Genomic DNA, 135,436 nt, shown 5'->3' on the forward strand with positions numbered 1-135,436 from the left:
AGACTATTACCATCACGGGAACTTAAATGTTAAATCAAACCTGGGACCTATTGTATTACACCTACCAAAACCACAGCGATGGGGGAAAAACACTCCCCGCCATTGCTATGCCTGACCAGCAGGTCTTACGAGTAAAAGATGGCTTGAACATAAACCTAGAGGATTATGTCACTACATTTGGTATGACATCACTGAACTACCTATAGCCTTAACAACATTAATAAGTCAAATGACCACCTCCCAGTGCTATTAATGTAAGCTACAGCAAGGAAATAAAGCTATAGTTAAGGAAATTCCAGGGGTTGGGAATTCAACACATTAGTGGGAAACAGGGTGAAACATGGAAATTCCACTCCCCCCGCCGGATTAGGATCATTTCACATGTGTTGGTGATAACTCAGTTATTGGCGCTAATATGCTGACTGCTCCACACTTGCTACTTGAAGCACCTGGTGTGCCAGACAAGATCACAATTAAACATGATCACAGAACAGAATGTCTTGGAAATGAGTAAATATGTAAGTTCAAAGTACACAAGAATTTAATTTGAGGGGTGGGCATTAGTGCCTTGCCCTCGAGGTGGGGATATTGTAAGATAATTCACTGCTTGGTGTATTGCTTCAAACCCATTAAGATCACCTTGAAAGGGAATGATATCATGTTCCCTGTACCTACCCATAACATCACTGAAATCAGAGTCAACTTTGGAATGCAGGAGGAAGCACTGAAGGCAATAATTCAGTGGAGACACCCCATACCCCCTCTATCATTAGATTTAAAATCCATAATTAAAATACTGCAACATCCCAAAAGCACTTGTTTATGATGTAAGAAGATAATGAACAAAGTGTCATAGAGAGAAAGGAATTGAAAATTGGGAAATAGACATAGGTGGGAAAAAGTTGTGAATACAAGTCAACATCCCTGGCTCAGAATTATTTCTACTCTGTTCATATTGATACAAACAGTGATCACAATTGTAATAATAGCCGTCCTCTGTTACTTGAGAAATCTTACCTCAAGACTGCCGAAGTGCACTGAATTGAGCTGGAACCCAGCTCTTATGTCTAAAAGAAAATAATAGTCAATGAAAAGTAGTGAGGGGTCAATATGTTGTCATATATGTCACCCTCAATCCGGGGAGTTGCAAGTAGGTTTGGGTAGCTAGATTCTAGCTTACTTTGACCATTTTCACACTGTATCCTCTGTAATAACTAACCAGGTCAAGTAAGCATCTTAATACGAACACGTGACCAAAGAAGTCATTTTTGTATCTTGTATCAGCAACTGTATTAATCAAATTAATGTATTAAGCAGTAACCCATCAGGAAAACAAGGATTACAAAGCAATGGAGCTCGATTGAGTTGTAATTAATGAATTAAGAATCATGCTAGAGAGAATGTGTTTTAATTTTAAAGTATTAAGTATAAAAACAAAGTCTTAAGCTTGTAAGAAATTCAGTATCAGTCGGACAATGTAAGTCACTGTGACACAAAGTCAGCAGAAAAAGTATTGTGAGCCTGATAACATTCATTAACTTTGCTAAAAAAAATAATCAATTTCTGTACAGATTCATCCTGTCCAAGGAGATAACGACCATAATGAATAGAACTCTTCATGGGTTTTTATCTCAATTATTGGCAAAATGTTTTATCAATTAAGCCCCAGTTAGAGTAGGGTAGCAACTGACATCATAGGACCTGGACAAACTACAAAGGTGGTCGGATGGCCAAAAAGGATATAAAGGAACAGCGATTGAACATCAGAAGCAACACAAAAAATCCAGAGGAAGAAAGAGGAGAATCTTCAGTCAACAGAACACAGCAAGAGAAAGAGAGATCGCGCCACAGTTACTCGGAGAGCTACGGCCGAGGTTCTGAGGAACTGACTGTGACTATTGTCTTTGTTAAGTATTACTTCTTTGCACTGAATATAAACTACTTAATAAATCTACTACACTTATAACCAACATATACCTGTACCCATAGTGGTTTTTTAAAAATTCATTCATGGTATATGGGCGTCGCTGACCAGGCCAGCATTTACTGCCCATCCCCTAATTGCCCTTGAGAAGGTCGTGGTGAGCTGCCTTCTTGAACCGCTGCAGTCCATGTGGGGTAGGTACAGTGCCAGCGGTTAGATACAACTGAGTGGCTTGCTAGGCCATTTCAGAGGGCATGTAAGAGTCAACCACATTGCTGTGGGTCTGGAGTCACTTGTAGGCCAGACAAGGTAAGGACAGCAGATTTCCTTCCCTAAAGGACATTAGTGAACCAGATGGGTTTTTACAACAATTGACAATGGTTCCATGGCCATCATTAGACTAGCTTTTTAATTCCAGATTTATTAATTGAATTCAAATTCCACCTTCTGCTGTGGTGGGATTTGAACCCATGTTACCAGACCAATACCCTAGGTCTCTGGGTTACTAGTCCAGTGACAATACCACTACGCCATCGCCTCCCCCCGTGTTGTGGTCACGGACAAGTCACCCTTATTGGATTAAATTGAATCCTGAAAGTAGCAGGAAAGCTGCACTTCCTTGACAAATCACCAAGATATCAGACTACAAGTCATGCCTGAAACATCATTTATTGGTTACAAATCACAACTTAGTTAAATCTGGGCACACAGACACTTTATAGACATGTATAAACACATAGAAATGTAATCAGAGTTATCCAGCAGCTGTGCACTAATAGGGAGAGTATTTCACAAAAACAAGTAACAAGTGCAGGGATTAGGTGGCCAAAGACCAAAAGGTCTGAAGATTAGTGGCCGAAAACTAAAAAAGTCTGAATTTTTTTGACAATGAATCAGGTAATTATAGCACTGTTATTGAAGCAAACTAGTTGAGTAATGGCAATTATATACATAATAACATAAGAAATAGGAGCAGGAGTAGGCCATTCAGCCCCTCAAGCCTGTCCTGCCATTCAATAAGATCATGGCTGACCTGTTCCAGGCCTCAACTCCTCTTTCGGGCCTGCTCCGCACAACCCTCAATTCCCCGAGATTTCAAAAATCTATCTACCTCCTCCTTAAATACATTTAGTGACATAGCCTCCACAACTCTCTGAAGTAGAGAATTCCAGAGATTCACCACCTTCTGAGAGAAGAAATTCCTTCGCATCTCAGTTTTAAATGTGTGACCCCTTATTCTGTAACTATGTCCCCTAGTTCGAGGTTCCCCCACCAGTGGAAACATCTTCTCAACATCTACCCTGTTGAGCCCCCTTAGAATCTTATATATTTCAATAAGATCACCTCTCATTCTTCTAAACTTCAATGAACAAAGGCCTAACCTGTTTAGCTGTTCTTGATAAGACAACCCCCTCATCCCAGGAATCAGCCTAGTGAACCTTTTCCGAATTGGCTCCAATGCAAGTATATCCTTCCTTAAATACAGGGACCAAAACTGTACGCAGTACTCCAGGTGTGGCCTCACCAACACCGTGTACAGTTGTAACAAGACTTCCCTATTTTTAAACTCCAACCCCCTAAACAATAAAGGCCAAAATTCCATTTGCCTTCCTAATTACTTGCTGCACCTGCATACTAACCTTTTGTGTTTCATGTACAAGAACACCCAGATCCCTCTGTACTGCAGTATTTTGTAGTCTTTCTCCATCTAAATAATAATCTGCCTTTTTATTCTTCCTACCAAAGTGGATGACCTCACACTTTGCCACATTGAACACCATCTGCCAAGTTTTTGCCCACTCACTTAACCTATCTCTATCCCTTTGCAGATTCTTTGTGTCCTCATCACAACTGCCTTCCCACCTATTTTTGTATCATCCGCAAATTTGGATAAACTACACTCTGTCCCTTCCTCCAAGTCATTAATATAGAGTAAATAGTTGAGGCCCTAGGTCTTATCCTTGTGGCATCTCACTAGTTGTGGCTTTCCAACCTGAAAAAGACCCACTGATCCCGACTCTCTGCCTTCTGTGTGTTAGCCAATCCTCAATCCACACCAACACATTACCCCCAATACCCTGAGCTCTTATTTTGCACAATGACCTTTTATGTGGCACTTTATCGAACGCCTTCTGAAAATACACTACTTCTACTGGTCTCCCTTTATCCACTCTGCTTGTTATATCGTCAAAGCACTCGAACAAATTTGTCAAACATGATTTCCCTTTCATAAAACCATGTTGACTCTGTTTGATTACATTATGTTTTTCTAAATGTCCTGCTATTTCTTCCTTAATAATGGACTCTAGCATTTTCCCAATGACTGATGTTAAGCTAACTGGTCTATAGATTCCTGCTTTCTGTCTCCCTCCTTTCTTGAATAGGGGCGTCACATTCGCGGTTTTCCAATCCGCTGGTACCCTACCGGATCCACTGAGTTTTGGTATATTATGACCAATGCCTCCACAACCTCAATTTTGCATCTGTAATGAATAAAATTGCTCTGTACTCAGAATACAATTTCATGAGACTTACCTGACAGCTGATAATTGGTTTTACGGAGCTTCATGTTCTCAATGTCCTGCTTCTGTCTATTTATAGCTTGTTCATGTAAAAGGTGTTCTGTGAAGATGTGTCAACTTTAATGGAAAGCAATATATATATATATATATAAACATACCAGATGGCACGTTCTGGTACCTTGGTAAGTGATGTGCACAAATCAGTAAATACATAAATGAATAAAAAGTAAACATTTCAGAGACATTGACAATCCAGAAACTTGAACATAAGTGGGGTCATTTCTTATTTTGTGCTGTGACATAATCACCTGAACGAAGCAGAAAGCAAAACCAGGTAGGGAGGATTGTATACCAGTTATACAGCCTGTCCAATTTGCTGTCCATTAACTTAAATGGACAAGAATATCACATACATTCTGTTAGGACCATTTGATACCCCCAACCCAATTTTCTTTTTGACAATAATTTACCTCCAAGCACTACTTTTGCAAATGTCATAGAAAACAGGCCCTTCGGCCCATTGTGTCCATGCCAGCCATCAAACACCTAACTATTCTAATCCCATTTTCCAGCACTTGGCCTGTAGCCTTGTATGCTCTGGCATTTCAAGTGCTCATCTAAATACTTCTTAAATGTTGTGAGGGCTCCTGCCTCTACCACCTCTTCAGGCAGTGTGTTACAGATTCCAACCACCCTCTGGGTGAAAGTTTTTTTCCTCAAATCCCCTCTAAACCTCCAGCCCCTTACCTTAAATCTATGCCCCCTGGTTATTGCACCCTCCGCTAAGGGAAAAAGTTTCTTCCTATCTAACCTATCAATGCCCCTCATAATTTTGTATACTTCAATCATATCTCCCCTCAGCCTTCTCTGCTCTAAGGAAAACAACCCTAGCCTATCCAGTCTCTCTTCATAGCTGAAATACTCCAGCCAAGGCAACATCCTGGTGAATCTCCTCTGCACCCTCTCGAGTGCAATCACATCCTTCCTAATAGTGTGGTGCCCAGAACTGCACTCAGTACTCCAGCTGTGGCCTAACTAACCTCGACAGACAGAATGCTTGTTTTTAAATATCATGACTCATGGTAGATTTTATAATTTTGGAATGATAGAGGCATTAAAATTTACCTTACTATTAATCAAAACAACAACAAAGGTGCATTATTGTGAAGAAGCTTTAAATGAGAAGAATAATTTATTGACTTATGTTCTGGTCACTGTATGGGACACTAATTTAGTGAGATACCTGGCATTTTTTAGCTTGCACAAGTAGTCAATGTTTGCTCACACACTTATGTAGCGATGCAGTGTATTCTGGATAGATATTATTCTGTCAGGAGTGATCTTGATCACACTCTCATCCTCTCTCTGTCCCCCTCTCTCTGTTTCCCCCTCTCTGTCCCCCTTTCCTTCTCTCTGTCCCCCACTCTCTCTCTCTCAGCCCCTTCTCTTTCCACCCTCTGTCTCTCTTCACCCCCTTCTCTTCCCCACCTCTCTGTCTCTCTTCCCCCTCTCTGTCGCCCTCTTTCTCTCTCTCCCTTATCCCTTTCCTCTCTCCCTCGGTCCTCCCTTCTCTCTCTCTGTCTTCCCCCCTCTCCCTGTCTCTCTGTCCCCACTCTCTCTGTCACCTCCCCCTCTCTGTTCCCCTCCCCTTTCTCTCTCTGACCACCCTTCTCTTTCTCTCTGTCTCCCCCTCTCTCTCTGTCTCCCCCCCCCCCTCTCTCTGTCCCTCAGTCCCTCTCTCTCACTCTCCTTCCCCCTGACCCCTCTCTTGCTCTCCTTCCCCCTGACCCCTCCCTCTGTCCAGATTTTCCTGCAGGCTTTTAAAAATACATGAATCTGTCCAAAGTTCAGAAACTGTTGTTCCCAATGTCAGGATCTGTCAGCTGTGAAAATCAGCACGATTTTTTAAAAAGCCAGTCTGCAAGAAGACGACAAAGGGAAATTTCTCATGTCCAGTCATGGACCCCTGATGAGGATGAGGAACGGCCCCGGGTACAGTTTACACCCGAGGGCCATAGCTTTGGCAGGCTGGATCCTGGCCCCTGGGCTCTATGTTGGACAACCCTGGTTTACAGTGTGACTGGGGCAGTAGACAGTGAAAGTGGAGATGAACAATGAATGGAATTCAGCCATACACCTGAGCAAACCGATACCTGGAAATTCCAGATCACTTCAGTTGCTGCAAAGTACAGGATATATTCAGTTTCTACAGTTCATGCTCACTGCAGGATATTCACATTCAGTAACCAGTTTGTGCAGGGTTTTCAGAAATTACTTCAGACACACACTGCTGTGTAAATGGAAGCAAGTTTCAAATTCCTATTGACAGACCAATGTTTTTGCTGCAGAGCAGCGACTTGCCAGCTACTGATCCTGCACCATCAATTTTAAACCATGTCAAATGAGCTGTGTCAGTTCTCAGGTGGTCTCTGCTAAGATATCCCATGAAGGCAAAAACAAACATTGGAAATTGGTCTGTGTTTACAAACACCTCATTTTTGGCCATTTACAGAAGACTGACACACTGAGGTTGTGAAGGAGTATGCAGTTCCACCCACTTGCTTTCCTGGTTGAAGTTCATTTATACCGAGGTACCAGATTATAAAAACAAAGACAACTTAAATACCAGTAAAAAGACAGCTTTGTGGTTGGACGGCTTTAAAAAAAAAATTTTTAAGCCGTTCTTTTGGTTAAGGTCGGAAAGGGAGAAGCCAATGTTGGATTTCTGAAACCACAAAGTTGGAAATCCACTATTTGGCAGAAATTTCTCCTCCTTGAGTTACTTGTGAACTCGCTGGTGTGTCAGCAGGTTGGATGACTGAGTAAATCCCTTCCCACACACAGAGCAGGTGAATGGCCTTTCCCCAGTGTGAACTCGCTGGTGTTTCAGCAGGTTGGATGACTGAGTGAATCCCTTCCCACACACAGAGCAGTTGAACGGCCTCTCCCCAGTGTGAACTCGCTGGTGCGTCAGCAGGGTGGATAACTGAGTGAATCCCTTCCCACACACAGAGCAGGTGAATGGCCTCTCCCCACTGTGAACCCGCTGGTGTGCCAGCAGGGTGGATGACTGAGTGAATCCCTTCCCACACTCAGAGCAGGTGAATGGCCTCTCTCTGATATGAACTCGCTGGTGTGTCAGCCGGTGGGATGGAGTAGTGAATCCTTTCCCACACTCTGAGCAGGTGAACGGCCTCTCCCCAGTGTGAACTCGCTGGTGTGTCAGCAGGGCGGATGACTGAGTGAATCCCTTTCCGCACTCTGAGCAGGTGAACGGCCTCTCCCCAGTGTGAACACGCTGGTGTGTGAGCTGCTGGAATGAAGTAGTGAATCCCTTCCCACACTCTGAGCAGGTGAACGGCCTCTCCCCAGTGTGAACTCGCTGGTGTATCAGAAGATTGGATGAAGTAGTAAATCCTTTTCCACATTCTGAGCAGGTGAACGGCCTCTCCCCAGTGTGAACTTGCTGGTGTCTCAGTAGGGTGGATGACTCAGTGAATTCCTTCCCACACTCTGAGCAAGTGAATGACTTTTTCCCAGTGTGAACTCGTTGATGTGTCAGCAGATCAGAGGACTGAGCGAATCTCTTCCCACACTCGGAGCAGGTGAACGGCCTCTCCAGGGTGTGACTCCGTGGATGAGTTTCCAGCTCAGCTGGATAATTCAATCCCTTTCCACAGTCACCATATTTACATGGTTTCTTCCCAATGTGACTGCGTTTGTGGTTCGACAGGCCAGATGATCGGCTGAAACCTCGCCCACACACAGAACACGTGTACAGTTTCTCTCCACTGTGATCGCTGCTTTTTCCTTCCATGTTCAAAATCCAATGATTTTCGGGTTCCGATAAAATGGGCGACCCCTTCAGATCCTGATCTGACGTTTGCTTTGCATTCCACGGCTGCAATTCCTCCCCTTCTAAAACCCTGTGAAATTGATTTAAAACAGAAAAAAGTGTGAGAATCCACAAAAACACAAAGGCAGGTTGTGAAATGGAGCTGAATGAATCTGGTAATTTATGGGGCCGGCACGAGGAAAAAGTGACCATGAAAGCTGCTGGATTGACGTACAACCCCAACTGGCTCATTAATGTCCTTCAGGGAAGGGAACCTGCCACCCAGTCTGGTCCTACACAAGACTCTGCCCTTTATGGGAAGAAAGAGAGAGAGGGAGGGGCAGGGAGAAAAGAATTTTATATATGTACAACTTGACGAGAACTTTGACAGAACCGCCCAAACCCTCAACTTCAATCATCTAGAAGGACCAGGGTAGCAGATGTATAGGAACACCATCAACAAACTTGACATCATCCAAAACTCTGCTGCCTGTGTCCTTACTCGGACCCAGTCCTGTTCACCCATCACCACTGTGCTCACTGGCCTACACAGGCTCCCAGTTAAGCAGCACCTCAATTTTAAAATCCTCATCCTTGTTTTCAAATCCCTCCATTCCCTCCCCCCTCACTATCTCTATAATCTCCTCCAGTCCTACAACCCTCCGAGAGATCAGGGATCATCTAATTCTGACATCTTGAACATCCCTGATTTTCATTGCTCCACCACTGGTGGCCGTGCCTTCAGCTGCCAAGGCCATAACCTTTGGAAATCCCTCCCTAATCCTCTCCGCCTCTCTACCTCACCTTCCCTGATTCAGACACTGATTAAAACCCACCTCTCTGATCAAGCTTCTGATCATCTGGGTTTTATTAACCCGCCTCCCTCTCGCCCGCTGGATCCGCGCTCCCTGCCCCAGCCCTGCCGGACGCGCATGCTCAGCTCATACGCTCCGCCCTCCCGGTTGAGTGACGGCATCTGCGAACCAATAGGAAGAGCGAGAACGGGGCTGGAGGACCGGTCGGGCGGCGGGTCCTCCAAGCAATCGGAGCGCGGGTGGGCGGGGCCTCCGCTTCCCTAGCCCCGCCCCCACTTGCTATTGGTCCGCAGCTGCCGTCAGTTCACGGGGCCGGCCGGAACGTCCGGAGATGACGGAGCATGCGCAGTGCGGGTGTTGGCTGTTGAGTGACATTTGTGACTCGCGTCCGTAAGGGGCGGGGAGGCTTCAGAAGCACCTGGTGCAGGTGGACATCGTGTGCTGCCTCCCCAGGGACACCTGGGCACAGATGCAGCTACAGAAGACAGACAGACAGTCTGGCAGGCCAACACCCCTCGCATGCTTGCTGACTGGCAGTCTGGCCACTTTGGCCAGGTCCAGGAGCAGTCCCACGTGGAGGTCCCTTGACTTACTGCCATCTTTCCAGGTGACGATGTGCAGCAGGGCGCATGCGCAGCCATCATGGGCTAGGAAGCAGGAGGAGAGAATGTTGTGAACTTCTATCCTAGACTAACCGTGATGCCTTTTGTAAACTCCCTTTACAAGGGGTTAGAAGGGGAGATTTTGCAGACAGGAAGCTCAAACCATCACAGCAAGATCTGACAGTCATTGTATTCATCATGACCTGAATATTAATGGCCTTTGAACTTGGAAGGAAAAAGGTCTGTCTGGGGAAAAGATTTCAGGTATCAGTGTGACTGGAAAAGCACTGATACACAAAGGGCCCTGGTTAGACCACACCTGGAGCACTGTGTTCAGTTCTGGGCACCACATCTTAGGAAGGATATATTGGCCTTGGAGGGAGTGCAGCGCAGATTTACCTGAATGAAACCTGGACTCTGAGGGTTAAATTACAAGGAGAGATTGCACTGTTGAGTCTGAAGAGTCATTGTGGCACAGAAGGAGGTACTCTCACTGTATGACTGGAAAAGCACCAAGATACACAAAGCCCCTAATTGTGGCTGAAAGTGATGTATAGCAAATCAGCATAACTTCCCTGCTTTTGTACTCAGTGCTTCTATTTATGAAGCCCAAGATCCCATATGCTTTGCTCAGTACTCTCTCAATATGTTTTGCCACTTTCAAAGATCTGTGCACATGAACCTCCTGGTCCCTCTGTCCCTGCACACTCTTGAGAACTGTACCTTTAAGGATATATGGCTTCTCTCTATCCCTTCTGCCAGAATACATCACCTTACTATAAGGGTTGTATTCTGTGGAATTTTGAAGATTTAGAGGTACTTTGATCAAAATGTTTAGGAAATTAAAAGTGAGCCATCTTACAGTGCTGACCTTGTTTGCACTGGAGTGCTGACTTGGGTTGCATTAGAGTGCTGAAGTGGAAGTTTTGTGACTGAGGAGGTTCAGTGAGGAGGGAGCGAGGAGCTCCTTTCATTTCCTCCCTGTCCTCAGAGTGAGGGGAGCTGAGAGTTTCCAAAGAGCACAGCTGACTGGTGAGTAAGTCCTGGTGGGTATTTTTCAAACTGGGTTGAATTGTAAGTCATTGTTTTAGCAAGACTTAGTTGTTTTTAAAAAAATTATAATAGTCTTCTAAAGTTTTAAATTTAAAGGGTTTAGTCATGGAAGGAGAGCTTAAAGCTGTGGTTTGCTCCTCTTGCTGCATGTGGGAATCCGGGAACATTTCCAGTCACCAGGACCAGCATGTGTGCAGGAAGTGTGCCCAGCTGCAGCTCCTGGAAGCTTGGGTTTCAGAGCTGGGATGGCGGCTGGAAACACTGTGGAGCATCCGCGCGTCTGAGAGCATTGTGGATAACACGTAAAGAGAGGTGGTCACACCGCAGCTGAAGGGACTTGAGGAAGGAGGGGAATGGGTGACCACCAGGCAGTCCAAGAGAATCAGACAGGTAGTTCAGGAGTCCCCTGGGGTCCCGCTTGCAAATCGGTATTCCATTTTGGAGGCTGATGAGGCTGGTTCCTCCAGGGAGTGCGGACAGAGCCAAGCTTCTGGCACCGCAAGCAGCCTGTCTGCACAGAAAGGGGGAAAGAGAGGAAGAGCAATAGTAATCGGGGATTCTATAGTCAGGGGAACAGATAGGCGCTACTGTGGCCGTCAACGTGACTCCAGGATGGTGTGTTGCCTCCCTGATGCCAGGGTCCAGGATGTCACTGAACGGCTGCAGCGCATCCTGAAGGGGGAGGGTGATAAGGCAGAGGTCATGTTACATGTTGGTACAAATGACATAGGTAGAAAGAGGGATGAGGTCTTGCATCAAGAATTCAGGGAGTTAGGCAATAGACTAAAAAGCAGGACCTCTCGGGTTGTAATCTCTGGATTACTCCCAGTGCCACGTGCTAGCGAGTATAGAAATAGGAGAATAACACAGATGAATGCATGGCTTAAGAGTTGGTGCAGGAGGGAGGGTTTTAGATTCCTGGACCACTGGGACCGTTTCTGGGGAAGGTGGGACCTGTACAAGCGGGTCAGTCTACATCTGAACCAGAGGGGACTAACATCCTTGCTGGTGGGTTTGCTAGTGCTGTTGGGAGAAGTTTAAACTAATTTGGCAGGGGGAGGGGATGCAGACTCCTAGCAGAATAGGGACACAGCTAAACACAGGAAAGCGAACAAATCAGTGGGAATACAACACAAGTAAATTTCAAGGGAGTAAGACCAGGATGGAAGGCCTCTACTTTAATGCCAGGAATATTGCAGGTAATACGGATGAGTTAAGGGCAATGATTGACACGTGGAATTGTGATATAGTAGCCATCACGGAGACATGGTTGAGGGAGGGGCAGGATTGGCAGCTCCATATCCCGGGATATAGAATCTTCAGGTGAGACAGAGGAGGGGGTAAAAGAGGAGGGGGCGTTGCAATATTAGTTAATGTCAAATGTCAAAACAAATGCCAGACTTCAGCCAATTCGATTTAATCCGCGTGATATTAAGAAACGACTGAAGGCACGGGATACTGCAAAGGCTATGGGCCCTGACAATAGTCCGGCCATAGTACTGAAGATCTGTGCTCCAGAACTTGCCACGCCCCCAGCCAAGCTGTTCCAGTACAGCTACAACACTGGCATCTACCCTGCAATGTGGAAATTGGCCAGGTATGTCCTGTACCCAAAAAGCAGGACAAGTCCAACCAGGCCAATTACCGCCCCATCAGCCTATTCTCAATCATCAGTAAAGTGATGGAAGGTGTCATCGACAGTGCCATCAAGCGGCACTTGCTTAGCAATAACCTGCACAGTGACACTCAATTTGGGTTCCACCAGGGCCACTCAGCTCCTGACCTCATTACAGCCTTGGTTCAAACATGGACAAAAGAGCTGAAATCAAGAGGTGAGGTGAGAGTGACTGCCCTTGGCATCAAGGTGGAATTTGACCAAGTATGGCATCAAGGAGCCCTAGCAAAACTGAAGTCAATGGGAATCACGGGGAAAACTCTCCGCTGGTTGGAGTCATACCTAGTGCAAAGGAAGATTGTTGTGTTTGTTGGAGGTCAATCATCTGAGCTCCAGGACACCACTGCAGGAGTTCCTCAGGGTAGTGTCCGAGGCCCAACCATCTTCAGCTGCTTCATCAATGACCTTCCTTCAATCATAAGATCAAAAGTGGGGATGTTCGCTGATGATTGCACAATGTTCAGTACCATTCACGACTCCTCAGATACTGAAGCAGTCCATGTAGAAATGCAGCAAGACCTGGAAAATATGTAGGCTTGGGCTGATAAGTTGCAAGTAACATTGCCTGGCACTTGTGTGACATGAATGATTATCTCCAACCAGAGAGAATCTAACCATCTCCCCTTGACATTCAATGGCATTACCATCACTGAATTCCCCACTATCAACATCCTAAGGGCAATCATTGACCAGAAACTGAACTGGAGTAGCCATATAAATACCGTGGCTAAAAGAGCAGGTCAGAGGCTAGGAATCCTGTGGCAAGTAACTCACCTCCTGACTTCCCAAAGTCTGTCCAACATCTACAAGGCGTAAGTCAGGAGTGTGATGGAATACTCTCCACTTGCCTGGATGGGTGCAGCTCCAACAACACTCAAGAAGCTAGACACCATCTAGGACAAAGCCGCCCGCTTGATTGGCACCCCATCCGCAAACATTCACTCAATCCACCTCCAACGCACAGTGGCAGCAATGTGTACCATCTACAAGATGCACTGCAGCAATGCACCAAGGCTCCTTAGACAGCACCTTCCAAACCCACGACCACTACCAACTAGAAGGACAAGGGCAGCACATACATGGGAACAGCACCACCTGCAAGTTCCCCTCCAAGTCACACACCATCCTGACTTGGAACTATATCACCGTCCCTTCACTGTTGCTGGGTCAAAATTCTGGAACTCCCTCCCTACAGCACTGCGGGTGTACCTACCTCACATAGACTACAGCTGTTTAAGAAGGCAGCTCACCACCACCTTCTCAAGGTCAATTACGGATGGGCAATAAATTCTGGCCTAGTCAGCGATGCCCACATCCCATGAATGAATAAAAAATAAATAAAAATACCCCGGGGACAGGGGAATGGGGCAACCGCACCCCACCATGCTGCAAATCGTTTGAAAGCAAGCTGATTTATTAGAGAGTTTGGATCTTTATTCTCGGGGAGTTGGACATCGGGACTGAATCCTGTCAATATAGAGCTGTATTGAATCACTGAATTATTACAGCATAGAAAGAGGCCATTGAACCCATCATGTCTGCATCCCCTCTCCAAATGAGCAATTCACCTAGTACCATTCCCCCGCCTTCTCCCCTAACCCTGCACATTCTTCCTTTTCCGGTAAACAGTCTAATTCCCTTTTGAATGCTTCAATTGAACCTGCCTCCACCCCACTCTCAGGCAGTGCATTCTGGATCTTAACCGCTTGCTGTGAGAAAAAGCTTTTCCTCATGTCGCTTTTGCTTCTTTTGCCAATTACTTTAAATCTGTGCTCTCTCGTTCTCGATCCTTGCACAAGTGGGAACAGTTTCTCCCTATCTACTTTCTATCGATCTGTCCTGACCCCTCATGATTTTGAATATCTCTATCAAATCACCTCTCAGCCTTCTCTTCAAAGAAAACAGTCCCCTCATCCCTGGAACCTTTCTCGTGAATCTTTTCTGCACTCTCTCCAATGCTTTCATTGTCAGGCAGGGATCAGCTTTGAATGAGCTGCCAATTAGTGTTACTCCCCTGGCCTTGCCCTAGAGCCCTGCAAACTCTTCCTTTTTAAATATATATCCAATTCCCTTTGAAAAATTATTATTGAATTTGCTTCCACCTTCCTTTCAGGCAGAGAATTCCAGATCAGAGCACATCGCTGAGTAGTTTGTCAATTATTTGATGTGTTTAGCTGTTCGTCTTTGGTTAAATACATTTGCTGAATGGGTTTAAATTGAGATTTAAACCAGGTTTTCAGGATCTATTCACACATCGAAGGTGAGAGGGATGCGGTGGGACACACACTTAGTCCAGTCACTGAAAGTGATTAACAGACTGGGTTTTGTGTTTAGTGATTCCAGGTGTGTTACTGATACCTCTCCTGGATACCAGACTAGGAGAGTCACCACAGAAGGTACAAGTTGGCCCCTTTAAGATGGTGTGTGCGTGGATATTGATTTAAAAGGTACCATGTATTGAAATTAACAGGCCTCACAGGACAAAGAAAATTTACAGAGATCGTTGGTTACAGGGGTTATTAACAGCAACAGAAACAAATCTCAAATACAAGAATGAACATGGTTCCGTTCTGGATATGATTAACAACAGCAATAACAGCAGAATCCAACACCTACAGTCACTTGTGAACTCGCTGTTGTGTCAGCAGGTTGGATGACTGAGTGAATCCCTTCCCACACACAGAGCAGGTGAACGGCCTCTCCCCAGTGTGACTACGTGTGACTGCGCCCATGAGTTTCCAGCTCAGACAAGTAATTGTATTCCTTCCTACAGTCCCCATATTTCCACCATTACTCCTCAGTGTGACTGCACTTGTGTTTCAACAGACCAGATGATCGGCTGAAGCCTCATCCACACACAGAACACGTGTAAAGTTTCTCCCCACTGTGAACAAGGCTTTTGCTTCCATGATCAAAGGCTATTCGGGTCCTGATAAATCGAGTGACTGTCAGATCTTGATCTGGTCTTTGGTTTGATTTTATCTGTTATAATTCAGTGGGTTGCGAACAGTAACCCTGGCACCAACCAACACTTTCAGGAGAGATGGTGAGAAAGCCCCTGTGTGCGGAGTGAGAATAAAATCAATGTCTATAAATCATCTAATCCCCTGTAAAAGGAGTTTACAATAATCATCACAGTCAGTACAGGGTAGAAATTCAGAACAGACAATTCTGGATCCTATGGAACATTTTTTCCTCTCTTGTTCATCCAAAGCTGCAAATCCCCGTCCCAGACACTCTCCCTCCTCCCTGTGCTGAAATCCAAACCCATGGCACCATCTGCACCATCTCTTTCCTCCACTGCCAGTTTTCTCCCTCCCTCTACTCTGACTGGGTTCAGTTCTCCAGCCCCCTGTGTGCAGAGTGAGAATCAAATCAATGAGTCAATGATTTTCTCTCCTGGTCATTGGGACTGTGAAGCCCCGCCCACTCTCTGTTCTGGTCCCACAAGTTATCAGATTCATTCAGCTCAATTTCACAACCTGCCTTTGTGTTTTGTGAGGTCTCTTTCACTCCCTTTTTCCTGCTTTAAATGAATTCATTTTACAGGGTATTAGAAGGGGAGGATTTGCAGAAGTGAAGCTCAAACCAAACATAACGTCAAGATCTGACAGAGACACTCGATTCATCGGAATCGGAATATCATCGGCCTTTGACCATGAAAGTAAAAAGCACCGTTCACAGTGGGGAGAAACTGTACACGTGTTCAGTGTGTGGACGAGGTTTCAGACGATCATCGGGCCTGTCAAATCACAAGTGCAGTCACTGGGGAGAAGCCGTGGAAATGTGGGGACTGTGAGAAGGAATTCAATTATCCATCCTGGCTAGAAACTCATTAACGCACTCACACTGGGGAGAGCTCCATGTGTGGGAAGGGATTCCCATTATATCCCACCTTCTGACACACCAATGAGGTCACACTGGGGAGAGACCTTTTAAATGTCCAGACTGCGGGATTTACAAGAAAAGTTCTGAGGAACTGATGTCCCATCAACGTGTTCACAATGACGAGAGACCATTCAGGTGTTCTCACTGTGGGACTGGGTTCAAGCGATTAGACACCCTCACTGTACACCAGTGCATTCACACTGGGGAGAGGCTGTTTTAACTGTTCCCTGTGTGGGAAGGGATTCACTTAGTCATCCAACCTGTTTATACACCAGCGAGTTCACACTGGGGCGTGGCCGTTTAACTGCCCCAGTATGGGAAGGGATTTCCTAATTCATTGAATCTGCTGAGACACCAGCAATTTCACAAGTGATTGCAGGGGTTGGATTCTGTTGTTATTGCTGCTGTGGATCACATCCATCACTGAACGATGTTCATTCTGACAGTGGGGTTTACATCTGCTGTTGTTAAACTCCACCCCGGCTATGAAGACTATTAATATTCTGGCAATTGTTTTGCTTTACATTGCAACCTTTACTCATCAATTACTCTTCAGTTGAAGTCTCTTCCTCTGGGCAATTCAGGGTTTTGTGGGATGAAATCAAACTGTGATTTACTTGTACTTCTTGCAATTTAGTAAATTATAGTATATTCTATTCATGATGTGATCTGTTCTATATTGGAAAGACCAAATGCAGATTGGATAATCACTTTGAGGAAAGCCTCCGTTCAGTCTGCAAGCTTGGCCATGAAGTTGCTGACTCTGGCTGGGTTCAGTTCTACACTCACTGGTTCCCTCTCTCTCCTCCCCTGAAGGTGCTGACTCTGACTGGGTTCAGTTCTACACTCACTTGTTCCCTCTCTCTCCTCCCCTGAAGGTGCTGACTCTGGCTAGGTTCAGTTCTACACTCACTTGTTCCCTCTCTCTCCTCCCCTGAAGGTGCTGACTCTGGCTGGGTTCAGTTCTACACTCACTTGTTCCCTCTCTCTCCTCCCCTGAAGGTGCTGACTCTGGCTGGGTTCAGTTCTACACTCACTTGTTCCCTCTCTCTCCTCCCCTGAAGGTGCTGACTCTGGCTGGGTTCAGTTCTACACTCACTTGTTCCCTCTCTCTCCTCCCCTGAAGATGCTGACTCTGGCTGGGTTCAGTTCTACACTCACTTGTTCCCTCTCTCTCCTCCCCTGAGGGTGCTGACTCTGGCTGGGTTCAGTTCTACACTCACTTGTTCCCTCTCTCTCCTCCCCTGAAGGTGCTGACTCTGGCTGGGTTCAGTTCTACACTCACTGGTTCCTCTCTCTCTCCTCCCCTGAGGGTGCTGACTCTGACTGGGTTCAGTTCTACACTCACTTGTTCCCTCTCTCTCCTCCCCTGAAGGTGCTGACTCTGGCTGGGTTCAGTTCTACACTCACTGGTTCCCCTCTCTCTCCTCCCCTGAAGGTGCTGACTCTGACTGGGTTCAGTTCTACACTCACTGGTTCCTCTCTCTCCTCCCCTGAAGGTGCTGACTCTGTTTGTGTGTACGTGCTCTCTCCCCCTCCTCTGACACTCTGACCCTCCCTGTCCATTGTAACATCTCCCAGTTCTGGTGATGGACTCTCACTGACCACTCTCCATTTCTCCTTCTTATGCAGATGCTCCCTGATCATCACCATTTAATATAATCATACACTCAGAACGAGGCCATTCGGTTCATCATGTCTGTGCTGGCTCTCTGAAAGAACGAACCAATTAATCCCACTCCCCTACACTTTCCCCATAGCCTTGGGAAATTTCCCCTCTGAAGTTTTTATCCAATTCCCTTTTGAAAGTTATTATTGAATCTGCTTCCTCCACCCTTTCAGACAGTGCATTCCCGATCAGAACAACTCACTGTCTAAAAACATTTCTCCTCACCTCCTTCCACTGGCTTTATTGGTCAATTATTTTAAATCTCTGTCCTCTGGTTACTGACCCTCCTGCCAGTGGAAACAGTGTCTCCCTCTCTACTCAATGAAAATCCCTCATCATTTTGAACACGTCTATTAAATCGCCCCTTAACCTTCTCTGCTCTCAGGAGAACAATCCCAGCTTCTCCAGAGAACTGAAACCCCTCATCCCTGATATCATTCTAGTGAATCTCCTCCGCACCCTCTCCAAGGCCTTGATTCTTTTCTAAAGTCTGGTGACCGGAACTGGATACAATACTCCAGCTGAGATCTAACTAGTGATTTATAAAGGTTTAGCAGAACTTCCTTGCTTCTGTACGCGAGGCTTCTATTTATAAAGCCAAGGATCTGGTCTGTTTTTTTAAACAGCTTTATTAATTTGTCCTGCCACCTTTAAACATTTGTATTTGAAACCCCAGGTCTCTCTGATCCGACACTGTTTAAAATTGTACCATTTAGTTCATATTGCCTCTCCTCATTGTTCCTTTCAAAATGCATTACTTTATACTTTTCTGCATGAAATTTCATCTGCCCTGTATCTGCCCAATGCACCAGTCTGTTAATATCCTCCAGAGATCTGATACCATCCTTCTCGTTCTTTACCGTTCTGTCATTTACAGACATTCCCTGACCAGTCCCCATTTCTGCTCCATTTACTGATGCTCCCTGAGAGTTCCCAGCTTTTGCTGTTCCTCCTGGAGTTTGACGCCTACTCTGCACTTTCTGGCTGGGGTGAACCCGGGAGCTGCTCCCCGCTCCCCACCCCCCACCACCCCCCCCCCGTGGCTGGAGTACTGGTGTAGGAGGGAGGGCAACAGATTTCTGAGAGATTGGGACCGGTTCTGGGGCAGGTGGGACCTGTACAAGGTGGACGGGTTGCATCTTAGGACTGGGAGGAATATCCCCGCAGGGAGATTTGCTATTGCTGTCGGGGAGGGTTTAAACTAAATTGTCAGGGGGGTGGGAAACTGAGAGGGAGCTCAGATTGGAGGGAACAAAACGGGTAACAAGTCTGGGGTGTGGGAACCAGGAGGAAATATCAGAGAGGAATACCAAGGTGCACAGAATACTGAGAGAGATAGATAGCACTAGAGTAGGGAATAGTAAGTTATTACATGGGATCAGAGTAAGGGAGAAAGCAATAAAGTCTGAATCAGGGTTAATGTGCATGTATGTGAATGCATGGAGTGTGGTTAATAAGACTGGTGAGGTACAGGTGCAGATTGCCATGTGGAAATATGTTGTGGCTAGAACAGAGACCTGGCTCAAAGAAGGGCAGGACTGGGTGTTAAATATTCCTGGATACAAGGTGTTCAGGAAAGATAGGAAAGTGAAGAAAGGGGGAGGGGTGGCAGTATTGATTAAGGAGAGCATTGCAGTATTGGAGAGAAAGGATGTCCCAGTGGGGTCGAGGATAGAATCAATTTGGCTAGAGCTAAGGAACAAAAAAGGTGCAGTTACATTGCTCAGTGTTGTCTATAGGCCACCAGCTAATGGGAGGGACATGGGGGAACAAATTTGCAATAAAATTATAGGTGCAAAAAGTATAGGGTAGTTATAATGGGGGACTTTCATTATCCAAACATAGACTAGGCTAATAGTAGTGTAAAGGGCAGTGAGAGGCAAGAGTTCCTAGAGTGTGTTCAGGAAAATTTTCTACAACAGTTTGTTGCTGGTCCAACAAAAAAGGAGGCACTGCTAGACCTGGTTCTTGGAAATGAGATGGGCCAAGTCTCAGTAGGACAGCATGTAGGGGATAGTGATCATTGTATCATAAGTTTTAGGCTGACTATGGAAAAGGACAAAGAACAATACAGGGTAAGAATTATTAACTGGGGGAAAGCCAACTTCAGTGGGGTAAAATGAAGCAGGAGTGAATAAATTGGCATCAAAAGTTGACAGGAAAACTGGTGGCTGAACAGAGAAGAGATAACCCTGGCACAATCATTGTATGTTCCCTCGAAGGGGAAAGGTAGGGCAAACAAATTCAGAACTCCCTGGATGACAGAAGAGGTAGAGATTAAGATAAAGAAGAAGTTTGCTTATGACAGATGCGAGGTAGAAAATACAATTGAGAACCACGATGAATATAGAAGTTCCACAGGGGAAGTGAGAAGCAAAGAGAGGGCATGAAAAGAGACTGGCAGCTAGCATTAAAGGAAATCCCAAAGTTTTCTATTGACATATGAATAGTAAAAGAATAGTAAAAGGATAGTAAAAGGATAGGCAGCATAGTGGCGCAGTGGTTAGCACTGCAGCCTCATAGCTCCAGCGACCCAGGTTCAATTCTGGATACTGCCTGTGTGAAGTTTGCCCTGTGTGAGTTTTTGCCGGGTGCTCTGGTTTCCTCCCACAGCCAAAGACTTGCAGGTTGATAGGTAAATTGGCCATTATAAATTGCCCCTAGTATAGGTAGGTGGTAGGGGAATTGAGGGTAGGTGGGGATGTGGTAGGAATATGGGATTAGTGTATAAATGGGTGGTTGATGGTCGGCACAGACTCGGTGGGCTGAAGGGCCTGTTTCAGTGCTGTATCTCTTTAAAAAAAAAGGAGGATTGAGGCTGGTTAGTGACCATAAAGGGGATTTACACACGGAGGCAGAGGGCATAGCTGAGGTATTAAATGAATATTTTGCATCTGCCTTTACCAAGGAAGTAGATGCAACCCAGGCAATGTTGAAAGAGGAGGTAAGTCAGACACTAGAGGGGTTTAAAATTGATAAAGAGGAAATATTAGATAAGCTGTCTGTACTTAAAGTGGATAAAGCACCAGGACTGGGTGAGATGCATCCAAGGATACTGAGGGAAGTGAGGGTGAAAATTGCAGAGGCACTGGCCATAATTTTTCAGTCTTCCTTAGACTCGGGAGTGATGCCAGAGGACTGGAGAATTGCAAGCATTACACCCTTGTTCAAAAAAGGGTGTAAAGATAAGCCCAGCAACTACAGGCCAGTCAGTTTAACTTCAGTGGTGGGGAAACTTCTCGAAAAAATAATTCAGGCCAAAATTAATAGTCACATGGACAAATGTGGGTTAATTAAGGAAAGCCAGCATGGATTTCTTAAGGGAAAATCATGTTTAACTAACTTGCTGGAGTTTTTTGAAGCGGTAACAGAGAGGGTTGATGAGGGCAATGCTGTTGATGTGGTGTACATGGACTTTCAAAAGGTGTTTGATACAGTGACACATAACGGACTTGTGAGCAAACTTACAGCTCATGTAATAAAAGGGACGGTAGCAACATGGATACAGAATTGGCTGAGTGACAGGAAACAAAGAGTAGTGGCTAATTGATGTTTTTCAGGCTGGAGGAAGGTTTGTAGTGGAGTTAACCAGGGATCAATGTTGGGACCCTTGCTTTTCCTGATATATATTAATGGTCTAGACCTTGGTGTACAGGGCACAATTTCAAAGTTTGCAGATGATATGAAACTTGGAAGCATTGTGAACTGTGAGGAGGATAGTGTAGAACTCCAAAAGGACATAGATAAGTTAGTAAGTTAGTGGAATGGGTGGATAGCTGGCAGATGAAGTTGAATGCAGAGAAATGGGAAGTGATTCATTTTGGTAGGAAGAACATGGAGATACAATATAGACTAAAAGGTACAATTCTAAACTGGGTGCAGGAGCAGTGGGACCAAGGTGTATATGTGCATAAATCGTTGAAGGTGGCAGGACTGTTTGAGAAAGTGATGAATAAAGCAAGCCGTATTCTGGGCTTTGTTAATAGAGGTCGAGAGTATAAGAGCAAGGAAGTTATGTTGAACTTGTTTAAGACACTAGTTCAGCCTCAGCCCTGAGGGTATTGGAGAGAGTACAGAAAAGATTCACGAGAATGGTTCCAGGGATGACGAACTTCAGTTATGAAGGTAGATTGGAGAAGTTAGGACTTTTTCCTTGAAGAGAAGGCTGAGAGGTGATTTGATAGAGGTATTCAAAATCATGAGGGATCTGGACAGAGTAGATAGAGAGAAACTGTTCCCACTTGTGAAAGGATCGAGAACGAGAGGGCACAGATTTAAAGTATTTGGTAGGAGAAGCAACAGTGACACGAGGGAAATCTTTTTCATGCAGACAGTGGTTGAGGTCTGGAATGCTCTGCTTGAGAGTGTGGTGGAGGCAGGTTCAAGAAGCATTCAAAAGGGAATTAGACTGCTGTATAACTAGGAGGAATGTGCAGGGTTATGGGGAGAAGGCGGGGGAATGGAACTGAGTGAATTGCTCTTTCAGAGAGTCAGTGCAGACATGATGGGCCGAATGACCACCTTCTGTACTGCAATAATTCTGTGATTCTGTGAACCTGAGCCACCTCTCAGAAATGCCCTCCGTGCCATTCTGTATTGTGTGGAGGGGTTTCTTGCACAGGCTGCTCCTGCACACTCTCCACTTCCTTGCCTTGGACATGCCGTGGAGGTCTGTGATGCCATCTGACGGCGAGGGGAATCCCCGGTGAAGGTCTCTTTATGTGGGAGTCCTCCCCCTTTACATCAGGGACCTGGGTGGACAGTACTGCACAAGGCAGTCCCGTGCTATAGGGTTTTATGTAGGTTCAGACTCTCAGGCTGCCTGTAATTTCTGCGGCCTGGACAAGTCCGTGTTCCATGTATATATGGAGTGTGCGAGGTTGCAGCCCCTCTTTGAGTATTTGAAGGGGCTGCTCCTCAAGTTCTGGCTGCATTTCAGTTCCACACTCCTGATCTTTGGGCATCCGGTGCAGAGGGACGTGGGCTGGGAGGAGGATCTTTTCGTCGGTCTGCTCCTGGGCCTGGCCAAGGTGGCAATTCACAGGTCCAGGCTGTGGGCCGTCGGAGGGTCCGTCCTCCCCGATTGCCTGCCCCTCTTCCGTGGTTACGTTCGCGCCCAGGTGTCCCTGGAGAAGGAGCATGCGGTGTCTGCCGGTGTGCTTGAGGCCTTCCGCGACCGGTGGGCACCACAGGGACTGGAGTGCATCATCGACGCTGAGAATGGCATTTTAATTTGAGTTTTTGTTTATTTCTGTTTTTAGTAAAGTTATTTTTAAAATATAAATATGTATATAAAGGGGGCCTGAGGAATAAAGGCCACCTTACAAAAAAAAAAGAAAAAAAAACAGGGGTTAGATACAGAGTAAAGCTCCCTCTACACTGTCCATCAAATACTCCTAGGGCAGGTACAGTTAAAAAAAAAACAGGGTTTGATATGGAGTAAAGCTCCCTCTACACTGTCCTATTAAACACTCCCAGGACAGGTACAGCACAGGGCTAGATACTGCCGAGAATGACATTTTAATTTGAGTTTTTGGTTTATTTATCTGTTTTTAATAATGTTATTTTAAAATGTATATAAAGGGGGCCTGGGGAATAAAGGCCCCCTCAACAAAAATACATAAAAGAGTCCTGGGGTATAAAGGCCACCTTTCAAAAAAAAAGGGTTAGATATAGTGTCATGGTCTAATAGTATTTTTTCCGGGAATATGCGGTTTGCCTTTGAGGCTTGCAAAGGATCAGTATTGCTTTAAAAACCAGCAAGCCTCAGGAGTTATAGGAAGGTGCATTTTTGTTGCCTTAGAAACAGCCATTTGGAGATTGCGATTCAAAGGGTGCATTCTTGTTACCGTAGATACGGCCACTGGGAGTGAGTATTATGTGATACATTTGTTACAACTCAATTCTGAACTGGCATTTTAGTTGAAGACAGTTTGTTCTAACAGAACACAGACACAAAGGACACACAGACAGACAGCTGTGGTAACAGCAACTGGAAAAAGAGCTCTCAACTATTTAAACTGAAGGAAGAGGATTTTAGTCTGTTTATTATTATCAAAATTCTAAAAAAGTCAAGCCAAAACAGAGATCTCTGGTAATTTGAACTGAAGGAAGGGAAGTTAGAATGTGACAATCTTTCATCCCTCAAAAACTCTGAAGTCAGATTGATCCTACTGAAAGTGTTTGCAAGTTGTTAATTGTTGAAATTCGCTGGAGAAGGAAAGATCACCTACTGCTGGAGTTAGACTACAGACTGTCCTCCTGTGGAAAAACTTTTTTTTTTCCACATCGGATGGCTGTGAGGACTTCAAGCAACATTCTGTGAGGACTTCAAGCAACACTGGATTATAAATTTGCAAAGACTCTAAATTGTTCTATTTTAAATGTTGTTTATATCTTCATAGTGTTTAAGAATTTAGTTCTTCTAATTAAAGATTTAATTTGTTCATTTAAAGATACCTGGTTTGGTTAGCCTCATTCGGGGGTTAATAGATGGTACAATTTGGCTGGGTCTTTCTTTAATTTGGAAAGTTTTAAATGATATGTTAGGCGATCTGTGGAGCGACAGGATTGAATTAACAGTGCGTTTTTCCCACCACAATCAGAATCGTATATTTTGATTGGGGGCTTTGACTGGAGCGGTCGGTCGTATCAATAGAGTAAAGCTCCCTCTACACTGTCCCATCAAACTCTCCCAGGACAGGTACAGTATGGGTTCGATAGAGAGGAATGCACCTTCTACGCTGCTCTATGGCAGCAATGTGCCTCATTCTCCATTCATAAGTACTCCATCTTAGCACCAATACCTTTCCCATTTCCTACACCAGTTCTCCTGTTGCTTCCCCAAACGTACTTTTACATTGCAAAAAAAAAAGACAAAAAAAAAACAGGGTTAGAATTAGAATTAGAATTAGAACATTACAGCGCAGTACAGGCCCTTCAGCCCTCGATGTTGCGCCGACCTGTGAAACCATCTGACCTACACTATTCCATTTTCATCCATATGTCTATCCAATGACCACTTAAATGCCCTTAAAGTTGGCGAGTCTACTACTGTTGCAGGCAGGGAGTTCCACGCCCCTACTACTCTCTGAGTAAAGAAACTACCTCTAACATCTGTCCTATATCTATCACCCCTCAACTTAAATCTATGTCCCTGCGTGTTTGCCATCACCATCCGAGGAAAAAGACTCTCACTATCCACCCTATCCAACCCTCTGATTATCTTATATGTCTCTATTAAGTCACCTCTCCTCCTCCTTCTCTCCAACGAAAACAACCTCAAGTCCCTCAGCCTTTCCTCGTAAGACCTTCCCTCCATACCAGGCAACATCCTAGTAAATCTCCTCTGCACCCTTTTGAAAGCTTCCACATCCTTCCTATAATGCAGTGACCAGAACTGCACGCAATACTCCAGGTGCGGTCTCACCAGAGTTTTGTACAGCTGCAGCATGACCTCGTGGCTCCGAAACTCGATCCCCCTACTAATAAAAGCTAACACACCATATGCCTTCTTAACAGCCCTATTAAGCTGGGTAGCAACTTTCAGGGATTTATGTACCTGGACACCAAGATCTCTCTGTTCATCTACACTACCAAGAATCTTCCCATTAGCCCAGTACTCTGCATTCCTGTTACTCCTTCCAAAGTGAATCACCTCACACTTTTCCACATTAAACTCCATTTGCCATCTCTCAGCCCAGCTCTGCAGCCTATCTATGTCCCTCTGTACCCTCCAACATCCTTCGGCACTATCCACAACTCCACCGACCTTAGTGTCATCCGCAAATTTACTAACCCACCCTTCTACACCCTCTTCCAGGTCATTTATAAAAATGACAAACAGCAGTGGCCCCAAAACAGATCCTTGCGGTACACCACTAGTAACTAAACTCCAGGATGAACATTTGCCATCAACCACCACCCTCTGTCTTCTTTCAGCTAGCCAATTTCTGATCCAAAGCTCTAAATCACCTTCAACTCCATACTTCCATATTTTCTGCAATAGCCTACTGTGGGGAACCTTATCAAACGCCTTACTGAAATCCATATACACCACATCCACTGCTTTGGTTAGATACAGAGTAAAGATTCAATCCACCACCTTGGTGTCATTAGTACAATGGTTCAACCAACTGAACTAACCAAATTCTATGTTTCAATGATATAATAAAAGCAAAATACTGTGGATGCTGGAAATCTGAAATAAAAACAAAAGGTTATCGATGTGTCAATGGTCTTGTCAAAGTCGCTGTATCCAGGATGACCAACTCAACAATGCAACTGCTTGCCTGCAGTTTGAATGAATTGTGCTTGGACATCCTTTTCACTTTCATCTTTCAATGCAAAGACCTCGATTCACAGATAATGCTGAAGAAAAGCACCTTTTAATCAACAAACAACATTTTCTCAGGCAATTTGCAATGTGGTTACAGTGTGGCCAAGCAGTCTAATGTACTGGATTGTAATTTCAGCTTTTGCAGAGGTATAGCTTCAAATCCCCCTGCAGCTATAATTTGAGCTGGCTACCCTTTTGGGCATGTCACCAAATCCCTTCCTTTGTCAGCGGTGCGCTTGAAGCTCAGCTCCTGATGTCTGGCACCGAATCCAGGAACCAGTCCCTGTGGAAACTCTGTGACCCCAACCCCCACCCCCAACGTGACTCTGACATGTAGTTTGTCTCTGGAGTGAGACGGGCTGCTGCTGCACCATGAGGTCCACACTGAGAAGATAAAACCCAACCCTGGGAGTGAGATCAGTACAGATCACCGCCGGGGCTCCCGGTGTGTGAGAGGGGGAAGCAGCAGCATCAGCCAAACCACCACGACAACAGCTCAGGATCCCTGTTCCCTAATCCAGCTGCTCCCAATGGAGAGCTTCCGGTCCCGGCCTGAGCTGTGCTGGGGAGCCGCCTGCCAGTCTCTCTTTATTGAAGAGGAAAAGGAGTTGCTCGATTCTTAGTCATCAGAGTGAAATATTTCAAAATCAGATAGGGTAAAGAACACTCAGGATATATTGGATAGGGAATGTTCAGATGCACTTCATTGGCTGTAAAGCACATTAGGATGCCTTGATGTCATGAAAGGTGCTATATAAATGCAAATCTCTCTATATATCATGCCCCTGCCATCTCCTCTCTTGCATCATTGAGCACATAGATTTTATCCTCTCCAGGTTATTGGATAGTCAACCACCTCTCCCTTTTTATCCTAATCGCCTTCATTTCTTTGTTGATCTCATCTTCTAACATGATGTCCAGCCTGTTAGTGTCCCTGGTAAATATATAGGTAAATTAATTATTCAATGGTACACACTGCTGCCACTGTGCACGGTGATGGAGGGAGTGAATGTTTGTGGATGGGGTGCCAATCAAGCTGCTTTGTCCAGGATGGTGTCGAGCTTCTTGAGTCTTGTTGGAGCTGCACCCATCCAGGTAAGTGGAGAGTATTCCATCACACTCCTGACTTGTGCCTTGTAGATGGTGGACAGGCTTTGGGGAGTCAGGAGGTGAGTTACTCGCCTCAGGACTCCTAGCCTCTGACCTGCTCTTGTAGCCACGGTATTTATATGGCTACTCCAGTTCAGCTTCTGGTCAATGGTAGCCCCTAGGATGTTGACAGTGGGGGATTCAGCGATGGTAATGCCATTGAATGTCAAGGGGAGATGGTTAGATTCTCTCTTGTTGGAGATGGTCATTGCCTGGCACTTGTGTGGCGCGACTGTTACTTGCCACTTGTCAACCCAAGCCTGGATATTGTCCAAGTCTTGCTGCATTTCTACACGGACTGCTTCAGTATCTGAGGAGTCACGAATGGTGCTGAACATTGGGCAATCATCAGCAAACATCCCCACTTCTGACCTTATGATGAGTTAAGCAGTTGGGCTGCGAGAGTGTCTTTTACATTCTCTGATATATCTTGAGTGTAACATACTCAGTCTGACATGTTCTGAGCGTCCCACACTCCCTCTGATTCATCTTGAGTGTTCCTTATCCTATCTGATACATCCTGATTTTTTCATATCCTCTCTGTTACATCCTGAACATTCCTTATCCTCTCTGATCTTTCCTCAATGTCCATTACCATCTCCAATAACCCCTGTCTGTTATTTACCCATTTCAATACATCCTGATTTTTCCTTATCCTATTTGTTACATCCTCAGCAAACCTTAGCATATTGGATACATCCTGAGCATTCGTTACCCTATCTGATCCATCCTGAACATTAATTTTCCTCCCTGATACATCCTGAACATTCTCTGTCTGATACATCCTGAGTGTTTCCTATCCTATCTGATACAAACTGAACATTCTCCATCCAATACATCCTGAGTGTTCTTTATTCTACCTGATACATCCTGAGCATTTCCTATCCTATCCAATATAACCTGAACATTCCCCATCCAATATATCCTGAGTGTTCTTTACCCTATCTGATCCATCCCGAGCATTCCTTAGACACTTTGATTCTCCTTAAGTGCATGATCTTCTCTAATGCGCTCTGTCTCTATCTCTTTGATATACTTTGAGTCCCTTACACTCAATGGTAACCTTCTGACAGCCTTCAGATCCCCTGGATAGCATATTAACCCCTAATATTAACGGAGAAAGTTGATGAGGGTAGCGGTAATGTGATTGATGTTGTGGAGATGGATTTTCAAAAGGTATATGGTGAAATACTTGTTAGAAAAATTAAAGCGGATGGAATTAAAGGACCAGGGCCAGCGTGGATACATAATTTGCTGAGGGACATAAAACAGAGAATAGTGACCAGAGAAGAGGATGAGTTTCCAGGGTGATGGGAAAAAGCTGGATTGAGGGATTAAACTGACAGATCTTTCAAAGAACCGGCACAGGCTCGGCGGGTGGACAGGCTTCCTTCTGTGCTGTAAAATTCACTGATTCCATCATGTTCATTTTCACATCAACTGGAAGGTGCAACAGAACTCAAGACTCAAAGGCAATGATTCTCCAGGACATGTACAGGGCAATTCTCTAATGCTTTGTATGGACAATTTAATTACAGAGCCACTCACCTGCCAAGCTGTGATGGCCGAGTGGTTAAGGTGTTGGACTCGAAATCCAATGGGGGTTTCCCTGCGCAGATTCAAACCCTGCTCACAGCGAGTTTGTTTCAGTTTTCTTCAGTTAACTGTCTGGGGAGGTAACAGACTTCTTCAACAATCAAACTGACATTTGCTGTAATCGATTGATGTCAAGGTCATTCTGCTGATTGGAAATGTTCATGTTTGTCAGTATCAATTAGATATTGTGAATTTGTTGGAAACTAAACGAAAAGTAACAGTGGTGAGAAATAAACACAAAAAACAATCAGAAAAAATGTGCTTTTATAAAGATCCTTGCAATGTTTTGAAGGAAATTGAACCTTCAGTGAATGAATGGGAATGTGGTTTGCTTTCAGGAGCTGGGGGTCTCCAGTGTGTTGTCACTGCCCAGTTCCCATTTGTTTCTCTGTGTCATTCATTCTTACCCACAGGAAAAAGTCTTTTGTTTTAGGGGGTTTGAGATATTTTTACAACAAGGCGGAGGGGGAGGGCCTCTCCATGTCTTTCGTTATATCTCAGTATATTTCTTTATATACCATTCTGTATCTCACTATCTTTCGACACCTTTTATATCTATGCCTGTCTATGTTTCTGCAAGTCCTTTTTCTAACCTCTTCTCTATCTATCTATCTATCTATCTATCTATCTATCTATCTATCTATCTATCTATCTATCTATCTATCCATCCATGTCTTTCAGAGCTATCTCTGTCACTCTCTCAGTAGCTGAGCCTTATGCTTTCGGTTCCCATCAATACTTCCGGTGATTTTCTCTCCCTCTCTGTTTATTTCCATATCTCAGTTCTGTCCTTCTCTCTGGATCTTTGGTTTTTGTGTTCCAGGGCTTCACTGGGGGAGATTTGGACTCGGTGTACACTGTTGTACAGGTGATAATGACCCGGGATCCCGCTTTCCATCTCTCCCTTTTACTCATGTTGATGTAAAAAGTGGGGAGAGATGTGAAACAGGAAGCTGGTTAATAACCACCCAGAATATGGAAAGTCCAGAGGGGAAGTGAAAAAGCAAGAGAAGCAAAGAGAGAGCATGAAAAGAGACTGGCAGCTAACACTGTAGGGAATCCAAAAGTTTTCTGTAGACACGTATATAGTAAAAGGTGGCGTAGGGCCTATGAGGGACCATAAAGTGGATTTACGCATGGAGGTTGAGGGCATAGCTGATGTATGAAATGAATACTTTGCATCTGCCTTTACCAAGGCAGAAGATACAACCCAGGCAATGGTAATTCAGACACTAGACAGGTTTAAAATTGATAAAGAGGACATAAGAGATAGGCTGTCTGTACTTAAAGTGGATAATGCACAAGGAGGGATGAGATGCATCCAACGATGCTGAGGGAAATGAAATCGCAGAGGCACTGGCCACAATTTTTCAGTCTTCCTTAAACTCAGGGGTGGTGCCAGAAGACTGGAGAATTGCAAACATTACACCCTTATTCAAAAAAGGATGTAAAGCCCAGCAACTACAGGCAGGTAAGTTTAAATTCGGCGGTGGGGAACCTTCTGGAAACAATAATTTGAGACAAACTAATAGTCACATGGACAAATGTGGGTGAATTAAAGAAATGCAGCATGGATTTCTTAAGGGAAAATCATGTTCAACTAACTTGATGGAATTTTTTGAGGAGGTAACAGAAAGGGTTGATGGGGACAATGCTGTTAATCTGGTGTACATGGACTTTCATAGGCGTTTGATACAGTACCACACAACAGACTTGTGAGCAAAGTTATAGCTCATAGAATAAAAGGGGCAGTCGCAACATGGATATGGAATTGACTGAGTGAGAGGAAACAAAGAGTGGTGGTTAAGTGATTCTTTTCAGGCTGGAGGAAGTTTTGTAGTGGAATTCCCCAGAGGTCAGTGTTGGCACACGGAGAGCGGACTTGCGTTAGAAGGGCAGCGGCAGTGGGAGATAAAAAAACACAGCAGCAGAGAAGGAAGCCCAGAACACGGAGAGCGGACCTGCGTGAGAAGGACAGTAGTGACGGGAGATCAAAACCAGCGGCAGAGAGGGAGGCCCAGCACATGGAGAGCGGACCTGTGTGAGAAGGAGAGCAACGGCGGGAGATCAAAACCCGCGGCAGAGAGGGAGGCCCAGCACATGGAGAGCGGACCTGTGTGAGAAGGACAGCAGCGGCGGGAGATCAAAACCAGCACCAGAGAGCCCCTTCTACCTGTCAGAGCCGAGGAGTGACGTCACAGGAAAGCAGGTAGGTGATTGGTGGGTATCTCTTCCGTGTCTCTTTTGATTGGTCAAGTGGTTTAAATCAAGAGACATATTACAGCTGAAGAGTATAGTTAAGAAATTCACTTTTAAAATATTTAACATCCAAATTAATTAATTAATTAGTATAGAGATGGCTGGTGATGTGTAGCAGCTGTAGTATATGGTTGCTGGTGGACGCCGGTGCGATACACGGTGACCACATCTGCAGCAAGTGTTGGCTGCTCGAGGATCTTCGGCACACAGTTGATGAGCTGGAGTCCGAGCTGTGGACACTGCGATACATCAGGGAGGGGGAGGGATACCTGGACACTGTGTTTCAGGAAACAGTCACACCCCTTAGATTAATTACATCAAATTTGAACTGTGGTCGGGTCAGGAGAGTGTGACTGTGACTGAGGCAGCTACGGGAATCCAGAATTTAGCTTTGGAGGAGCCTCAGCCAGCGCCCTTATCCAATAGGTACAAGGTTCTTGCTCCTGTTGTAGGCGAGGGCACAGGCTGCAGGGAGGATGAGCGAACTGACCACAGCACTGTGGTTCAGAGCGCCATTCAAGTGCGGGGAGAAGAAAAAATGTGGTAGTAATTGGGGATAGCACAGTCAGGGGAATAGATACTGTCCCCTGCGGCAAAGACAGGGAGTCCCGAAGGCTGTGTTACCTACCTGGTGCCAAGGTTAAGGACATCTCTTCTGGGCTGGAGAGGAACTTGGAGTGGGAGGGGAAGGATCCAGTTGTCGTGGTTCATGTAGGTACCAACGACATAGGTAGGACTAGCAAAGAGGTTCTGCTGAGGGACTATGAGCAGCTCGGGACCAAATTAAAAAGCAGAACCTCAAAGGTAGTTTTTAAAAATTCATTCATGGGATGTGGGCGCCGCTGGCCAGGCCAGCATTTATTGCCCATCCCTAATTGCCCTTGAGAAGCTGGTGGTGAGCTGCCTTCTTGAACTGCTGCAGTCCATGTGAGGCAGGTACACCCACAGTGCTGGTAGGAAGGGAGTTCAAGGATTTTGACCCAGTGACAGTGAAGGAATGGCGATATAGTTCCAAGTCAGGATGGTGTGTGACTTGGAGGGGAACTTGCAGGTGGTGGTGTTCCCATGCATTTGCTGCCCTTGTCCTTCTAGGTGGTAGAGGTTGTGGGTTTGGAATGTGCTGTCTTAGGAGCCTTAGTCCATTGCTGCAGTGCATCTTGTAGATGGTACACACTGCTGCCACTGTGCACGGTAGTGGAGGGAGTGAATGTTTGTGGATGGGGTGCCAATCAAGCTGCTTTATCCTGAATGGTGTCGAGCTTCTTGAGTGTTGTTGAAGCTGCACCCATCCAGGCAATTGGAGAGTATTCCATCACCCTCTTGACTTGTGCCTTATAGATGGTGGACAGGCTTTGGGGAGTCAGGAGGTGAGTTACTCGCCTCAGGATTCCTAGCCTCTGACCTGCTCTTGTAGCCATGGTATTTATATGGCTTCTCCAGTTCAGTTTCTGGTCAATGATAGACCTTAGGATGTTGATAGCGGGGGATTCAGCGATGGTAATGCCGTTGAATGTCAAGGGGCGATTCTCTCTTGTTGGAGATGGTCATTGCCTGGCACTTGTGTGGTGCGAACGTTTCTTGCCACTTGTCAGCCCAAGCCTGGATATTGTCCATGTCTTGCTGCATTTCTACACGGACTGCTTCAGTATCTGAGGAGTGCGAATGGTGCTGAACATTGTGCAATCATCAGCAAACATCCCCACTTCTGACCTTATGATGAACTAAGTAGTTGAGGCGTGTGAGTGTCCTTTACATTCTCTGATATATCCTGAGTGTAACATACTCTGTCTGACATGTTCTGAGCGTCCCTCACATCCTCTGATTCATCCTGAGTATTCCTTATCCTATCTGATACATCCTGATTTTTCCTTATCCTCTCTGATACATCCTCAGAATTCCTTATCATCTCTGATCCTTCCTCAATGTCCATTACCATCTCCAATAACCCCTGTTTGTTATTTACCCATTTCAATACATCCTGATTTTTCCTTATCCTATTTGATACATCCTCAGCAAACCTTAGCATATTGGATACATCCTGAGCAATCGTTACCCTATCTGATCCATCCTGAACATTAATTTTCCTCCCTGATACATCCTGAACATTCTCGATCTGATACATCCTGAGTGTTCCTTACCCTATCCGATCCATCCCGAACATTCGTTAGACACTTTGATTCTCCGTAAGTGCATGATCTTCTCTAATGCGCTCTGTCTTTATCTCTTTGAAAGACTCTGAGAGTCCCTTACACTCAATGGTACCTGTTTATAGCCTTCAGATCCCCTGGATAGCATATTAACCCCTAATAGTCCCTCACAGCCTCTAGAATCCCCGTGCCCTTGTGAATTCACTAAGAAATGCTTAGCCTCCCTCAAACCACGCGAAAAGGTTTTCGAAAGCCATGGTGCAGGCTAATGTGTGCGGAAACGGCTGACTTTACAGCGTGTGCATGAAAATAAAGAGCAAACTTGTGTGTGAGAAGAGCACAGAAAAGCTGTGCCTGGTGCTGTGCTTTTCAGGCAAGTAAAAAAAAAGACTGTTATTGTGAAAGCATAAAATTAAAAACTGACAATTCTGGAAACATTCAGCAGGTCTGGGAGCATCTGTGAAGAGATATTCCTTTCACCAGGCCACAATTATCCACTTTGATACTTCACATCGTTCAGATCTTACACTCTCCACACCTCCCTATCTGGGCAGAAATTATAGCTTTGCGGATTTGAGCAAACAGAGTAAGGCAGCAATGTATAACTCCTGCACTGCGGCTTGGGGAAGGATGGGACTCAGATGTAGGACTCTTGGATGTGTTGAAAAAAAGGAAAAACACTCCAAGTTTTAAACACAATAACAAAGAAGATGGAATTCAAAACCATATCTGCAGGGCATAATGGATTTGCAGTCCACTGATTTAACCTTTCAGACACATTGTCTGGAGAAAGTGCCTTGCAAAGCTCTCTGATTTCCTTCATTCTCATTACAAAGTCCTGGACTCGGAGGGCACACAGCAAGAAAGCTCAGTTTCAATTACCAGTCATCAGAATAGCAAGTGAAGCTGTGTTAGTGTAGCTTAAAGAGCTGGGTTTATGTATTAGTCCTTTGAGGGGTGGGGGTTCCAATCCCGATGCTGCCATACTTTATGCTGTATTGTCATAAAAGCTGTTGTCATAAAATGGAAAGACGACAGTAAAAGTAGAAGATGTTGGGAATTTTCAGCAGCTCAGGCAGCTTTTGTGGAGAGATACTCTTCACTAAAAAGATCTTTCTGCAGTGATCTGTGTAAGACTGTCACAGCTGATTTAGTGGAGCTGTGACTGTATAATGGGAATGCTCTGATCACAGCAACACCGGTTCAAACTGAATCAAGGCAGTGCTTGCTTTATGTCTTAAACCGCCTGCTGTACCTGTATTATAAGGGCTTGAAAGGGTTAGTGTTGAGACAGTGAGAGTAAACCCCTCCCACTTTAGTATTAATGATGTTACTGTCACTTGGCTGTTGGGCTTGGAAGAAGGTAGAAGCAACACGAGGTGTACTAGCTGGATAGGCTTGTGGAGAGTGTAAATAATTATCTGTATATAATAAACGAGTTATTCTTTAGCCCTACAAAGACTCCTGAGACTCTGTAAACAATGCTCGACCTACAATACAATCAATACACAACAGCACCTGCTAATAGAATGCAGAAAATAACCAATCTTTACTCTATGAAAATGTATTTCTTCTTGATGGAGAAAAACTATTGACTCCTTTTCCATCATCACACTTACACATACCTGTGCTTCAATCTCCGACATTCAAACCCGCCTCTTCTCTCAGATTATTCCTTCCACCTTTAATATTGACTTGCTTCTATTTCATTTTACTATGGCTTATCCGACTGTAACATTCTCTTTCATGTTCTTAAAGCCTTTAACATTGCTCGGTTCCCACCGATGTTTCTGTGTTGCACATGTTCCATTCGCACCAATTTGGGCCTTGAACTCAATCCATACATTTAGGTCTGAGTGACCGCTCGGCAGAGACACACTGCAGAAACAGGGCTCGGTCTTTGGAAGGACAACGGCGGGTTGTTGACAATATTTCTTTGAGGAATCTTCTGAGACAAGGGATGTGAACTGAGGAACTGGGTTTTGTTTTCATGGCAGTTCGTGCTTTTCTCATGAAATGTGTTCTTTGATGAAGTAACGGAGAAAGTTGATGAGAATAGCGGTAATGTGATTGATGCTTTGCACATGGACTTTCAAAAGGCATCTGGTGAAATACCACATAATCGAGCTATTAGAAAATTTAAAGCTTTGGAATTAAAGGACCAGGGCCAGCGGGGATACATAATTTGCTGAGGGATATAAAACAGAGAATAGCGACAAGAGAAGAGGATGAGTTTCCAGGGTGATGGGAAAAAGCTGGATTGTGGGATTAAACTGACAGATCTTTCAAAGAACCGGCACAGGCTCGGCGGGTGGACAGGCTTCCTTCTGTGCTGTAAAATTCACTGATTACATCATGTTCATTTTCACATCAACTGGGAGGTGCAACAGAACTCAAGACTCAAAGGCAATGATTCTCCAGGACATGCACAGGGCAATTCTCTATTGCTTTGTATGGACAATTTAATTACAGAGCCACTCACCTGCCAAGCTGTGATGGCCGAGTGGTTAAGGCGTTGGACTCGAAATCCAATGGGGGTTTCCCCGCGCAGGTTCAAACCCTGCTCACAGCGAGTTTGTTTCAGTTTTCTTCAGTTAACTGTCTGGGGAGGTAACAGACTTCTTCAACAATCAAACTGACATTTGCTGTAATCGATTGATGGCAAGGTCATTCTGCTGATTGGAAATGTTCATGTTTGTCAGTATCAATTAGATATTGTGAATTTGTTGGAAACTAAACGAAAAGTAACAGTGGTGAGAAATAAACACAAAAAACAATCAGAAAAAACGTGCTTTTATAAAGATCCTTGCAATGTTTTGAAGGAAATTGAACCTTCAGTGAATGAATGGGAATGTGGTTTGCTTTCAGGAGCTGGGGGTCTCCAGTGTGTTGTCACTGCCCAGTTCCCATTTGTTTCTCTGTGTCATTCATTCTTACCCACAGGAAAAAGTCTTTTGTTTTAGGGGGTTTGAGATATTTTTACAACAAGGCGGAGGGGGAGGGCCTCTCCATGTCTTTCGTTATATCTCAGTATATTTCTTTATATACCATTCTGTATCTCACTATCTTTCGACACCTTTTATATCTATGCCTGTCTATGTTTCTGCAAGTCCTTTTTCTAACCTCTTCTCTATCTATCTATCTATCTATCTATCTATCTATCTATCTATCTATCTATCTATCTATCCATCCATGTCTTTCAGAGCTATCTCTGTCACTCTCTCAGTAGCTGAGCCTTATGCTTTCGGTTCCCATCAATACTTCCGGTGATTTTCTCTCCCTCTCTGTTTATTTCCATATCTCAGTTCTGTCCTTCTCTCTGGATCTTTGGTTTTTGTGTTCCAGGGCTTCACTGGGGGAGATTTGGACTCGGTGTGCACTGTTGTACAGGTGATAATGACCCGGGATCCCGCTTTCCATCTCTCCCTTTTACTCATGTTGATGTAAAAAGAGGGGAGAGATGTGAAACAGGAAGCTGGTTCATAACCACCCAGAATATGGAAAGTCCAGAGGGGAAGTGAAAAAGCAAGAGAAGCAAAGAGAGAGCATGAAAAGAGACTGGCAGCTAACACTGTAGGGAATCCAAAAGTTTTCTGTAGACACGTATATAGTAAAAGGTGGCGTAGGGCCTATGAGGGACCATAAAGTGGATTTACGCATGGAGGTTGAGGGCATAGCTGATGTATGAAATGAATACTTTGCATCTGCCTTTACCAAGGCAGAAGATACAACCCAGGCAATGGTAATTCAGACACTAGACAGGTTTAAAATTGATAAAGAGGACATAAGAGATAGGCTGTCTGTACTTAAAGTGGATAATGCACAAGGAGGGATGAGATGCATCCAACGATGCTGAGGGAAATGAAATCGCAGAGGCACTGGCCACAATTTTTCAGTCTTCCTTAAACTCAGGGGTGGTGCCAGAAGACTGGAGAATTGCAAACATTACACCCTTATTCAAAAAAGGATGTAAAGCCCAGCAACGACAGGCAGGTAAGTTTAAATTCGGCGGTGGGGAACCTTCTGGAAACAATAATTTGAGACAAACTAATAGTCACATGGACAAATGTGGGTGAATTAAAGAAATGCAGCATGGATTTCTTAAGGGAAAATCATGTTCAACTAACTTGATGGAATTTTTTGAGGAGGTAACAGAAAGGGTTGATGGGGACAATGCTGTTAATCTGGTGTACATGGACTTTCATAGGCGTTTGATACAGTACCACACAACAGACTTGTCAGCAAAGTTATAGCTCATAGAATAAAAGGGGCAGTCGCAACATGGATATGGAATTGACTGAGTGAGAGGAAACAAAGAGTGGTGGTTAAGTGATTCTTTTCAGGCTGGAGGAAGTTTTGTAGTGGAATTCCCCAGAGGTCAGTGTTGGCACACGGAGAGCGGACCTGCGTGAGAAGGGCAGCGGCAGTGAGAGATTAAAAAAAAACCAGCGGCAGAGAGGGAGGCCCAGAACATGGAGAGCGGACCTGCGTGAGAAGGACAGCAGCGGCGGGAGATCAAAACCAGCGGCAGAGAGGGAGGCCCAGCACATGGAGAGCGGACCTGTGTGAGAAGGACAGCAGCGGCGGGAGATCAAAACCAGCAGCAGAGAGGGAGGCCCAGCACATGGAGAGCGGACCTGTGTGAGAAGGACAGCAGCGGCGGGAGATCAAAACCAGCAGCAGAGAGGGAGGCCCAGCACATGGAGAGCGGACCTGTGTGAGAAGGACAGCAGCGGCGGGAGATCAAAACCAGCACCAGAGAGCCCCTTCTACCTGTCAGAGCCGAGGAGTGACGTCACAGGAAAGCAGGTAGGTGATTGGTGGGTATCTCTTCCGTGTCTCTTTTGATTGGTCAAGTGGTTTAAATCAAGAGACATATTACAGCTGAAGAGTATAGTTAAGAAATTCACTTTTAAAATATTTAACATCCAAATTAATTAATTAATTAGTATAGAGATGGCTGGTGATGTGTAGCAGCTGTAGTATATGGTTGCTGGTGGACGCTGGTGCGATACACGGTGACCACATCTGCAGCAAGTGTTGGCTGCTCGAGGACCTTCGGCACACAGTTGATGAGCTGGAGTCCGAGCTGTGGACACTGCGATACATCAGGGAGGGGGAGGGATACCTGGACACTGTGTTTCAGGAAACAGTCACACCCCTTAGATTAATTACATCAAATTTGAACTGTGGTCGGGTCAGGAGAGTGTGACTGTGACTGAGGCAGCTACGGGAATCCAGAATTTAGCTTTGGAGGAGCCTCAGCCAGTGCCCTTATCCAATAGGTACAAGGTTCTTGCTCCTGTTGTAGGCGAGGGCACAGACTGCGGGGAGGATGAGCGAACTGACCGCAGCACTGTGGTTCAGAGCGCCATTCAAGTGCGGGGAGAAGAAAAAATGTGGTAGTAATTGGGGATAGCACAGTCAGGGGAATAGATAATGTCCCCTGCGGCAAAGACAGGGAGTCCCGAAGGCTGTGTTACCTACCTGGTGCCAAGGTTAAGGACATCTCTTCTGGGCTGGAGAGGAACTTGGAGTGGGAGGGGAAGGATCCAGTTGTCGTGGTTCATGTAGGTACCAACGACATAGGTAGGACTAGGAAAGAGGTTCTGCTGAGGGACTATGAGCAGCTCGGGACCAAATTAAAAAGCAGAACCTCAAAGGTAGTTTTTAAAAATTCATTCATGGGATGTGGGCGCCGCTGGCCAGGCCAGCATTTATTGCCCATCCCTAATTGCCCTTGAGAAGGTGGTGGTGAGCTGCCTTCTTGAACCGCTGCAGTCCATGTGAGGCAGGTACACCCACAGTGCTGTTAGGAAGGGAGTTCAAGGATTTTGACCCAGTGACAGTGAAGGAATGGCGACATAGTTCCAAGTCAGGATGGTGTGTGACTTGGAGGGGAACTTGCAGGTGGTGGTGTTCCCATGCATTTGCTGCCCTTGTCCTTCTAGTTGGTAGAGGTTGTGGGTTTGGAATGTGCTGTCTAAGGAACCTTAGTGCATTGCTGCAGTGCATCTTGTAGATGGTACACACTGCTGCCACTGTGCACGGTAGTGGAGGGAGTGAATGTTTGTGGATGGGGTGCCAATCAAGCTGCTTTATCCTGAATGGTGTCTAGCTTCTTGAGTGTTGTTGAAGCTGCACCCTTCCAGGCAATTGGAGAGTATTCCATCACCCTCTTGACTTGTGCCTTCTAGATGGTGGACAGGCTTTGGGGAGTCAGGAGGTGAGTTACTCACCTCAGGATTCCTAGCCTCTGACCTGCTCTTGTAGCCATGGTATTTATATGGCTTCTCCAGTTCAGTTTCTGGTCAATGATAGACCTTAGGATGTTGATAGCGGGGGATTCAGCGATGGTAATGCCGTTGAATGTCAAGGGGCGATTCTCTCTTGTTGGAGATGGTCATTGCCTGGCACTTGTGTGGTGCGAACGTTTCTTGCCACTTGTCAGCCCAAGCCTGGATATTGTCCATGTCTTGCTGCATTTCTACACGGACTGCTTCAGTATCTGAGGAGTGCGAATGGTACTGAACATTGTGCAATCATCAGCAAACATCCCCACTTCTGACCTTATGATGAACTAAGCAGTTGAGGCGTGTGAGTGTCCTTTACATTCTCTGATATATCCTGAGTGTAACATACTCTGTCTGACATGTTCTGAGCGTCCCTCACATCCTCTGATTCATCCTGAGTATTCCTTATCCTCTCTGATACATCCTGATTTTTCCTTATCCTCTCTGATACATCCTGAGAATTCCTTATCATCTCTGATCCTTCCTCAATGTCCATTACCATCTCCAATAACCCCTGTTTGTTATTTACCCATTTCAATACATCCTGATTTTTCCTTATCCTATTTGATACATCCTCAGCAAACCTTAGCATATTGGATACATCCTGAGCATTCGTTACCCTATCTGATCCATCCTGAACATTAATTTTCCTCCCTGATACATCCTGAACATTCTCTATCTGATACATCCTGAGTGTTCCTTACCCTATCCGATCCATCCCGAACATTCGTTAGACACTTTGATTCTCCTTAAGTGCATGATCTTCTCTAATGCGCTCAGTCTCTATCTCTTTGATATACTCTGAGAGTCCCTTACACTCAATGGTACCTGTTTATAGCCTTCAGATCCCCTGGATAGCATATTAACCCCTAATAGTCCCTCACAGCCTCTAGAATCCCCGTGCCCTTGTGAATTCACTAAGAAATGCTTAGCCTCCCTCAAACCACGCGAAAAGGTTTTCGAAAGCCATGGTGCAGGCTAATGTGTGCGGAAACGGCTGACTTTACAGCGTGTGCATGAAAATAAAGAGCAAACTTGTGTGTGAGAAGAGCACAGAAAAGTTGTGCCTGGTGCTGTGCTTTTCAGGCAAGTAAAAAAAAAGACTGTTATTGTGAAAGCATAAAATTAAAAACTGACAATTCTGGAAACATTCAGCAGGTCTGGGAGCATCTGTGAAGAGATATTCCTTTCACCAGGACACAATTATCCACTTTGATACTTCACATAGTTCAGATCTTACACTCTCCACACCTCCCTATCTGGGCAGAAATTATAGCTTTGCGGATTTGAGCAAACAGAGTAAGGCAGCAATGTATAACTCATGCACTGCGGCTTGGGGAAGGATGGGACTCAGATGTAGGACTCTTGGATGTGTTGAAAAAAAGGAAAAACACTCCAAATTTTAAACACAATAACAAAGAAGATGGAATTCAAAACCATATCTGCAGGGCATAATGGATTTGCAGTCCACTGATTTAACCTTTCAGACACATTGTCCGGAGAAAGTGCCTTGCAAAGCTCTCTGATTTCCTTCATTCTCATTACAAAGTCCTGGACTCGGAGGGCACACAGCAAGAAAGCTCAGTTTCAATTACCAGTCATCAGAATAGCAAGTGAAGCTGTGTTAGTGCAGCTTAAAGAGCTGGGTTTATGTATTAGTCCTTTGAGGGGTGGGGGCTCCAATCCCAATGCTGCCATACTTTATGCTGTATTGTCATCAAAGCTGTTGTCATAAAATGGAAAGACGACAGTAATAGTAGAAGATGTTGGGAATTTTCAGCAGCTCAGGCAGCTTTTGTGGAGAGATACTCTTCACTAAAAAGATCTTTCTGCAGTGATCTGTGTAAGACTGTCACAGCTGATTTAGTGGAGCTGTGACTGTATAATGGGAATGCTCTGATCACAGCAACACCGGTTCAAACTGAATCAAGGCAGTGCTTGCTTTATGTCTTAAACCGCCTGCTGTACCTGTATTATAAGGGCTTGAAAGGGTTAGTGTTGAGACAGTGAGAGTAAACCCCTCCCACTTTAGTATTAATGATGTTACTGTCACTTGGCTGTTGGGCTTGGAAGAAGGTAGAAGCAACACGAGGTGTACTAGCTGGATAGGCTTGTGGAGAGTGTAAATAATTATCTGTATATAATAAGCGAGTTATTCTTTAGCCCTACAAAGACTCCTGAGACTCTGTAAACAATGCTCGACCTACAATACAATCAATACACAACAGCACCTGCTAATAGAATGCAGAAAATAACCAATCTTTACTCTTTGAAAATGTATTTCTTCTTGATGGAGAAAAACTATTGACTCCTTTTCCATCATCACACTTACACATGCCTGTGCTTCAATCTCCAACATTCAAACCCGCCTCTTCTCTCAGATTATTCCTTCCACTATTAATACTGACTTGCTTCTATTTCATTTTACTATGGCTTATCCGACTGTAACATTCTCTTTCATGTTCTTAAAGCCTTTAACATTGCTCGGCTACCACCGATGTTTCTGTGTTGCACATGTTCCATTCGCACCAATTTGGGCCTTGAACTCAATCCATACATTTAGGTCTGAGTGACCGCTCGGCAGAGACACACTGCAGAAACAGGGCTCGGTCTTTGGAAGGACAACGGCGGGTTGTTGACAATATTTCTTTGAGGAATCTTCTGAGACAAGGGATGTGAACTGAGGAACTGGGTTTTGTTTTCATGGCAGTTCGTGCTTTTCTCATGAAATGTGTTCTTTGATGAAGTAACGGAGAAAGTTGATGAGGATAGCGGTCATGTGATTGATGCTTTGCACATGGACTTTCAAAAGGCATCTGGTGAAATACCACATAATCGAGCTGTTAGAAAAATTAAAGTGATGGAATTAAAGGACCAGGGCCAGCGGGGATACATAATTTGCTGAGGGATATAAAACGGAGAATAGCGACAAGAGAAGAGGATGAGTTTCCAGGGTGATGGGAAAAAGCTGGATTGTGGGATTAAACTGACAGATCTTTCAAAGAACCGGCACAGGCTCGGCGGGTGGACAGGCTTCCTTCTGTGCTGTAAAATTCACTGATTCCATCATGTTCATTTTCACATCAACTGGGAGGTGCAACAGAACTCAAGACTCAAAGGCAATGATTCTCCAGGACATGTACAGGGCAATTCTCTAATGCTTTGTATGGACAATTTAATTACAGAGCCATCCATCTGCCAAGCTGTGATGGCCGAGTGGTTAAGGCGTTGGACTCGAAATCCAATGGGGGTTTCCCTGCGCAGGTTCAAACCCTGCTCACAGCGAGTTTGTTTCAGTTTTCTTCAGTTAACTGTCTGGGGAGGGAACAGACTTCTTCAACAATCAAACTGACATTTGCTGTAATCGATTGATGTCAAGGTCATTCTGCTGATTGGAAATGTTCATGTTTGTCAGTATCAATTAGATATTGTGAATTTGTTGGAAACTAAACGAAAGGTAACAGTGGTGAGAAATAAACACGGAAAAAACGTGCTTTTATAAAGATCCTTGCAATGTTTTGAAGGAAATTGAACCTTCAGTGAATGAATGGGAATGTGGTTTGCTTTCAGGATCTGGGGGTCTCCAGTGTGTTGTCACTGCCCAGTTCCCATTTGTTTCTCTGTGTCATTCATTCTTACCCACAGGAAAAAGTCTTTTGTTTTAGGGGGTTTGAGATATTTTTACAACAAGGCGGAGGGGGAGGGCCTCTCCATGTCTTTTGTTATATCTCAGTATATTTCTTTATATACCATTCTGTATCTCACTATCTTTCGACACCTTTTATATCTATGCCTGTCTATGTTTCTGCAAGTTCTTTTTCGAACCTCTTCTCTCTCTCTCTCTATTTATCTATCTATCTATCTATCTATCTATCTATCTATCTATCTATCTATCTATCTATCTATCTATCTATCTATCTATCTATCTATCCATCCATGTCTTTCAGAGCTATCTCTGTCACTCTCTCAGTAGCTGAGCCTTATGCTTTCGGTTCCCATCAATACTTACGGTGATTTTCTCTCCCTCTCTGTTTATTTCCATATCTCAGTTCTGTCCTTCTCTCTGGATCTTTGGTTTTTGTGTTCCAGGGCTTCACTGGGGGAGATTTGGACTCGGTGTGCACTGTTGTACAGGTGATAATGACCCGGGATCCCACTTTCCATCTCTCCCTTTTACTCATGTTGATGTAAAAAGAGGGGAGAGATGTGAAACAGGAAGCTGGTTCATAACCACCCAGAATTTGGAAAGTCCAGAGGGGAAGTGAAAAAGCAAGAGAAGCAAAGAGAGAGCATGAAAAGAGACTGGCAGCTAACACTGTAGGGAATCCAAAAGTTTTCTGTAGACACGTATATAGTAAAAGGTGGCGTAGGGCCTATGAGGGACCATAAAGTGGATTTACGCATGGAGGTTGAGGGCATAGCTGATGTATGAAATGAATACTTTGCATCTGCCTTTACCAAGGCAGAAGATACAACCCAGGCAATGGTAATTCAGACACTAGACAGGTTTAAAATTGATAAAGAGGACATAAGAGATAGGCTGTCTGTACTTAAAGTGGATAATGCACAAGGAGGGATGAGATGCATCCAACGATGCTGAGGGAAATGAAATCGCAGAGGCACTGGCCACAATTTTTCAGTCTTCCTTAAACTCAGGGGTGGTGCCAGAAGACTGGAGAATTGCAAACATTACACCCTTATTCAAAAAAGGATGTAAAGCCCAGCAACTGCAGGCAGGTAAGTTTAAATTCGGCGGTGGGGAACCTTCTGGAAACAAGAATTTGAGACAAACTAATAGTCACATGGACAAATGTGGGTGAATTAAAGAAATGCAGCATGGATTTCTTAAGGGAAAATCATGTTCAACTAACTTGATGGAATTTTTTGAGGAGGTAACAGAAAGGGTTGATGGGGACAATACTGTTAATCTGGTGTACATGGTCTTTCATAGGCGTTTGATACAGTACCACACAACAGACTTGTGAGCAAAGTTATAGCTCATAGAATAAAAGGGGCAGTCGCAACATGGATATGGAATTGACTGAGTGAGAGGAAACAAAGAGTGGTGGTTAAGTGATTCTTTTCAGGCTGGAGGAAGTTTTGTAGTGGAATTCCCCAGAGGTCAGTGTTGGCACACGGAGAGCGGACTTGCGTGAGAAGGGCAGCGGCAGTGGGAGATAAAAAAAAACAGCAGCAGAGAAGGAAGCCCAGAACACGGAGAGCGGACCTGTGTGAGAAGGACAGCAGTGGCGGGAGATCAAAACTCGCGGCAGAGAGGGAGGCCCAGCACATGGAGAGCGGACCTGTGTGAGAAGGAGAGCAACGGCGGGAGATCTATGCTATTTTAGATTAGCAATGTGTAATGAGGTAGGATGAATAAGAGATATCATCGTTAAGGATCCTCTAGGGGGCAGCGATCACAACAAGCTAGAATTTCAAGTTAAGTTTGAGGGCGAGCAACTGGGGTCTCAAACCAGTGTCCTCAACGTAAACAAGGGCAATTGCAGAGGTATGAAGAAAGAGTTGTCCAAAGCAGGCTGGGAAAATAGACGAAGGGGAAGGTCAGTGGATGAGCAGTGGCAGACATTTAAGCAGATATTTCATAATGCTCAGCAAAAATTTATCTCGGTCAAAAGGAAGGACTGGATGAGAAGGATGAACCACCCATGGTTAACAAAGGTAGTCAAGGAGAGTATCCAATCAAAAACTAAAGCATACAAAGGGGCAAAAACTAGTGGCAGGGAAAGGATTGATAATTTTTTTTAGGAACCAGCAGCGGATGACTAAAAAGCTAATAAAGAGGGAGAAAACTGATTATGAAAGTAAATTGGCAAGAAAGATAAAAACCAACAGCAAGAGATTCTACGGGTATATAAAAAAAGAGAGTAGCTAAAGTGAGCATAGGACCTTTGCAGGATGTGACTGGAGAGTTGATAATGGGAAACAGGGAAATTGCAGATAATTTAAACCAATATTTTGCATCAGTCTTCACGGTGGACGACACAATAAACATCCCACAGATATCAGATAAGCAAGGAGCTAATGGGACGAAAGATCCTGAAACAGTCTCTATCACAAGGGACAAAGTATTTGACAAACTAATGGGACTAAAGACAGACAAGTCGTCAGGACCTGATGGCTTACATCCAAGGGTTTGAAAGGAAGTGGCTGCAGAGATAGTGGAGGCATTGGTCGAAATATTCCAGAACTCACTGGATTCTAGGAGGGTCCCAGTGATTGGAAAACCATTAATGTGACGTCCCTGTTCAAGAAGGGAAGGAGACAAAAAGCAGGAAACTATAGGCCAGTCAGCCTAACATCAGTTGTTGGGAAAATGCTAGAGTCCATTATTAAGGAAGAAATAGCAGGACATTTAGAAAAGCTTAATTCAATCAAACAGAGTCAACATGGTTTTGTGAAAGGGAAATCATGTTTGACAAATTTGCTAGAGTTCTTTGAGGATATAACAAGCAGAGTTGATAAAGAGGAACTGGTAGATGTAGTGTATTTGGATTATGTGGCATTCGATAAGGTGCCACATAAAAGATTATTGCACAAGATAGGTGCTCATGGTATTGGGGGTAATGTATTAGCATGGATTGAGGATTGGTTAACTCACAGAAGACAGAGAGTTGGGATTAATGAGGCTTTTTCAGGTTGGAAAGACATAACTAGTGGAGTGTCACAAGGATCAGACCAATGGCCTCAATTACTTACTATCTATATTAATGACTTGGAGGAGGTGGCAGAGTGTAATATATCCAATTTTGCTGATGATACAAAAATAGGTGGGAGGGCATGTTGTGATGAGGATGTAAGGAATCTGCAAGGGGTTATAGATAGATTGAGTTAGTGGGCAAAAACTTGGCAGATGGAGTTTAATGTAGGAAACTGTGAGGTCATGCATTTTGGTCGGAAGAATCAAAAGGCAGACTATTATTTAAATGGAGAGAGACTCCAAAAAAAGTGCAGTGCAGAGGGATCTGGGTGTTCTTGTGCATGAAACACAAAAAGTCAGTGTGCAGGTGCAGCAAGTAATTAGGAAGGCAAATGGAATTTTGTCCTTTATTGCGAGGGGGGTTGGAGTTTAAAAATAGGGAAGTCTTGTTGCAGCTGTACAGGGCGTTGGTGAGGCCACACCTGGAGTACTGTGTAGAGTTTTGGTCCCTGCATTTAAGAAAGGATATAATGGTATTGGAGGCAGTTCAAAAGAGATCCACTAGGCTGATTCCTGGGATGAAGACGTTGACTTATCAAGACCAGCTAAACAGGTTTGGCCTTTATTCATTAGAGTTTAGAAGAATGAAACGTACAAGATTCTGAGGGGGCTTGACAGGGTAGATGTTGAGATGTTTCCACTAGTGGGGGAATCTCAAACTAGGGGACATAGTTACAGAATAAAGGGACACACATTTAAAACTGAGATGCGAAGCAATTTCTTCTCTCAGAGGGTAGTGAATGTCTGGAATTCTCTACCCCAGAGTGTTGTGGAGGCTAGACCACTGAAAATATTTGAAGAGGAGGTAGATAGATTTTTGAAATATCAGGGGAATTGAGGGCTAAGAGGTGCTGGCACGAAAGAGGAGTTGACATGCGGGGCAGATCAGCCAGGATCTTATTGAATGGCAGGGCAGGGCAGGCTTGAGGGGCCAAATGGCCTACTCCTGCTCCTGTTTCTTATGTTCTTAGGACCCTTGCTTTTCCTGATATATATTAATGACTGAGACCTTGGTGTAACAGCACAATTTCAAAGTTTGCAGATGATACAAAACTTGGAAGTATTGTGAACTGTGAGGAGGATAGTGCAGAACTTCAAAAGGACCTAGACAAGTTGGTGGAATGGGCAGACAGGTGGCAGATGAAGTTCAATGCAGAGAAATGTGAAGTGATTCATTTTTGTAGGAAGAACACGGGGAGACAATATAAAATAAAGGGTACAATTTGTAAAGGAGGTGCAGGAGCAGAGGGACCTGGGTGTATATGTGCATAAATCATTGAAAGTGACAGGACAGGTTGAGAGAGTGGTTAATAAAGCATACAGTATACAGGGCTTTATTAATGGAGGCATAGAGTACAAGAGCAAGGAGATTACGTTCAACTTGTATAAGACACTTGTTCGGCCTCAGCTGGAATATTGTGTCCAGCTCTGGGCACTGCAATTTACAAAAGATGTGAGGGCATTGGAGAGAGTACAGAAACGATTCACAAGAATGGTTCCAGAGATGAGGAACTTCAATTACGAAGATAGATTGGAGAAGTTAGGACTGTTTTCCTTGGAGAAGAGAAGACTGAGAGGTGATTTGATAGAGGTATTCAAAATCATGAGGGGTCTGGACAGAGTAGATAGAGAGAAACTGTTCCCACTCATGAAAGGATTGAGAATGAGAGGGCACAGATATAAAGTATTTGGTTAGAGAAGTAAGGTGTCATGAAGAAAACTTTTTTCACACAGTGAGTGGTTAAGATCTGAAATGCACTGCCTGTGAGTGTGGTGGAGGCAGGTTCAATTGAAGCATCGAAAAGGGAATTAGATTGTTGTAGGAAAAGGAACTAATGGAGCTGCAGGTTAACAAGTCCCCAGGACCTGATGGGCTTCATCCTCGGGTCTTAAAAGAGGTGGCTAATGAGGTAGTAAATGCATTGGTGTTAATTTTTCAAAATTCGCTAGATTCTGGAAAGGTTACATCAGACTGGAAAGTTGCAAATATAACCCCTCTATTCAAGAAAGGGAGGAGGCAGAAAACAGGTAACTATAGGCCAGTTAGCTTGACGTCTGTCATGGGGAAGGTGTTAGAATCGATCATTAAGGAGGTTATAGCTGGGCACGTAGAAAAACGCAAGGTAATAGGGAATAGTCAGCATGGTTTTGTGAAAGGGAAATCATATTTAACCAATTTATTGGAGTTCTTTGAAGGAGTGACATGTGCAGTTTTTAAAGGGGAGCCCGTTGATGTACTGTACTTGGATTTCCAGAAGGCATTTGACAAGGTGCCACAGAAAAGGTTATTGTGCAAAATAGGAGCTCATGGTGTAGGGGGTATCATATTAGCATGGAAAGAAGATTGTCTGGCTGGCAGAAAACAGAGAGTATGCATAAATGGATCCTTTTCTGATTGGCAGGATGTGACAAGTGTAGTCCCGCAGGGGTCTGTGCTTGGGCCTCAACTTTTTACAATTTATATCAATGACTTAGATGAGGGAAGCGATGGCATGGCAGCTAAATTTGCAGATGAAACAAAGATAGGTAGGAAAGTATGTTGTGAAGAGGACATAAGCAGGTTGCAGACTGATATCGATAGGTTGAGTGAGTGGGCAAAAATCTGGCAGATGGAGTAAAATGTGGGAAAACGTGAAGGTGTTCACTTTGGTAGGAAGAATAAAAAAAGAGAATTACTTAAACAGGGAACGACTGAATAATTCCGAGGTGCAGAGGGACCTAGGTGTTCTAGTGCATGAGTCACAAAGGGTTAGTATGCAGGTACAGTAAGTAATAAAGAAGGCAAATGGAATGCTATCCTTTATTTTCCGAGGAATTGAAAATAAGAGTAAGGATGTTATGCATCTGTTATACAGGGCATTGGTGAGACCACATCTCGAATACTGCGTGCTGTTTTGGTCTCCTTATTTAAGGCAAAATGTAAATGCATTGGAGGCAGTTCAGAGGATGTTTACTAGATTGATACCTGGAATGAGCAGGTTGTCTTATGAGGAAAGGTTGGACCAACGGGACTTGCTTTCACTGGAGTTTAGAAGAGTGAGGGGAGACTTGATTGAAGTATGCTTACACAGCACCTTCCAAACCCACGACCTCTACTAACCAGAAGGACAAGGGCAGCAAATACATGGGAACACCACCACCTGCAAGTTCCCCTCAAAGCCACACACCGTCCTGACTTGGAACTATATTGCTGTTCCTTCACTGTCGCTGGGTCAAAATCCTGGAACTCCCTTCCTAACAGCACTGTGGGTGTACCTACCCCACATGGACTGTAGCGGTTCAAGAAGGCAGCTCACCATCGCCTTCTCAAGGGCAATTAGGGATGGGCAATAAATGCTGGCCTGGCCAGCGACACTCACATCCCATGAATGAATTTAAAAAAATAAGATCCCGAATGGTCTTGACAGGGGGAATGTGGAGGGGATGTTTCCTCTTGTGGGTGAGTCCAGAACTAGGGGGCACTGTTTTAACATTAGGGCTCGCCCTTTTAGGACAGAGATGAGGAGAATTTTTTTCTCTCAGAGGGTTGTGCAACCATGGGAATCTCTGCCTCAGAAGGTGTTGGAGGCAGGGTCATTGAATATTTATAAGGCTGAGGTGGATAGATTCTTGTTCGGCAAGAGAATCAAAGATTATCAGGGCTAGATGGGAGTGTGGAATTTGAGACTGAAACAGATCCGTCATGATCTTATTAAATGACAGAGCAGGCTCGATGGGCTGAATGGCCTACTTCTGCTCCTAATTTGTATGGTCCTATGGTAATGTGCAGGGTTACGGGAAGAAGGCAGTGGAAGGGAACTGAGTGAATTGCTCTTTCGGAGAGACAGTGCAGACACGATGGGCCAAATGGCCTCCTTCTGCACTGTAATAATTCTGTGATTCTTTGAACTCGTCCCCCCTCCCACCTGCGGGAACCGCGCTCACCGCCGCAAACCTGCGGGCGGGCCGCCCGACTGAATGACGCCAGCTCCGGACCAATAGGAAGAGCGGCGGCGGAACTGGAGGACCAGACGGCTATGAGTCCTCCAACCAATCGGAGCGAACGGGGGCGAGGCTTGCACCAAGTGGGGAGCGGGGCCGCCGCCGCACTCATGTTCCGCCCCGCTCTTGCTATTGGTCCGCAACCGCCGTCAATCACCCGGGCATTGTGAGCTGCCAGGTCAGAGTTCAAAGACCGTGTGCGCAGGCGCACTGCGGAATTGTCTTCAGAGTGAATGATGGTGGTGGAGAGACGCTTGTGAGTTGCTTTTGCTGAAGGTAAGCGGCGGAGGAGCCGGCGGGCGGGCTTCAGAAATACCTGGTGTAGGCCGCAAGAAGCTCCCAGTCCCGCGTTTGCACTGAGCGGGGCGGCAGCTGCGGGGCTTCTCCCGGTGACAGGCCCGGGGTTAACGGCCGCCAGATTTCCAGCTCTTTTGGAGGAATTAAAGATTAATAAAGTGTAACATCAAAGGAGAAAACTTTAAAGGAAACTGAGCTCAGTTATAAAGGGGCCTGGGGGAGGGAGGAACCATTTGGGACACAGCACAGGGCAGGAGGTTCCCCCCTCTCCCACTCCCTGGTTCCACAAAGACTCCCCTTGGACTGGGCCACACCTGGGCAGGGCTGGCTCAAGGTGCAGGAAGCTGCAAGCTGATAGGCTGAGCTGTGGACTGGGAGGAGTGGGGGGGTTTGACTGACAGGCCTGGGGAGGGGGATATCAGGGCAGGTACACACACTGCTCCCCCTTTTCCTCCTGGGATGTTTTACTGGAGTCGTGTTGCTGAGTGTTTCTAAACTCTGTCTCCCTATCCCGGTAATGTCGGTGGATTGCAGGTTGCTGTGAGTGTTGGACTATGTTGCCTCTCCTCATTCTTCCTCCTTCTCGCACTCCGAGTTCCAGGCTGAAGGCTCCAAGCTCTAACAGCTCGATGCATCTGGAACGTTAACTCTGTTTCTCTCTCCACAGAGGCTGCCTGACCTGCTGAGTATTTCCAGCATTTCCTGTTTTTATTTCAGATTTCCAGCATCCGCAGAATTTTGCTTTTGTTTATTGCAGGTGTTGCTCACAGAACTGAGTAAAGAAACAGACGGACTAATTAAGAGCCGCTTTATATCTGGGTGGGGGTTGGATGTGGAAGGCATTTCTATCAGTTTGAGCGAGAGTGGAGATGAAGGAGAAGCTGCTGGCTTTAATCCCGAGTACTTGTGAGCCCAGTCAGGCCCAGCAGTTTCCAATGTGAGGCTGTCAAGGGTGGTAGATTCCAGGGGAGATAAAGTTGCTAAATGCCACCAACCACTCAATGTAAAAGAGTGCTGTTTTAGTCAGAAGTATTTCTGTAGAGGCTTTTAATCCATTTTACATAATGTTACTTAATTCTTGGGATGTGACTGTCACTAGCCAGACCAGCATATATTACCAATCCCCAGTTGTCCATTGAGAAGGTGATGGTGGGCCTTCTTCTTTAACCGCTGCAGTCCGTGTGGTTAAGGTGCTCCCACAATGGTGTTAGGGAAGGAGTTACAGGATTTTCACCCAGTGATGATGAAGGAACAGTGATAAATGTCCAGGTTAACATTAACTTGTATTTATACTGCACCTTTAATGTAATAAAATGTTCCAAGGTGTTTCACAGGAGTGTTTATAAAACAACATTTGACACTGAGCCACATAAGGAAATATTCGGGCAGATGATCAAAAGCTTGATCAGAGAGGTGGGTTTTAATCATCGGATCACGGAAGGTGAGGTAGAGAGGCGGAGAGGATTAGGGAGAGATTTCCAAAGCTTATGACCTTGGCAGCTGAAGTCACGGCCACCAGTGGTGGAGCAATGAAAATCAGGGATGCTCAAGATGTCAGAATTAGATGATCCCTATTCTCTCGGAGGGTTGTAGGACTGGAGGAGATTATAGAGATAGTGAGGGGTGAGGGAATGGAGGGATTTGAAAACAAGGATGAGGGTTTTAAAATTGAGGTGCTGCTTAACTGGGAGCCTGTGTAGGTCAGTGAGCACAGTGGTGATGGGTGAACAGGACTGGGTTTGAGTAAGGACACAGGCAGCAGAGTTTTGGATGATCTCAAGTTTACAGAGGGTAGAATGTGGGAGGCCGGTCAGGAGTGTGTTAGAATAGTCAAGCTGAGAGGAAACAAATACATGGATGTAAGTTTCAGAGGCAGATGAGCTGAGACAGTGGCGAAGTCGGGCGATGGTACTGAGGTGGAAATAGGTGGTCTGAGTGATGGCACCGATATACAGACGGAAGCTCATCTCGGGGTCAAATATGATGCCAATGTTATGAAAGGTTTGGTTTAGCCTCAGACAGTTTCCAGGGAGAGGGATTGAGTTGGTGTCTAGGGAGTGGAGTTTGGAGCAGGAACTGAAGACAATGGCTTCAGACTTCCCAATATTTAATTGGAGGAAATTCCTGTTCATCCAGTACTGGATGTCTGACAAGTCAGGATGGTGTGTGACTTGGAGGGGAACTTGGAGGTGATGGTGTTCACATACACCTGCTACCCTGGTCCTTCTGGATGCTGGAACTTGAGGGTTTGAGAGGTTCTATCAAAGTTCTGATCGGGTTGTAGATAGAAAATCCCTCTTCTCTCCCTGCCCCTCCCACCTCTCCATCTCTCTCTTTACTCCCATAGAAGGCAGAGTCTTGTGTTGGTCCAGACTGGGTGGCAGGTTCCCTTCCCTGAAGGACATTAGTGAACCAGTTAGGGTTGTACATCAATCCAGCAGCTTTCATGGTCACTTTTTCCTAGTGCCGGCCCCATAGATTACCAGATTCATTCAGCTTCATTTCACAATCTGCCTTTGCATTTTTGTGGGTTCTCTCACATTCCTTTTTCTGTTTTAAATCAATTTCACAGGGTTTTCGAAGCGGAGGAATTGCAGCCGTGAAATGCAAAGCAAACGTCAGATCAGGATCTGAAGGAGTCGTCCAATTTATTGAAACCCGAATATCACCAGATTTTGAACGTGCAAGGAAAAAGCAGCGATCACAGTGGGGAGAAACTGTACACGTGTTCTGTGTGTGGATGAGGTTTCAGCAGATCATCTGGCCTGTTGAGACACACGCGCAGTCACGCTGGGAAGAAACCATGTAAATATGGGGACTGTGGAAAGGGATTGAATTATTCAGTTGAGCTGGAAACTCATCCACGCAGTCACACCCTGGAGAGGCCGTTCACCTGCTCCGAGTGTGGGAAGGGATTCACTCAGTCATCTGACTCGCTGACACATCAGCGAGTTCACACTGAGGAGAAACCTTTTAAATGTCCAGACTGTAGGAATTGCTATAAAAGTTCTGCTGAACTGATGTCCGATCAACATGTTCACACTGATGAGAGGCCATTCAGGTGCTCTCACTGCGGGACTGGGTTCAGGCAATCATCTGAACTCACTGTACACCAGAAAGTTCACACTGGGGAGAGGCCATTCACCTGCTCCGTCTGTGGGAAGGGATTCACACGGTCGTCCCACCTGCTGACACACCAGCGAGTTCACACTGGGGAGAGGCCGTTCACCTGCTCAGAGTGTGGGAAGGGATTCTCTACTTCATCCCACCTGCTGAAACACCAGCGAGTTCACACTGGGGAGAGGCCGTTCACTTGCTCCAAGTGTGGGAAGAGATTCTCTACTTCATCCCATCTGCTGACACACCAGCCAGTTCACACTGGAGACTGGCCGTTCACCTGCTCCAAGTGTGGGAAGGGATTTGCGCATCCATCCCAACTGCAGAGACACCAGCGAGTTCACACTGGAGACTGGCTGTTCACCTGCCCAGAGTGTGGGAAGGGATTTACTACTTCATCCACCTTGCTGACACACAAGCGAGTTCACACTCGGGAGAGGCCGTTCACCTGTCCAGAGTGTGGGAAGGGATTCACTCAGTTATCCAACCTGCTGACACACCAGCGAGTTCACACTGGGGAGAGACCGTTCACCTGCTCAGAATGTGGGAAGGGGTTTACTACTTCATCCACCCTGGTGACGCACAAGCGAGTTCACACTGGGGAGAGGCCATTCACCTGCCCAGAGTGTGGGAAGGGATTCACTCAGTCATCCAACCTGCTGACACACCAGCGTGTTCACACTGGGGAGAGACCATTCACCTGCTCGGAGTGTGGGAAGGGATTCACTACTTCATCCGACATGCTGATACACGAGCGAGTTCACACTGGGGAGAGGCCATTCCCCTGCTCAGAGTGTGGGAAGGCATTCACTACTTCATCCCACCTGCTGACACACAAGCGAGTTCACACTGGGGAGAGGCCATTCATCTGCCCAGTGTGTAGGAAAGGATTCACTCAGTCATCCAACCTGCTAACACACCAGCGAGTTCACACTGAGGAGATGCCATTCACCTCACCTGTGGGAAGGGATTAAGTCAGTTATCCACCCTGCTGACACTCAAGCGGGTTCACACTGGGGAGAAGCCGTTCACCTGCCCGGAGGGTGGGAAGGGATGCTCTCAGTCATCCCACCTGCTGAAACACCAGCGAATTCACAAGTCACTCTAGGATGAGATGTTTCTGCCAAATGGTGGATTTCGGACATTGGGGTTTCGGAAATCCACTAATGGCATCTCCCCTTCCGACCTTAACCACTGACAGTTCAGATTTTTTTTTAATGCCGGACAACCAGAAAGCTGTTTTTAAATTGTCTTTATTTTTTATTTTCTTGCACCTTGGTGGAAATGAACTTCAACTAGGAAAGCAAGTGGGTGGAACTGCATAATCCTTTGTAACTTCAGTGTGTCAATCTTCTGTAAATGGCCAAAAAGGAGGTGTGTGTGAGTGTGTGTACACAAACCTGTTGTGGGCAAGGTGTTCAAATCGATCATTAAGGAGGCTATAGCTGGGAATAGAGCAAAGTCAAGGTAATCGGGAAAACAGCATGGTTTTGTGAAAGGGAAATCATGTTTATTGGAGTTCTTTGAAGGAGCAACATGCGCTGTGGATAAAGGGGAGCCCGTTGATGTACTGTACTTGGATTTCCAGAAGGCATTTGACAAGGTGCCACATAAAAGGTTGGAGCTCATGGTGTTGGGGGTAACGTATTAACAAGAATAGAAGATTGGCTAGTTGGCAGAAAACAGAGAGTGTGCATAAATGATTGGCAAGATGTGAGGAGTGGAGTCCTGCAGGAGTCTGTGCTGGGGCCTCAACTTTTTACAATTTATATCAATGACTTAGATGATGGGAGTGTAGGCATGGTAGCTAAATTTGCAGATGACACAAAGATAGGTAGGAAAATATGTTGTGAAGAGGCCATGAATAAAAAAGCAGAGTATTACTTAAACGGAGAACGACTGCAGAACTCCGAGGTGCAGAGGAATCTGGGTATTCTAGTGCATGAATTACAAAAAGTAATAAAGCAGGCTAATTAAATTCTATCATTTATTATGAGAGGAATTGAAAACAAGAGTAAGGATGTTATGCATCTGTTATACAGGGCATTGGTGAGACCACATCTTGAATACTGTGTGCAGTTTTGGTATCCTTATTTAAGGATGGATGTAAATGTGTTGGAGGCAGTTCAGAGGAGGTTTACTAGATTAATACCTGGAATGAGCAAGTTGTCTTAAGGAGAGGTTGGACCAACTGGGCTTCGTTTCACTGGAGTTTAGAAGAGTGAAAGTATTTGACTCAAGTATTTAAGATCCTGAACAGTCTTAAGGTGGATGTGGAAAGGATGTTTCCTGTTATGGGTGAGTCCAGAACGAGGGGGCACGGTTTTAAAATTAGGGTTCAACCTTTTAGGACTGAGATGAGGAGAAATTTTTTCTGAGGGTTGTGCAACTTTGGAACTCTCTGCTTCAGAAGGTGGTGGAGGCGGGGATATTGAATATTTTTAAGGCTGGGGCACAGAAATTCTAGTTAGGCGAGGGAATCAAAGGTTATCAGGGGTTAATGGGAGTTTGGAATTTGAGACATAAACAGATCAGCCATGATCTTATAGAATGGTGGAGTAAGCTAGAGGGGCCGAATGGCCGACTTCTGTTCCTAATTTGTATGACCAATTCCTAATTGTTTTTGCCTTCATGGGATATCTTAGCAGAAACCACCTGAGAACTGTCACAGCTCATTTGACATGGTTTAAAATTAATGGTGCAGGATCAGTAGCTGGCAAGTCGCTGGTCTGCAGCTAAAACATTGGTCTGTCAATAGGAATTTGAAACTTGCTTCCATTTACACAGCAGTGTTTGTCTGAAGTAATTTCTGAAAACCCTGCACAAACTGGTTACTGCATTTGAATATCCTGCAGTGAGCATGAACTGTATAAACTTAATATATCCTGTGCTTTGCAGCAACTGAAGTGATCTGGAATTTCCACTTATCGGTTTGCTCAGATGTATGGCTGAATTCCATTTATTGTTCATCTCCACTTTCACTGTCTACTGCCCTACACTGTAAACCAGGGTTGTCCAACATATGGCCCGGAGGCCAGGATTCAGCCTGCCAAAGGTTTCCATCCGGCCCTCGAGTGTAAACTGTACCTGGGGCCGTTCCTCATCCTCATCAGGGCTCCGTGACTGAAGATGAGAAATTTCCCTTTCTCGTCCTCTTGCAGACTGATTTTATAAGAAAATCACGCTGAGTTTCACAGCTGACAGATCCTGACATCGGGAACAGCAGTTTCTAATCTTCCGACAGATTTAGGATTTTTTAAAAGCTGGAAAACCCCGAAACTGTCCGAAGTTTAGAAACTGCTGTTCCCTATGTCAGGATCTGTCAGCTGTGAAACTGACTTGAGATTTAAGAAAAACTGATCAACCATCTGCTGAAGATTCCTGCTCTCTGCAACTGTCAGAGAGAGTTGAGGGGTGGGGGGGTAGAGCCAAGAGAGTGAGGGGGGTTGGGGGGGAGGGACAGAGAGAGAGGGTGGGGCAGAGATAGCGAGCTGGGAGATGCAGATAGAGCAAAGGGGGCAGAGAGAGTGAGATGGGGCAAAGCATGAGAGGGTGGGGCAGAGAGAGAGAGAGGGGCTGAGAAAGGGGTAGAGAGGGTGGGAAATAAAGAGGGGGCAGAGGGATGGGGGGGTGAATCAGTGGGGCAGAGAGAGAGAGAGACGGAGGAGCAGGAGGAGAGGGTGTCGGGGAGAGAGATAGATAGTGGGCAGGGAAAGAGGGGGAAGATAGGAGGGCAAATATAGAGAAGGAGCAGAGAAAAGGGGGGACAGAGAGAAAGAGGGGAGCACTGAGAGGGAGAGAGTGATCAAGATTACTGCTGACAGAATGACATCTATCCAGAATACTCTTCACTACAAGAGCTGTGTGGGAAAACATTGACTACTTGTGTAGGCAGAAAAATGCCAGGTGCCTCACTAAATCAGTGGCCAACATAGTGATCAGAAAGTAAGTCAATAAGTTAGACCTCTCATTTCAGGTTTCTTCAAAAATAATGCACCTTTGTTGTTTTGATCAACAGTAAGATAAATTTTAATGCCTTTATCTTTCTAAAAATGACTCATCTGCCCCCTATGTAAGACAAAAATTGTAATGTGCCCCACCCCATGTGAAAAGGTTGGACAATCCTGCTGTAAACCTTGAGTCAGTGTGAAGCTGTCTTTTACACTATAGTGATGCAAGGCAAGGAGTATAACTCTGCCATCTTTCTTCAATGTGTGGTTTGACATTGCTTAAGATTATCTGGACAAGGCTGTCCTGCACCACAAGTGCTGTACATTGGCTACAGTGCAACTATCCTGTGAGCTCATTATAGTCACTATAAGTGGTCACTGGGCTTCTGAGGCTGATAGCACAATACTCTGTACATGTATGAATATGTATATACAGAGTGCTGCCTTTCTCCAAGCCAACACAATAGTTATGATTTTCAGCTCACCTTGCTGTTAAATGCAGCTGCCACTGCACCAATTGATGCAGTAGAACAGGAGCCAGAAGTGTTTATCACTGTTGGGATATACAGCTGTCCATTGGGCCTGCTGCATTGTCACAGGGCCATGACCAAACTTTTGAGCCTGATTTGGGGATGATGCAACAGAACCTCAAACTTGTTACTGTAGAGGTCGTTGTCGGCTGTCCCTCGATTCGAGGATGACGTCTACTCAAGGTCACGAGTTTCTGCCATGGGTCTTCAGGTCACTGAATAGGCCGGTTTTCGACCCGGAGATCTTTGGGCACATGGGGCCGGACGTCCCACCAGGTAGTGGGACCCAGAGTGCAGGATTTGCTTCCAAAAGGTCCAACACTAGTCTCATTACTTATCCACTGTCACTCGCAAGATCTGGTACAATTTTTACATTGCATAATATTTGGACCCTTTGAAGAGCAAAAAAAAACATTTTTAATTAGTTTTCATTCCGACTATAATGAGATCTGTACTGCAAACAAGATTATTTTAGTTTAGAATCTTTATAATGTGACTTATTATATTAAATTATAAAATCGACACTATTGTATAAAAACAAGCATTCTATCTATGGGGCATCACATTTGCTAAAGTTAATGAGGTTATTTTCCTCTTTTGTTCTTGGAGGTAAATAATTGTCTAAAAGAAAATTGGATCGGGAGTATCACATGATCCTAACAGAATGTATGTGATATTCCTGTCCATTTAAGTTAATGGACAGCAAATTGGACAGGCTGTATAACTGGTATACAATCCTCCCTACCTGGTTTTGCTTTCTGCTTCGTTCAGGTGATTATGTCGCAGCACAAAATAAGAAAATGACCCCACTTATGTTCAAGTTTCTAGATTGTCAATGTCTCTGAAATGTTTACTTTTTATTCATTTATATACCTACTGATTTGTGCACATCACTTACCAAGGTACCAGAATGTGCCATCTGGTATGCTTATGTATATTGCTTTCCATTAAAGTTGACACATCTTCACAGAACACCTTTTACATGAACAAGCTATAAATAGACAGAAGCAGGACATTGAGAACATGAAGCTCTAAAACCAATTATCAGCTGTCAGGTAAGTCTCATGAAATCGTATTCTGAGTACAGTGCAATTTTATTCATTACATATGCAAAACTGTACAAAATTACCATTACTCAACCAGTTTGCTTCAATAACAGTGCTATAATTACATGACTGTCAAAAAAAAAAATCAGACCTTTTGGTCTTTGGCCACTCTCACCCCTGCATTTGTTACTTGTTTTGTGAAATACTGTCCCCATTAGTGCTCAACTGCTGGATAACTCTGATTACATTTCTATGTGTTTATACATGTCTATAAAGTGTCTGTGTGCCCAGATTTAACTAAGTTGTGATTTGTAGCCAATAAATGATGTTTCGGGCATGACTTGTAGTCTGGTATCTTGATGATTTGTCAAGAAAGATTTAATTCACTCACTCAGCAGTTTGAGAGGAACCAGACTGAGGTTTAATGAACTTAAGAAATAGGAGCTGGAGGAGGCCATTTGGCCCTTCGAGCCTGCTCTCCCATTCACCAAGATCATGGCTGATCTTCTACCTCAACTCCACCTTCCCGCACTATCCCCATATCCCTTAATTCCCTCAGTACCCAAAAATCTATCAATCTCTGTCTTAAATATACTCAATGACTGAGCATCCACAGCTCCCTGGGGTAGACAATTCCAAAGATTCACAACCCTTTCAGTGAAGAAATTTCTCCTCATTTCAGTCCTAAATGGCCGATCCCTTATCCTGAGACTGTGACCCAGTGTTCTGGATTCCCCAGACAGGGGAAACATTTTCTCGGCATCTACCCTGTCAAGTTCCTTAAGAATTTATGATGTTTCAGTCAGATCACCTCTCATTCTTCTCAACTCCAGGGAATATCAGCCTCGTCTATTCAATCTCTCCTCATAGGAGGAGGTGGATCATAGTGGGGGTGCTGTAGCAGAGTGGTTATGTTACTGAACTAGTAATCCAGAGGCCTGGACTAATGATGCAGAGACACAAATTCAAATCCCACCACGGCAGTTCAGGGATTTCAACTCAATTAAATAAATCTAGGATAAAGAAGTATATCTCAGTAATGGTGACCATGAAACTACCAGATTGTCCTAAAAACCCACCTGGTTCAATAATTAGGGATGGAAATCTGCCATCCTTATCCGATCTGGCCTATATGTTACTCCAGATTGACAGAAATGTGGTTGACTTAACTGCCCTATGAAATGGCCTAGCAAGTCACTCAGTTATATTCAAGGAGGTGACTCACCACCACATTCTCAAGGGCAATTAGGAATGTGCAGTAAATACTGGCCTTTCTAGCAACACCCACATTCTGTGAATAAATAGAACAGTCTCGTTATCCCAGGACCTGGTGTAGTGAACCTTCATTGCACTCCCTCAAAAGCAAGTTTGTCCCTCATTGGGTAAAAAGACAAAAACTGCACAGTACTCCAGGTGGGACCTCCCAAGTGTCTTGTGTATTTGTCGTAAGACTTCTTTACACTTCTATCCCAATCCCTTTGTAACAAAAGTTAAAATACCATTTGCCTTCCTAATTGCTTGCTGTACTTGCTTGTTAACTCTGTGATTCACGTACACCAGGTCCCTCTGAAAGCAAACATTTCTCAGTCTCTCGCCATTCATAACCAAACTGATTTAAAAAAATTTTCCTATCAAAGTGGATGACGTCCTACTTGGCCACATTGTATTCCATCTGCCATGTCCTTTCCCACTCACCCAACCTGTCTCTATCCCTCTGTAGCCTGTTTCTATCTTCCTCACTGCTTACTTTCCCACCTAACTCTGCATCATCAGCAAACCTGGATACATTACACTTCGTCCCCAGTTACGGACAGGTGGGAAGTGGTGTGACTGGCTTCCACTTTTCACCTCCGAACTGATCACAGATAGTGTTTTTGTTAAACTAGTGTTTTATGTCATTTCAGCATAACCTCCCTGCTCTTGTATTCTGTGCCTAGGCTAATAAAGGTAATTATCCCATGTACCTCCATGACCATCTTATCAACCTGCCAGCCACCTTCAGGGATCTGGACATGCACACCAAGGTCCCACTGTTCCTCTATATTTCTCAGTATCCTACCATTTATTGTATATTCCCTTGCCTTGTTAGCTCTCCCCAAATGCATTACCTCACACTTCTCTGGATTGAATTCCTTTGCCAGTGTTCTGCTCACCTGACTAATTCACTGATATCTTCCTGTAGTCTACAGCTTTCTTCCTCATTATTAACCACACAAGTCAATTTTTGTATCGTCGGCAAAGTTCTTAAACACCCTACATCCAAATCCAAATCATTGATCTATACCACAAGGTACTGATCCCTGCAGAACCCCACTGAAAACGGTCTGCAGTCACAAAAACACCCATCGACCATTACCTTTTGCTTCCTAACCTGTACTTTGCATTGGATCCCATGGGCTTTTACTTTTGTGACCAGTCTGCCATGTGGGACCTTATCAAATGCCTTGGTTACACTTTAGCCTCACTCTCCTAATCTTTGGTTGCTCAGTGTGGAGAGGGGGTGGGGGTGGTGTGGGCAAGTCAGAGGATCTTCTCCTGGACCTGCTCTTGGGCCTGGTTAACACAGCAATGTGTAGGTCCAGGATGTGCGGGGACCATGATGGGTTGGGGGGGGGGGGGGGGGGGGGTTCACACTGGATGCCAGCATCTCTTCTGTGATCTTGTCCGTGCCCGGGTGTCCCTGGAGAGGGAGTACACTTGATATCTTCTGCAACATTGCACCATGCACAGCCGGGAGTAACCGTACACATGTTCTGTTTGTGGACAAGACTTCAACTGATCATCGAACCTGTAGAGACACAAGGATACCTACACCATGGAGAAACCATGGAAATGTGGGGACTGTGGGTGGCGCAGTGGTTAGCACCGCAGCCTCACAGTTCCAGCGACCCGGGTTCAGTTCTGGGTACTGCCTGTGACTGCATGGGTTTCTGCTGGGTACTCCGGTTTCCTCCCACTGCCGATGACTTGCAGGTTGATAGGTAAATTGGCCATTGTAAATTGCCCCTAGTGTAGGTTGGTGGTAGGAGAATTGAGGGAAGGTGGGGATGTGGTTGGGAATTTGGGATTAAATGTAGGATTAGTACAAATGGGTGGTTGTTGGTTGGCACAGACTTGGTGGGCCAAAGGGCCTGTTTCAGTGCTGTATCTCTCTATAATTGTACGATTCAATCACCCATCCCAGCTGGAAATTCATCAACGTAGTCACACTGGGGAGAGGCCGTTCACCTGCTCCGAGTGTGGGAAGGGATTCATTCAGTTAGCCAGTCTCTAGAGCTGCCAACTTGTTCACTGTGATCAGAGATGTTCTGAATGTGCGAAGAGCTTTAAAAGCAAAAATGAACAGCTGAGACACCAATGCACTCACACTGGGGACGGGCTGTACACCTGCTCTATGTGTGAGAAGGGAATCACTCAGCCAACCCACTTGTTGACACACCAGCGAGTTCACACCAGGGAGAGGCCATTTACCTGCTCAGTGTGTAGGAAGAGATAAACTTGGTTATCCACCCTCACTGTATATCAACTGGTTCATTCTGATAGGAGACCTTTTAAATGTTCTGATTGTGAACAGAGCTTTAAAAGCAGAAATAATCTGCTGAAACACCAGCGTATTCACACTGGGGAGAGGCTGTTCACCTGCTCAGAGTGTGGGAAGGGATTCACTACTTCATCCACCCTGCTGAAACACCAGCGAGTTCACAAATGACTGCAGGGGTTGGATTCTCCTGTTAATGAATCACATCCTGGACTGAACCATTTCATTCTGACAGTTCAGCTTTATTTCATTTGATATTAATCCCTGTAACTGGGTTGGAGTTTAATATTCTGGATTTATGTTAAATAAATCAGCTTTGTGTCGAACACAGTGTTCAAGTCCTTGATTTCTCTCAGTTAAGAGGAGATTGATGTTCTGTTACCGACTGTTCCATTTTTGGGTCCTTTTTCCTTTGTTAATGGAAGACTTGTATTTGTATAGCGCCTTTCAGGATGTCACATAGTGTTTTACAGCTAATGAAGTTCTTTTGATGTTTACTCTGTGCTGTTGACAGCTGTGACTCAGTGGGTAACACTCTCACCTCTGAGTCAGAAGGTCGTGGGTTCAAGTTTTCTCTGGGACCTGAGCACAAAAATCAAGGCTACACTCCAGTGCAGTCCTGAGGGAGTGCTGCCCGGTTGGAGGTGCTGTCTTTCTGATGAAACATTAAATCAACCCCCTGCCTTCCCCTTCAAGTGGTTGTAAAAGATCCTGTGGCACTGTTTCAAAGAGGAGCAGGGGAGTTATCCCCGGTGTCCTGGTCAATATTTATCCCTTCATCAACATCAGTAAAACAGATGATCTGGTCATTATGACATTGCTGTTTCTGGGATCTTGCTGTGTACAAATTGGCTGCTGTATTTCCTACATGACAACACTTTGAAAGTACTTCATTGGCTGTAAAATGTTTTGGAGCATCCTGAGGTCATGAAAGGCGCTATATAAATGTAAGTCCTTTTAATGTCAGAAATGGGGCAGGAAAATTGCACACAGCAAAGTCCCACAAACAGAAAGGCAGCTAGAACCACATTTTAGTGATGTTGGTTGAGGGATAAATATTGGTAGCACCGGGGAGAACATCCCTGCTCTTCAAAATAACTTTATGGGATCGTTTGTATCCATCTGAGAGGACAGATGTGGTCTTGGTTGAAGATGTCATCTGAAAGACAGGACCTCTGACAGTGCAGCACCCCCTCTGTACTGCATTGGAATATCAACCGAGATTTTATGGTCAAGTCTCTGGATGTGGATTTGAACCCACAACCTACTGACTCAGAGATGTGAATGTAATCCCTGAGCCACAACTAACACCTCATCATTACGCTGGATCATTTCAGTTCTCAGACCTTCAGACAGGTGCCAGCTCACCATATATTCAAGAGTGCCTCTCCTAGCCTTGGTATCCAGGGAACATATCGGTAACACACCCGTGCATCTGCCCTGGGAGTGTTTGACAGGACAGTGCAGAGGGAGCTTTACTCTGCACCTAACCTGTGCTGTATCTGACCGGAGAATGCTATCTAGCAGATACTTGGTACTCAGACTGCCACATTTCCCAGCACTGACATCCATCACCCCAACGAAAACAACATTGAAACCAGAGATAAGAGAAACACATCAGTTTCTCCCCCAGACACATACAGAAGGACAGTGAGTGTCCTGAACTTGATATTTTATCCCTTGATTTGAGTCTTGTGCCTTGATCAGAATTTGATGTCCTTTAGTTATTGACTCACCAACTTGTGGAAATAGTTTTTCCTCATTTATCTGATGAAATTTTGAAACCCTCCCTCTGATCTCCAATGACTCTTTGTTCTAATGAAAAGAACCCCAGTTTCTCTAATCTCTCCTGATAACTAAAGCCTCTCTTCCCTGGTATCATCTCAGTGAATCTCTTCCACACCCTCTCCATGGCCTTGACATCCTTCCTGGAGTAAGATCCCAAAACTTGACCCAATATTCTAACTGCAGCCTAACCAATGATTTGTACAGGTTTACATGACCTCTGACCTTTTGTACTCTACATCCCGAATTATAAAACTTCGGATCCAATGTGCTTTTAACCGCTTTATAAACTTTTAAAGGTTTGTGTCTCTGAACCCCTTGTAGGTTTTAGAGATAGTAGAATAACCTGGCGAGAATACAATGACGTCAAACACCTGATATAATGTGTATTATGGGATGGTTACGTTTAGTTTGAGTTAGAAACTGAAACTGGAGTTTCACTGCAGACTAGTCACCTTGGCAACAGTGACAAGACTTTTCACTTCACAGAATCAGCTCGTTGGAAACTCTAATCAGATCAGGGGGGAGGACAGGGTTTGTCTGTTATTAACCAGCATATAAACTGAAACCAGAGTGAGTCATAGAATAGATTAGATTCTAATGTGTGATATTTATATCTATAATTGTGTAACTATAAAAAAATAACAGAATGAACAGTAGGCAGGGTAGTTTGGGGATAATGAGAAAATTACTGAAGAAAAGTAACTGCAGGGAACCAGGGAATGTGTCCTTGTAAATCACAGATTAGGGAAGTTCCAGCTGTCTTTTCCTCACTTCCTGCCAAAACCCAGCAGAGAAGACAAAGAGTCAGGTGCCAGAGCTGGATCACTACAGGGTATAAAAGTGAGGGGATCCTGATGTAAGGGGGCAGTCAGGACTGGAGATACCGGAGATCAAGCTCAGGGTGCTCGAGGTTCCATCCAGCAGGCTGACTTCGTGTAAGTGAGTGGACACGTGGGACTTGCATGTTTACTCTGATTGATGGATCAGTATAAGATACAGTGGAGGACAGAGAATCTGCTCAGCTTATATTTCTTAGTAAATATTAAAGATGTTGACACTAGAGTTCTGTACCTATTAATGATGTCCATCCCTAATTGCCTTTGAGATGGTGGTGGTGTGCCACCGTGTTAATCCGTTACAGTGCACCTACAGTGCTGTTCAGAAGGGATTTCCAGGACATTGACCCAGTGATAGTGACAGAACAGCGACGTGGTTCCAACTCAGGATGTTGTGTGGTTTGGAGGGACACTTGCAGGTGGTGGTGTTCCCATGCACCTGCTGCCCTTGTCATTCTAGGGCCAGAGGTCGTGGGTTTCCAAGGTGCTATCGACGGAGCCTTGCCAAGTTGCAATGTGGATCTTGTCGATGGTTCACACTGCTGCTACTGCGTTTAAGGTGGTGGGTGAGGTGCTGATCAAGCGGGCCGCTTTGTCCTGGATGGCGTCCAGCCTTCCTCGGTGTTATTGGAGTTGGACTCATCCAGGCAAGTGGTGAATAAACACTCCTTTGCCAGCAAGTTCACAACTGACTGCTCGGGTTGGATTCTGCTGTTATTGCTGCTGTTAATCACATCCGGGACTGAACCATGTTCATTCTGGTGGTCAGAGTTTAATTGGCCTGCTGATGATAACTCTATAATCTGGGCTGAGGTTTAATATTCTGATATCTATCAAATGAATTAATGTTGTTTCAAATGCACACTTTGTCAGGTCTTTAATTTCCCCGGAGAAGAGACTGATTGATTTCCTGTTACCAATTGTTCCATTTTTGTGTATTTTCTCCTTTCTAACTCTGGATTATTTCAGTTCTTATACCTTCAGTTACTCTCATGGACACGTCCCAGCTCCCCATCCCTTCCAGAGAGTCTCTTCTAGCCTTGGTATCTAGGGAAGGTACTGCCCAATCTAATCCCATCTTCCAGCACCTGGTCCATAGCCTTGCAGGTTACAGCACTTCAGGTACATGTCCAGGTACCTTTTCAAAGAGCTGAGGGTTTCTGCCTCCACCACCATTCCTGGCAGTGAATTCCAGACACCCACCACCCTCTGGGTGAAAAAGTTTTTCCTCATGTCCCCTCTAATCCTTCTACCAATCACCTTAAATCTGTGCCCCCAGTAATTGACCTCTCCTTTGGGGGAAACAGGTCCTTCCTGTCTAACTCGGCCACTCATAATTTTATACACCTCAATTAAGTCACCCCGCAGCCTCCTCTGTTGTAAGGAAAACAGCCCGAGCTGATCCAATCTTTCCTCATAGCTGCAACTTTCAAGCCCTGGCAAAACCCAGTCTGTTCATCACTTTCAGCTACTGGACTTCGTGTGTTTTCCACAGCATCTCTCTCACCTTCAGTGTATGAATAGAAGATCACGCCTGCAAACCTGGTTTTAAATGTTAATCCACTCAGGAAATGTGTTTAACAGAAGTCGATGAGACTCTCCTGAAATTGCCAACATGATAAACCCACAGCTAAACCTGTAGGCAATTAGTTGAAATCATTTCATTCACATGTTTAAAATTAAATTGAGATTTATATTGTGGCAATTTTGTACATTTCTGGATAAATCAGCATTTCTGCTGCACTCAAGTCAGCCTTTTCCTAATACAGTAAGGAGACGGTGATATCAGACAAATGGAAGATCAGTCGGGCTTTAAGTCAGTAGCTGACTCACACCAGGATGAGTCCGATTTCCTTCCACTCTGGTTAATGTTCTTATCCACTGTCAGCTTCACGGACCCTGATTGGAAATGACTGGGAACATTGGTCCAATTGTGTTCTGTATGAGGTCACATTCCTGGGTTCATCTTGGGTGTTGTGTTGACCTTGGAGTGGCAGCTACTCTGTGTCTGAGGTGGAGAATCAATGTCAGTGCAATAAAAAATGAGACCGAGCAAGATAGACAGAGAGACAGAAAGAGGGTGAGAGATAGATAGGCAGAGAAAGTGAAAGACAGAGAAACTGACAGAGTAAGTGGGAGGTCGAGTGTGTGAGACAGACAGAGAGGAAGTGGGTGAGCAATAGACAGATCAACATAGAGTGAGCCACTGACAGTTACAGACAGACAGAGTTAACGTTGAAGCTTGAGATTGATTTATTTTTATTGGGTGAGGTTATTCAGGGATATGGAACCAAACTGGGTAAATGTAGCTGAGATACAGGTCAGTCATGATGTAATTACGTGACAAAACAGGCTCGAGGGGCTGAATGGCCTCCTCCCACTCATGTGTTCCTCTATTTTACAAGATCACTGAGACTGATCCCCTGAGGCTCCTCTCACAATCCCGGGACCTTCTATTCCTGACAGTTATGGAGCAAGGATATTCAGGGTGGTGTAGACAGGACAACAACCTCCCCTTCATAGACTCATGATCCTGACTGTGAGGTGATGGTGCATCTGGGAGAACAATGGGTGGACACAGTGTGTGTTGTTATTTCAATGTTAATCTCACCCTCAAGAAATAAACCACCTCCAGGAGTGAAATGCGGCCCTTCAATTAAACATGAAATTTAATTTGGAGCAAATCAGATCTGGGATTGTCTTTCTCACACATGGATGTCGAGATGGCCCATGTTATCGGGGCTGGTGGAACTGGACAGGGCCTGACCCAGCAGTGACAGGACAGGACAGACCCACTGGGAGGTGAGAGAAAGCTGAATTAAACTCAAATGTATCATTTTCATTATTTAATTAATTTTACAATGAGACTCAGTGGATATTTCCTGTCGGGTTACCTTTCAGCTGAAGGGAGGATAAAAGTTTTCACATCACCAATCACATCAATGTTCACTATATCGAACAGCCCTGGTAAACTTTCCTGCAAGTCCCTTTAACAGGACACTGATGAACTTTACATTCAGAAATGTAAATGTACAATGAGTTTATAGTATAATTTATGTGGGGTGACATCTGTGATTATTAATCCATTTGAAAATGGGATCAACCAAAAATCATTGATAACGACTGCTGTCAACTCGGTGTGACTCTATGTACTCACTGTAATCCGATGTAACTCTATGTACTCACTGTAATTCAATGTGACTCTATGTACTCACTGTAATTCAATGTGACTCTATGTACTCACTGTAATTCAATGTGACTCTATGTACTCACTGTAATCCGATGTAACTCTATGTACACACTGTAATTCAATGTGACTCTATGTACTCACTGTAATCCGATGTAACTCTATGTACACACTGTAATTCAATGTATCTCTCTGTACTCACTGTAATCCGATGTAACTCTATGTACTCACTGTAATCCGATGTAACTCTATGTACACACTGTAATTCAATGTGACTCTATGTACTCACTGTAATCCGATGTAACTCTATGTACACACTGTAATTCAATGTGACTCTATGTACTCACTGTAATCCGATGTAACTCTATGTACACACTGTAATTCAATGTATCTCTCTGTACTCACTGTAATCCGATGTAACTCTATGTACACACTGTAATTCAATGTGACTCTATGTACTCACTGTAATCCGATGTAACTCTATGTACACACTGTAATTCAATGTATCTCTCTGTACTCACTGTAATCCGATGTAACTCTATGTACTCACTGTAATTCAATGTGACTCTATGTACTCACTGTAATCCGATGTAACTCTATGTACACACTGTAATTCAATGTGACTCTATGTACTCACTGTAATCCGATGTAACTCTATGTACTCACTGTAATTCAATGTATCTCTCTGTACTCACTGTAATCCGATGTAACTCTATGTACACACTGTAATTCAATGTGACTCTATGTACTCACTGTAATCCGATGTAACTCTATGTACTCACTGTAATCCGATGTAACTCTATGTACACACTGTAATTCAATGTGACTCTATGTACTCACTGTAATCCGATGTAACTCTATGTACACACTGTAATTCAATGTGACTCTATGTACTCACTGTAATCCGATGTAACTCTATGTACTCACTGTAATCCGATGTAACTCTATGTACTCACTGTAATTCAATGTATCTCTCTGTACTCACTGTAATCCGATGTAACTCTATGTACACACTGTAATTCAATGTGACTCTATGTACTCACTGTAATCCGATGTAACTCTATGTACACACTGTAATTCAATGTGACTCTATGTACTCACTGTAATTCAATGTGACTCTATGTACTCACTGTAATCCGATGTAACTCTATGTACACACTGTAATTCAATGTGACTCTATGTACTCACTGTAATCCGATGTAACTCTATGTACACACTGTAATCCGATGTGACTCTATGTACTCACTGTAATTCAATGTGACTCTATGTACTCACTGTAATCCGATGTAACTCTATGTACTCACTGTAATTCAATGTGACTCTATGTACTCACTGTAATCCGATGTAACTCTATGTACTCACTGTAATCCGATGTGACTCTATGTTACTATGTCTCTGACTCCTGACGTAGCTGGAAAAGCTTTCACTATTATCACCACAATTGTGCACCATCTTCTTTTGAAAAGATCTCTCAGCTTCTCTAATGGCGTCTTTTGTCTCCCACAATTGTGGGCAATATTTGTCCCTATTCTCCTGGAAACTGAATACATCTTGTTCCAAACTGGGTTCAATGTAAGACAGTTCAGGGAGTCAGGCATCATTCACCCCTAGACCTACACTGGCAGGTAAAACCCCAGACTGTTCCTTACAAATATATGAATTAGGAGCTGGATTAGGCCACTTAGCCCCTCGAACCTGCTCCGCCATTCAATAAGTTCATGACTGAACTGATTTCTCCACATTAGCACCTACCCTCAATAACCTTTCACCCCCTTGCTTATTAAGAATCTATCTACCTCTGCATTAAACATATTCAAAGACTCTGCTTCCACTGCCTTTTGAAGAAGAGAGTTCCAAAGACTCACGACCCTCAGAGAAAAAAGTTCTCCTCATCTCTGTCTTAAATGGGCGACCCCTTATTTTTAAACATTGACACCCGGTTCTAGATTTTCCATTTACACCCTGTCAAGACCCCTTAGGATCTTATATGTTTCAATCAAATCACCTCTTACTCTTCTAAATTCCAGCGGATACAAGCCTAACCTGTCCAATCTTTCCTCATAAGACAGCCCGCCCATTCCAGGCATTAGTCGAATAAACTTTCTCTGTACTGCCTCCAACGCATTTACATCCTTCCTTAAATAAGGAGACCAGTATTGTACACAGTACTCCAGATGTGGTCTCACCAATGCTCTGTATAACTGAAGCATAACCTCCCTACTTCTGTATTCAATTCCCCTCACGATAAACAATAACAGTCTATTAGCTTTCCTAATTACTTGCTGTACCTACATAATAACCTTTTGCGATTCATGCACGAGAACCCCCAGATCCCTCTGCGACACGTCAGGGAGGGGGTGAGTTACCCAGACACTGTTTCAGGAGACAGTCACACCTCTTAGATTAATTACATCAAATTTGGACTGTGGTCAAGGACAGGAGGGTGTGACTCCGAGTGAGGCAGGTATGAGGATCTAGAATTTAGCTTTGGAGCAGCCTCAGCCAGTGCCCTTATCCAATAGGTATGAGGTTCTTGCTCCCGGTGTGGATGAGGGCACAGACTGCAGGGAGGATGAGTGAACTGACCACAGCACCGTGGTTCAGAGTGCCATTCAGGTCAGGGGAGAAAAGAGAAATGTAGTCATAAAAGGGTATAGCATAGGTAGGGGAATAGCTACTGTTCTCTGCAGCAAAGACCAGCAGTGTCGAAGGCTGTGCTGTCTACCTGGTGCCAAGGTTAAGAACAGCTCTTCTGGGCTGGAGAGGAAGGATCCAGTTGTCACGGTCCACGTAGGTACCAACGACATAGGTAGAACTAGGAAAGAGGTTCTGCTGAGGGACTATGAGCAGCTCGGGAGCTAAATTAAAAAGTAGAACCTCAAAGGTAATAATCTCCGGATTACTATCTGAGCCACGTGCAAATTGGCATCGGGTAAATAAGATTAGAGAAGTAAACGTGTGGCTCAAAGATTGGTGTGGGAGAAATTGGTTCCAATTCATGGGGCACTGGCAGCAGTACTGGGGAAGGAGTGAGCTGTTCTGTTGGAAGAGCTTCATTTGAACCATGCTGGGAGCAGTGCCCTGGTGAATTGTATAACTAGGGTTGTAGATCGGACTTTAAACTAATTAGTGGCGGTGGGGGGGGTTCAATTGGAGGGAAGTTTCAAAAATCAAAAAGAAACGAGAGCAGAGGTGCAGGGTCATGAAGAGGTAAACGGTCATCAAAATGTGACAGGAAGGGGCAGAAAATATAAGCAGACGAGTGCAACACAAATTAGAACCAGAATGAGTAGTAATGGTAAAAAGTCAAAGCTTAAGGCTCCTTATCTGAATGGACGCAGTATTTGTAACAAGATAGATGAGTTGATGGCACAAATAGAAATAAATGAATGTGACTTGATAGCTATTACAGAGACATGGTTGCAGGGTGACCAAGACTGGGAACTCAATATTCAAGGGCATTTGGCGTTATGGAAAAATAGGCAAAAAGGAAAAGGAGGTGGGCTAGCTTTGTTAATAAAGGAAGGTATCAGTGCGGCGGTGAGTAGAGATATAGGTGCAATAGATCGTGATGTGGAATCAGTTTGGGTGGAAATAGGAGTAGCAAGGGGAAGAAGTCACATGTGGGAGTCGACTATAGGCCCCCGAAGAGTTGTCTCACTGTAGGACAAAGTATAAATCGGGAAATAATGGAGGTGTGTAAGAAGAGCGCTACAATTGTCATGGGTGATTTTAATCTGCATATTGACTGGACAAATCAGATTGGCAGAGGTAACATGAAAGACGAATTTGTAGAGGGTATCAGGGATTGTTACTTCGAGCAATACATCGCAGAACTTACCCAGGAACAGGATATTTTAGATCTAGTAATAAAAACATAGAAAATAGGAGCAGGAGTAGGCCATTCGGCCCTTCGAGCCTGCTCCACCATTCATTATGATCATGGCTGATCACCCATAACAAGCTTAAATTGTACCATGTTGTGGTCGCTATCACCAAATTGCTCCCCCACTAACACATCAACCACCTGTCCGGCTTCATTCCCCAGAATTAGGTCCAGCACTGCACCCTCCCTTGTTGGATCCTCCACATATTGAGCTAAAAAGTTCTCCTGTATACATTTTAAGAACTCCACTCCATCTAAGCCCTTAACACGATGACTATCCCAATTAATGTTGGGAAAGTTGAAATCACCTAATATAATTACCCTATTATTTTTACACACCTCTGCAAATTGCGCATATATTTGCTCCTCAATTTGCCCCTGACTATCTGGGGGTCTATAATAAACACCTAGCAATGTGGCTGTCCCTTTTATATTCCTAAACTCTACCCATAAAGCTTCATTTGATGCCCCCTCCAAGATATCATCTCTCCTTACTGCAGTAACTGACTCCTTAACTAATATTGCAATGCCCCTTCTTCTTTTATCCCCTCCTCTGTCTCGCCTGAAGATTCTATATCCCGGGATATGGAGTTACCAATCCTGCCCCTCCCTCAACCATGTCTCCGCGATGGCTACTATATCACAATTCCACGTGTCAATCCTTGCCCTTAACTCATCCGTTTTACCTGCAATATTCCTGGCATTAAAGTAGAGGCCTTCCATCCTGGTCTTACTCCCTTGAAACTTACTTCCGCTGTATTCCCTCTGACTTGTTTGCTTTCCTGTGTTTAGCTGTGTCCCTATTCTGCTAGGAGTCTGCATCCCCTCCCCCTGCCAAATTAATTTAAACTCCACCCAACAGCACTAGCAAACCCGCCAGCAAGGATGTTAGTCCCCCTCTGGTTCAGATGTAGACCGTCCCGCTTGTACAAGTCCCACTTTCCCCAGAAACGGTCCCAGTGGTCCAGGAATCTAAAACCCTCCCTCCTGCACCAACTCTTAAGCCACGCATTCATCTGTGCTATTCTCCTATTTCTATACTCACTAGCACGTGGCACTGGGAGTAATCCAGAGATTACAACCCGAGAGGTCCTACTTTTTAGTCTATTGCCTAACTCCCTGAATTCTTGATGCAAGACCTCATCCCTCTTTCTATCCATGTCATTGGTACCAACATGTACCATGACCTCTGCCTTATCACCCTCCCCCTTCAGGATGCCCTGCAGCCGTTCAGTGACATTGCAGACCCTGGCACCAGGAAGGCAACACACCATCCTGGAGTCACGTTGACGGCCACAGTAGTGCCTCTCTGTTCCCCTGACAATGGAATCCCCGATTACTATTGCTCTTCCTCTCTTTCCCCCTTCCTGTGCAGACAGGTTGCTTGTGGTGCCAGAAGCTTGGCTCTGTCCGCACTCCCTGGAGGAACCAGCCTCATCAGCCTCTAAAATGGAATACCGATTTGCAAGCGGGACCCCAGGGGACTCCTGAACTACCTGCCTGTTTCTCTTGGACTGCCTGGTGGTCACCCATTCCCCTTCCTTCCTCAAGTCCCTTCAGCTGCGGTGTGACCACCTCTCTATACGTGCTATCCACAATGCTCTCAGACTCCCGGATGCTCCACAGTGTTTTCAGCCGCTGTTCCAGCTCTAAAACCCGAGCTTCCAGGAGCTATAGCTGGACGCACTTCCTGCACACATGCTGGTCCCAGGGACTGGAAATGTTCCCGGATTCCCACATGCAGCAAGAGGAGCAAACCACAGCTTCAAGCTCTTCTGCCATGACGAGACCCTTTAAATTTAAAACTATAGAAGATTATAATTTTTAAAAACAATTAAGTCTTGCTAAAGCAATGACTTACAATTCAATCCAGTTTGAAAAATACCCACCAGGACTTACTCACCAGTCAGCTGTGCTCTTTGGAAGCTCTCAGTTCCACTCACTCTGAGGACAGGTAGGAAATGAAAGGAGCTCCTCGCTCCCTCCTCACCGAACTTCCTTAGTTACCAAACTTCCACGATAGCACTCTCGTGCAAAAAAAGTCAGCACTGAAAGATGGCCCACTTTTATACTGACTGACTCTAGCCCCTGAAAACTGGTTTAAGCCAATTCTCTAATTAACAAGGTGCAGCTGCAAGCAGAGCCTGAGTGAGCCCTGTTTAAAGCTGGTCTAAAACTCACCTTCTCCAACCCTAACAGCAACTGTGAAGTTGATCTGCTAAATAAAAGACATTGCCGCTGCTCTTTTAAACTGTGCCGGTCCCACTCAGTATCACTCCTTCCCACTGCCACTGCTCTTTTAAACTGTGCCGGTTCCACTCAGTATCGCTCCTTCCCTCTGCCGCTGCTCCTTTAAACTGTGCCGGTCCCACTCAGTATCGCTCCTTCCCTCTGCCGCTGCTCTTTTAAACTGTGCCGGTCCCACTCAGTATTGCTCCTTCCCTCTGCCGCTGCTCTGTTAAACTGTGCCGGTCCCACTCAGTATCGCTCCTTCCCACTGCCGCTGCTCTGTTAAACTGTGCCGGTCCCACTCAGTATCGCTCCTTCCCACTGCCACTGCTCTTTTAAACTGTGCCGGTCCCACTCAGTATCGCTCCTTCCCACTGCCGCTGCTCTTTTAAACTGTGCCGGTCCCACTCAGTATCGCTCCTTCCCACTGCCACTGCTCTTTTAAACTGTGCCGGTCCCACTCAGTATCGCTCCTTCCCACTGCCGCTGCTCTTTTAAACTGTGCCGGTCCCACTCAGTATCACTCCTTCCCACTGCCGCTGCTCTTTTAAACTGTGCCGGTCCCACTCAGTATCGCTCCTTCCCACTGCCGCTGCTCTTTTAAACTGTGCCGGTCCCACTCAGTATCACTCCTTCCCACTGCCGCTGCTCTTTTAAACTGTGCCAGTCTCACTCAGTATCACTCCTTCCCACTGCCGCTGCATTTTTAAGCTGTGCTGGGCCCACTCAGTATGCGTAATGAGATAGGATTAATAAGAGATATCATAGTTAAGGATCCTCTGGGGGGCAGCGATCACAACAAGGTAGACTTTCAAATTCAGTTTGAGGGTGAACAACTCGGGTGTCAAACCAGTGTCCTCAACCTAAACAAAGTCAATTACGGAGGTATGAAGAAAGAGTTGTCAAAAGCAGGCTGGGAACATAGACTAAGGGGAAGGTCCGCGGACGGGCAGTGGCAGACATTTAAGCAGATATTTCATCACGCTCAGCAAATATTTATCTCGTTCAAAAAGAATGACTCGATGAGAAGGATGAACCACCCATGGTTAACAAAGGTGGTCAAGGAGTCGATCTGATGGCCATTACAGAGACATGGCTGCAGGATGACATAGATTGGGATCTGAATATTGAAGGGTACATGGCATTGAGGAAGGACAGGAAGCGAGGAAAAGGTGGCGGGGTGGCTCTGTTAATTAATGATGGTATTTGCACAATAGAGAGGGATGACCTAAGTTCAGGAAACCAGGATGTAGAAGCAGTTTGGGTACAATTGAGAAATCATAAAGGCAAGAAGTCACTTGTGGGAGTGGTGTACAAGCCACCTAATGTTAACCACACTGTAGGATGCGGTATGAAGGAATAAATAATGGCAGCTTGTCAGAAAGGTACGTCGATAATCATGGGGGATTTTAACCTACATGTAGAATGGAAAAATCAGATGGGCAGAGGTTGCCTCGATGAGAAGTACATAGAATGTTTTCGGGATAATTTATTGGAATAATACAGTCTGGAGCCAACCAGTGAGCAGGCTATACTAGACCTGGTATTGTGCAATGAGATAGGATTAATTAATGACCTCATTGTTAAGGCACCTCTAGGTAGCAGCGATCATAATATGGTTGAATTGTACATTTAGTTTGAGGGAGAGAAGAGTGGGTCCAAGACTAGTATTTTAAACTTAAATAAGGGCAAGTATGAGGGCATGAAAGCAGAGCTAGCTAAAGCGAACTGGCAAATTAGGTTAAGGGACAGGTCAATAGAGATGCAGTGGCAGACATTTAAGCGGATATTTCAGAATACACAGAATAGATACATTTCAATGAGAAAGAAAAAGCCTATAATTGTGCAAATATGGGAGGCAGATCAGAAGATTGGACAGAATGTAAAACACAGCAAAGAATGACTAAAAGATTGATAAGGAAGGTAAAATTAGAGTATGAGAGAAAGCTAGTTAGAAATATAAAGACAGAAAGTAAGAGTTTCTATAGATATTTAAAAAAGAAAAGAGTTAACAAAATGAGCATTGATCCTATAGAAAGTGAGTCTGGGGAATTAGTGATGGATAATAAGGAGATGGCAGATGAATTGAAGACATATTTTGCATCAGTCTTCACTATTGAGGATTCAAGTAACATCCCAGTATTAGCTGTAAGTCAGGAAATGGAAGGGAGGGAGGAACTCAAGAAAATTACAATCACCAGGGAATTGGTGCTGAACAAATTGTTGGAGTTGTCCCCGGGTCCTGATGGACTTCATCCTAGGGTGGTAAAAGAAGTTGCTAGTGAGATAGTTGATGTTCGAGTTTTAATTTTCCTAAATTCCCTGGATTCGGGGAGGTTCAGTTAAAAGTGAGGGAGACAGAAAGCAGGAAAGTACAGGTCTGTTAGCTTAACATCTGTCTTAGGGAAAACATTAGAATCTGTTATTAAAGACGTTAAAGCAGGACAATTCGAAAAATTCAAGTTAATCAGGCAGAGTCAAGATGGTTTTGTGAAAGGGAAATCATGTTTAACCAATTTATTGGAGTTCTTTGAGGGAGTTATATGTGCTGTGGATATTTTTTTTAATTCATTCATGTGATGTGGGTGTCGCTGGTGAGGCCAGCATTTATTGCCCATCCCTAATTGTCCTTGAGAAGGTGGTGGTGAGCTGCCTTCTTGAACCGCTGCAGTCCACATGGGGTAGGTACACCAACAGTGCTGTTAGGAAGGGAGTTCCAGGATTTTGACCCAGTGACAGTGAAAGAACGGCGATATAGTTCCAAGTCAGGATGGTGTGTGACTTGGAGGGGAACTTGCAGGTGGCGGTGTTCCCATGTATTTGCATATTTGTTATAGCAAGGCACATAGAAAAATGCAAGGTAATCAGGCAGAGTCAACATGGGTTTGTTAAATGGAAATCATGTTTAACCAATTTATTGGAGTTCTTTGAGGGAGTTATATGTGCTGTGGATGAAGGGGAACTGGTGGATGTATTGTACTTAGATATCCAGACAGCATTTGATAAGGTGCTGCATCAAAGGTTATTGCAAAAAAATAAAAGCTCATGGTGTAGGGGATAACATATTGGTATGGATAGAAGATTGGTTAGCAAACTGGAAACAGAGAGTCGGCATAAATGAGTCATTTTCTGGTTGGCAAGATGTAATGAGTGATGTGTCACAGAGATTTGTGCTGGGGCCTCAACTTTTAACAATTTATATAAATGACTTAGATGAAGGCACTGAAGGTATGGTTGCTAAATTTGCTGATGACACAAAGATAGGTAGGAAAGTAGGTTGTGAAGAGGACATAAGGAGGCTACAAAGGGATATAGATAGGTTAAATGAGTGGGCAAAAATCTGGCAGATAATGTGAAAAAATGTGATGTTGTCCATTTTGGCAGGAAGCATAACAAAGAATATAACCCTAAACCCTAAATGGTGAGAAATTGTGGAGCTCTGAATTAGAACATAAAACATAAGAAATAGGAGCAAAAGTAGGCCATTCGGCCCCTCAAGCCTGTCCCATCATTCATTAAAATCATGGCTAATCTGCCCCAGATCTCAACTCCTCTTTCCTGCCAGCTCCTACTAGCACTCAACTCCCCAATATTTAAAAAATCTATCTACCTCCTCTTTAAATACTTTCAGTGATCTAGCCTCCACAACACTCTGGGTAGGGAATTCCAGATATTCACTACCCTCCGAGAGAAGAAATTCCTTCGCATTTCAGTTTTAAATGAGTGTCCCCTTATTCCGCAACTATGTCCCCTAGTTCCAGATTCCCCCACTAGTGGAAACATCTTCTCAACATCTACCCTGTCAAGCCTCCTCAGAATCTTGTACATTTCAATAAGATCACCCCTCATTCTTCTAAACTCTGATGAATAAAGGCCTAACCCGTTCAGCCATTCTTGATAAGTCAACCCCTTCATCCCAGGAATCAGCCTAGTGAATCTTTTTTGAACTGCCTCCAATACCAATATATCCTTTCTTAAATACAAGGACCAAAACTGTACACAGTACTCCAGGTGCAGCTTCACCAAAACCCTGTACAGTTGTAACAAGACTTCCCTATTTTTAAACTCCAACCCCCGAGCAATAAAATTCCATTTGCCTTCTTAATTACTTGCTGCACCTGCATGCTAACTTTTTGTGTTCCATGCACAAGAACACCCAGATCCCTCTGAGCTGCACGCTTTTGGGGTTTCTCTCCATTAAATAAGATTCTTCCTACCAAAGTGCAAGACCTCACACTTTCCTACATTAAACTTCATCTGCCAATTTTTTGCCCACTCACTCAACCTTTCTATACCCCCTTGCAGGTTCCTTATGTCCTCATCACAACATGCCCTCCCACCTATTTTTGTATCATCGGCAAATTTGGATATATTACACTTTGCCCCCTCCTCCAAGTCATTAATATAGATAGTCAATTATTTCTATTTGCGCTCTCAGTTCATCTGTTTTGATTCAAATGCTACGTGCATTCTGATAGAGCTTTTAGTTTTGTCCATTTATTATTTTTGTAACCTCTAGCCTTAGCTGTTGATTTACTCTTAGATTTGTATGCTCTGTCCCTTCCTGCCATAGTGTGTTTATCATTTCCCATATTAATACCTTGCTCTCTTGCCTTGTCTCTACTCCTTGATTACCTTATCTTCCCAAATTTGATCCCTTGCCCCCACTATTCAGTTTAAAACTCTCTCTACTTCCCTAGTTATGTGGCTCGCTAGAACACCGGCCTCAGCACAGTTCAGGTGTAGACCGTCCCAACAGTACAGCCACCACTTTTCCCAGGACTGGTGCCAGTGCCCTATGAACGGGAACCCACTCCTACCACACCAGTCTTTGAGCCATGCATTAATTTCTCTAATCTTATTTGCCTTATGCTAATTTGCACGTGGCTCAGGTAATAATAGAGATTATTACCTGAGGTTCTGTTTCTTAACTTAGTGCCTAAGTCCTCATACTGACTATGCAGAACCTCTTTCCTTGTCCTGCCTATGTTGTTGGTACCTACCTGGACCATGATGACTGGATCCTCCCCCTCCCACTGTAAATTCCTCTCCAGCCCTGAGCAGATGTCCCGAACCCTGGCACCGGGCAGGCAACACAGCTGTCTGGACTCTCACTCTTTGCTGCAGAGAACAGTGTCAATCCCCATAACTATACTGTCCCCTACTACCAATACATTCCTTTTTTCTCCCCCCAGTTGAACGGCTTTCTGTATCATGGTCAAGTAGCTCATCCACCCTACAGCCCCCACTCTTATCCAAACAAGCTGAAAGAACCTCAATTAAGAATAATAATTTAAAAGCAAAATACTGCAGATGCTGGAAATCTGAAATAAAAACAGAAAGTGCTGGAAATACTCAGCAGGTCTGGCAGCATCTGTGGAGAGAGAAGCAGACTTAACGTTTCAGGTCAGTGACCCTACATCAGAACTGGCAACTATTAGAAATGTAAAAGGTTATTAGCAAGTAAAGTGGGGGTGGGGCAAGAGATAACAAAGGAGAAAGTGTAGATAGGACAAGGTCACAGAATAGACCAGAAGAACCTCAAACCTGTTGGACAATCGCATAGGCTGAGGCTCCTGCACTCCTGCCCTCTGGGACGCCTTACCTGCCTCAGCTGCAGCCACACTCTCCTGTCTCTGACCACTGACCAAATCAGACGACCCTATCCGAAGGGGTGTGACCGCCTCTTGGTACAAAGTGTCCAGGTAACATTCCCCCTCTGTGATGTGTCGCAGGGTCTGCAGCTCAGCCTCCAGTTGAATGTCTCTGAGCCGAAGCTCTTCGAGCCGCAAATACTTACTGCAGACGTGTTTGCCCTGGATCACATTGGCATCCAGGAGCTCCCACATGCTGCAGCCATGACACGTCACCTGTCCTGCCATCGTTCATGTTTTTCAATCAACTAAATTATTTTATTCAATTATTTATTTTATTTCCGTTTATTATATATTTTATTAAGCTTACCACTAGTTCCTTTACTATTTTAAATGTTACGATTAGAATAGACCTTAATCACTTACCAGAGGATAGGCTGGAGGACAGAGGATAGGCTGGAGGACAGAGGATAAGCTGGAGGACAGAGGATAGGCTGGAGGACAGAGGATAGGCTGGAGGACAGAGGATAGGCTGGAGGACAGAGGATAGGCTGGAGGACAGAGGATAGGCTGGAGGACAGAGGATAGGCTGGAGGAATGATGACAGGCTGGAGGATAGAGGATAAGCTGGAGGATAGAGGATAAGCTGGAGGACAGAGGATAGGCTGGAGGACAGAGGATAGGCTGGAGGACAGAGGATAGGCTGGAGGATAGAGGATAGGCTGGAGGACAGAGGATAGGCTGGAGGATAGAGGATAAGCTGGAGGACAGAGGACAGGACTGGAGGATGGAAGACAGGCTGGAGGTTAAAGGACAGAGGACAGGCTGGAGGATGGAAGGTAGCCTCTCCCGCTCTCTTCAATGAAGCCTCTCTGCGCTCTTTTCAATGAAGCCTCGCACAGCACTCTTTTCAATGAAGCCTCGCACAGCACTCTTTTCAATGAAGCCTCTCCCGCTCTCTGCAATGAAACTTCCCCCCGCGCTCTGCTCTCTTTTCAAGGAAGACTCTCCCTGCTCTCTTTTCAATCAAGCCTCTCCCTGTTCTCTACGCTCTTTTTTCAATGAAGCTTCTCCCCACTCTCTGCGCTCTTTTTTCAATGAAGCCTCTCCCTGCTCTTTTTTCAAGGAAGACTCTCCCTGCTCTCTTTTCAATCAAGCCTCTCCCTGTTCTCTACGCTCTTTTTTCAATGAAGCTTCTCCCCACTCTCTGCGCTCTTTTTTCAATGAAGCCTCTCCCTGCACTTTTTTCAATGAAGCCTCTCCGTTCTCTACGCTCTTTTTTCAATGAAGCCTCTCCCTGCTCTTTTTTCAATGAAGCCTCTCCCTGCTCTTTTTTCAATGAAGCCTCTCCCTGCTCTTTTTTCAATGAAGCCTCTCGCCGCTCTTTTTTCAATGAAGCCTCTCGCCGCTCTTTTTTCAATGAAGCCTCTCCCTGCTCTCCGAGCTCTTTCAACAAAGCCTCTCCCCCCCGCTCTCTTCAAGGAAGCCTCTCCCCGCTCTCTTCAACGAAGCCTCTACCCCCGCTCTCGTCAATGAAACCTCTCCCCGCTCTCCAAGCACTTTGCAATGAAGCCTCCCCGCTCTCTTTTCAATGAAGCCTCTCCCCACTCTTTTCAATAAAGCCTGTCCCCACTCCCCGCGCTCTTCAATGAAGCCTCTCCCCACTCTCCCAGTTCTTTTCAATGAAGCCTCTCCCCACTCTCCTAGTTCTTTTCAATGAAGTCTCTCCCTGCTCTTTTCAATGAAGCCTCTCCCCACTCTCCTAGTTCTTTTCAATGAAGTCTCTCCCTGCTCTTCTCAATGAAGCCTCTCCCAGCACTCGGCACTCTTTTGAATAAAGCCTCTCCCAGCTTTCCGTGCTCTTTTCAATCATTAAGGATTCTTCTGGTTCCTCACCATGTATTTGTCAGGATACTGAAACCCAGCTTTCTTACAGTCCGCTCCTGGAGGCCCCACTCCCTGAGCCTACAGCCTTCAGCAGGGTCAGTGGTGGAGTTCCACAGCGGGAGTGATCCCCAGAATACCTGTCGGGATAGCACTCCCGTGGATGTTCCTCGTCGTGTATTTTTAGTTATCCTGGTGTCTAGCACTAACATCAATAAAACAGGGAATTCCTGGAAACACACTGCAGGTCCTCCTTTATCTGGAAATCAAATGTCTCTTGTATAATTGTACCAGCAGTTAACAGGCTCCTGTGAACTCCTCCATCTGCTATTTTAATGCAGACTTTAAGCAATTTATTTTAAACAAGTATATATTAAATGAGTTAACACAGTCATTTTCAGACCGGAAACTTAAACCTGCCGTTTCACTTTCAGTCAGGAACAGATCACAGTTTTACACTAGTCTCTGATTTGACAGCACGTTTCCAGCATTCACCGTTGTTCTTCCTGACTCTAAACACAGTTGTAAAGGAGCCTTCTGTTCCGTGCCCAGGAGCTCTGAACCATGGAAGAGAGCGGCTGGGACACATTTCTTACAGGCCTCAGGATTAACCCACATGGGGACTTTGCTGTCAGTGAAGAGAGACGAGAAAGCCCAAAGTGCCGTTTGTCCCTCTCAGTGTGATCCTGAAGGACTGTGTTCAGGGTGAAGTTCTGTTCCTGCCGTACGATCCTCGCTCCAGATTGTCCTTTCCGAGCTCCAGCCAGGTGATGCTAAACACTCAGGTGGGAAAGACAAAAATCTACAACAATGCATTTAAAACAAAACTGATTTATTTGACTTTTAAGCAGAATATTAAACTCCAGCCAAGTTATAGGGATTATTCACATCAGCAGAAACAAACCCCAACTTTCAGAATAGAAAAGTTATGTCACAGAAGGAGGCCATTCAGCCCATCATGTCCACACTGACCGTTAAAAGTTATCCAGCCTAATCCAACTTTCCAGCTCTTGGTCTGTAGCCTCGTAGGTTACAGCTCCTCAATTTCATATCCAAGTATTTTTTAAATGTGATGAGGGTTTCTGCCTCGATCACCCTTTCAGACAGTGAGTTCCAGACACCAACCCCCAACCCTCTGGGTGAAAAGATTTCTCAACTGTCTTCCAATCCTTCTGCCAATTACTTTAAATCTATGTCCCCTGGTTATTGACCTCTCTGATAATGGAAATAGCTCCTTCCTATCCACTCTATCTCGGCCACTCAATGTTATACACCTCAGCCTCCTCTGTTCCAAAGAAAACAACCCTAGCCTAACCAATCTTTCCTCACAGCTAAAATTCTCCAATCCTGGCAACATCCTTGTAAAGCTCCTCTGTACCCTCTCTAATGCAATCACATTCTTCCAGTAATGAGGTGACCAGAACTGCACACAGTACTCCAGCTGTGACCTAACCAGTGTTTTATACAGTTCCAGTATAACCTCCCAGCTCTTTTCTCCTGTGCCTCAACCAATAAAAGCAAACATCGCTCTTAATCACCTTATCTACCTGTCCAGCCACCTTCAGGAATTTGTGGACATGCAATTCTCAGCATACAACCATTTATTGTGTATTCCCTTGTCTTTTTCACCCTCCCCAAATGCATTACCTCACACTTCTCCGGATTGAATTCCATTTGCCATTTCCTGCCCAGCTGACCAGTTCATTGATATCTTGATTTTTTTTTAATTTAGAGATACAGCACTGAAACAGGCCCTTCAGCCCACCGAGTCTGTGCCGACCATTAACCACCCATTTTATAATAATCCTACACTAATTCCATATTCCTACCACATCCCCACCTGTGCCTATATTTCCCTACCACCTACCTATACTAGGGGCAATTGCTAATGGCCAATTTACCTATCAACCTGCAAGTCTTTGGCATGTGGGAGGAAACCGGAGCACCCGGAGGAAACCCACGCAGACACAGGGAGAACTTGCAAACTCCACACAGGCAGTACCCAGAATTGAACCCGGGTCGCTGGAGCTGTGAGGCTGCGGTGCTATCCACTGTGCCGCCCTGTGCAGTCTACAGCTTTCTTCCTCACTGTCAACCACACGATCACATTTTAACTCATCTGCAAACTTCTTAATCATGCCCCCTAAATTTAAGCCTAAATCATTGATATATACCACTGTGGAACCCCACTGGAAACAGGCTTCCAGTCATGATTCAGTTCTGGATGTGATTAACAGCAGCAACATCAGAATCCAACCCCTGCAGTCATTTGTGAACTCACTGGTGTTTCAGCGGGGTGGATGACTGAGTGAATCCCTTCCCACACATGGATCTTGTGAACAGCCTCTCCCACTGTGAACTCGCTGGTGTCTCAGCAGGTTGGATGAGTGAGTGAATTCCTTTCCACACTCTAAGCAGGTGAACGGCCTCTCCCCAGTGTGAACTCGCTGGTGTGTCAGCAGGTTGGATGAGCGAGTGAATCCCTTCCCACATTCTGAGCAGGTGAATGGCCTCTCCCCTGTGTGAACTCGGTGGTGTATCAGAAGTTGGGATGACCGATCAAATCCTTTCCCACACTCAGAGCAGGTGAATGGTCTCTCTCCAGTATGAAGGCGCTGGTGTGTCAGAAGGTTGAATGAAGTAGTGAATCCCTTCCCACACTCCGAGCAGGCGAACGGCCTCTCCCCAGTGTGAACTCGCTGGTGCGTCAGAAGGTGGGATGACTGAGTGAATCCCTTCCCACACTCAGAGCAGGTGAATGGCCTCTCCCCAGTGTGAACTCGCTGGTGTGTCAGCAGGCTGGATGAAGTAGTGAATCCTTTCCCACACTCAGAGCAGGTGAACGGCCTCTCCCCAGAGTGGGCACGCTGGTGTGTCAGAAGGTTAGATGACTGAGTGAATCCCTTCCCACACTCAGAGCAGGTGAACGGCCTCTCCCCAGTGTGAACTCGCTGGTGTTTCAGCAGGTGGGATAACTGAGTGAATACCTTACCACACTCTGAGCAGGTGAATGGCCTCTCCCCAGAGTGAGCTTGCTGGTGTGACAGCAGGTGGGACAACTGAGTGAATTCCTTCCCACACTCAGAGCAGGTGAACGGCCTCTCCCCAGTGTGAACTCGCTGGTGTGTCACCAGGCTGGATGAAGTAGTGAATCCCTTCCCACACTCAGAGCAGGTGAACGGCCTCTCCCCAGAGTGAGCTCGCTGGTGTTTCAGCAGGTGGGATGGCTGAGTGAATCCCTTTCCACACTCTGAGCAGGTGAATGGCCTCTCCCCAGTGTGAACCCGCTGGTGTTTCAGCAAGTTGGATGAACAGGTGAATCCCTTCCCACACTCAGAGCAGGTGAATGGTCTCTCCCCAGTGTGAACTCGCTGGTGTGTCAGCAGAGTGGATGAACAGGTGAATCCCTTCCCACACATGGAGCAGGTGAACGGCCTCTCTCCAGTGTGAGTGCGTCGATGAGTTTCCAGCTCACATGGGTAATTGAATCCCTTCCCACAGTCCCCACATTTCCATGGTTTCTCCATGGTGGGGGTGTCCTTGTGTTTCTCCAGGTTGGATGTTAAATTGCAGCCTCGTCTACACAAGAACACATGTATGGTTTCTCTCCGCTATGAATGGTGCAATGTGTTTTCCGGCTGTGTAACTGGATAAAGCTCTTTCCACATTCAGTGCACTGGAACGCTCTCACTCGGATATGTGTCTCGGTGCTTTTCCAGTCACACTGATGCTTGAAATCTTTTCGCACGGTCAAAATAGATAAACATTTCTCCTCCCACATTCAAAAGCCGATGATATCTGCATCCTGATGAATCGAGTGACTGTTAGATCTTGACATGATTTTTGGCTTGGCATTTCTCCCATTCTTATACCCTGTAAAAAGAGTTTACAAACACGATCGCTGTCAGTCAGGATAGAAATTCACAACATTCTCCCGTCCTGCTTCCGAGCCCAGGATGGTTGTGCATGCGCCCTCCTGCACATTCCCCTCCAATCTACCGCCCTTGACAAGAAAAGGAAGAGCAGTGTGTGTACCTGCCCTGATATCCCCCTCCCCAGGCCTGTCAGTCAAACCCCCCACTCCACAGCTCAGCCTATCAGCTTGCAGCTTCCTGCACCTTGAGCCAGCCCTGCCCAGGTGTGGCCCAGTCCAAGGAGAGTCTTTGTGGAACCAGGAAGGGGGGGAACCTCCTGCCCTGTGCTGTGTCCCAAATGGTTCCGCCCTTCCCTCCCCCAGGCCCCTTTGGAACTGAGATACGTTTCCCGATCGGTGCAAACGCGAGACCGGGAGCTTCTTATTAGGGATGTTGAACCCTCCACCCGGCGCCACTCACCAACTGCAGATGCGCTGCGCATACTCCAAAACACTCCGACCTCTGACCTGCCAGCTCACAATGGCCCGACCGATTGACGGCGGCTCCCGACCAATAGCAAGAGGGGGCGGGACAAGACAACCGTGGCACAAGTCCTGCCCCTCACTCGCTCCGATTGCTTGGAGGACCTCGGCCCGCCCGGTCCTCCAGTCCCGCCCCCGCTCTTCCTATTGGTCCTAAGCTGCCGTCAATCAGCCGGGAGGGCGGTGCGAACCGAGCATGCGTGGCCGGCAGGTTCTCGCAGGTGAGAGGGAGGCGGGTTAATAAAGCTCGGGGCTCGCAGGCTGCAGACACACCGAGTGCGGAGCCAGGAGATCACAACAAACAACAAGATCGACCCCCAGCCGTGGCTTCCACCGCTTCCCTCCGGCCCGAATCTCAACAGAGAGCAGAGACTGTCCCAAAATCCAGGAGAGGCAGGGAGCGTCTCTAAATGGAGGCGCAATGGAGACTGGTCAGGGAGCGTCTCTAAATGGAGGAGAAATGGAGACTGGTCAGGGAGCGTCTCTAAATGGAGGAGAAATGGAGACTGGTCAGGGAGCGTCTCTAAATGGAGGAGAAATGGAGACTGGTCAGGGAGCGTCTCGAAATGGAGACTGGTCAGGGAGCGTCTCTAAATGGAGGAGAAATGGAGACTGGTCAGGGAGCGTCTCGAAATGGAGGAGAAATGGAGACTGGTCAGGGAGCGTCTCGAAATGGAGACTGGTCAGGGAGCGTCTCTAAATGGAGGAGAAATGGGGCTGGTCCGGGAGCGTCTCTAAATGGAGGAGAAATGGGGACTGGTCAGGGAGCGTCTCTAAATGGAGGAGAAATGGAGACTGGTCAGGGAGCGTCTCTAAATGGAGGAGAAATGGAGACTGGTCAGGGAGCGTCTCGAAATGGAGACTGGTCAGGGAGCGTCTCTAAATGGAGGAGAAATGGGGCTGGTCCGGGAGCGTCTCTAAATGGAGGAGAAATGGGGACTGATCTGGGAGTACCTGTAAATGGAGAAGAAATAGGGGCCGGGTGGGTGGGGAGGCTTCAGAAACACCCCGTGTTGTTTGTAAATTTGTTTAAAATCTTAAAAATTTTAAATCTCCAGGTGCCACTTTTGCAGCTGTGGGGCTTTTTCTCGATGACAGGCCCAGGTTAACAGCCACCATCCCGGTAAAGGAGGGAAAGGATGAGGATTTTAAAATGTATGTACTGCTTAACTGGGGGCCTGTGTAGGCCGGTGAGCACAGTGGTGATGGGTGAACAGGACTTGGTTCGAGCAAGGACACAGGTAGCAGAGTTTTGGATGATCTCAAGTTTACGGAGGGTGGAACGTGGGTGGCCGGCCAGGAGTGTGTTAGAATAGTCAAGTTGAGAGGTAACAAATGCATGGATGTAAGTTTCAGAGGCAGATGAGCTGAGGCAGTGGCGAAGTCGGACGATTTTACTGAGGTGGAAATACGCGGTCTGAGTGATGGTGCCGATATGCAGTCGGAAGCTCGTCTTGGAGTCAAATATGACACCAAGATTATGAACGGTCTGGTTTAGCCTCAGACAGTTGCCAGGGAGAGGGATAAAGTAGGTGCCTAGGGAGTGGAGTTTGTGGCAGGAACTGAAGACAATGGCTTCAGACGTCCCAATATTTAATTGGAGTAAATTTGTGTTCATCCAGTACTGGATGTCAGACAAGTCAGGATGGTGTGTGACTTGGAGGTGATGATGTTCACATACACCTGCTGCCCTGGTCCTTCTAGATGCTGGAAGTTGAGGGTTTGGGAGGGTCTGTCAAAGTTCTGGTCGATTTGTAGATATATAAAATCCCTCTCCTCTCCCTGCCCCTCCAACCTCTCCCTCTCTCTCTCTCTCCTCCCATAGAGGGCAGAGTGTTGTGTAGGTCCAGACTGGGTGGCAGGTTCCCTTCCCTGAAAGATATTAGTGAACTAGTTGGGGTTGTCCGTCAATCCAGCAGCTTTCATGGTCACTTTTTGCGAGTGCCGGCCCCATAAATTACCAGATTCATTCAGCTCCATTTCACAACCTGCCTTTGTGTTTTTGTAGATTCTCGCACACGCTATTTTCTGTTCTGAATCAATTTCACAGGGTTTTAGAAGGGGAGGAATTGCAGCCGTGAAATGCAAAGCAAACATCAGATCATGATCTGAAGGAGTCGCCCAATTTATCATAACCCGAAAATCACCGTATTTTGAATATGAAAGGAAAAAGCACTGATCACAGTGGGGAGAAACTGTACACATGTTCTGTGTGTGAACGAGTTTCAGTTGATCATCTGGCCTGTTGAAACACAAGAGCAGTCACACTGGGGAAAAACCATGTAAATATGGGGACTGTGGAAAGGGATTGAATTATCCAGTTGAGCTGGAAACTCATCCACGCAGTCACACCCTGGAGAGGCTGTTCACCTACTCCGAGTGCGGGAAGGGATTCACTCAATCATCCGACCTACTGAGACATCAGCGAGTTTACACTGACCAGAGATCTTTTAAATGACCAGACTGTGGGAATTGCTATAAATGTTTGGCTGAACCAATGTCCCATCAACAGATTCACACTGACGAGAAACCATTCTGGGCAGCACAGTGGCGCAGTGGTTAGCACCGCAGCCTCACAGCTCCAGCGACCCGGGTTCAATTCTGGGTACTGCCTGTGTGAAGTTTGCAAGTTCTCCCTGTGTCTGCGTGGGTTTCCTCCGGGTGCTCCGGTTTCCTCCCACATGCCAAAGACTTGCAGATTGATAGGTAAATTGGCCATTATAAATTGCCCCTAGTATAGGTAGGTGGGAGGGAAATAGAGGGACAGGTGGGGATGTGGTAGGAATATGGAATTAGTGTAGGATTAGTATAAATGGGTGGTTGATGGTCGGCACAGACTCGGTGGGCCGAAGGGCCTGTTTCCGTGCTGTATCTCTAAACTATAAACTAAACTATAAACTAAACTATTCATGTGCGGTCACTGCAGGACTGGGTTCAGGCAATCACCTGATCTCACTGTACACTAATGTATTCACACTGGGGAGAGGCCGTTCACCTGCTCTTGTGTGGGAAGGAATTCACGACTTCATCCCACTTGCTGACACACCAGCGAGTTCACATTGGGGAGAGGCCGTTCACCTGCTCAGAGTGTGGGAAAGGATTCACTCAATCATCTGAACTGTTGCGACATCAGCGAGTTCACACTGACGAGAGACCTTTTAAATGTTCAGACTGTGGGAATTGCGATAAATGTTCTGCTGAACTGATGTCCCATCAACGTGTTCACACAGACGAGAGACCATTTTCAGGTGTTCTCACTGTGGGACTTGGTTCAGACGATTAGGCAATCTCACTGTACACCAGCGCACTCAAACTCGGGAGAGGCCATTCACCTGCTCAGAGTGTGGGAAGGGATTCACCCAGTCATCCGCCCTGCTGAGACACCAGCGGGTTCACACTGGGGAGAGGCCGTTCACCTGCTCAGTGTGGGAAAGAATTCACTCAGTCATCCAACCTGCTGACACACCAGTGAGTTCACAAGTAACTCAGGGATGAGAAATTTCTACCAAATAGCAGATTTCCAGCATTGGGGTTTCGGAAATCCACCATTGGTTTCTCCCTTTCCAACCTTCACCAAAAGACCGGCTTCACTGACAGTTCCAAGTTTTTTTTAAACCGGCCAATCACAAAATGCCCGGAGATCTTTTTTCCTGTTTTTAAGTTGTCTTTATTTTTTACAGCCTTCCACCTCAGTGGAAATGAACTTTAACCAGGAAAGGAAGTGGGTGGATCTGCATACTCCTTCACAACTTCTGTCTGTCAGCCTTCTGTGAATGGCCAAAAATGAGGTGTGTGTAAACACAGACCAATTCCCAATGTTTGTTTTAGTCTTTATGTGTTATTTTAGCAGAGACCACCTGAGAACTGACACAGCTCATTTGACAGCTTAAAATTAATGGTTCAGGATCAGTAGCTGGCAAGTCACTGGTCTGCAGCAAAAACTTTGGTCTGTCAATAGGAATTTGAAACTTGCTTCCATTTACACAGCAGTGTGTGTCTGAAGTAATTTCTGAAAACCCGGTAAAACTGGTTACTGCATTTGAGTATCCTGCAGTGAGCATGAACTGTATAAACGTAATATATCCTGTACTTTGCAGTAACTGAAGTGATCTGGAATTTCCACTTATCAGTTTGCTCAGGTGTATGGCTGAATTCCATTCATTGTTCATCTCCACTTTCACTGTCGACTGTCCCAGTCACACTGTAAACCTTGAGTCAGTGTGAAGCTGTCTTTTGCACCATAGTGATGCAAGACAAGGAGTATAACTCTGGCCATCTTTCTTCAATGTGTGGTTTGTCATTGCTTAAAATTATCTGGAAAAGGCTGTCCTGCACCACAAGTGCTGTGCATTGGCTACAGTGCAACTATCCTGTGAGCTCATTACAGTCATTATAAATGGTCACTGGGTTTCTGAGGCTGGTGGCACAATACTCTGTACATGTATGAATATGTATATACAGAGTGCTGCCTTTCTCCAAGCCAACACAATAGTTATGATTTTCAGCTCACCATGCTGTTAAATGCAGCTGCCACTGCACCAATTGATGCAGCAGAACAGGAGCCAGAAGTGTTCATCACTGTTGGGATATACAGCTGTCCATTGGACCTGCTGCATTGTCACAGGGCCATGACCAAACTTTTGAGCCTGATTTGGGGATGATGCAACAGCACCTCAAACTTGTTACTGTCGAGGTCGTCATCGTCGGCTGTCCCTCGATTCGAGGATGATGTCTACTCAGGGTCACGAATTTCTGCCATGGGTCTTCAGGTCACTGAACAGGCCGATTCTGCAGATCTTTGGTCACATGGGGCAGGACGTTCCACCAGGTAGTGGGACCCGGAGTGCAGGATTTTCTTCCTAGAAGTACAACACTAGTCTCATTACATTTTCACTGTCACTAGCAAGATCGGCAACAGTATTTACGTTGCTTAATATTTGGATGCTTTGGAGAGGAAAACTACATTTATAATTAGTTTTCATTAAGATTACAATGAGATCTGCACTGCAAACAAGATTATTTTAGTTTAGAATATAATGTGACTCATTTTTAAGTTATAAAATCTACCATGAGTCATGATAATTAAAAACAAGCATTCGATCTATCGAGACACCACATTTGCTAAAGTTACTATGGTATATTTTCCTCTTTTGCACTTGGAAGTAATTAATTGTCTAAAAGAGAGTTGATTATACAATGGACGGTAGGACCCTGGGAAGTACAGAGGGTCAGAGGGACCTTGGTGTACTTGTCCATAGATCACTGAAGGCAGCAGCACAGGTAGATAAGGTGGTTTGGAAGGCATATGGGATACTTGCCTTCATTAGACGGGGCATAGAATATATGAGCAGGGAAGTTACGATGGATCTGTATAAAACGCTAGTTAGGCCACAGCTGGAGTACTGTGTACAGTTCTGGGCACCACACTATAGGAAGGATGTGATTGCACTGGAGAGGGTGCAGAGGAGATTCACCAGGACGTTGCCTGGGCTGGAGCATTTCAGCTATGAAGAGAGACTGGATAGGCTAAGGTTGTTTTCCTTAGAGCAGAGAAGGCTGAGGGGGACCTGATTGAGGTATACAAAATTATGAGGGGCATTAACAGGGTAGATAGGAATAAACTTTTTCCCTTAGCGGAGGAGTCAATAACCAGGGGGCATAGATTTAAAGTAAGGGACAGAGGTTTAGAGGGGATTTGAGGAAAACATTTTTCACCCAGAGGGTGGTTGGAATCTGGAACACACTGCCTGAACCCTCACAACATTTAAAAAGTATTTAGATGAGCACTTGAAACGCCATAGCATACAAGGCTACGGGCCAAGTGCTGGAAAATGAAATAGAATAGATAGGTGCTTGATGGCCGGCTCAGACATGATGGGTCAAAAGGCCTGTTTCTGTACTGTATGACTCGATGGGTCGGGAGTATCACATGCTCCTAACAGAATGTATGTGATATTCCTGTCCATTTAAGTTAATGGACAGCAAATTGGACAGGCTGCATAACTGGTATACAATCCTCCCGACCTGGTTTTGCTTCCTGCTTCATTCAGGTGATTATGTCATAGCACAAAATAAGAAAAATGACCCCACTTATGTTCAAGTTTCTGGATTGTCAATGTCTCGTAAATGTTTACTTTTTATTAATTTATATACCTACTGATTTGTGTACATCGTTCACTGAGGTACCAGAACATGCCATCTGGTATGCTTAACTATATTACTTTCCATTAAAGTTGACACATCTTCACAGAACACCTTTTACATGAACAAGCTATAAATAGGCAGAAGCAGGACATTGAGATCATGAAACTCTGTAAAACCAATTATCAGCTGTCAGGTAAGTCTCATGAAATTGTATTCTGAGTACAGTGCAATTTTATTCATTACAGATGCAAAATTGTACAAAATTGCCATTACTCAACTAGTTTGCTTCAATAACAGTGCTGTAATTACAGGATTCTTTGTCAAAAAAATAATCAGACGCTTTTGTCTTCGTCCACTAATTTTCAGTCCTTTTGGTCTTTGGCCACTCTCACCCCTGCATTTGTTACTTGTTTTTGTGAAATACTCTCCCTATTAGTGCTCAACTGCTGGATAACTCTGATTACATTTCTATGTGTTTATACATGTCTATAAAGTGTCTGTGTGCCCAGATTTAACTAAGTTGTGATTTGTAACCAATAAATGATGTTTCGGGCATGACTTGTAGTCTGGTATCTTGGTGATTTGTCAAGAAAGATTTAATTCACTCACTCAGCAGCTTGAGAGGAACCAGACTGAGGTTTAATGAACATATGAAATAGGAGCTGGAGGAGGCCATTTGGCCCTTCGAGCCTGTTCTGCCATTCACCAAGATCATGGCTGATCTTCTACCTCAACTCCACCTTCCCGCACTATCCCCATATCCCTTAATTCACTCAGTACCCAAAAATCTATCAATCTCTGTCTTAAATATACTCAACGACTGAGCATCCACAGCTCCCTGGGGTAGACAATTCCAAAGATTCAGAATCCTTTCAGTGAAGAAATTTCTCCTCATTTCAGTCCTAAATGTCCGACCCCTTATCCTAAGACTCGGTGTTCTAGATTCCCCAGACAGGGGAAACATTTTCTCAGCATCTACCCTGTCAAGTCCCTTAAGAATTTATTATGGTTCAGTCAGATCACCTCTCATTCTTCTAAACTGCAGGGAATAAAGGCCTAGTCAACTCAATCTCTCCTCACGGGAGGAGATGGATCATAGTGGGGGTGATGTAGCAGAGTGGTTATGTTACTGAACTAGTAATCCAGCGGCCTGGACTAATGATGTAGCGACATGAATTCAAATCCTACCATGGCAGTTCAGGGATTTAAACTCAATTAATTAAATAAATCTGGGATAAAAAAGCTAGCATTAGTAATAGTGACAGTGAAACTACCAGTTGTCCTAAAAACCCACCTGGTTCACTAATTTCTTTTAGGGAAGGAAATCTGCCGTCCTTACCCGATCTGGCCTATATGTGATTTCAGATTCACAGAAACGTGGTTGACTCTCTATTAAATGGCCGGGGATGCGCAATAAGTGCTGGCCTTTCCAGCAGCGCCCACATTCTTTGTATAAATAGAACAATTGCCTGATCCCAGGACCCAGATTAGTGAACCTTTGTTGCATTCCCTCAAGGGCAAGTATGTCCCTCCTTAGGTAAGGAGACCAAAACTGCACACAGTTCTCCAGGTGGGGCGTCACCAATATCCTGTATAATTGTAGTTTGACTTCTTTACTTTCACACCCCAATCTCTTTGTAACAAAAGCTAACATACCATTTGCCTTCCTAATTGTTTGCTGTACCTGCATGTTAACTTTCTGTGATTCGTGTACAAGGACACCAGGTCCTTCTGAATGCAAACATTTCTCAGTCTCTCACCATTCATAAGAAAATCTTTTCTTTTGATTTTTTCTATCAAAATAGCTAACTTCACACTTCACCACATTGTATTCCATTTGCCACGTTCTTGCCCACTCACCCAACCTGTCTATATCCCTCTATATCAGCTTCTTTGTGTCCCCCTCACTGTTTTCTTTCCCATCTAACTTTGGAAATGTTACACTAAGTCCCCTCATCTAAGTCATTAATACAGATTGTAAATAACTGAAGCCCGAGTACTGATCCTTGCGGTACCCTGCTAGTTACAGCCTGCCAACCTGAAAACATCCCATTTATTCCTTCTCTCTGTTTTCTATCCATTAACCAATCCTCAATCCATGCTAACATATTACCTCAATCCCATGAGTCCTGATTTTGTGTAATAACCTCTGGTGTGGCACCTTATCGAATGCTTCTTGTTTCTTGAAAATCCAAATACACTACTGGTTTCCCCCTTATCCACCTTACTAGTTACATCCTCAAGAAACTATAACAGATTTGTTAAACGTGATTTCTCTTTCACAAATCCATGTTGACTGTGTTTAATTATATTATGATTTTCTAAGAGCCCTGTTACAGTATCCCTAATAATAGTTTCTAACATTTTTCCCATTACTAATGTTAGACTAACTGGCATATAGTTCCCCAATTTCCCTCTTCCTCCTTTCTTGAATAGCCAGGTTACGTTTGCTACCTTCCAATCCTTGGGAACTGTTCTAGAATCTATGGAATTCTGGAAGATCAAAGCCAACGCATCCACGATTTCTGCAGCTGCCTCTTTTGAAACCCAGCGATGAAGTTCATTGGGTCCAGGAGAATTGTCACCACTATTTCTTTACTTATACTAATTTCTTTCAGTTCCTCATTCTCGCCAGACTCTTGGTTCCCCATTATCTCTGGAATGTTTTCTGTGTCTTTTACCATGAAGACAGATACAAAGTATTTGTTTAATGTCTCTGCCATTTCCTTATTCCCCATTATAATTTTACCTGTCTCTGCCTCTAATAGGCCCACCTTTACTTTCTCTAATCTCTTCCTTTTTACATACCTGTAGAAACATTTACAATCTTTTTTAATGTCTCCTGTTAATCTGCGCTCATACTCTCCATTCTCTTTCCTGATCAATTTCTTGGGCTTCCAATGCTGAATTCTAAAATCCTCCCAATCCTCAGGCTCAATGTTCTTTTTGGTAACATTATAAGTCTCTTCCTTCAATCTAATACTATGTTTAACTCCTTTTGTTAGCTACGGTTGGTCCACTTTTTCTGTGGGTTTTTTGTGTCTTAAAGGAATTAACATTTGTTGCAAATTACATATTAATTCTTCAAATGATTGCCATTGCTTGTCTACTCTATATCTTTTAATGTAGTTTCCCAATCTATCACAGAATCACAGAATAATACAGTGCAGAAGAGGCCTTTCGGCCCATCGAGTCTGCACCGATGCATTAAATCTACTTTAGCCAACTCGCCCCTCATGCCTACAAAGTTTGCTTCGTTTAGGTGTAAGTTCCTCGTTTTGCCCTTAACTAAATCACTTTCAAATTCAATATTAAATTCTACCATATTATGGTTACACTTCCCTCGAGGCCCCTTTGCTACAAGGTTATTAATGACCCTTTCTCATTGTAAAATTAATTATTTCATCAAAGTGATGCATTTGAGTCTTAATTCAGCCAATGTCATCTCCCAATGGGTTTGTCCTGTCCTGTCAGTGCTGGGTCAGGGCTTGTCCAGCTCCAGCAACCCAGACAACAGGAGACTTATTTTACTCCGAGGGATGGTTTGTTTCTTGAGGTTAAGATTATCATTACAATGACAACACACACTGTGTCCACCCATTGTTCTCCCGGATGCACCATCACCTCACTGTTGGGATCATGTGTCTATGAAGGGGAGGTTGTTGTCCTGTCCAGACCATCCAGAATATCCTTGCTCCATAACTGACAGGAATAGAAGGTCCCGGGATTGTGAGAGGAGCCACAGGGCATCAATCTCAGTGCTCCTGTAAAACAGAGGAACACATGAGTAGGAGGAGGCCATTCAGCCCTTGAGCTTGTTCTGCTATTCAATTATATCATGACTGATCCATATTGCAACTGCCATTGCCCCTTTTCAATCCATATCCCTGTAACCTTACCCAATAAAAAATCATCAATCTCAAGTTTTGACAGTTTCCATTTAGCCCCATCCTCAGCAGCTTTTCGGGGGACAGTGTCCAGATTTCACTTCCCCTTTGTGTGAAGAAGTGCTTCCTGACAGCACCCCTGAATGGCCCAGTTCTAATTTTAATGTTGTGCCACCTTGTTCTGCACTGCGCCAACAGAGGAAATCATTTTCTTTATCAACCCTCTTAGATCCTTTAATCTTCTTCAATCCCTGAATTACATCGCCCCTTAATCGGGATACTCAATGGAATACAAGCCGAATCGATACGAGTTGTTCTCACAATATAACCCTTTTAGCCCTGATATCATTCTGGTTAACATGCACTGCACCCCCTGCACAGCTGATATACCTTTCCGGAGATGTGGTGCCCAGCATTGAACACCTTACTTCAGATGATGTGTAACCAGTGTTGCATATAACTGCAGCATTACTTTCACCTTTCAGATAAAGGCGAACATTCCATTAGATATTTTAATTATTTTTTATGCCAGTCCAGTAGTATTTAGTGAGTTCTGTACATGAAACCCTAAAGCTCTCTGTTCCTTCACAGATCCTAACTTTCAATCATTTAGAAAATATTATGATCCATCTTCCTTAGATCTAATTTACCAGAATGGTTCCAGGGATGGGAGATTTTAGTTATAAGGTTAGATTGGAAATGCTGGGTTTGCTGTCCTTAGGGCAAAGGAGATTGAGGGGAGATTTAATAGAAGTGAACAAGATTATGATAGGCAAAGATAAATTAGACAAGGAAAAACTGTTCCCATTAACTAATAGTACAAGGACTAGGGGACGCAGATTGAAAGTTTTGGGCAAGAAATGCTTCTTTCAGTGCCGTAAAGGAATCTATGACCCTAATATTAATGATCTCGCACTTCCCCACATTGAACTCCAGCTGTCACTGTTTTGTCCGCTCCTCAGTAAATCTTTCAATGTCCCTTTGCAATTTTTTTGCTCCCTTCTAGAATACTCAATGTGCCACCTAACGTAATATCGACAAGAAACTTGGATAAACAGCCCTCTATTGCTGCATTGAAGTAATTGATAAATAGAGTGGAAAACTGAGGCCCAGTACAGATCCCTGGGAGACACCGCCAGTCACATCCTGCCCACTAGAGTACATACCCAATACCCTACTCTCTGTCCCCAACCTCCGTCATAATCCTGTTGTTCTTCTTTTTGGGAAATATGCGGTGTATCTTTAAGACAGCAAAGGATCAGTATTACTTTAAGGCAGCCAGCTTCAGAAGCTACCGAGTAAAGGTGCATCTTGGTTTCACTGGATACAACCATTCAGAGACAGAAGACAGGACATACAATGTTGCATTTGACTTTTGAAAAACCTGGCTTTGCAGTGACAGTTGAGAGACACAAACAGCTGTGCCAACATGTACTGAAGGAAATAGGAGAGTGCTTTCGGTCTATTTAAACCCCATTTATTATACTCTCTCAAAGTTTCAAAGAAGCTTCAAGCCAGATTAATTTCTTCAAAGAAAATAACGAATTATTGAGCTGAATTCTCGCTGGAAAAATAATTTAATACTTTAACTACTGAACTGTAGTTGCTGTGTTCATCGCTGGAAAGAGGAGGAGTTTGGTGCTTCAGCTATTGAACTGAGTTGCTGATCAATGAAGAACTGTTTTCCTTTCCTCATCGGACCTTGGAAGATTGCGAATGGACTTTGAAGCAGAGGACTGTTCATCAGGAAGCGTAAATCTGAAAAGACATTACTGTTATTTCTATTTTTAGATATCGGTTTATGTTAATAATGTTTAAGATTTTTAGTTTTTTCTAATAAACTGTTAATTTGTTTCCATGCAGTCCCCCACCTGCCAAGAATGAGGCATATTAATTTTGTCATATGAACATTGATTTTAAACTGTTGCTGGAGTGAAGAAATGACTTGTTTGAAGATCACCAGGCACTGAGCTGGAAGGACATTTGCATACTAAGAGACACTGCTTGAGGAGACGAAGGACTATTTCCTGCTCCAATTAACCAAAATACATTTTGATCGCCAGACATTGAAGATGGAAGGAAGTGCATTCCAGGTCCTGCTAAGTTGATACAATCCACAGAGCCAGGACTGGTTAAACCAGCTGATCATATGACTAACTGTTTGGTCCAGGTTTTTTGAACTAGCCACAGGACAGTTTGAATTCAGAAGGCAGTGTGCAACTGAGGCTGGAACAAGGAAGTCTCTCTCTCTCTCGATTTCTCCCAAGCTACTAGACCCATGGAAGACACGGAAACCTCAAAAGAGAAAAGACCCCTACATTAGAAACAAGTTGGAGTATGAACTGAGCCCCAACGAATTGCAGGACGTACCAGCAACCAAAGACTCCACATTGAACTTAAAGGACTGTAACTACCAGATATTGCCTCAAACTTTTCCCCTTTATTCCTTTTACTTTTTCTGTTTCTATCTGCATGTGGCTTTATCACGTATGCATGCTAGTGTGGTCGTGTCGCATATTCGTAGTCATTAACCAGATTAGAGTTTAAGATTAATAAACTTCTACCTTTCTTGTTTAAATCTAAGGAAACCTGTTTGATTTCTTTGCCTTATAATTTTGGTTTGGTTCACCTCATTCAGGGGTTACTAGATTGTTCAATTAGTCTGTGGCTTTCTTTGATTTGGGAAAGCTTGAAGAGATACGTGATGCGACCTGTGCAGTGACGGGACTGAATTGACAGTGCATTGCTCCCACCACAATCAGAATCATATATTTTGATTGGGGGCTTTGTCTTGAGCAGTTGTGACATACACCTCCTAACCAATTCTATATCCAAGTCATAATTCTAATAATAATTCTAATTCTAATTCCATGCATGTTCCTTGTGCTAACAGTCGATTGTGTGGAACCTTATTGAATGCCTTCCAGAAATCAATATAAGTTACATCCATAGACATTCCCTGATGTACTATGCTAATGACCTCAAAAATACAACATGTTTAGTTAGACATGACTTAACCTTTTAGAAATCTAGCAACTACAGGCCAGTCAGTTTACCTTCAGTGGTGGGAAAACGTCTAAAAAGAATAATTTGGGACCAAATGAATAGTTAATTAAGGAAATTCAGCACAGATTCATTCAGGGAAAATCATGTTTAACTAATTTGCTGGAGTTTTTTGAAGACATAACAGAGAGGGTTGATGAGGGTAAGGCTGCTGTTGTGGTGTACATGGACTACCAAAAGGCATTTAATACAGTGCCACACAGAAGACTTGTGAGCAAAGTTATAGCTCATGGAATAAAAGGGACGGTAGCAGCATGGATGTGAAATTGACTGAGTGACAGAAATCAGACAGCAGTACTTAATGGATGTTCTACAAACATCCTTCCTGCGGAGGAAGGTCTGTACACACCAGATTTAGTTTTTGGTAATGAAGCTGGGCAAGTAGATGAAGTAACAGTGGGCGACCATTTTGGAGATAGTGATCATAATACAGAACGTTTTAGCATAATCACGGAAAAAGACAAATATAAGACAGGAGTTAAAGTTCTAAATTGGGGGAAGTCGAGTTTAATAAAATGGAGAGGCAATCTGGCGAAAGTGGACTGGACACAGCAACTGGAAGGAAAATAAGTGGCAAACCAGTGGGAGGCATTCAAAAGCGAGATTCTACAGGCACAGTGTAGGCATGTCCCCACAAAGATAAAGGGTGCTACGGCCAAATCTAGAGCCCCCTGGTTATCTAGAGGCTTACAGGGTATGTTGAAGCAGAAAAAGAAATCTTATGACAATCACAAAAAAATTAACACTTTAGAAAGCCTAGAAGAGTATAGAAAGTGCAGGGATGAAGTAAAAAATGAAATTAGAAAACAAAATGAAAAAATATCGGCAAGTAAAATCAAGGAAACTCCAAAGCTGTTTTATCAGTATATTCAGAGCAAGAGGAGAACTAAGGAAAGGGTAGGGCCTATCAGAGCTATACAAGGGAACTTACACATGGGTGCAGATGATGTGGGCAGGGATCTTAATGAGTTTTTTGCTTTTGTCTTCACAAAGAAGGATGATGTAAACATTGTGGTAAAAAAGGAGTGTGAAATATTAGATACGATGAGCATAATGAGAGAGAAAGTACTAGAGGGTCTGACATCCTTGAAAGTGGATAAATCACAAGGGCCAGATGGATTGCATCCCAGGTTGTTAAAGGAAGCCAGGGAGGAAATAGCGGATGCGCTGAGGATCATCTTCAAATCCTCACAGGATATGGGCAAGGTGCCAGAGAATTGGAGGTTTGCGAAAGTTAGACCATTGTTTAAAAAGGGTGCGAGGGATAGGCCAAATAATTATAGGCCAGTCAGTCTGACCTCAGTGGTGGGTAAATTATGAGAATCAATTCTGAGTGACAGGATAAACTGCCACTTAGAAAGACACGGATTGATCCGGGATAGTCAGCATGGATTTGTTAAGGGAAGGTCATGTCTTACTAACTTGATTGAATTCTTTGAGGAAGTAACAAGGAGGATTGATGAGGGTAGTGTAGTGGATGTGGTCTACATGGATTTTAGTAAGGCATTTGACAAGGTCCCACATGGCAGACTGGTCAGGAAAATGAAAGCCCATGGGATACAGGGGAATGTGTCAGGGTGGATCCAAATTGGCTCAGGGACAGGAAACAAAGGGTAGTATTCAACGGTTTTTTTGTGAATGGAAAGCTGTTTCCAGTGGTGTTCCACAGGGCTCAGTGTTGGGTCCCTTGCTGTTTGTGTTATATATTCATGATTTGAACTTAAATGTGGGAGGCATGATTGGGAAATTTGCTGAAGACACAAAAAAATTGCTTGTGTAGTTGATAGTGAAGAGGACAGCTGCAGACTCCAGAATGATATCAGTTGTTTGGGTGAGTGGGCGGAAAAGTAGCAAATGGAATTCAATCCAGGTAAGTGTGAAGTAATGCACTTGAGGAGGGCAAATAAAGTGAGGAATACACAATAAATGGGAGGATGTTGAGAGGGTAAGAAGAAGTGAGAGACCTTGGAGTGCATGTCCACAGGTCCCTAAAGGTGGCAGGACAGGGAGATAGAGTGGTGAAGAAGGCATATGGAATGCTTTCCTTTATTGGCCAAGGTGTAGAATACAAAAACAGGGATGTAATGCTGGAACTGTATAAAACGCTGGTTCGGCCACAGTTGGAGTATTGCTTACAGTTCTGGTCACAACTGCACAGGAAGGACATAGTTGCTCTGGAGAGAGTGCAAAGGAGATTTACAAAAATGTTGCCAGGGTCTTGAAAGTTGCAGCTATGAGGAAAGATTTGATAGGGTAAGGTTGTTTTCTTAGAACAGAGGAGGCTGAGGGGTGATTTAATTGAGATGTATAAAATAACGAGGGGCCTTGATAGAGTCGACAGGAAGGACCTGTTTCTCCGAGCAGGGAGGTCAATTACCGGGGGCACAGATTTAAGGTGATCGATAGAAGGATTAGAGGGGACATGAGGAAAAACTTTTTCACCCAGAGGGTGGTGGGTGTCTGGAATTCACTGCCAGGAATGGTGGTGGAGGCAGAAACCCTCAGTTTCTTTAAAAGGTACCTGGACATGCAGCTGAAGTGCTGTAACCTGCAAGGGTATGGACCAGATGCTGGAAGGTGGCAGTTAAGAGTCAACCACATTTCAGTGGGTCTGGAGTCACATATAAGCCAGATCGGGCAAGGACGGCAGATTTCCTTCCATGAAGGAAATTAATGAGCCAAGTGGGCTTTTAGGACAATCGGGTAGTTTCATGATCACCATTACTGATACCAGCTATTTTTATCCCAGATTTATTTAATTAATTGAGTTGAAATCCCTGAACTGCCGTGGTAGGATTTGAATTCATGTCTGCATCATTAGTCCATGCCTCTGGATTACTAGTTCAGTAACATAACCACTAAGTAGACTAGGTCTATATTCCCTGGGGTTCAGAAGAATGAGAGGTGATCTGCCTGCGACATAATAAATGTTTAAGGTTAGATACTGAGAAAATGTTTCCCCTGTCTGGGGAATCTAGAACACTGGGTCACAGTCTCAGGATAAGTGGTTGGTCATTTAGGACTGAAATGAGGAGAAATTTCTTCACTGAAAGGGTTGTGAATCTTTGGAATTGTCTACCCCAGGGAGCTGTGGATGCTCAGTCGTTGAGTATATTTAAGACAGAGATTGATAGATTTTTGGGTACTGAGTGAATTAAGGGATATGGGGATAGTGCGGGAAGGTGGAGTTGAGGTAGATGATCAGCCATGATCTTGGTGAATGGCAGAACAGGCTCGAAGGGCCAAATGGCCTCCTCCAGCTCCTATTTCTTATGTTCATTAAACCTCAGTCTGGTTCCTCTCAAGCTGCTGAGTGAGTGAATTAAATCTTTCTTGACAAATCACCAAGATACCAGACTACAAGTCATGCCCGAAACATCATTTATTGGTTACAAATCACAACCTAGTTAAATCTGGGCACACAGACACTTTATAGACATGTATAAACACAGAGAAATGTAATCAGAGTTATCCAGCAGCTGTGCACTAATAGGGAGAGTATTTCATAAAAACAAGTAACAAATGCAGGGGTGAGAGTGGCCAAAGACCAAAAGGTCTGAAAATTAGTGGCCAAAGACTAAAAATAAAACGTTCTTTTTAGAAGAAATCCTGTAATTACAGCACTGTTAATTAAACAAACTAGTTGAGTAATGGTAATTTTGTACAATTTGGCATCTGTAATGAATAAAATTGCACTGTACTCAGAATACAATTTCATGAGACTTACCTGACAGCTGATAATTGGTTTTACAGAGCTTCATGTTCTCAATGTCCTGCTTCTGCCTATTTATAGCTTGTTCATGTAAAAGGTGTTCTGTGAAGATGTGTCAACTTTAATAGAAAGCAATATATATATAAACATACCAGATGGCACATTCTGGTACCTTGGTAAGTGATGTGAGTAGTTATATAAATTAATAAAAAGTAAACATTTGAGACATTGACAATCCAGAAACTTGAACATAAGTGGGGTCATTGTTCTAATTTTGTGCTCTGACATAATCACCTGAATGAAGCAGAAAGCAAAACCAGGTAGGGAGGATTGTATACCAGTTATACAGCCTGTCCAATTTACTGTCCATTAAATTAAATGGACAGGAATATCACATACATTCTGTTAGGAGAAAGTGATACACGTGACCCAATTTTCTTTGACTATTAATTATCTTCCAGCGCAAAAGGGGAAAATAACCTCATGAACTTTCACAAATGTGGTGCCTCTATTGATAGAATACTTGTTTTTATATATCATGACTCATGATAGATTTTAGAATTTCAAATAGTCACATGATAAAAGATTCTAAACTATAAGAATCTTGTTTGCAGTGCAGATCTCATTATAATCTTAATGAAAACTAATTCTCAATGTGTTTTTCCTCTTCAAAGGGTCCAAACGATTATGCAATGAAAGAATTATACCAGATCTTGCTAGCAACAGTCGAAAAGTAATGAGACTAGTGTTGTCCCTCTAGGAAGAAAGTCATGCACTCCGGGTCCCACAACTGGTGGGACATCCTGCCCCATGTGGCCGAAGATCTGCAGGTCGAGAATCGGCCTGTTCAGTGACCTGAAGACCCATGGCAGAAACTCGCGACTTTGAGTAGACGTCATCCTCGAATCGAGGGACAGCCGATGACGACCTCTACAGTAACAAGTTTGAGCTTCTGTTGCATCATCCCCAAATCAGGCTCAAAAGTTTGATCATGGCCCTGTGACAATGCAGCAGGTCCAATGGACAGCTGTATATCCCAACAGTGAAGAACACTTCTGGCTCCTGTTCTACTGCATCAATTGGTGCAGTGGCAGCTGCATTTAACAGCAAGGTGAGCTGAAAATCATAACTATTGTGTTGGCTTGGAGAAAGGCAGCACTCTGTATATACATATTCATACATGTACAGAGTATTGTGCCATCAGCCTCAGAAGCCCAGTGACCACTAATAGTGACTGCAGAGAGTTCACAGGATAGTTGCACTGTAGCTGATGCACAGCACTTGTGGTGCAGGACAGCCTTTTCCAGATAATCTTAAGCAATGTCAAACCACACATTGAAGAAAGATGGCCAGAGTTATACTCCTTGTCTTGCATCACTATGGTGCAAAAGACGGCGTCACACTGACTCAAGGTTTACAGTGTGACTGGGACAGTAGACAGTGAAAGTGGAGATGAACCATGAATGGAATTCAGCCATACACCTGAGCAAACCGATAAGTGGAAATTCCAGATCACTTCAGTTGCTGCAAAGTACAGGATATATTAAGTTTATACAGTTCATGCTCACTGCAGGATATTCACATGCAGTAACCAGTTTGTGCAGGGTTTTCAGAAATTACTTCAGACACATACTGCTGTGTAAATGGAAGCAAGTTTCAAATTCCTATTGACAGACCAATGTTTTTGCTGCAGACCAGCGACTTGCCAGCTACTGATCCTGAACCATTAATTTTAAGCTGTGAAATGAGCTGTGTCAGTTCTCAGGAGGTCTCCGCTAAGATATCCCATGAAGGCAAAAACAAACATTGGGAATTGGTCTGTGTTTACACACACCTCCCTTTTTGGCCATTTACAGAAGACTGACACACTGAAGTTGTGAAGGAGTATGCAGTTCCACCTACTTGCTTTCCTGGTTGAAGTTCATTTCCACCAAGGTGAAAGACTATAAAAAAAAAAGACAACTTAAAAACAGGAAAAAAGACCTCCGGGCAGCTTTGTGTTGGCCGGCTTTAAAAAAAATTCAAAATGACAGTTCCATTTTAAAGTCAGTCTTTTGGTTCAGGTCAGAAAGGGAGAAGCCAATGGTGGATTTCCGAAACCCCAATATCGGAAATCCGCTATTTGGAGAAAATTTCTCATCCCCGAATTACTTGTGAACTCGCTGATGTTTCTGAAGGCTGAATGACTGAGTGAATCACTTCCCATGCTCGGACAGGTAAACGGCCTCTCCAGGGTGTGACTGAGTGGGTGAGTTTCCAGCTTAACTGGATCATTCAATCCCTTTCCACAGTCCCCAATATTTACATGGTTTCTTCCCAGTGTTACTGCTCTTGTGATTCAACAGGCCAGATGATCGGCTGAAACCTCTTCCACACACAGAACACGTGTACAGTTTCTCCCCACTGTGATCGGTGCTTTTTCCTTCCATGTTCAAAATCCGGTGATATTCGGGTTCCGATCAATTGGGCGACCCCTTCACATCCCGATCTAATGTTTGCTTTGCATTTCACGGCTGTAATTCCCCCGCTTCTAAAACCCCGTGAAATTGATTTAAAATGGAAAAAAGTGTAAGAACTCACAAAAACACAAAGGCAGGTTGTGAAATGGAGGTGAATGAATCTGGTAATTTATGGGGCCAGCACTGGGAAAAAGTGACCATGAAAGCTGCTGGATTGACGTACAACCTCAGCTGGTTCATTAATGTCCTTTAGAGAAGGGAACCTGTCACCCAGTCCAGACCTACACAAGACTCTGCCCTCTATGGAGAGGGAGAGAGAGAGCTGGGAGGGGCAGGGAGAGGAGAAGCGTTTTACATATATACAACTTGACCAGAACTTTGACAGAAACTCCCAAACCCTCAACTTCCATCATCTAGAAGGACCAGGGTATCAGGTGTATGTGAACACCTTCACCTCCAAGTTCCCCTCCAAGTCACACACCATCCTGACTTGTCTGACATCCAGTACTGGATGAACAGGAACTTTCTTCAATTAAATATTGGGAAGTCTGAAGCCATTGTCTTCAGTTCCTGCTACAAACTCCACTCCCTCGCCACCAACTCAATCCCTCTCCCTGGAAACTGTCTGAGGCTAAACCAGCCCATTCATAACCTTGCTGTCATATTTGACTCCGAGATGAGCTTCCGTCTGCCTATCGGTGCCATCACTCAGACCGCCTATTTCCACCTCAGTAATATCACCCGACTTCGCCACTGCCTCAGCTCATCTGCCTCTGATACTTCCATCCATGTATTTGTTACCTCTAAACGTGACTATTCTAACACACTCCTGGCCGGCCTCCCACATTCTACCCTCTGTAAACTTGAGATCATCCAAAACTCTGCTGCCTGCGTCCTTACTCGAACCCAGTCCTGTTCACCCATCACCTCTGTGCTCACTGGCCTACACAGGCTCCCAGTTAAGCAGCACCTCAATTTTAAAATCCTCATCCTTGTTTTCAAATCCCTCCATTCCCTCGCCCCTCACTATCTCTATAAATAACTAAAGAAATAACTAATGCCTGTAAAAATGGTACGGCAATTATCATGGGGGATTTTAATCTACATGTAGATTGGTCGAACCAGCTCAGTCAGGGTAGCCTTGAGGAGGAGTTCGTTGAGTGTATCCGTGATAGTTTTCGTGAACAGTATGTAATGGAACCGACGAGGGAGCAAGCTATCCTAGATCTAGTCCTGTGTAATGAGACAGGAATAATTAATAACCTCATGGTTAGGGATCCTCTTGGAAGGAGTGATCACAGTATGGTTGAATTTAAAATACAGATGGAGAGTGTGAAGATAAAATCCAATACCAGGGTCCTGAGCTTGAACAAGGGGGACTACAATAGAATGACGGAGGACTTGGCTAAAGTGGACTGGAAACAAAGATTTTACGGTGGGACAGTTGACGAGCAGTGGAGGACTTTCAAAGCAATTTTTCAAAGTGCTCAGCAAAAGTATATTCCAGTGAAAAGGAAGGACTGGAAGAAAAGGGGTAATCTGCCATGGGTGTCGAAGGAAATAAGGGAGGCTATCAAATTGAAAAAGAAGGCATACAAAGTGGCCAAAAGCAGCATGAAACTAGAAGATTGGGAAAACTTTAAAGGTCAACAGAAAGCTACAAAAAGAGCTATAAAGAAAAGTAAGATGGAACATGAGAAAAAACTAGCACAGAATATAAAGACAGATAGCAAAAGTTTCTATAAATATATAAAACGAAAAAGAGTGGCTAAAGTAAACGTTGGTCCTTTAGAGGATGAGAAGGGGAATTTAGTTATGGGAGATGATGAAATGGCCGAGGCATTGAACAGGTATTTTGTATTGGTCTTCTCAGTGGAGGACATTAATAACATGCCAGTAATTGACAAAGAGACGAACGTAGGTGAGGACCTAGGAACAAACATAATTACGGAAGAGGTAGTGTTGGGCAAGCTAATGGAGCTAAGGATTGATAAGTCTCCTGGCCCTGATGGAATGCATCCCAGGGTACTAAAAGAGATGGCGGGAGAAATAGCAGGTGCACTGACGGTAATTTTCCAAAATTCGCTGGACTCTGGGGTAGTCCCAGTTGATTGGAAAACAGCAGATGTGACGCCACTGTTTAAAAAGGGAGGTAGACAAAAGATGGGGAATTATAGACTGATTAGCTTAACCTCTGTAGTGGGGAAGATGCTTGAGTCTATTATCAAGGAAGAAATAGCAGGGCATCTCGATAGAAATTGTCCCGTTGGGCAGACGCAGCATGGGTTCATGAAGGGCAGGTCATGCTTGACAAATCTCTTGGAATTCTATGATGACATTACGAGCAAGGTAGACAATGGGGACCCAGTGGATGTGGTGTACCTAGATTTCCAAAAGGCCTTCGACAAGGTGCCGCACAAGAGGCTGCTGCATAAGATAAGGATGCATGGCGTCAGGGGTAAAGTATTAGCATGGATAGAGGATTGGTTGACTAACAGGAAGCAGAGAGTGGGGATAAATGAGTGCTATTCTGGTTGGCAATCAGTCACTAGTGGTGTGCCTCAGGGATCGGTGTTGGGACCACAATTATTTACAATTTATATAGATGATTTGGAGTTGGGGACCACGTGTAGGGTGTCAAAGTTTGCAGATGACACTAAGATGAGTGGCAGAGCAAAGTGTGCAGATGACTGTGAAACTTTGCAGAGGAACAGAGATACATTGAGTGAGTGGGCAAAGGTCTGGCAGATGGAATACAATGTTAATAAATGTGAAGTCATTCATTTCGGTAGGAGTAACAGGAAAAAGGATTATTACTTGAATGGTAAAAAGTTGCAGCATGCTGCTATGCAGAGGGACCTGGGTGTCCTTGTGCATGAATCGCAGAAGGTTGGTCTGCAGGTACAGCAAGTAATTAGGAAGGCAAATGGAATTTTGTCCTTCATTGCTAAAGGGATTGAGTTTAAAAGCAGAGAGGTTATGTTGCAGCTGTATAAGGTACTGGTGAGGCTGCACCTGGAGTACTGTGTGCAGTTTTGGTCTCCTTACTTGAGAAAGGATATACTGGCACTGGAGAGGGTGCAGAGGAGGTTCACTAGGTTGATTCCGGAGTTGAGGGGGTTAGCTTATGAGGAGAGACTGAGTAGATTGGGATTATATTCATTGGAGTTCAGAAGAATGAGGGGGGATCTTATAGAAACATATAAAATCATGAAGGGAATAGATCAGATACAAGTAGAGAGGATGGTTCCACTGGCAGGTGAAGCTAGGACAAGAGGGCATAGCCTCAAGATTAGAGGGAGCAGATTTAGGACTGAATTAAGAGGGAACTTCTTCACCCAGAGGGTTGTTAATCTATGGAATTCCTTGCCCAGTGAAGTAGTTGACGCTTCTTCAGTAAACGTCTTTAAAGCTAAGGTAGATATCTTTTTGAACAATAAAGGAATTAAGGGATACGGTGGGAGCGCGGGTAAGTGGATCTGAGTCCACGAAAAGATCAGCCATGATCTTATTGAATGGCGGAGCAGGCTCGAGGGGCCGGACAGCCTACTCCTGCTCCTAGTTCTTATGATCTTATGATAATCTCCTCCAGTCCTACAACCCTCCGAGAGATCAGGGCTCATCTAATTCTGACATCTTGAGCATCCCTGATTTTCATTGCTCCACCACTGGTGACCGTGCCTTCAGCTGCCAAGGCCATAACCTTTGGAAATCCCTCCCTAATCCTCTCCGCCTCTCTACCTCACCTTCCCTGATTCAGACACTGATTAAAACCCACCTCTCTGATCAAGCTTTTGGCCATCTGCCCAATACCTCCTGATGTGGTTCAGTGTCAAATGTTACTTTATAAACACTCCTATGAAACACCTTGGAACATTTTATTACATTAAAGGCGCTATATAAATACAAGTTGATGTTAACTTGGACATATATCACCCATTCCTTCATCATCACTGGGTGAAAATCCTGTAACTCCTTCCCTAACACCATTGTGGGAGCACCTTCACCACACGGACTGCAGCGGTTCAAGAAGGCGGCCCACCATCACCTTCTCAATGGGCAACTGGGGATTGGTAATATATGCTGGTCTGGCTAGTGACATCCATATCCCAAGAATGAAGTAAAAAAATCTGTAAATATAAAATGGATTAAAAGCATCTACAGAAATACTTGTTAATAAAACAATACTCTTCTGGGTTGACTGGTTGGTCTCCGTTTAGCAATCTCATCTCCCCTGGAATCTACCTCCCTTCACAGTCTCACATTGGAAATTGCTGGACCCGACTGGGCTCAAAGTTCTCGGAATTAAACCCAGCAGCTTCTCCTCCATCTCCACTCCAGATCAAATTGATGCAACAAAAAAGACCTAAACAGGAGGTCAGGGGCCAACTTCCGCATCCAAACTGGTTCTTAATTGGTCTGTCTGTGTTTCTCGACTCACTTCTGTGAACAACGCCTGCAATAAATACTGCAGATGCTGGAAATCTGAAATAAAAGGAGAAAATACTAGAAATACTCAGCAGGTCAGGCAGCATCTGTGGAGAGAGAAACAAAGTTAACGTTTCAGGTGCATCGAACCACCAGAGCCTGCAGCCTGGAACTCGGAGTGGGAGAAGGAGGAAGATTGAGGAGGGTCAACATAGTCCAACACTCACAGCAACCTACAATCCACCGACATTACCGGGATAGGGAGACAGAGTTCAGAAACACTCAGCATCACGACTCCAGTAAAACATCGCAGGAGGAAAAGGGGGAGCAGTGTGTGTACCTGCCCTGATATCCCCCTCCCCAGGCCTGTCAGTCAAACCCCCCACTCCTCCCAGTCCACAGCTCAGCCTATCAGCTTGCAGCTTCCTGCACCTTGAGCCAGCCCTGCCCAGGTGTGGCCCAGTCCAAGGGGAGTCTTTGTGGAACCAGCGAGTGGGGGAGGGGGGACCTCTTGCCTTGTGCTGTGTCCCAAATGGTTCCTCCCTCCCTCCCTCCCCCAGGCCCCTTTATAACTGAGCTCAGTTTCCTTTAAAGTTTTGTCCTTTGATCTTACAGTTTATTAATCTTTAATTCCTCCAAAAGAGCTGGAAATCTGGCAGCCGTTAAACTCGGGCCTGTCACCGGGAGAAGCTCAGTGCAAACGCGGGACCGGGAGCTTCTTATTGGGGGTGTTGAGGCCTACACTGGGTGTTTCTGAAGTCTCCACAGTTTCTCACCCACTGAGGATCGAACCTGACCGCCTCCGTCCAACTCCAGCACCCGCACTGCTGATGCTCCAGTCACAGCCTGGTACCACGCCTGAGGATAGGGCACATTCTGACCCCCATGGGAATGCTTGGTAACAGCTCCGCCATTGAAAGGCCATATTGTGAATGCAAAGTGATGGTTCTGTGATTCAACTGAAATTGCAGCCAAATATTAAATTAATAGTCAATTAATACAGAAGCTCAAGTGATGGCTTTTGTAAACTCCTTTACATTGGGGCCTGGGGCTGCACTCAGTGTGTGTGAAACTCGTGTTGCTTCAGGGTATATGAACCCGCTCCCTCCAGCCTCCTCTTTCCATTTCCCACACATTTTCTCTAACTCCTACCCAGAAGTACGATATGGTTCCCCTTGTCCTCACCTTCCACCCCACCAGCCTCTACATTCAACGCAGTATCCTCCATCATTTCCCACACCTCCAGTGTGATGCCACCACCAAACACATCTTCCCCTTCCCTTTCAGTGCTCTGCAGAGACTATTTCCACTGCGATGCAATGGTCTGAATCTCTATCACATCCAACACCTCTCCGCCTCCCATACGAGCACAGGAGATGTAACACCTGCCCTTCTACCTCCTCCCTTCTCAATGTCCAAGTCCCCAAACACTATCTCAAGATGAAACAGCCATTTACTTGTACTTCTTTAAAGTTAGTATACTATATGCACTGCTCATGAGGCAGTCTCCTCTAAACCATAAGAACTAGGAGCAGGAGTAGGCAATTCAGCCCCTCGAGCCTGCTCCGCCATTCAATACGATCATGGCTGATCTCATCTTGGCCTCAACTCCACTTTCCTGCCCGTTCTCCATAACCCTTCAACCCATTTCTAATTAAAAATCTGTCGATCTCCTCCTTAAATTTACCCCATGTCCCGGCATCCACCGCACTCTGGGGTAGTGAATTCCACAGACTTATGACCCTTTGAGAGAAGTAACTTCTCCTCCTCTCTGTTTTAAATCTGCTACCCCTTATCCTAAAACTATGACCTCTTGTTCTAGATTCCCACAAGAGGAAACATCCTCTCTACGTCTACTTTGTCAATCCCCTTAATCATCTTATATACCTCAATTAGATCTCCTCTCATTCTTCTAAACTCGAGAGAGTAAAGGCCTAAACTGCTCAATCTCTCTTCATAAGACAAACCTCTCATCTCTGGAATCAATCTAGTGAACCTCCTCTGAACTGCCTCCAATGCAACTACATCCCTCCTCAAGTAAGGGGATGAAAATTGTACACAATACTCCAGGTGAGGTCTCACTAATGCCTTGTACAGTTGCAGCAACACTTCCCTACTTTTATACTCTATTCCTTTAGCAATAAATGCCAAAATTCCATTTGCCTTCCTTATTACCTGCTGCACCTGCATACTAGTTTTCTGCGATTCATGCACAAGGACACCCAGATCCCTCTGCACCGAAGCACTCTGAAGTTTCTCTCCATTTAGATAATAATTTGCCTTTTTTTCTGCAGACCAAAATGGATAACCTCACATTTATCCACGTTAAACTCCACCTGCCAAATTTTGGCGCATTCACCTAACCTATCCATATCAATTTGTAAATTTCTTATTTCTTTATTACAACTTACTGTCCCACCTATTTTAGTGTCATCTGCAAATTTGGCTATAGTACCTTCTATCCCTGCTTCCAAGTCATTAATATAGATTGTAAATAGTTGTGGACCGAGGACCAAACCCTGTGGCACCCCACCAGTTACACCTTGCCAACCAGAAAAGGACCCATTTATCCCGAATCTCTGTTTTCTGTTGGTTAGCCAATCCTCTATCCAAGCTAATAAATTGCCCCTAACCCCATGTGAACTTACCTTGTGTATTAACCTTTTGTGCGGCATCTTATCAAATGCCTTCTGGTAGTCCAGATATATTACATCTACAGGATCCCCATTATCCACTTTGCTTGTTACAGCTTCGAAGAACACCAGAAGATCAGTCAAACACGATTTACCCTTCATAAAACCATGCTGACTCTGATGGATTGCGTTTTGACTTTCTAAATGTCCTGTTATTACTTCCTTAATAATGGATTCTAACAATTTCCCAACCACAGATGTTAAATTAACTGGTCTATAGTTTCCTACTTTTTGCCTCCCTCCTTTTTTGAATAAGGGCATTACGTTAGCTTTTTTTCCAATCCACTGGAACCTTTCCCGCATCCAGGGAATTTTGGAATATTATAACCAATGGATCCACTATCTCCGTTGCCACTTCCTTTAAGACCCTAGGATGTAGGCCATCAGGCCCTGGGGACTTGTCTGCCTTCAACCCCAATAGTTTGCTCAGTACTTTTTCCCTAGTGATGATGATTGTTCTCAGTTCCTCCCTTTCTATAACCTCTGCATTACTTGTTACTATTGGGATGGTGCTAGTGTCCTCCACCGTGAAAACTGAGGCAAAATACTGATTTAGTGTCTGTGCCATTTCTGTGTTCCCCTCTATTAACTCCCCAGTCTCATCCTCCAAGGGACCAACATTCACTTTAGCTACACTCTTCCCTTTTATATACTTATAGAAGCTTTGCTATCCATTTTTATATTTTGCACTAGTTTTCTTGCATAATTTACCTTTGCTCTTTTTAGTACTTTTTTAGTAACCCTTTGTTGACCTTTAAAGGTTTCCCAATCTTCCAACCAGCCACTGGCCTTTGCAATATGGTATGCCTTAGTTTTTGTCTTTATGTTATCCTTAACTTCCTTGCTTAGCCATGGATGTTTTTCCCCCTTTACAATCTTTCTTCCTCTGTGGAATATATTTTAGTTGGGAGGAATTGAATATCTCCTTAAACATCTGCCACTGCTCGTCAACTGTCCTAACTTTTAGTCTTCCTGCCCAGTCCACTAGGGTCAAATCTGTCCTCATGCCTATGTAATTGCCTTTGTTTAACTCCAGAACACTAGTGTGGGACTCCAGTTTCTCGCCCTCAAACTGTATTTGAAATTCTAGATTGCTATGATCACTCTTCCCTAGATGATCCTTAACTATGAGATCATTAATTAATCCCACCCCATTACACAATACCAAATCTAGAATAGCCTGCTCCCTGGTTGGTTCCACAACATATTGCTCCAAAAAACAATCTCTAATACAATTCAATGAACTCTCCCTCGAGGCTACCCTTGCCAATATGATTAATCCAGTCTATATGCACATTAAAATCACCCATGATTATTGTCATACCTTTCTTACAAGCCCTCAGTATTTCCTGGTTTATACTGTGCCCCACTGTGGAAATCCTGTTTGGGGACCTATAGAATACTCCCACCAGGGTCTTCTTTCCCTTGCTATTTCTTACTTCCACCCAGACTGATTCTACATCTTGCTCTCCAGTGCCTGCATCATTTCTCACTACAGCACTGATCTCTTCCTTTGCTAACAAAGCTACACCACCTCCTTTTCTTTCCTGCCTATCCTTCCGAAATACTGAGTACCCTTGGATATAAAATGGGGAGATAAAAGCAGATTAGGAGACCACTTTGCAGAACATCTCCATTCAGACTGTAAGTATGATCCTGAGCTCCTGATCACCTGTCATTTTAATTCTTCATCTTGCTCCCATGCTGACCTCTCTGTCCTCAGCCTCCTACACTGTTCTAATGAAGCTTGAGAAACAGCCCCTCAGCTTTCGATTAGGCACTTTACAGCTTTCCAGACTCAACACTGAGTTCAACAGTTTCAGATAATAATCACCACACAGTTGGGAATGGTCCTGCTATTCCCATTTAAGCCTCTCTGAACCCATCTTTTTTACTAGTACCATTAATATCTGCTTTAGCCTTTTTCTGGGTGGCAGGCAGTGATTAGTGGGGTACTGCAGGGTTCAGTGCTTGGGCACCAGATATTCACAATATTTTTAATGACTTGGGTGAGAGACCTAAATGTAACATTTCCAAGTTTGCAGATGACACAAAGCTGGGGGGTGGAGGGTGGGGTGTGTGTGTGGGGGGGGGGGGGGGGGGTGGGTGGATGGGGAATGTGTGCTGGAAGGAGGATGTTAAGAGGCTCCAATGTGATTTGGACAAGTTGGGTGAGTGGGCAAATGCATGGCAGATGCAGTAAAACGTGGATAAATGTGAGGTTATCCACTTTGGTTGTAAAAACAGAAAGGCAGATTATCTGAATGGTGATAGACTGAGAAAGGGGGAGGTGCAATGAGACCTGGGTGTCCTTGTGCCCCAGTCGCTGACAGCAAGGTGCAGCAAGCAGTTAGGAAGGTGAATGTTATGTTGGCCTTCATTGCAAGAAGATTTGAGTACAGGAGCAAGGATTTCTACAGCAGTTATTTGAGGAAGGATATTCATGCCATGGAGGGAGTGCAAAGAAGATTTACTGGGCTGATTCCTGGCAGGATTGACGTTTGAGGAGAGATTGGGTCGACTAGGTCTTTATTCACTAGACTTTAGAAGAATGAGAGGGGATCTCATAGAAACCTATAAAATTCTAACAGGATTAGACAGGCTAGATGCAGGGAAATGGACAGGGCGTGAAAGAGAGAATCAGAAAGAACATACAAATATGACCATATGAATTAGGAGCAGGAGTAGGCCATTCAGCCCTTCGGGCCTGCTCCACCATTCAATAAGATAATAGCCGACCTGGTTGCCTTCTCAACTCTACTCTCCCCTCTGCTCCCCATAACCCTTGACTTCCTTGTCAATCAAGAATTTATCTAACTCAGTCTTTAAAAACTCCAGTGGATACAGACCCAACCTGTCCAACATTTCCTCATAAGATAACCCCTTCATCCCAGGAATCAGTTCTCTGAACTGCTGCAAATGCAATTATATCCTTTCTTAAGTAAGGAAACCAAAACAGTATGCAGTATTCCAGAATAAAAGCAAAATACTGCGGATGCTGGAAATCTGAAATAAAAACAAGAAATGCTGGAATCACTCAGCAGGTCTGGCAGCATCTGTGGAAAGAGAAGCAGAGTTAACGTTTCGGGTCAGTGACCCTTCTTCGGAAGAAACGTTAACTCTGCTTCTCTTTCCACAGATGCTGCCAGACCTGCTGAGTGATTCCAGCATTTCTTGTTTTTATTGCAGTATTCCAGATGTGGTCTCACCAACATCCTGTATAACTGCAGCAAAACTTCCCTACTTTCATATTCCATTCTCCTTACAATAAACTACAACATTCCATTTGTCTTCCTAATCACCCACTGTACCTGCATACTAGCTTTGTGTGAATTATGTATTCGGACACCCAGATCCCTCCGAAGTTCCGAAGAAGGGTCACTGACCCGAAACGTTAACTCTGCTTCTCTTTCCACAGATGCTGCCAGACCTGCTGAGTGATTCCAGCATTTCTTGTTTTTGTTTCAGATTTCCAGCATCCGCAGTATTTTGCTTTTATTCCATTTATACCTACTCTCTGTTTCCTGTTGATTAATCAATCTTCTATCCATGCTGATATGTTACCCCCTACAACATGTGCTCTTATCCTGTGTAGTAACCTTTGATGTGGCACCTTATCAAATGTCTTTTGGAAATCAAAGTACAGCACATCTACATGTTCCCCTTTATCCAGCTTGCTGGTTGCTTCCTCAAAGAACTCTGATAAATTGGTCAGCAACGATTTCCCCTCCACAAAACCATGTTGACTCTGCCTGAACACATTAAGAGTTTCTATGTGCCCTACTATAACCTCCATAATAATGGATTCCAGCATTTTCCCTATGACAGATGTTAGGCTAACTGCCCCCTATTTTCCTGCTTTCTGTATCCCTCCTTTCTTGAATAGAGAAGTTGCATTTGCTATTTTCCAATCTGATGGTACCTTTTTTGGAAATCAAGGGATATGGGGAGTGAGCAGGAAAGTGGAGCTGAAGCCCAAGATCAGCCATGATCGTATTGAATTACAGAGCAGGCTTGATGGTCCATATGGTCTACTCCTACTCATATTTCTGATGTTCTTGTGAGGACAGAATTGAGTGAGGGAAAATTAAACAGAGGAGAATCACAGAAAGTAGTGATAGGAACTGAGAGCAGAAGGCCGAGATACTGAGACAAAGGAAAATACGGTGTGACGCAGTGGTTAGCACTGCAGCCTCACAGCTCCAGCGACCAGGGTTTGGTTCCGGGTACTGCCTGTGTGCAGTTTGCAAGTTCTCCCAGTGACCTGCATGGGTTTCCTCCGGGTGCTCCGGTTTCCTCCCACATGCCAAAGACTTGCAGGTTGATAGGTAAATTGGCCGTTGTAAATTGCCCCTAGTGTAGGTAGGTGGTAGGAAAATTTGAGGGAAGGTGGGGATGGGAGAGGGAAATGGGATTAATGTAGGATTAGTATAAATGGGCACAGACTCGGTGGGCTGAAGGGCCTGTTTTGGTGCTCTATGACTGTGAATGCTGGAAATCTGAAATAAAAACAGAAAGTGTTGGAACTTTGGCAACATCTGTGTTTGTTGTGACCTCGCTGTTTAGATTGTCTCCTGGCTCCGCACTCGCTGCATCTGCAGCCTGCGAACCCCGGGCTTCATTTACCCGCCTGCTGGAACCACTGCCCCTCAGGCCCGGCCACCACGCATGCCCAGATCACGCCTCCCGCCCGCCCGCCCGCCCGCCCGACTGATTGACAGCGGGCTGCGGACCAATGGCAAAAGCGGATTGGGGACCGGAGCGGGCTGTGGGCCCTCCAACCAATCGGAGCAAGTGAGGGGCGCGGCGAGCGGCAAGGCGCTGGCCGCCTCCCCCACGCGCCCCACCTCGAGTCCCGCCCCCTCTTTGTATTGGGCCGGAGTTGCCGTCAATCCAATGACGTACCGCTGCCAGCACAGAGCTCGCTGGGCGAGACCGCGAGGGGGAAGTGTTTGGAGCGTGCGCAGTGTGAGACGCTTTTGCAGTCGGTAAGTGGCGGCGGAGGGAGCGGTGGAGCTGGCGGGCGGGGAGGCTTCAGAAACACCCGGTGTAGGCCTCAACACCCCCAATAAGAAGCTCCCGGTCCCCGCGTTTGTACCGAGCGGGGCTTCTCCCGGGGTTAACGGCCGCCAGATTTCCAGCTCTTTTGGAGGAATTATGTTGAGTTGTACATATATAAAATCCCTCCCCCTCAATCTCCCTCTCTCACCTCCCATAGAGGGCAGAGTCTTGTGTTGCTCCAGACTGGGTTCCAGGTTCTCTTCCCTGAAGGACATTAATGAACCAGTTGGGGTTCTCAGTCAATCCAGCAGCTTTCATGGTCACTCTTTCCTAGTGCTGGCCCCATAAATTACCAGATTCATTCAGCTCCATTTCACAACCTGCCTTTGTGTTTTTTTGGGTTTTCTCACCCTCTGCTTTTTCTGTTTTAAATCGGTTTTAGAAGGGGAGGAATTGCAGCCGAGAGAGGCAAAGCAAACATCAGATCTGGATCTCAATGAGTCGTCCAATTTAGCGTAACTCGAATATCGCCGGATTTTGAACATGGAAGGAAACCGCATGGTTCACAGTGGGGAGAAGGTGTACACGTGTTCTGTGTGTGGACGAGGTTTCAGCCGCTCATCTGGCCTGTCAAGACACAAGCGCAGTCATGCTGGGAAGAAGCTGTGGCAATGTGGGGACTGTGGAAAGGGATTCAATTACCCATCCGAGCTGGAAACTCATCAACACACTCACACCGGGGAGAGGCCGTTCACCTGCTCCGAGTGTGGGAAGGGATTCATTAATTCATCCCACCTGCTGACACACCAGCGAGTTCACACTGGGGAGAGGCCGTTCACCTGCTCCGAGTGTGGGAAGGGATTCACTCAGTCATCCAACCTGCAGAAACACCAGCGAGTTCACACTGGCGAGAGGCCATTCACCTGCTTTGAGTGTGGCAAGGGTTTTGCTCAGTCATTCACCCTGCTGACACACCAGCTCATTCACACTGGGGAGAGGCCATTCAGCTGCTCCATCTGTGGGAAGGGGTTCACTCAGTCATCCAAACTGCTGAGACACCAGCGAGTTCACACTGGGGAGAGGCCGTTCACCTGCTCTGAGTGTGGGAAGGGATTCACTACTTCATCCAACCTACTGACACACCAGCGAGTTCACACTGATGTCTGACCTTTTAAATGTCCAGACTGTGGGAGTTGCTATAAACGTTCCACTGAACTGATGATCCATCAACGATTTCACACCGACGAGGGACCGTTCAGGTGCTTTCACACTGGGGCTGGGTTCAGGTGATTAGGCACCTCACTGTCCACCAGCGAGTTCAGACTGGGAAGAGGCCGTTCACCTGCTCAGAGTGTGGGACGAGATTCATTGAGTCATGCACCTGCTGACACACCAGCAAGTTCACAAGTAACTACAGTGGTTGGATTCTCCTGTTAATAACGTCCGGGACTGAACTATGTTCATTCGGGTCTATTTCTGCCAATGTTAATAAACTTTAGCCCTAGTTATAGGGGTGAAGGTTCTGGATAAAAGTCAAATAAATCAGTTTTGTGTTAAACACAGTGTCTCGAATCCTCTAATATCTCCAAAGCATGTTCATTCTGTTTGAAGTGCTCTCCCTCTCCTGTGTCTCCTCCACCCTCACCTCCAAGTGCGAGGAGCACTTTCACTTCTTTGTCACTCAGATTGAGACCATCCGATCAGCTGCCTCTGCTCCTTTCCACTAGCCCATCAGGTCAAACTGTCTCTAAAGCTCCCCCTGCCCGAGCCGTGAACCCACATCTTTCTCTGGTTTCTCTCCTCTCTCCCCTCATACCCTCTCTGAGCTCATCTTGTCCATGAAACCCACCAACTGCTCCCTTGACCCTATTCCCACTAACCTGCTGTCCAGTCAACTTCCCCATGTTAGCTGATATTGTTAACAGTTCTCTCTCTTCAGGTACTGTTGCTCTCTGCTTTAAATCTGCCATCATCGTCCCCTCTTCATAAAAAAAAAACCACGATCTCACCGTCCTTGCCAACTTAATCCCCATCTCCAACCTCCCACTTCGCTCCAAAATCCTTGAACATTTTGTCATCTCCCAAATCCATGTCTATCTTTCCCGGAACTCCATGTTTGAATCCAACCAATCAGGTTTCCGCCACTACCACAGGACAGAAACAACTTTTATCAAAGTGACAAATGACATCCATAGTAACTGAAACAAAGGTAAACTATTCCCCCTCATCCTTCTCGACCTGTCTGCAGCCTCTGATACAGTTGACCACACCATCCTCCTCCAACACCTCTCCACTGTTATCCAGCTGGGTGGGACTGCACCCTCCTGCTTCTGTTCTTATCTATCTAATCTTAGCCACAGTATCACCTGCAATGGCTTCTTTTCCCACTCCTGCACAGTTACCTTTGGTGTCTTCCAAGGATCTGTCCTTGGCCTCTCCTCATCTACATGCTGTCCCTCATTACAGCATTGGTTTTCACATGTATGCTGATCACACCCAGCTCTACCTCATCACCACCTCTCTCGAATAAATCATCACACTGCTTGTCTGATATCCAGTGGTGGATGAGCAGAAAGTTCCGTCAATTAAATATTGGGAAGATTGAAACCATTATCTTTCGTCTCCACTCCGCAATCCATTCCCTCGCTTCAGACTCCATCCCTCTCCCTGGAACTGACACTAAACCAGATGTTTTGCAACCTTGGTGTCCTATTTGACCCCAAGATGAGCTTCTGACATCATCTCTGTGTCATCACTAAGTCTGCCTATTTCCACCTCTGTAAATTGCCCGACTCTGCCCTTGCCTCAGTTTATCTGCTGCTGAAACCCTCATCTATGCCTTTCTTACCTCTAGACTGGATTATTCCAACGTACTCCTGGCTGGCCTCCTATATTCTACCCTCTGTAAATTTGAGATCATCCAAAATTCTGCTTCTCGTGTCCTAACACACATCATATACTGTTCACCTATCACCCTTGTGCTCGCTGGACGACATTGGCTTCGGGTCAAGACATTCCTCTATTTTAAAATTCTTGTCTTTGTTTTCAATTGTTGCATGGCCTCGCCCTCCCTATCTCTGTAATCTCCTACAACCCTCCAAGATATCTGCCCTCTTCCAATTCTGGCCTCTTGTGCATCCCATATTGTGATGCACCATCATTGGCGGCTGTGCTTTCAGCTACTTAGTTCCTAAATTCTGGAATTCCTTCCCTAAAACTCTACGCTGCTCTTCTTCAAATACTCCTTCAAATTTGCCTCTTTGACCAAGCTTTTGGTCATCTGCCCTAATTTCTCCTTATGTGGCTCCATGTCAAATTTTCATTTATAACTCTCCTTGGGATGTTTCACTATTAAAAACGCTACATGAAGACAACTTGTTCAATGTGATTAATAACAGCAGAATCCACCCCTGAAGTGACTTCAGCTTGTTGGTGTTTTTACAGGCTGGATGAGTAAATGAATCCCTTCCTACACACACAGCAGGCGATCGGCTTCTCCCAAGTGTGAACAACCTGGTGCTTCAGAAATAAAAACAAAAAGTGCTGGAAATACTCAGCAGGTCTGGCAGCATCTGTGGAGAGAGAAGCAGAGTTAACGTTTCAGGTCAGTGACCCTTCATAAGAATTGAATGGAGGTGGTGAAAGGTCACAGACCCAAAACGTTAACTCTGCTTCTCTCCACAGATGCTGCCAGACCTGCCAATTATTTCCAGCATCTGCAATGTTTTCCTTTTATTATACCAGTTGTTGCACGTCTGATGGTGTGACCTATGCGACACTTGCTGCAGTTGAATTTCCTTGAACGCCTACCCAAAACAGACTGTTCATCAACCTCGTCTGGAAAGACTCCAAGTGGCATTCAACTATTCGACTATGGGACAACTCGCCAAACCAAAATACTTCCTTCTATATCTTTTCAGTAAAAGTTTTTTTTTTTCCTTTTATACCTTTCAAAGAGCTGTAAACAAAAATACCATTTTTTCCCGGTTAACCGGTTTTTAGATGGATGTGTATGTACATGAGGCCTAGGATAGATGATACAGGGCTTTAATATTTCGATTCGCAACTGTATTTCTTTCATTGTTGGTCAAGACTTGGTTATAATAAATGGATAATTTTTTTGTTTATTAAAAGGACCTGTTTGGTATGCTTTATTCTGGGGACAAATAGAGTATTTAATCGGCTATATCGGTAAGTGGGACAACTTATTAACGTGTTGTGACCTGTGGAGAAACGGGACTGAATTGACAGTGCACTCCTCCCACCTTGATCATAACACTGTGCATCGCTATCTCTCGACATCCTTTATATCTCTGCCTGTCTAAAAGTTAAAGATAGTATCAAACTTAAAGAAAAAGCATATCATTATGCAAAGATGGGTGGCAAGTCAGAAGATTGGACAGAATATAAAAATAGCAAAGAATGACTAAAAGATTAATAAGAAGGGGAAAATTAGAGTACGCGAAAAAGCTAGCTGGAAATATAAAAACAAATAGAGGCTCTATAGATACTTTAAAAAGAAAAGAGTCAACAAAGTGAGCATTGATCTGACAGAAAGTGAGTCTGGGGAATTAATAATGGAAAATAAGGAGATGGCAAATGAATTGAACAGGTATTTTGCATTGGTTTTCACTATAGAGGAGACAAGTAACATTCCAGAAGCAGCTGCAAGTCAGGAAATAGAAGGGAGGGAGGAACTCAAGAAAATTACAATCACCAGGGAATTGGTACTGAACAAATTGTTGGAGCTGTGGGCTGGCAAATCCCGAGGCCCTGATGGATTTCATCCTAGGGTGTTAAAAGAAGTGGCTAGTGAGATAGTTGATGCATTGGTTTTATTTTTCCAAAATTCCCTAGATTCGAGGAATGTTGCATTAGATTGGAAAATAGCGAATGTCACTCCTTTTATTTAAAAAAGGAGGGAGACAGAATGCAGGAAACTACAGGCCAGTTAGCTTAACATCTGTCTGAGGGAAAATGTTAGAAGATATTATTAAAGATGTTATAGCAGGGCACTTAGAAAAAAATCAAGGTAATCAGGCAGAGTCAACATGGATTTGTGAAAGGGAAATCACATTTAACCAGTTTATTGGAGTTCTTTGAAGAAGTAACATGTGCTGTGGACAAAGGGGAACCAGTGGATGTATGGTACTTAGACTTCCAGAAGACTAAGGTACCACATCAAAGGTTATTGAGGTCAATAAAAGCTCATGTTGTAGGGGATAACATATTGGCACGGATAGAAGATTGATAGCTAACAGGAAACAGAGAGTAGGCATAAATGAGCCATTTTCTGGTTGGCAAGATGTAATGAGTGGTGTGCCACAGGGATCAGTGCTGGGAACTCAACTTTTTACAATGTATATAAATGAGTTAAATGAAGGTATCGAAGGTATGGTTGCTGAATTTGCTGATGACACAAAGATAGGTAGGAAGGTAAATTGTGAAGAGGGCATAAGGAGGCTACCAAGGGATATAAAAACAAGAAATGCTGGAAACACTCAGCAGGTCTGGCAGCATCTGTGGAAAGAGAAGCAGAGTCAACGTTTCGGGTCAGTGACCCTTCTTCGGAACTGACAAATATTAAAAATGTCACAGGTGAACAGACCCTGTCTAATTCCCCCTCCCTGTGAACAGACCCTGTCTAATTCCCCCCCTCCCTGTGAACAGACCCTGTCTAATTCCCCCTCCCTGTGATCAGACCCTGTCTAATTCCCCCTCCCTGTGAACAGACCCTGTCTAATTCCCCCTCCCTGTGAACAGAACCTGTCTAATTCCCCCCTCCATGTGAACAGACCCTGTCTAATTCCCCCCTCCATGTGAACAGACCCTGTCTAATTCCCCCCCTCCCTGTGGACAGACCCAGTCTAATTCCCCCCTCCCTGTGAACAGACCCTGTCTAATTTCCCCTCCCTGTGAACAGATCCTGTCTAATTCCCCCCTCCCTGTGAACAGACCCTGTCTAATTCCCCCCTCCCTGTGAACAGACCCTGTCTAATTTCCCCTCCCTGTGAACAGATCCTGTCTAATTCCCCCCTCCCTGTGAACAGACCCTGTCTAATTCCCCCCTCCCTGTGAACAGACCCTGTCTAATTCCCCCCTCCCTGTGAACAGACCCTGTCTAATTCCCCCTCCCTGTGAACAGACCCTGTCTAATTCCCCCCTCCCTGTGAACAGATCCTGTCTAACTCCCCCCTCCCTGTGAACAGACCCTGTCTAATTCCCCCCTCCCTGTGAACAGACCCTGTCTAATTCCCCCTCCCTGTGAACAGACCCTGTCTAATTCTCCCCTCCCTGTGAATAGATCCTGTCTAATTCCCCCCTCCCTGTGAACAGACCCTGTCTAATTCCCCCCTCCCTGTGAACAGACCCTGTCTAATTCCCCCCTCCCTGTGAACAGACCTTGTCTAATTCCCCCTCCCTGTGAACAGACCCTGTCTAATTCCCCCCTCCCTGTGAACAGACCCTGTCTAATTCCCCCCCTCCCTGTGAACAGACCCTGTCTAATTCCCCCTCCCTGTGATCAGACCCTGTCTAATTCCCCCCTCCATGTGAACAGACCCTGTCTAATTCCCCCCTCCATGTGAACAGACCCTGTCTAATTCCCCCCTCCCTGTGAACAGACCCTGTCTAATTTCCCCTCCCTGTGAACAGATCCTGTCTAATTCCCCCCTCCCTGTGAACAGACCCTGTCTAATTCCCCCCTCCCTGTGAACAGACCCTGTCTAATTCCCCCTCCCTGTGAACAGACCCTGTCTAATTCCCCCCTCCCTGTGAATAGATCCTGTCTAATTCCCCCCCTCCCTGTGAACAGACCCTGTCTAATTCCCCCCTCCCTGTGAACAGACCCTGTCTAATTCCCCCCTCCCTGTGAACAGACCTTGTCTAATTCCCCCTCCCTGTGAACAGACCCTGTCTAATTCCCCCCTCCCTGTGAACAGACCCTGTCTAATTCCCCCCTCCCTGTGAACAGACCTTGTCTAATTCCCCCCTCCCTGTGAACAGACCCTGTCTAATTCCCCCTCCCTGTGAACAGACCCTGTCTAATTCCCCCTCCCTGTGAACAGATCCTGTCTAATTCCCCCCTCCTCGTGAACAGACCTTGTCTAATTCCCCCTCCCTGTGAACAGACCTTGTCTAATTCCCCCCTCCCTGTGAACAGACCTTGTCTAATTCCCCCCTCCCTGTGAACAGACCCTGTCTAATTCCCCCTCCCTGTGAACAGACCCTCGGGCATCAAAAGTTTGTCTGAGTGACTCCCTCCCCACACATGGAGCAGGTGAATGCCCACTCACCAGTGTGAATGAGCCTTTGTCTCATATCTCCAATAACCTTGGTTAACCAAGATCTATCAATGTCAGACAAAATTAACATTGGTCTTGCATCAACTGCTGTTTGGGGAAGAGTTTTCCAAACTTCTACCACCCTTTGTGTGTAGAAGTTTTGTCCGAATTTCACTCCTGAACAGCCTGGCTCTAGGTTTTACACTGTGTCCCCAGTCCAAGACTCCGTAACTAGCAGAAATAATTTCTCTCTATCTACTAACAGTTCTAATATCTTGAAAATTTCGATCAAATCAACCCTTTAATTTTATGAATTCCAGGGAATACAAGCGTAATGGCGTATTTTGCCAGAAGGGATAGGGAGAAGCAATATATACTTAATGGTACAGTTCTAAAGAGTGTGTGGGACAGAGGGACCTGGGGATTTTTTTTTATATACGTTCATGGGATGTGGGCGTCGCTGGCCAGGCCAGCATTTATTGCCCATCCCTAATTGCCCTTGAACTGAGTGGCCATTTCAGAGGGCATTTTAAGAGTCAACCACATTGCTGTGGATCTGGAGTCACATGTAGGCCAGACCAGGTAAGGACGGCAGATTTCCTTCCCTAAAGGACATTAGTGAACCAGATGGGTGTTTTACAACAATCGATTCATGGTCACACTAGACTAGCTTTTTAATTCCAGATTTTATTAATTGAATTCAAATTTCACCATCTGCCGTGGTGGGATTCGAACCCACGTCCCCAGAGCATTAGCCTGGGCCTTTGGGCTACCAGTGCAGGGACATTACCACTACGCTACTGCCTCCCCATTCATATGTATAGATCATTAAAGGTGGCAGGACATATTGAGAGGCTGGTTAGTAAAGCATTTGGGATCTTGGGCTTCATCAATGGAGATATTGAGTACAAAAGCAGGGAAGTTATGCTGAACTTTTATAGATCTCTCATTCAGCCACAACTAGATTGTTGCATCCAGTTCATGTCACCATACTTTAGGAGGGATGTGCGGGTCCTTGAGAGGGTGCAGAGCAAATTTACCAAAATGTTTCCTAGTATGAGAGTATTTTGCTACAAGGTTAGGTTAGAGAAGCTGGGGTTGTTCTACTTGGAGCAAAGGAGATTAAGGGGAGAGCTGATAGAGGTGTACAAAATTATGACAGGTTTAGATAAGGTAGACAAAGCAAAACAGCTCCCGTTAGCTGATGGTACAAGGACTAGGGGTTGAGGGGATGCAGATTAAGGTTTTGGGCAACAGATACAGGAGGGAGGTGAGGCAAAACACTTTTTACACAATGACTGGTAATGACCTGGAACTCACTGCCAATGTGGGTGGTGGAAGCTGAGACAATGAACGATGGAAAAAGGAAATTGGATGGGCACTTGAGGGAAATAAACCTACAGGGCAATGGGGAGAGCACAGGGGAATGGGACTGACTGGATTGCAATAGAGAAATGGCACGGACTCAAAGGGCCAAACAGCCTCCCTCTGTGCAAGATTCATTTGTGTAATCTCTCCCCGTAATTTAACCCTTGCAGTCCAGGTATCAAACAGGTAAATCTACACCACATTCCCTCCAAGGCCAATATATCCTTCCTAAGGTGTGGTGCCCAGAACTGAACACAGTGCTCCAGATGTGTCCTAACCAGGGTTTTGTTTTTCTCAGTGCTTTTTCAGTCACACAGACAGTGAAATCTTTTTCCACAGACAGAACAGACAAACCTTTTTCCTTCCACATTCAAAGGCCGATGATATTCAGGTCCTGATGAATCGAGTGACTCTGTCAGATCTTGATGTGATGTTTGGTTTGAGTTTGTTGTTTGAAAATCGTCCCCTTGTAAAAGGAGTTTACAAAAGCCATCACTGTCAGTCCAAGATAGAAATTCACAACATTCTCTCCTCCTGCTTCCTGGCCCAGGATGGCCATTCATTTGCCCTGCTGCACATTGCCCCCGAGAAAGATGGCGGCAAGTTCTCGAACTCATTCGTGCCTTTTTCTACCAGAACGTTTAACAGGGAGCCTGATGAATGGATGAGGATACGCATTCATGATTGGGACTTATTGACTGGTTATTTTAATGTACAGGTGACATTATTGAAAACGCTGCTCCCTTTAATTAAACAGGACTTATTTCAGTGTTAATAGAGAGCATGTGATGCTCATTATAGTTTTGTATTTAAGGCCTGGGTTTTTACCCAGCTCGGGAGTTGTTTCTGGACAGAGAGTTAGTCCTGAAGAAAAGAGTGGGAAGTGATGTTTGGACTTAACTAGGAATTGACAATGAAACAGTTGTGGATCAGAGACTGTCATCAGCTTCCTCATTTTGGTGACTGGACATCTGCCTGTTTAACACAGGAATTAGTTTATCACGTATTGTAATTAAGTTGGACCTTTTGTGATAAGGGATTTTTTTTTATTGTTATTATTCATATGTAATTTTAATGAATGTCCACAAAATGAATTTCCTTAAGGACAATAAACTGAAACTGAAACTGTATTGAATTGAAGTTGAGGAACCTCCTCATGGGACTGCTCCTGGACTAGGTCAAAGTGGCCAACAGGTCTAGGCAGTGAGCAGTCAAGGGTTTGTCCAGCCAGACTGTCTGTCTCTCTTCTGTTTCTATGTCTGCACCTGGGCGTCCCTGGAGAGGGAGCACACGGTGTCTGTCAGTAAGCTTGAGGCCTTCTGCGACCAGTGGGCACCAGAGGGACTGGAGTATATCATCAGCACTAGGGACGACATTTCAGTTTGATTCAGCAAACTTCCTTTATAGTTTTTGTTACTGCTTATTACTGGTGTCCTTCCCTTTAAGTTACTTATGTAACAATAAAGAGCTACACAAATCAGGGACTGACTTCCACATCCAACACCCACCCTGATACAAACTGACTCTTTAATTACTGGGGAGTTGGGGAGCGGGAGCTTCCTGTGCTGTGTCCCAAATAGTTTCTCCCTCCCCCAGGCCTCTTTATAACTGAGCTAAGTTTCCTTTAAAGTTTTGCCCTTTGATGTTACAGTTTATTAATCTTTATTTCCTCCAAAAGAGCTGGAAATCTGGCGGCCGTTAACCCCGGGCCTGTCACCCGAAGAAGCCCCGCAGCTGCTGCCCGCGCGGTGCAAACATGGGATCGAGAACTTATTGGGGGTGTTTCTGAAGCGCAACAGGGTTCCCCTTGTCCTCACATTCCACCCCACCAGCCTCCACATCCAAAGGATCATCCTCTGCCATTTCCGTCACTTCTAGCATGATTCCGCTGCCAAACGCATCTTCCCTTCCCCTGTCAGCATTCCGGAGGGATCGTTCCCTCCGCGACCCCCTGGTCCACTCCTCCATTACCCCCAACACCTCGTCCCCTTCCCATGGCACCCTGCCCTGCAATCGCAGGAGGTGTAATACCTGCCCATTTACCTCCTCTTTCCTCACTATCCAAGGCCCCAAATACTCCTTTCAGGTGAAGCAGTGATTTACTTGTACTTCTTTCAATGTAGTATGCTGTATTCACTGCTCACAATGTGGTCTCCTCTACATTGGGGAGACCAAACGCAGACTGGGTGACCGCTTTGTGGAACACCTCCACTCCACCTGAAAACATGACCCCGAGCTTCCTGTCACTTGCCATTTGAACACATCCCCCTGCTCTCGTGCCCACATCTCTGTCCTGGGACTGCTGCAGTGTTCCAGTGAACATCAACGCAAGCTCGAGGAACCGCACCTCATTTACAGATTAGGCACACTACAGCCTGCCAGACTGAACGTTGAGTTAAATTATTTCACAGCACAACTGCCCCCCCTTTTTTATTTTTAGTTTTACTTTTATAAAATTTTTATTTCATTTTATTTTAGTTTGTTTCATCATTCAATTTTTTTTTTTACGATGTGCCTGCCCAATGTTTTTTTTTCATGTTTGTGAATGCCCTCTCTGCCCTAACACTTTGTCTTTCACATACTATTAACACACTCTTTGCCTTTGCCCCATGACCTCCTTGTCAGTTATTCTGTGACACTCTGTCCTATCAACACCTTCCCTTTTGTTCTCTCTTGCCCCGCCCCCACTTTATTTGCTTAAATCCCTATTACATTTCTAACCTTTGCCAGTTCTGATGAAAGGTCACTGACCCGAAATGTTAACTCTGCTTCTCTCTCCACAGATGCTGCCAGACATGCTGAGTATTTCCAGCACTTTCTGTTTTTTATTTTAGAACCGCCATTGAAATTGCTAGAGGGAAAGAGAATGATTTTCTGCAATCAAATTGAGATGAAATTAACAAGCTACTCGACACGGTTCAGAGACACACAGAAACTCTCTCAGTTCCGCAACAGTGTCACACTGCTAAAAGAAAAATCTTACCAGCTGAGGCAATAGATGCAATGTAAGTGACATGACCCGTTCCCACTGGGACCACAGTTGTAGAGAATCCAACCGGAGGGAGATTGTTAAAGGTGTGAGTGTGAGGACAGAGTAAGATATCTGACTCAAATCATTAATTCTGTTTCTCCACAGGTGCTGCCAGACCTGCTTAGTATTTCCAGCCTTTCTGGATTTACTCTGGAGACTGCAACTTGGCAGAAGGTCTATTCCACCCTCCTCCTAACCCCTCTTCCCACCTTCCCCCTCACCCCACATTGGATAGAGGCAGATTCAACTTGGACTGTCCCACACCGTGGGGGATAAGTTCTGAGACACTGAAAGCTGCTACCTGGTGGATGACTCACTCTGGGCTGGGTGGAGTGTGGTTTCAGTGACAAGCCGCATGCTAGATCAGAACTAGTCAGAGTCATTGCTCCCTCTTGTGCTCCTGGAGGGGACAGATGCAGTCAGGTTGGTGAAATCTTTGATTTTAAACTATTATCTCGCTCAACAGGTATTTTAAATGTGGTGTGGGACTTTCTGTGTGCCTCTGAACCGTGTTGTGGAACTGCGTTGTGTGTATCTCTGCAACATGTCACCTCCCAAATCCATGCCCATCTTTCCCAGAATTCCAGGTTTGAATCCAACCAATCAGGTTTCTGCCCTGCCCCAGTACAGGAATAACTCTCAAAGTCACAAATGACATCCTATGTGACTGAGACAAAATGTAAACTATCCCTCCTCATCCTTCAACCTGTCTGCAGCCTCTAACATACAGACCCAGTTTCCCCAATCTCTCTTCATAGGACAGTCCCGCCATCCCAGGAACAAGTCTGGTGAATCTTCGTTGCACTCCCTCTATGGCAATAATATCCTTCCTAAGATAAGGGGACAAAAATTGCACACAGTACTCCAAGTACCGTCTAACCAAGGTTCTATACAATTGAAGCAAGAGTTCACTACTCCTGTACTCAAATCCTCTTGCGATAAAGGCTAACATACCATTAGCCTTCCTAATTGCTTGTTGCACCTGCATGTTGGCTTTCAATGACTTATTGACCAGGACAACCAGATCCCTTTGTACATCTACACTTTCTAATCTCTTACCATTTAAGAAATAATCTGCACATCTATTCCTCCTACCAAAGTGGATAACCCTCACATTTTTCCACATTTATATTCCATCTGCCACATTCTTGCCCACTCACTAAGTCTGTCCAAATACCCTTGAAATCACTTTGCATCTTCCTAACACACATTCCCCCCCCCAGTTTTGTGTCACTCGCAAACTTGGAAATACCACATTTGGTCCCCATATCCAAATCATTGATATATATTGTGAAAAACTAGGGACCAAGCATTGATCCCTGCGGTACCCCACTAGTCACAGCCTGCCAATGTGAGAATGACCCATTTATTCCTACTCTCTGCTTTCTGCCTGTTAACCAATCCTTAATCCATGCCAGTATATTACCTCCTATCCCATGTGCTGTAATTTTGTTAACCAATCTCCAATAAAGTGTGGGACTTTATCATAAGCCTTTTGAAAATCCAAGTACACCATGTCCACTGACTCCCCTTTACAAATTCTGTTAGTAACATCCTCAAAAAAAAACTCCCGACAGGATCATCAAACATGATTTCCCTTTCATAAATCAGTGTTGACTATGCCCAATCAGATCATTATTATCCAAGTGTCCATTTATCACATCCTTTAGAATAGATTCTAGCATTGTCCCAATGACTGATGTAAGGCTAACAGGTCTGTAATTTCCTGTTTTCTCTCTCCCTCCCTTCTTAAATACTGGGGTGACATTTTCGACCTTCCAATCTGCAGGAACTGCTCCAGAATCTATAGAATTTTGGAAGATGATCAGCAATGCATCCACTATCTCCATAGCTACCTCTTCCAACACTCTGGGATGTAGAATATCAGGTCCTGGGGATTTATCAACCTTCAGCCCCATTAATTTCTCCAATACAATCTTCTTACTAATACTAATTTCCTTCAATTCCTCATTCCCCCTAATCCCTTAGATCTGTAATTCTGGGAGATTTTTGTACCTTCCTCTGTCAAGACAGACACAAAGTAATCATTTAGCTTCTCTGTCATTTCTCTATTCCCCATTATAAACTCTCCTGACTCTGCCTGTAATGGACCAACAGTTGTATTAGCCAAATGTTTCCTTTTTACATGCCTACAGAAGTTTTTACAGTCCATTTTTGCTAGCTTACATTCATATTCTATTCTCACTGTATCAGTTTCCTGGTTCTCCTTTGCTGTATATTAACATCCTCCCAATTTCTGGCAACTTTATAGGCCTTTTCTTTTAATCTTATACAATCCTTAACTTCCTTTGTTATCCATGGTCGACTGCCTTTACTTTTGGTTTTTCTGTGCCTTGAAGGAATGTATAGTTGCTGTAAACTATGTAATATTTCTTTAAAGACTATCCATTGCCTGTGTACTGTCATACCCTTTAATGCATTTTCCCAATCCACCTCAGCTAACTTGCCCCTCAAATGAACATATGAAGTAGGAGCAGGAGTAGACCACTTGGTCTCTCAAGCCTGCTCTGTCATTCAATAAGTTCATGGCTGAACTGATTTCTCCACATTACCATCTACCTCCGATAACCTTTCACCCCCCCTGCTTATCAAGAATCTATCTACCTCTGCCTTAAACATATTCAAAGACTTTGTTTCCACCTCCTTTTGAGGAAGAGAATTCCAAAGACTCACGATCTTCTGAGGAAAAAAAATTCCTCATAGAACCATAGAGAAATTACAGCACAGAAGGAGGCCATTGACCCCTTTGTCTGTGCCAGCCAAAAGAATAGCTGCCCAATCTTATCCCACCTTCCTGCACCTGAACAATAGCCTTGCAGGTTACAGCACTTCAGGTGCATGTCCAGGTACCTTTTAAAAGAATTCAGGGTTTCTGCCTCCACCACTGTTCCAGGCAGTGAATTGCAGACACCCACCACCCTCTGGGTGAAAGTTTTCCCTCATGTCCCCTCTAATCTTTCTACCAATCACATTAAATCTGTACCCCCTGGTAATTGAACTCTCCACTAGGGGAAAAAGGTCCTTCCTGTCAACTCTGTCTCGGCACCTCATAATTTTGTTCACCTCAATTAAGTCACCCCTCAGCCTCCACTGTTCTAAGGTAAACAAACCTAATCTATCTAATCTTTCTTCATTGCTCCAACTTTCAAATCCTGGCAACATTTTTGTAAATCTCCTCTGCACTCACTCCAGAGCAACTATGACCTTCCTGTACTGTTGTGACCAGAACTGTATGCAATACTCCAACTGTGACCGAATCAGCGTTTTATACAATTCCAGTATTACGTCCCTGCTTTTGAATTCTACACCTCGGCTAATAAAGGAAAGCATTCCATATGCCTTCACCACTCTATCTACCTGTCCTGTCACCTTTAGGGACCTGTCTACATGTGAGATCTTGCAGTATTACTTCTACCCCTCTCAATATCCTCCAATGTATTGTGTATTCACTCGCTTCATTTGCCCTCCCCAAGTGCATTACCTCACACTTCTCTGGATTGAATTCCATTTGCCACTTTTCCACCCACTCAACCAAACCATTGATATCTTTCTGACTTGTGTCTTGTAGATGGTGGACAGGCATTGGGGAGACAGTAGGTGTGTTACTCGTTGCAGAATTCCCAGCTTCTTACCTTCGCTTGTAGCCACAGCATTTATGTAGCTGGTTCAGTTTCAGGTCAATGTGACCCACAGGATGTTGATAGTGGTGGATTCTGCAATGGTAATGCCATTAAACATCTTGTTTGAGATGGTTATGGCCTGGCAATTGTGTGGCACAAATGTTACTTGCCACTTAACAAGCCTGGATGTTGTCCAGGTCTTGCTGCATACTTAACATCCATGCATTTGTTACCTCTCAACTTGACCATTCTAAAGCACTCCTGGCCAGTCTCCCACATTTTACCTCCTTGGGTCAAATCCTGGAACTCCATTCCTAATGGCACTGGTGGTGTACCTACATCCCAAGGGCTGCAGCATTTCAAGAAGGCAGCTCACCATCAATTTCTCAAGGGATGGGCAATAAATGTTGGTGTATAATTTTTTAAAAATTCATTCATGGGATGTGGGCATTGCTGGCCAGGCCAGCATTTATTGCCCATCCCTAATTGCCCTTGAGAAGGTGGTGATGAGCTGCCTTCTTGAACCGCTGCAGTCCATGTGGCAGGACTGCAGAGCTCAGATCTGATCCGCTGGTTATGGGATCGCTTAGCTCTGTCTATCGCATGCTGCTTACGCAGTTTGGCATGCAGATAGTCCTGTGTTGTAGCTTCACCAGGTTGACACCTCATTTTGAGTTATGCCTGGTGCTGTTCCTGGCATGCCCTCCTGCACTCTTCATTGAACCAGGGTTGGTCTCCTGGCCTGATGGTAATGGTAGAGTGGGGGACATACCGGGCCACGAACTTACAGATTGTGGTTGAGTACAATTCTGCTGCTGCTGATGGCCCACAGCGCCTCATGGATGCCCAGTTTTGCATTGCTAGATCTGTTCAAAATCTATCCCATTCAGCATGGTGATAGTGCCACACAACACGATGGAGGGTATCCTCAATGTGAAGGTGGGACTTCGTTTCCACAAGGACTGTGCTGTGGTCACTCCTACCAATACTGTCATGGACAGATGCATCTGCAGCAGGCAGATTGGTGAGGACGAGGTCAAGTATGTTTTCCCCACTTGTTGGTTCCCTCACCACCTGCCGCATACCCAGTCTAGCAGATATGTCCTTTAGGACTTGGCCAGCTCGGTCAGTAGTGGTGCTACCGAGTCACTCTTGGTGATGGACATTGAAGTCCCCCACCCATAGTACATTCTGTGCCCTCTCCACCCTCAGTGCTTCCTACAAGTGCTGTTCAACATGGAGGAATACTGAGTCATCAGCTGAGGGAGGGCGGTAGGTGGTAATCAGTAGAGGGTTTCCTTGTCCATGTTTGATCTGATGCCATGAGACTTCATGGGGTCCAGAGTCGATGTTGAGGACTCCCGGAGCAACTCCCTCCCGACTGTACACCACCTCAGGGATGGTGATGGCAGTGTCTGGGACATTGTCTGTCAGGTATGATTCCATGAGACTAGACAGCTGGGACAGCTCTCCCAACTTTGACTCAAGCCCCCAGATGTTAGTAAGGAGGACTTTGCAGGGTCGACAGGGCTGAGTTTGCCGTTGTCGTTTCCAGTGCCTAGGTCGATGCCGGGTAGTCCGTCCAGTATTATTCGGTTAGAATAACTGAGTGACTTGCTGGACCATTTCAGAGGGCATATAAGAGTCAATCACATTGCTGTGGATCTGGGTGGGTCTGGAGTCACATGAATTACCAGACCAGGTGAGGTTAAAGGACGTTTTTACAACAATCGACAATGGTTTCATGGCCATTGTTAGACTAGCTTTTTTTTAAAATTCCAGATTAATTGAATTCAAATTCCACCTTCTGCTGTGGTGGGATTTGAACCCATGTGCCCAAACCAATACCCGAGGTTACTAGTCCAGTGACAATACCACTACGCCACCGCCTCCCCTAACTGAATATATGTTCGCTGTTTTATAACATTTTATTTTTCTGAGTATGAAACATGAGCTTCCCGTCCATTCTCTGGGACGTAAATGG

At 44.8% G+C, this 135,436-nt stretch overlaps 2 protein-coding genes, 1 long non-coding RNA gene, 3 other non-coding genes and 1 pseudogene across 6 annotated transcripts; 6 read left to right on the top strand and 1 right to left on the bottom strand.

Annotated features, from left to right (window-relative positions):
• Positions 1–6,249: 6,249 nt before the first annotated feature.
• Positions 6,250–86,757, bottom strand: LOC137349167 (zinc finger protein 850-like; annotated as a pseudogene).
• On the top strand, positions 29,026–29,108 carry trnas-cga (transfer RNA serine (anticodon CGA)). Its single transcript has one exon. It is a non-coding gene; the product is annotated as a tRNA-Ser (tRNA).
• On the top strand, positions 35,962–36,044 carry trnas-cga (transfer RNA serine (anticodon CGA)). The gene has a single exon. It is a non-coding gene; the product is annotated as a tRNA-Ser (tRNA).
• On the top strand, positions 42,968–43,050 carry trnas-cga (transfer RNA serine (anticodon CGA)). The gene has a single exon. It is a non-coding gene; the product is annotated as a tRNA-Ser (tRNA).
• On the top strand, positions 53,699–57,248 carry LOC137349145 (zinc finger protein 229-like). The gene has a single exon (XM_068014545.1). The coding sequence runs from the start codon at positions 53,782–53,784 to the stop codon at positions 54,850–54,852; it is 1,071 nt and encodes a 356-aa protein (XP_067870646.1). The 5' UTR covers positions 53,699–53,781; the 3' UTR covers positions 54,853–57,248.
• A 154-nt stretch (positions 86,758–86,911) lies between the features above and the next one.
• On the top strand, positions 86,912–99,281 carry LOC137349180 (uncharacterized). Its single transcript, XR_010969273.1, has 4 exons — positions 86,912–86,963; positions 90,423–90,530; positions 92,976–93,079; positions 98,637–99,281. It is a non-coding gene; the product is annotated as an uncharacterized lncRNA (long non-coding RNA).
• An 18,748-nt stretch (positions 99,282–118,029) lies between these two features.
• LOC137349156 (zinc finger protein 664-like) lies at positions 118,030–119,677 on the top strand. Its single transcript, XM_068014567.1, has 2 exons — positions 118,030–118,116; positions 118,572–119,677. The coding sequence occupies exon 2, from the start codon at positions 118,673–118,675 to the stop codon at positions 119,294–119,296; it is 624 nt and encodes a 207-aa protein (XP_067870668.1). The 5' UTR covers positions 118,030–118,116; positions 118,572–118,672; the 3' UTR covers positions 119,297–119,677.
• Positions 119,678–135,436: the final 15,759 nt, after the last annotated feature.

This window comes from Heterodontus francisci, chromosome 34 (assembly GCF_036365525.1).
Source record: "Heterodontus francisci isolate sHetFra1 chromosome 34, sHetFra1.hap1, whole genome shotgun sequence".
Lineage (NCBI taxonomy): Eukaryota > Metazoa > Chordata > Chondrichthyes > Heterodontiformes > Heterodontidae > Heterodontus > Heterodontus francisci.

Bases quoted from the DNA above. Each gene is read 5' to 3' on its own strand.
- LOC137349145 (XM_068014545.1), top strand. From the start codon at position 53,782: ATGTCCGATCAACATGTTCACACTGATGAGAGGCCATTCAGGTGCTCT.
- LOC137349156 (XM_068014567.1), top strand. From the start codon at position 118,673: ATGGAAGGAAACCGCATGGTTCACAGTGGGGAGAAGGTGTACACGTGT.